This window comes from Lissotriton vulgaris, chromosome 7, assembly GCF_964263255.1.
Source record: "Lissotriton vulgaris chromosome 7, aLisVul1.2, whole genome shotgun sequence".
NCBI lineage: Eukaryota > Metazoa > Chordata > Amphibia > Caudata > Salamandridae > Lissotriton > Lissotriton vulgaris.
The window spans coordinates 1,032,169,122-1,032,313,300 of NC_141695.1; the positions used below are offsets into that span (position 1 = coordinate 1,032,169,122).

The following is a 144,179-nucleotide window of genomic DNA, read 5'->3' on the forward strand; positions in this document are numbered from 1 at the left end:
CTGGGGCAAGGTGGTGTAATCACCCTTTGCTTTAGATATAGTATACCTATATCTAACCCTAAAATGGACACACAGATTCCTATCAGTCACTCCTATGGCAGGCCTTGACAATCCTGAAGGCAGAGTGCTTGGAATCGTGTGAGATGGTGCTCTGGCATGAGCTGAGCCCGTTTGCAGCTTGCGGAACCAAGTCCTAATAGCTGTTCCGTGATAACGCATACCATATACTCTTAAGTGCATTATAATCCTCGCGGTTATATGCTATCTCTGGTATCGCTTTATCAAAACATGTCGAGTAAGGTGTCATACGAATTGGAATACTAACCCCTCGCCAATTCTGGCGACGGGGTTAGCATTCCACCCTTCTAGAGGGACACGACATGTATGTAACTGTGAACCCCGGTTAAAGTTAACTCGAGCCTCAGCATCACAAAATGGATGCTGCCACCACAGACACAAGTCTGACCCCCTGCAGCTGGGAGTCCTTCCAGCGAGGGGAGCTTGGACAAAGGGTTTCCTGTCAAAGGCGGTGCTAGCACCATCCCAGACAGGGTTTTGTGTATCCTGGGTAGGCAGGGCTTTAGAGGAAGGTGACTGCAAGTGGCACCCCGGTGCTCACTATGCATCTGCCGGCTAGAACCAGTTCCAGGGGCACACCAGCCCCTGAGCTGGGGAAAGTCCGGCATGGGAGAGGGGTGTAACCACCCCCCTTCCTGGTCCAACCCATGGGCAGGACCTAGTCGCGTGCCAGGCCCTTTTCCTAGTATAAAGATAGGAGCGGGCCCCGTTCCAAATTAGATCATCTTTGAATCCTGAAACTACTTTCTACGAAAGGAACTCTCGACTTCTTCCTAAGATTTCTCCCTTGTGACTAAGGAGTAGTCACCCTGCACCCGCAGGCACCATCCAAGAACACTGCGGTTTGCTGCACGTCCTTCCTCCGGAATCCGACTGACCAGCACGACGAGAACCGGCTTCCCTGGCACCTCTGACCTCTATCCACATCGTCAGCTCAGCTGAGATCCGTGGGTGCGACGAGACCTCGAGGGACCGGCCATCTTCAAGACTGCACGACTCTTGCCCAGCACGACCGCCGAGGGATCCTCGAGTGGGTGCTTTGGGGTCCGAGAAGCCCCAACCCTGAGCAGCTCCAGCACCGAAGTTCAGCCCTCCAGCATCCACCAGATCTGCGTGGGGCCCTTCTGCTTTTTGCTGCTCATCGCGTTGTCTGGCTACTAGCCCGCTGGCTTGTGGCCTTCCCGACGACGAACAACGACATCAACACTGCTGGCCTGGTTGCTCCAGACTGGCCCTTGCTCCCCTCCAAAAGAGGAGCACCCCGGACCCTCCCGGTCCACTCCAGACTCCATTTTAAGTCCACCGCGTGGGCTTGCATTTGCCAAGACTTGTTGCCCCAATCCTGGGTCCAGCGACGTCGACAGCAGATACCATCGTGGGACAGCTCGCACCTCCATCCTGGTCGCCGACAACGCCTCCTGGTCCGTGAGACTGCAGAGCCCAGCGTCGCCCACTCACCTGGTCGAGGTGACTCCATCCGGTGCCATCCTGGTGCCCAGCTAATCACTGGCTAGTGATTCAGAACTTGGTCCCCTCTGCTTACAGGTGTCTTCCATCTCCGATCCAGGCTTGGATCACTTCGAACTTCTTCACTGGTCGCCTGCCAGCAACTTCTTCTTTCAGGCTCCTGGTTCGTCAACGAGGGTTTCCGACGACACTTGAACCCTATGCAGCCGCAGCCCCTGGGCTAGGTAAACCGAGTACCCCGGTGCTCCAGCGTAGAACAACTCTCTAAGTGCCTAGATCCACTTTCGTTTTTGACCTACCTAGTCTGGTTCGCCCGAGAACACTAACTTTGCATTTACTAGTATCCATAGACTTTGTCCCGCATCCCGCGTGAGAGTGCACACTCTGCACCCGAGTCCCCTAGGCCTCCTGCTAGTAATCTGAAGGTTCAGTAGTCCAGTCCTAGCGATTCCAAACCCTATGAGATTAGTACTTACCTGCTAGTAATTTTGCATTCCACTTTTATAGTATATGGTTTTTCGTGCCCCTCGGGCATTTGTGTAAATTGTGCAACATATAGTATTTTCGTAAGAGTTTTGTTGTGTGCTTATTACCCTGTCCTCATAAAGAGTACAGGGCTGTTGTGATCTAAATAAATACACTGTTTATTTTCATAACACTTGTGTGGTGTCCTTTCACTTGGTGTTCAAGGGGTATATGTGATGGTATAACAGCTGGCTTAACACGCCCTCTAGAGTTTAGCCCGAAGACTGCTCGTATCCATGCTACTAGGATAGCTGGTCTATAAGGTTGACTTACAACCAATCATCAATAAGGGTTGTTTGGACTGATACAAAGTGCTCACTAGAATAGTGAACATTATATATCAGGCCAACTTCTCACAACTTCGACCTGTATTTATTAAGTAATCACAGCATCATCAGACAACCATGTTCTCTTCGTGTCGTTTTAATATTTACAGTATGAGTATGTTATTTTGTCCTCTTATTACTGACTGTTGGGTTCCATGCAAATGATTTAATCGGAATGAGGACTTTAGAACTGTTCATTCACCTTTTGACCTGACCTCTTTCGCACATCTTTTGAGACCATGTTCTATTATTCTCCTCTTCATCTGACCATTATCGTTTAGTGTGGAAACAATTGGCTAGTTTTAGTCTTACTAGGATGCATGTTTGTAGAAGGTTCATTATTAAGTGGACACCATTGCAGGCTAATTTCAGTCGCGTGTTTTCGTATTTCTTCCCATAATACTTGTTTATTTCAACACTTATGTTAACTCAATGTGTTCCTGATGTCATACCAAAGTACTTTGCTATCTTTATTCCTTGAAAGACGCTTGTTACAATTGGTCTTCAAGTGAATCCCGGTTTCTTACGGATCGTTTGCCATTCCCCATTCCTTGAGAATGACTACTTTGTAGAACTTCCAAGCAAATCTTGCTGCTTAACATAATATGCACCTTTTTTATGTAAACTCTGTTCCTTTATACTTTGGTTTCTTGTTGAGTTACAAAGTGGGTTTTTACACTGTGCAGGTGCTATCATTTTAGACACATCTTTTTTCTTTTGATTGTTTCCTTTTGAAAACTCATATATACATTGTTAATTCAACACTTATGTTCTCCCTATGTCACCTTTTCCCAGCCCTGAAGAGTCACTGGCATTGTCCTTTGACGAAACACGTGTCGGCTGGCGTTTGTCTAATTTTATCTACACGCATTAAAGCTACAAGATAAAAATCCGGTGTTGACCACATTCACTCATTACTTTATGGACTGTCAATAATTATATGTGTGCCCAGGTTTTGTGTTTCATTGATATCGGACTATGGTTACCCCCAACTTTTTGCCTAGTGTTTAGCTGGTTTTCGACTTAGTTGGCCTGGGATCTTGATATTCAGGGCCCCAGGCTATCTGCTTGCTCCTTAAAATGGACTCCATGTATCTTAGATACATACCTAATTGGATATTGGGTCACCTTATCGGCCCCTGTATAGTGTACCTTAGGTACCCTGGCATAGGTGCACCCAATGCCTACCAGGGGCTGCAGCATGTATTATGCCACCCCTGGCTGGCCATCCATATTGACACAACTGGCTGATCACTCAGCTGGGGCAAGGTCGTGTAATCACCCCTTGCTTAGGTGTAGTATCCCTACACCTACTATATATATATAGACACATAGTTACCTATAAGTCACTCCTATGGCAGGCCTTAACAATCCTGGAGGCAGAGTGCTTGGTAATATGTGAGATGGTGCTCTAGCATGAGCTGAGCCTGTCTGCAACTTTCGGAACCATGTCCTTATAGCTGTTCTATGATATTGCCATACCATATACTTTAAAGTGCATTATAATCCCCGCGGTTAATGCTAACTTTGGTTTGGCTTTATCAAAACATGTTGTGTAAGGTGTCATACACTTTGGAATACTACCCCCTCGCCAATTCTGGCGACGGGGGTAGCATTCCACCCTTCTAGAGGAAGAAGACATTTTAGAGTACTGTACCCGGTTAAAGTTAACCAGAGCCCCAGCATCACAAAATGGATGCTGCTGCCACAGACACAAGTCTGACCTCCTGCTGCTGGGAGTCCTTCCAGTCAGGGAGGCCTGGACAATAGGTTTCCTGCTTGGGGAGGTTCGAGCACCACCCCAGACAGGAGGATGTGTATTGGGACAGGGAGGGCTGAATAGATTGAGACACTGCCTGGAGCACACTAGGTGCTTCATGCATACCCCAGTTCAAACTAGTTGCTGGGGCACTCCAGCCCCAGCTCTGGCGCGAAACTGGACAAAGGGAAGGGGGTGTAACCCACCCATAGGAGGGACCTAGTGAGTAAACTAGCCCCCTTTAGTTGTATAAAGGTAGGAGCTGACCCAGGAGACTTTAGATTAAACCTGGAATTGACTTGAAACGAAACTCTGGACCCTTCGACATTCAACTGAGCTGAAGACTGAAGAATAATCTCCCTTGTGGCCAAGGAGTGACCACCCTGGGCAACCAGGCACCACCCAGCAACTCTACGGCTTGCTTTCTCCCCGTTCCCGCCGGAACCCGAGCACAGAGCCTGACGAGACCTCGACTCCCAGACCTCTCTAACCCCACTGCACGACTCCAGCACAGCTGAGCCCCGTGGAAGGCGTCGGAACCCGTGGAACCAGGCAACTTGGAAAGTCTTCAACTTGCTAACAGCGCAGCTCCTGAGGCATCCTCGAAGCTGTGCACTGAGGACTGAGACACCCCGACACCGAGCTCTACCTGCACCGAAGACCAGCCCTCCACACTCCACGAGATCTGCGTGGGGCCCTTCTGCTTGTGTTCTGCTCGACGCGTTGTCCGGTTGCTGGCCCGTTGGCTAGAAGCCCTGTGGCGACGATCCTTTTGAAACTCCATCACTGGTCTGGTTGCTCCAGACTGGCCCTTGCTTCCCTGCAAAGGTGAAGTTCCTCAGACCCTCCTGGTCTGCACCAGAAGCTCTTTGTGTATCCTGCGTGGGTTGCCTTTGCTTAGGCTTGTTGGCTCTGATCTTGAAGCCGACCCCTCCATCTGCGAGAACCTTCGTGGGACAGCTCCTCTCCAGCACCTGGTCGTCCTTGACGCCTCCTGGTCCGCGTGGCTGCAACAACAAGCTTCAAGACAGCACCTGATTGCTTCTCGACGACGTCTGGTTCCTTCCTGGTTCCACCCGGTCACTGGCTAGTGACCTAGACTCTGTCACCTCTGCTTTCAGGTCCTCTTCAACTCCGATCCACCCTTGGATCCACCCAGACATCTTCCTCCTGGTTGCCTGCAGCATCTTCTTCCAAGGCTCCATAGGAAACAACGAGAAAACCCGACACACTTGGACATCTATGCACCCGCAGCCCATGGGTGAAGTCACGCGAGTACTTTGGTGCTCCTGTAGGGATTGGCTATCCTAGTGTCCAGTTTTGTTAGTTGTGTAATCCTAGTTAGACCGGAAGTGTCCTAAATCTTCGTTACTTACCTTTTAAAGTTCCCATTGACTTTCTATTGACTCTCGCGTGAGTGTACTGACACGGCACGCGCCGCCTGTGGGCCTCCAACTCCTAACCTAAGGGTCAGATAGTGTAGCCCCAGCGATGACCTAGGCCTTCTCCTTTCCCAAGTCGTGGTTCTTATACCACTTACTTAGTATATGGTTTTACGCGCCCCTAGGGCCTAACTGTAAAATGTGCTATTTAAAGTATTTCTAAGTATAACTTGTTATGTGCATTTGCCTCTGACCTCATAAAGATTTCAGAGGAGTGTGTTAGTGAATAAATACATATATATTTTATATATATCCTGTGTGGTGTCCTTTCATTTGGTATTCAAGGGATTACATATGGTAAAACAGCTGGATTACACCCCCTCAAGAGTCTTTTAGCCTAAGACTGTTCTGTCCACACTACCTCTAGGATAGCTGGTCTATAAGGTTGACCTTACAACCATCATCATAAGGGTTGTTTGGACTGGTGCAAGGTGCTCACTAGAATAGTGAACATCATATACCAGGCCAATTTCTCACAACTTCTACCCAGAGTGCTGAAGATCAGGCGCGACCCGGCCCAAGTCATTCTTGTGGCCCCGGAATGGGCTCGAAGAGTTTGGTATCCCGAGCTAGTCAGTATGAGCGTGGATCCCCAGATCCAACTGCCTCTTAGGGAGGATCTTCTGTCGCAGCATCAGGCGACTGTCCTCCACCGAAACTTGTCCAGCCTCCACCTCCTGCGTGGAGATTGAGAGGCGACAGTTGATTCCATTTGACATGCCTCCTGAAGTCTGTGATATCATTTTGGCTGCCAGGCGTCCCTCCACTAAATCGGTATAGACCTGCAGGTGGAACAAATTTGTTGCATGTTGAACAGCAAAGTCTGTAGATTCCCTTTCTGCCCCGCTTTCAGAAGTCCTTTTGTTCCTTCTTTCTTTGGCCCGGCAGGGCTCTGCTCTAGGCACTATTAAGGGCTACCTTTCAGCAATTTCGGCCTTTCTCAGGCTCCCTGATCAGCCCTCTCTTTTCAAGTCCTCTATCATAAATAGATTTCTCAAAGGCCTATCTGATAGAGACTACTAGCCGCAGATTTCTTAACGTAGAATTATCCCCAGGCGTGAGACTGAATCCGGAAAAATTTCTTTGCCACAGCATCTCTGCACGCCGGGGGCGGTACCATGTGACTCCACCCTGACGTCGTCCGTGGGCGTGACAACAGCAAAATCACATAAGCCCCACCCCGGCGCGCTGACGTTAGTTTCCTTCTTTTCTGCGTGCAATTCAGATCCGGATTGTGTCCCTGACCTGATTTCAGGCCTTCTTTTCACGCTTTTGCGTTGAGAAACAGTGTGCGAATGCCTTCGTGCTTCAAGACGTGTATTTCTTGTACACATCAGATGTCGGCGTCGGACCCTCACCCTATTTGTATGTGGTGTTTGGGCGAGCACCATGATTCTACGGACTGTGACGCTTGCTGGCGGGAGCGCCAGAATAAACTACTTTCAGCCCGCCTGTCCAGATCGGTCTTGTCACCGCGTCCATCCCCTGCCTCGGAAGGGTCCAGAAACCGATTCCAACTATGGCATTGTCCTTCGCCGAGGCCCCATGGGAGTCGCTCGCCCACCGGTAAGTCTTACAGCTTGTCACCGATGCCTGGTCCCCGTCCTGCAGAGGGCGCGGGTTCCCCTCGGGACATGTGGACTCACTCATCGCCACCCTACCCGCCGTTTCCTTGCATTGGGGCGACTAGGGTCCAAAGGGAGGCCTATGCTACGGCTCTGCAGGCTTCTTTGGCCCCTCCTCCTCTTCCTGAGATGTCCGCCTATCCCTTGCCATGCTTGGGGCCTTCTGTGGAGTCGCCGGCGGCTTCGACCCCGGCGCCAGCGAGTTCGGCTTCAGGTGTTGGAGGTGTGGTGTCGTCAAGGTGCGGCCCTATGGGGTTCCCCTCTTAGATCCACGGCGTCTTTGCCTCACTGCAAATCCACGAGGAGGTCTCTGTGGTGTTGCAGTAGGTCGCCGGGACTCACGGTTCTTCCCCGAGTCCCCTCGGTCCTCTGGGCAGGCGGCTGCCTTACCGGAGACCGAGCCAATGTCATTCTGGCGCCGACGGCTTTCCTCCCTGGCCCTGGCGGCGCCACGGGTGGTGGCTGGGGTCCGGGGTGCCTCCCAGAGTCCCTCTCGGCCCTCAACGCAGGCGGTTGCCTCGTCGGAGGTCGAGCCGATGCCTTTTCAGCGCCATTCTTTAGCCGCCCCAGCTCCGACCCCGGCCCCATTCTTCTAGGCCGCAAGTGGTAGTGGAGGTTGACTCGGCTCCCCCGATGGCCACTCCGGCGCCGATTGATGTCGCACCTGTTCCTGTGGCAGACTCCAAGGCGCTGTGGCGGCATCAGCTCCTCGCCTCGTCTCCAGAGGTACCTTCCTCTCCGGAGGTTTGTCATCTCCTGGTCTCCTCTTCCCTGGAAACGGGATGCCGCATTGCTGCTTTTTCACCGGCGTCTTCCAGGGAGGGCTCGTCGCGGTCACCCGCGGCCTCAACCCTCGGACCCTCTCTTCCGCAGTTCGCTGTTGGTTGCTCCGCCTTCCCGGGAGGCCCCTCAGGACCCCCACTCGTCCGCGGATCCTCCACTATTCAGGGGCTGGCTGTTTATTCCTCCAGCTGGACTTGGGGATGGACGGCTTAGTTTACAGCCATCGCCCACAGAGTAATTGCTTTCTCTCCCGCTACACCCTACGGAGGTGAGTGTAGCCTTTGTTCAGGCCATTTCCACGTCCGCTGGCATTTTGCAAATGGGTGACCCAGTCACCCCATTCCCTACGGATCATCTGTTGGAAGTTCTTGAGCTGCTTCTTCAATTCGAAGCTTTACTCCACAATTCTCTTCTAGGGGCCTGGGGGTGTCCTGCCACGGGTGACCCAGTCCCTCAGCCACTACTACACCGCCACCGTCCTGCTCCGCACGATCCAGTCTGCCTTTCTTTCCACCCTTCTACGCAGGGCCCTCTTCTGCAGACTGCTTTTCCTTCTTTGCCTTCGCTGTTGTTTCCTTCGTCGTGGGAGGCCCGAAGTTGGATTCATGGGGGGTAACATCTTCGCTTCCTTTAGTGCTACATTGCGAGCGCTCAACACACTTTGTGTGTTGGCCAGGGCTACCTCCAGCCTGTGGGATTCTGTGGAGTCCCTTCTGTCTCGTGTCTCCCAAGAAGGTGCCCGCTCTGATCTGCTGCACCATGTGTTGGATGGCCGGGAGTTGGCTGCGTTTATTCTCCGTGCGGCTTTGGATGTTGCTGATGCTCTTGGCCGCGCTATGGCCAGCTCTGTGGCTCTCCGATGCCATGCTTGGTTGCGGGATGGCGTTTTTCCAGAGAATATTAGGGAGCTTATGGTTGACCTGCCTTTTGATGGGGTTATTTTGTTTAACACCCACACGGACTCAGCTAATCAATGACTCCTTGCGGGGCTCTGTCCTCCTTCCCCTCCGTAAGCTTGGCTCGTTGGTCCTCCGGTGCTTTATGGGAGGCGTTATTCCACCTTTTTTCTGGAATCTAGTGTTTTGGTTGGCCCGTCTGTGTGTTCTGTGTGGTTTGACTGCCTTCGGGGTCCTTAGGTTGGCCCCTCTCTACTGTTGGCTGCTTGTACAGCTCCTCTGGCGATTGTGTATTTTTTGGCTGATTGACAAGCCGTCTGTGGTTCTACCCTCAGGTACTTTATGTCTGTGTCCTCTGATGCAGGATTTTTTCCCTAAGAGTGGTTCCCATGTTTTCTTTGGGACGTGTCATACCCTAAGTGGGGTACTTGTAGCTATTGTATAGCTCTGTCCTACGCTGGGAAGGTGTGGACCTCCTTTTACGGGTTCCTCACCTTTCCTGGCATCGCTGTATACCGCTGGTGAGGTCTCTTTAGTCTCTGTCTGGGCGTAGCTTGCGCTGCTCCAGGTTCTGTCATTTTCAGTATCCAGTACATTGCCTGACTGGCTTTGGCATGCCGTCTACGGCGTTGTGTTGTGGTGTTTCCGCTATTTTTGTCCAGCGCCTCGGCCTGCCGGCTGACTGCTTAGGTCCGTCCTACGTATTTCTCTTTGGGCTGGTCCCACTTCTTTTCGTGGGTCGGTTTGTGTCTGGAATGGTCTTCCTTTGGGGGTTGTTCTGGATTTTCCTGGCCTTTGCCTTCGTCTTGCCCTTGGCTTGTTCTGGGCGCACTGCTTCAAGGTATTTACCAGCTGCCAGCTGTGCACACCTGCTCTTTCTGGTCCACTACTGTGCGCCTTGGTGTATACTCTTATGCTCCTGCCTCTTGTTCTGCTGGAGCTTTGTGCGGCTGTGTCTTTCTTCTCATGCCTGCTTCGTGGAGCCGTTTCTGCTTTGTCCGCTGCCTCGAGGCTGATGCCTGTTCAGCTATCCCTTCACTATGTGTGTTCTCCTGCTGCGGGCTCTGCCTCTGTTTCTACCTCTTCTCCTTGGAGTTTGAGGTGGTTCCTTCTTCCTTGGTACTCCTCTGGCATTGTCCTTCTCTCTAGGGTTTTCTGGCATATGTCCCTTGTACCTTGGTTGGGTTTGGGGTATCCCGGCCTCACTTAGCCTTGTTCTTGCTTGCTTCGGCTTGGTGGGGGCTGGACCGCCCTTCGTGTCCCCATTACACGTCCCCTGCTGGGGTCCTGTATTTCTTCCTACTGAGGGGGTTCTCTCGCAGGCCCCCCTCCCCTCTGGGTACAGCTAGGGTATCTATTCTACGTTAAGGAATCTGCGGCTAGTAGTCTCTATCAGATGTACAAGTTACTTACCTTTGGTAACAATGTATCTAGAAGAGACGATTCTAGCCGCAGATTCCTTCACAAACCGCCCTTCCTCCCGTTCTGCAAGGACCTTCAGCTTGATCTTCTCCACTCGCCTACATCTGGGTGGTTTTGTCTTCTGTGAGTGCCCTCTTTCACTTCCTCCCTAGCGGGATGTTTTGTTCTGTTTGTTTGATCCACTTCTTCCTTTCTGGTAATTGGTTGGTGGGTTCATGTGTACTTCTGCATCCCTTGTCTTCCAGTATAGGGCCTACTCATGATCTTCTCCCTTTTTCATTGCTTGACATTTCTGACTCCTCAGCAGTCCTCTGAGTTGGGGTCTCTTGGCTGGGCCTCAGCCCTTAGCTCTTTACAGGGGATACGCCTCTCCTTGCTGGTGTTGTCTTGGGGTAATTTGTCGTTAATCTTCTGTTCTGGCCTTGTTGTCCTTCACTGTTAATAAACTGTGGTTGCAGGCTTCTTGCGTCTGCTGTGACATTTTTCACATGCTTTCTCTGCCTCCAGGGAGGATATCATATTTGCTTGCAAGGTTGCTTTGCAGTAGCTGTGCTCTGCTTTTCCCTTCTAGGACTTGCAGTTCCACAGTGCCTGGCACTTCCCTGAATTGCGCTGTTCCTCTCCATTTGCTTCTTCCCTTTCTGTTTATCTGATTTTTTCGCACACTGTTCCCATATTCTGATAGTTTTTGTTTGTGATGACTCCGCGTTGTGGCGTGGAAAATTTCTAAGAAGAAAACTGACGTCAGCGCGCCGGGGTGGGGCTTATGTGACCTTGCTGACGTCATGCCCGCAGGCGACGTAAGGGCGGAGTCACATGGTACCGCCCCCGGCGCACAGAGATACTGTGGCAAAGAAAATTTTCTGGATCCCGTCTCACGCTTGGGGATAATTCTACGTTAAGGAATCTGTGGCTAGAATCATCTCTACCATATACATTGTTACCGAAGGTAAGTAACTTGTACTAATCACCTTTTACCTCCTATTCCGTATGTGATGCCGTAGTGGGACTTGAATCTGGTTCTTACTTATTTGATGTGCGCTCCTTTTGAGCCCCTTCACAACTGTCCTCTTCATTTACTGACTTTAAAGACTGCTTTCCTGGTTTCCATCACCTCCACTAGGTGTGTGAGTGAGCTCCAGGCTCTTTCCTGTAAACCTCCTTTTCTGTCTGTTCATCCGGACAAGGTTGTGCTCCACACTCGTTCGTCCTTCTTTCCAAAGGTTGTTCCTGCCTTCCACATCAGGCAAACTATCACCTTGCCCACTTTCTTTCCGCCTCCGCACCCTTCCAGAAAGGAAGAGAGGCTCCAAGTCTGGACCCAAAACATGCGCTCTCATTTTACCTGAATCGCACACAACAGTTCTGGGTGGATGACAAGCTTTGTTAGCTACGTGGTGCCAAGAAAGGCCAGGCTGTATACAAGAGAACTATCTCCCGCTGGGTTGTCTTGTGTATAAAAGCCTTTTATTCTCTGGCTAAAAAGGAACCTCTGGTGGGGCTACGCAATCATTCTACCAGGGCGACAGCAGCTACTACTTTATTGGGACGTGGTGTCCCCCTGCAAGACATCTGTCATGCATCCAGGTGGGCCTCGCTGCACACTTTTACTAAGCATTATTGCCTTGACAGCCAAGTCCGGAGAGACGGCTTCTTTGGCTGTTCTGTTTTCTGTGACTTTCTGGTGTGATCTTGGTTCGCAGACCCACCACCGGGGTTGGTATTGATGGGGTATCTATTCTAAGCTAAGGAATCTATCACTAACATGTCTTTTTCAGATGCACAAGTTACTTACCTTCGGTAACAATATATCTGTAAGAGACATTAGTTAGTGATAGATTCCTTACCAACCCACCCATTCTCCCCGTTCTACGAACTGATTTCCAGGGTTAAGGTCATCCCTTTCAGGGCCCTAGTTTCAATGCAGCAGTGGTCGTATCTTGCATGGCTCTGTGTTCCTGGCGTGGAAAGTCGTGTACAGAACTGATGTCTGCGCGCGAAGGCGGCGTCAAAGTAGCTGCCGCGCCGTCCTCCCAGCGATCACGACGCCTACGACAGATGCGGAGCCGCACGACGCCACTTTCCGACACGCAGGGGTACTGCTGATGAAAACTTTCCGGATCCAGTCTGGCGCCGGGGGGTAATTCTAAGGTAAGGAATCTACCACTAACTAATTTCTCTTACAGATATATCATTACCGAAGGTAAGTAACTTGTGCATCAGGTGGCTTCGACAACAGTATTGTGAGTTTGTTGTTCTACATACGTACATCATGACGTACTTCGACATCGTACTTTTCAATATTAACACAAATAAGCTATAAACTGAGCAAATAATAACCAACTGTTTACATTGTCCTCCATCTTGCATCAATCATAATACCCCATGTGACGACTACTATTGTTTCTCGTTCTAAGTAAAGAATTACATATTTACTCTAATAAACTGAGATCTTTCCTGCACTGTACCTAACCAAGGACATCTCAACGATCTCAGGCTATCGTTATATAATGTATCAACTCGTATGCTCTAATATACTGTGAGTACTACTAAAATCCAATGTAATGCTGCTATGAGCTAATCCCTGAATGTATTCTGTAGTAAAATGTTTATTCTTTCTTGTCTCTCATTGGTGCCTATCCTGAGAACCATGTATCTGTGTAGAATAATGAAATTCTTTGTCTAAAGACCTACAAAAGAAAGTGTATTTGGCTGTACTCAAGAACCCTTATTACCCACCTTAAAAGGCGAATCTATACCGGATTTTTCATATAAATTATTCTGCGATCATTATACTTTGTACAATCTGCTGTTAACCTTTTGATAGCATATTTCATGTACTCTCCTCATTAATTTCCTAAACAATGCCTTAAACTTAATATCCAGTGTATGTCACTCTTATAAGAATGTTTCAGCACTGGTTATTGAATTGGAATTGATCACAAATGTAGTAATTTGTATTAGTGACAGGTCCTATTGAGGAGCACCAAAGTCTGTATCGGGACTACTCCTGGTCCTAGCCATTAGCATGATCATATAGGACGAGTTTGCACATAGGATGAGTTTGCACACCGACACTAACAAGGCAAAAGTTGTAGAAATAGATACTCCGGCCACACTGCTGCAATTTTTTGGGGTGGATGGAACTGGAGTGAGGTTGGACAGTACCGGACCAAGGTTGGACGGAACCGGAGCCTATTAGTTCAACTGTAACTTGTAGAGTTGTCAACTTTAAAGAAAATTAAAAATGTGTTACTTTTTTTTATAGAGGGCCGTAATACCACTTTTTGTTCACTTTTTATGCACTGTAAACAACATATTTTTATATTCGTCATTCACCGTCAAAGGAAGGACAAACTTTAATTTATTTCCATTGTGCAAGCACTCAACTAAATGAATATTTTAGAAGGTCCAAAGAACAAGCGTGGACTGTTCTATATAGAGAGCCGAAAACAATGGGGGTTGGGAGAGGTTGTGTTCTGCAGTTTTCGAACAGGCGCCTTCGCCCGCGGTGCCTGCCTGACGGCCCGAGTCGTCTGCCCAGCAGCGTGCGCTCCCTGCCTCTCTCTTCTCCCTCCCCCCAGCACCTTCCCTGCCTCGCCAGCCAGCCACAGCCCGGGACTGCAGCGAATGCACAACACCCAGATTGGAGTTGCTCTGCAGAGCACGTGGTGTCCGGGGGCCATAGAGGAGGGAGGGCCGAGCCGAGGGGAGTTCCTGTCCTCCTCCTCCACTGCACGTAAACAACATCCAGTTCACGCATGTGCTCTCCATAGGGACAGAGACGGTGCCATAAAGAGGGCGCATACTTATTTTTATATCTGGTCTATTTTTTTCTTCATTCCGGAAAGAAAAAGTCGACATGTCTGCTTCCACTTGCGAGTCAAGCGCGTGCCGTCCTATACCAACCAAAGTGTTTTACCTGAAAGACCTGTCTCAGCTGCCAGACTGTTACAGCTCCACGCCAGGCGGGACTCTCTTCTCGACGACTCCAGGAGGTAAACAACATAGCTATTTCTGCAATTTACAGTCGCAAACCAGAAAGGGATCGGGTGCGTTTACTGTGCAAGCAGAGCGCATGGTGCACAGAACCATACGTGACGCCGAGCACGAATGCATTGCATGTTGCTGTACAGGGAGTGGGCCATTCCTTAGGCAGCGTGCAGGGCTGCCACAAGTATGTGGGGTGGGGGCCTGCATGTAAAAAGGGTGTTCCCCCAGTACACCCCCGCTCCTCGTAACCCCCCTTAATGCCCTCTTGCCCAGCTTTGTGTATTTGGGAACGCCACATTTCTTGCTGCCTTGCATGTTAATTATGCAAGTGAGTTGTGTAATGCCTCTGTAATCTCTGAAGTGCAGAGGGTCCTTCTGCTCCACACGAGGCCCTGACATAGCAGTCATTTTGAAAAGGTATAGAGCAGCGGGTCTTGAACTTTTGACTTATATGGACCTCCAGTGTACCATTTCTGGAATCCGGGGACCCCTCAGAGTCACTATGGGAAGCCTGGTACCCCCGGCCTAAGCAGTTTCTACGATTTGAACCTTGAAACAGTACACAAACATACAAAAACAATTATACATAAGCCAATGGACAACTATTAAAATATTTTGCTTAATTCACATTCAAATATAGAAAAAAGTATTTATATTTTCAATTTTGCTTCTATGTATATACTTAATTAATTTTTATTTATTAACTTTAATATTATGCCTATTTGTAAAACAGTTGCGACCCCTGAGTAGTCCTCACGGACCCAAAGGGTTCCTCAGACCCCAGGTTAAGAACCACTGTTCTAAAGAAAGGAAGCAGGTCAACTTTTGAAACCCCAGAGTTGTACCTTTTTTTACCCCTCCCCAACCCTTCTCAATCCAAATAACTGACTAACATATCCACCTATCCACCCTTTTATCCCTCTGCTATCCTTCTCACTGCAAATAACTTACTAATATCCACCACTGAAACTACTTTCATATTTCACCATATTAATTCACCACTAATCTTTTATGAGCTTTCTGAATAGCGTGCTTCAACACCCCATCAGGGGTAACAAGCGCTATATAAATAGAAACCTTTTTCCTCCTCTATCCTTCTGCTATCATTCCAAATCCAAATAACTGACTAACCTATCCACCACTTAAAATGTACTTGCATGTTTCACTATACTAATTCAACACTATTCCTCTACCGGTCCCGGAGTAGTGTGCTACTCGCCTAAAAAGCGCTTCAACGCCTCATCAGGGGTAGTAAGAGCTATATAAATGCAATTACAATACAATACCAGCGCTCCTGTTATTGTGTCACTGGTAGAGCAGGGTAAAAAAAAAATGCTCTATACCGAATCGGTTGAAATCCGTCTCATGTATTTTTTTGTTCGCCTACGGAATGAAAGTGGGTTTAAACTAGTCACTCTCCCCCCAAATTCATTTGGCAGCCAAATTAAAGAAAATGCCAGATTTCTTGCCCAAATACAGAAAAAAAAAAACATGGTCCAGGAAGGTGTGGTCTATTCACAGATATTCTTAATTGATTGTGAGCAACCAATCAGAAGTGGTATAATTCTGGGACCCTATGAATAATTTGGAATAAGCACCCGTGTTAGTATCATTCTCTTTACCTTTTGATGGCCAATCTTAAAAACCTATATAAAATTTTCCTGCATATGGTGTCCTTTTTCTGAACCCATTGTTGACTGATATGTGTCGAGACGTGTATCCGCATATAGCGAAATAAAAAGATAAGCATTTGCGAGAGTTTAAGCTATTGGCATTGTAAATGGCAACGCCTTTTATTAATCTGTTTAGAAAACTAACACAAATAAAAGTCAGGTCATTTACAATGCCAATAGCTTAAACTCTGGACCTCGAACTCAGAGGGGTGGTGGGGCGGGTAAGTGGGAGGGGTGAGATGGTGTTTGGCATGGCGTGGTAGATCTGGGGGATAAGGGAGTACTGAGTATTAACCAATTGCGACCACACACCTTTATGTGCAAAAGGTGTGTGGCCACCATTGACTAGTACTCAGGTAAAAACAAAATATAGTGGCCACTATAGTTAAAGCGGGCCGCTGTGGCAAAAGAAAACAAAGAAAGGAGTGCAGCTGCTATAGTGCAAGCAGACCACGCTGGCAACCTAAATAAACAAGCATTTGCAATGCAATAGGTCTCGCATTAGGAAAGTTTGAGCTATTGGTATTGTAAATGACAATTTTTTTATTTATGTGTTGGTTTTAAAAATAGCGAAATTAATAGCTTTGTCATTTACAATGCCAATAGTTATAACTTTCGCAAATGTGACACCTACAGCATTTATAATGCAATATGTGTTGTATTTACGTGACTTACACATAACAATGGCTTTTAATTTTTTAAAATAATTAATACTTAAATAAAAGTTATTGTAATTTATAATGGCAATAGCTTAAACTTTTGTAAATAACTTTTGTGAAGATTATGTTCAGTGTATTTTATTGTGACGAAAATCCAAGAACAGAAGTGAAATATTATCATCTTTTTGTGACATTTGTAATAAAGCTTGAAAAATTGATAGAACATATTTGAACCAGTTGTTGTTGAATAGTTGCACAGATTGATGTTGTGGTGGCGACGAGTGATGTGGTGCCCCTGAGTGATGCTGTGGTGGTGCTGAGTGATGCTGTGGTGATGTGATAGATAGAGTGAGGGCGATAGATAGACAGAGTGAGGGCGATAGACAGATAGATTGAGGGCGATAGATAGAGCGAGGGCGATAGATAGAGCGAGGGCGATAGATAGATCGACAGATAGGTAGATAGAGGGCGATAGATAGAGTGACGGCGATAGATAGAGTGAGGGTGATAGATAGAGGGCGATAGATAGAGTGAGGGCGATAGACAGATAGAGTGAGGGCGATAAACAGAGTGAGGGCGATAGATAGATAAATAGATAGACAGAGTGAGGGCGATAGAGAGATAGAGTGAGGCCCTTAGATAGATAGAGTGAGGGCGATAGATAGAGTGAGGGCGATAGATAGAGTGAGGGCGATAGACAGATAGAGTGAGGGCGATAGGCAGATAGAGTGAGGGCGATAGACAGATAGAGTGAGGGCGATAGGCAGATAGAGTGAGGGCGATAGACAGATAGAGTGAGGGCGATAGATAGAGTGAGGGCGATAGACCGATAGAGTGAGGGCGATAGATAGAGGGCGATAGATAGAGTGAGGGCGATAGATAGAGTGAGGGGGATAGATAGATAGAGTGAGGGCGATAGATAGATAGAGTGAGGGCGATAGATAGATAGAGTGAGGGCGATAGATAGAGTGAGGGCGATAGATAGAGTGAGGGCGATAGATAGAGTGAGGGCGATAGATAGAGTGAGGGCGATAGATAGAGTGAGGGCGATAGATAGATAGAGTGAGGCGATAGATAGAGTGAGGGCAATAGATAGATAAATAGATAGAGTGAGGGCAATAGATAGATAAATAGATAGAGTGAGGGCAATAGATAGATAAATAGATAGACAGAGTGAGGGCGATAGAGAGATAGAGTGAGGCCCTTAGATAGATTGAGTGAGGGCGATAGACAGATAGATTGAGGGCGATAGACAGATAGATTGAGGGCGATAGATAGATAGATCGACAGATAGGTAGATAGAGGGCGATAGATAGAGTGAGGGCGATAGATAGAGCGAGGGCGATAGATAGATCGACAGGTAGATAGAGTGCGATAGATAGACAGATAGAGTGAGGGCGATAGACAGATAGATTGAGGGCGATAGATAGAGCGAGGGCGATAGATAGAGCGAGGGCGATAGATAGATCGACAGGTAGATAGAGGGCGATAGAGTGAGGGCGATAGATAAAGTGAGGGCGATAGATAGATAGAGGGTGATAGATAGAGGGCGATAGATAGAGGGTGATAGATAGAGGGCGATAGATAGAGGGCGATAGATAGAGGGCGATAGATAGAGTGAGGACGATAAACAGAGTGAGGGCGATAGACCGATAGAGTGAGGGCGATAGACCGATAGAGTGAGGGCGATAGACCGATAGAGTGAGGGCGATAGACCGATAGAGTGAGAGCGATAGACCGATAGAGTGAGAGCGATAGACCGATAGAGTGAGGGCGATAGACCGATAGAGTGAGGGCGATAGACCGATAGAGTGAGGGCGATAGATAGATAAATAGATAGACAGAGTGAGGGCGATAGAGAGATAGAGTGAGGCCCTTAGATAGATAGAGTGAGGGCGATAGACAGATAGATTGAAGGCGATAGACAGATAGATTGAGGGCGATAGATAGATCGACAGATAGGTAGATAGAGGGCGATAGATAGATAGACAGAGTGATGGCGATAGATAGAGTGAGGGCGATAGATAGATAGAGTGAGGGCGATAGAGTGAGGGCGATAGATAAATAGAGTGAGGGCGATAGATAGAGTGAGGGCGATAGATAGATAGAGTGAGGCGATAGAGTGAGGTCGATAGATAGAGTGAGGGCAATAGATAGATAAATAGATAGAGTGAGGGCAATAGATAGAGTGAGGGCAATAGATAGATAAATAGATAGACAGAGTGAGGGCGATAGAGAGATAGAGTGAGGCCCTTAGATAGATAGAGTGAGGGCGATAGATAGAGTGAGGGCGATAGATAGATAAAGTGAGGCGATAGATAGAGTGAGGGCAATAGATAGATAGAGGGCGATAGAGGGCGATAGATAGAGTGAGGGCGATAGATAGATAAAGTGAGGCGATAGATAGAGGCGATAGATAGAGTGAGGGCAATAGATAGAGTGAGGGCAATAGATAGATAAATAGATAGACAGAGTGAGCGCGATAGATCGATAGAGTGAGCGAGATAGATAGTGAGGGCGATAGATTGGTAGAGTGAGGGGCGATAGATAGAGTGAAGGCCATAGATAGATAGATTGATAGAGTGAGGGGTGATAGAGTGAGGGCGATAGATAGATAGATAGAGTGAGGGCAATAGATAGATAAATAGATATATAGATAGATAGAGGGCGATAGGTAGATAGAGTGAGGTCAATAGATAGATATAGTGAGGGCGATAGATAGAGTGAGGGCGATAGATTGATAGAGTGAGGGCTATAGTTAGATAGATAGATGTTTTTTGCCACTACTTAACAGTTCAGCACAAAACTTGCCAAGAATAACCCAAATTGAGGAACTTAAAAAAAGTTTTTAAAAACCGTTTTGGTGGAGTTTTGTTGAATGGCGCCAAACTTATTAAGAAAACTATAAATGACTTTACTATGGAAACTCTGACTTAGCCAGAGGTGAAATGACCCAAGTAAGAGGGTCTGTTGCTATGGGCGTGACAAACACGCCCAAAAGAGGGACAGATGGCACCCTTCACCACACCCAAAAAAAGCATTTTGAAAGGCATAGGAAGGAACCAATTAATAGTGGTGGGCGTGGCCAAACTTATACTGAATACAGTGTGCCTCGCAGCGCATGTGCGCCGACTGTAGACTCGACCTGAAAATATAAGAGTGAGAAAAGAATTGTGGAAAGAAACCGACAGAGGCATACCACGAGAGTGTGTCGGAAATAAAGATTTTTGAGGAGTGCGCCGGAAAAAGGTCACGCTCCATGGAGACTAGAAGGCAATAATTACACAACCCGGAGTGGTAGAAAGCTCTAGGAGACTCCATAATTAAATATATGCATAATTAAAAAGGAAAAAGGAAGCACCGTTTTTGTCAGGGTAGAGAGAATGAAAGCAGAAAGCCACGGAATGGAAAGGATAGGAAACGCTTGGCAGGGCTCGGATCAGTATTCATGCCAGGAACCTCCGTGCGCACTCAAGTGAAATGCACCCTACGTGAACTCAACTTGGCTCCTGCACACAGCGCTCGCGGTTCCTGCTAGGAACAGGCACTACAGAGCGCTCGCGCCGTCCCAGTCATGAAATGCGTTGTACAAAGATGCATCTACGAGTGCTTACCCCTGTTAAACGCCTCGGAAATGCTTTATGAATCAACACACGAGCCTGCTCGCACCCAGGGGTGGAATGTCATATCTAGAGGGGTTTAAGCTGCACATGGCTTCTCCGAACTTTGCAAAGTGTAAACTATTTTTACGATTTGCAAGAAGGAAATATGCTCCAGAGCATGCCATGTTTTTGGTTATGGACATAAATTAAGATGGAGCCAATGAACACATGTCTTTGAAGCGCAGTTTAATGTCCGATGACAGGAACGGAGCGAGACGGAAGGAACCCTGGTGCAACAGCCAGCTCAAATCACCAGGCAGACCCGCCCCCATGATTATGCACGGTTTACGAAATGTAAAACACACTGCGACAGCAACCGGGCTGAAATCTCCCACCTGGCTGCGGCCTCGGGTTGCAGGCATGCAGAATGTCACTACCGTGCCCAAAGCTGGCTTGCGGGGATTTCCACATCTGCTTTACAATCAAAACGTGCACCGCACCACACTGCAGAGTCACTTCCTTCAGCAGCCAAGCACCGATAGGAAGAATGTGCTCTTTAAGACGTTACTTTTTTTAAAAACGTATATTGTTACATGGATGATGTAACTGCTTTGTCGTAGATGTGATTGTCTTCCTAAGAGTCACTCATAAAGTACTTAATTGTCGCAGGCAGAGGCATTTGCACACCAGGAGTGGTTCGGTTGTACAAGGATTGGCCTACTTCCCACGGAGATCCAGTGTTATGCTAGTGAGTCAGTCTTTTACCAATAGAAATGTTCATGTTGATTATTAAAGCCGGTCTACAAACACCACGGTCGTTAGAGCAAAACATGCTGGGGGGTGAGGTGGTGTAGAAAAAATATACCAGAGGCGCCCCCCACACGCACCTGATATGATACTATCGGGATTGCCGCTGTATTCACTCTCAGGCCGCTGTGCTATGGCACCTGTATAACGTGAGTCGTGGCGTTTAACCGGATGAATTAGTTAGCAAAGAGAAATTCTCCCTCAGCCACGGTGCGGTGCGTGGGACCGGCACCACATATAACAATGAACTCGATATGCGTGTGTATAAAAGGTTTCCTCATGGAGGGAGGGGTGTGTCAGCTGGCACGAGCGCGCTGTGCATTCCGTTTCCGCTCCGTGCCGGGTGGAGCCCCTGGTGTAAACAGCGCCGCACACGCGCCGTGTCGTCGCTGCCTGCGCCGGTCGGCGGCAGACCTTTGTGTGGAGCCGCGGCGAGCTGGGCCGGCTGCCATTGGTCAAGAGCCGAGCCCAACCTCTTCCTGGTCCGCGTGGGTGCATGTTATTCATGAGGCCGTCCTCGGTGGGAGGGGCCTGCCGCCTCTCCGGGAAGGAGGCTCCGCCGGGCGATGGCCATGTCTGTCAGCGCCGATGACGAGGAGCACGATTCAGAGCAGGAGCAGTAGAGAGGTTGCCTCTTTGTCCCAGAGCTGTGCGGGACGGTGTTAGACAGCGCTGCCGGCGGGTGTTACTAGAAAGCTGCCGGAACGTGTGAGCGAGGGGGTCGTGGGACGCGCGAGGGACCATTGCAGGTCTCCATTACCTGTCCGTTCGGGATACTACCAGAGAACCGGCTGCCTTCAGACCCGAAGCCCCGCATGGGCGAGGCGGCGTTCAACCAGCAGCTCTGGTAACGCTGTGTGCGCCCACGGCGGAGCCTCGCTGCGCTACGAGCACTCGGGTTGTGTATCATGCAGGCTCTTTAGCCTGAACGATTTAGCTTCATTGAGTGCACCGGGCATGTTCCATTGTTTACAAACGAAGCGGTCGAATGGGAAGAAGTGGCGTAGGCTGCAGCGCTGGAAAAGAATGAGAGAACAAGAAACGAAACCGAAAGCACGCTAACACAGCTCAAGAAACCTGCTGGAGAAAACGAAACAAAAAGCGTGTGCACGCAGTCAAATCCAGCACAAGAGAAGCGCGTGGCACCCTCTTGTCCCTAATTCCCCCGAGACGGCTGACTAAAGTTGTCGAGCTGGAGCATCCTTCGGATGCAACTCCAGCTCGACCTAACAAAGGAGCACGGCTGCTATTATGAAAGCAGACAAAGCTGTTAAGGTAAATAAAGGAACGTGGCTGCTTTAGTTAAAGCGGATAGGGCTGCCCCTAAATTTAAATATGGATTAAAAGGTGCAAACTGGTTGTGTAGCTATGACGCAGCCGCCGTTACGCCATAACTAAACGAGCTGGTTTTTTAAATACGACGACTCTGCCATTTCTATTAAAAGCGGGTGCCGTGCTGTGTTACAGGAAAGCATGTCGTTGGAGGAATCGGAGATATCATTCAAGAAAATAGTGCTCACGGAGTAAATAAAACATACTGAGTAACAACAGAAGTAAAAGGTCCAAACTTCATGGGAGGTTACATATGCAGACAAGGCAGTACTAAGCCTATTCATTAATCAAAAGCAACCATTTAGAAAGGACACTAACAGGAGGCAATTGAAAAGATGGGCAAAAGATGGGCAAAAAATGGGCAGAACTTCAAGTTCATGCCTGAATACAGCATGCTTGGCAGAACAGCGCATTCGCTGTCTAGGCTCGACCTAAAAAGTTGCTTAGCCCTAGCCCCTTGTAGAGTACAGGAACCCAACTGTCATCCAAATTGATGGTCCCAGAGACCAGGGCAAAGCCTAGAAGTCAATTTCAATGTTCATTACCACTGATAGTCCTAGTTACAGGGAGAAAGCCACAACTTCTGTTCTTAAACAGTGATTAAAAATAAGGGACCTATAGCACTTCTTAATGAAATAAAGTGACATAAAAAAACGACAGCCAAGGGAGGCCGGGAATGCAGACATGTAATATTGTATATGTGATGTTGAACCTCAGAATAATGTGAAGTGCATAAAAACAGTAGCAGCATATGTCAGAGGATGAAATCCATTCGACAGAGCAAGATCCTCTCTCAAAATAGAAAAAGTGGGTTCAGACCCCCAGCCTCAATTAAAACTGATGATTTAATTTTTTAATAGGTTTACCTGTTAGTTTTTTTTTATATTGGATGTGGATTACTAAGTATTTTAGTGGTTTGTAACCAAGTGACACTGAAAAGCCCATAAAAAATAGATAATATGGGGCCACGTGCAAACAGGTCAGCCTGCTGCAAATATTCATGATTTTGTCGTTTTTAGATATTTTGTTAAGAGAAGTGTTGAAGAACCGCAATAGACTCAATGTCACCACAAACATAACGAAAAATAAATTACTCTTACTGAAATTAACGTGTAGCACACAATTATTTACACCAGAGCTTGCTGATCTGCTTCTGTGCAGTCGCACTGCTTTTCTAAAATTCTCAATATATAACGGGCTTTTCAAGCCTCCTTTGTTGAATCAGAAGGCAAGATGTTCCATATCCCCTGTTCAGACATCTTATTTTGTATCGTTTTATAATTTCAGCATAAATGATATTTCAGGTGCCTCAAAATTAAGAGGTAGTAATATCAACAGTGGTTCTTTCGGGTTTCTGAAAAATTGCTTTAAATCATCCGTATGCCTTCAGCAATAAACAAGATATAGTTTCAAAACTATGCTACATTAGTCATCTTTAAAGTGCAACACCAAACAATAGAAGAAGGGTCAGAATGATTTTTAATTAAACAATTATTTTTTCTTTGCTTTTTAGTTTTTCAACTGACACCTTCCGTTAGAACATCAAAAGCAGAAATTTTTACTTTTTCTTAAAATACAAAATACGGCGCAACAATTCAAATCAATATAAGAAGTGACTGAGTGTGACATATAGTGACATTGTGACATATAAAAGTGAAATCTATATACAAGTGAAAAAGTGATTATAAAGACTGGGGGAGAGGTTAGAAAAGGCCAATTCCTATCTCAATAGTACTCAAGGACCAACACGCTATTTCAATTTAGCTGTGATGTGTTGGACTCGGTAGGTTGGTCCTTTGATAGTTCTGTCGACGTTTCGACCCTGTGGACACCTAATTTGTGGGTCACTGGCGGGTCTTCTTCAGGACGGGGACTGGGAAAGGATTATTGCGCCAGGTCTTCACCGAGCAGACATCCATATATTTTACTTTGTGTGGGTGTCTTCAGCAATCTTGATTCTATTCTGTGTATCTTGTGGCCATATTTAAGGATGTTTCCATTTTTTTAGGTTGACTGTGGTCTCTAGTCACCAAGATCGTTGTGCATTACTTTCAACAATCATTTGCATATGTAGGTATCCATATAGCTGTCTGCCATCAATTAAGCCCACTTGCTTACAGGGCAGGATTTTTAAAATCTGTGGTTTCCTGTCGTCAGATCGGGAATCAGAGCTCGTCCGCTCGGCAGAGCAGTGCCGAATAATTCAAAATTAAGAGGGCCATGGATCTGGTTAGGTTTATATGGGGCCTCAGATGACTTGGCATCAGGATTTTCCTTAGCCTGTTTAGATAGTAGTTTATTTCTGGCTGTGTTATGTTATTGACCGAAGGGTAGGTTGGAGCTGAAGATCTTGGCTTCTTCATCTTTTTCAGCATGATTTGTAGGTTTCCAATATAACCTGTCAGAGTCAAATGCTAACAAGGTGTTTGAAGTGTTGATTAGTAGGAGAACTTCAGTTTTGGTTCCTTTTTGTCACCCAAATTCTGCTTGTTCTGTCTAGTTTCTTTGAAATGTCGTACTGTGTTTATAACCCCCTTCTAGTCTACACCTATCCATTTAGAGGTAGAGCCATGTGTTGGCTGCATATGTTTGTTGACTCAGCAAGCCATTGATCTGTAGTAATAAATGGTATTACAATTGTATCAAACTTGAGATGGCCGTGGTTAGGACTATATGTTGCCTCAATTGACTTGGCGTCAGGATTTCTGTGAGCTTGTTACTAGGTGTTTGTTCCAGGTAGGGTTACGTTATGGTAGAGAGATAGGAGCAGCCGAAGATAAGTCTTGGCTTCTTTATCTTATGCACCAGTGTTCATTCCCAGGCAACATGAACAAGTGAATGCAAATAAATGGTTTGGACTAGGAGAAAGTCTGTTTTGGTTCCTTTTTGTATTCAAGAACTGTATGTGTTTTATCTATGTTCTTTGACATGTTGGTCAGATTTTTTTACCATCCATTCTGGCCAGCCCCCATTAATTCAGAGGGAGTTGAGTCTGTCTACAAACATTTGAAAGCTGAGATGTTATGTTTTTTTTATTTTCTGGGATGCTCACATGTGTTGAATATAAGTTTGACTCATGCCATCTTCTTTAATTCTGCACTATTACAAACATATCCAAATGTGTTGGTTCCAATCCTTGAGGAAAGCTTTAGTGGTGTTTCAGAGATCCTTATCAATTCTTGCAGACATAAGGGATGAATTTATGTAATAATTATTTATAGCCCTCCAGCACCGAGGAGTAGTTGGGTGCTTTTTAAGAAACTACTTATTGATATCATGGCAACAGTAGCATGACCGGTGGACAGATATATATGGCCCAAGGAACTTGAAGTATCACCAGCGACCTAAAGGGAAGTGAGCAATCTTGATGTACTATACAAAAGAGAGGGGGGGGACCAAGGAGCTATTAAAGGTCCAGTGTCCATGCTCCTTATTTTATATTGATTTCCAAAAAAGGGGACACTGTTCCTAGTGCAGGGTGCAAAAGTCCCCAATGCACGCAGGTGCAAAAAGTCACCTATATATGAAAGAAGAAAATAAAAAAGAGAGAAACAGAATCCCTAAGTAAAGAGACCCACAGAAAACAGGGAAACCATTTTGTGTCCTCTGTTGCCCTCACACACCTCAAAAGGTGTCATGCTTCATCATCGGGCAGTTTCTCCTCGTAGGGCCGGCGCTGCAATTCCCTACGGGTCCCCCGAAGGGTCTCTTTGCCGGAGATCTTTTGTAGGACTACCGGATGGTGCATGCGGGTGTGCGGGGTGGTGGGTCAATAAAAGGTCAAATAGTGCGTGCAAGTGTAGGGTGAAATTCATAATGGGTAACCATGCAGCGAATATTTTGATAGTGTACCCTAAGCAGACTTATCTGCTAAATAAAATCTAGCCCCAGTGGCATACTATGCCGGGTATAGAAAGACATAGGTCAACATGTTTCGCGCCTGCGTCGCCTTAAGGGTCGTTGGCGCTTCGTCAGGACCAGAATTATAAAATGTAAAGTGCACATGAAAAACAAATTTAAAATACCCTCATAATCGATCAGGGCGGGCAGTAACCTGTATACCCAACATCTGGCTACAGCTGCATGTTGTATCCGCTCCTGATCTGGTGTGACAATGGATTTAAACCTATTGTTGATCCTACAGTCAGTGAAATAACAATTAATATCTACAATAGGAAAACATTGAGGGGCATTCTCCACCTACCTTTGATAGCATCAGAACCTGCAAACTTTTCTTACTCTGGTTATTTCTAAGATTTATTACACTAGCAGTCTGTATATTGGTTCCCCATGCTTTCTAATAAAAACTATCACAAGATTCAGAACACTACTGCAAGACTACACCAGAGGAAGCATAAGAAGCAGTCTTGCAAGCTATTCACTGGCTACCCATAGTTAAGACAATCAATGATTAAGGAACTCTGAATCGATCACACTACAAGGAAAAGGCGCTTTGTACCAACAACTGAAGTTCAAGTGATACTCGCAATTAATGGTGGCACGCTGAAGATTAGCTCCAAGGATCATTGTCCAAGTGGTTAGACTCTGGAACTCAGGCCAGCCAGAACAGGGAATATACAGGAACACCTGCAATTCAGAAAGGAAGTAAACACTTGGCTGTCCCCAAGATAACCTCCCAGACAGTTTGAATAACAGCAATAAAATTAACAATCTCAGGCCCTGTGAGCATTAGGATTAATAGAAACCACACAAAGAAAACTGACATAGTCATTAAGACATGAATCAAAGAGCTTAATATGTTCTTATGATTCATCTGGTTACCCGCCTTTAATGTCCCGTAGATAAAGGAAATCCCCTGTGTTCAATAGTGAATGCACCTCCTAAAATAGTTAGGCCATAGGCTTCCCAACCAGTTCTCCTGCTCAGAGTTGTTATCCACCTCAACATAATACAATCATTCCAATTCCTATCAAACCTCACACCGTAAGAAATGTTATCCACTTCAGTATGATTCAGTCATGTTAATTTCAACCAAACATCACTCTGTTAGACATGCTGGTTATGAAAATATTATCAGTCCTCCCTAATGTAAGCAATGCAAAATAGGCATACACATTTTAACAGAGATTTACAGTACACTGCTGATGAACGGGAGGACTGGTCATCCCTCGGCTTTAATACTAATGACAAGAAGGATAACTTTAATAGATCTCATCCAGGTGGATATCTGCCTTTGCCCCTTGCCTTCCAGCCTGTGCTCATTACCGGCCGACATGAGAATCGGGGTGGAAACACTTCTGTTATCATCATAGAACAGTAGTGAGAGAGAGAAATCAAACCAGTCCGGGATATGCAAGGTCATTATTAGCCACCAGCCTACTACAACAATAAATATGTATGTCTATCCCTCACGCTGCTTTCATCCATCACACTGCTAAGTGCCATGCCACTAAACAGTGTAAATGCTTTCTCTAGGCCCCCATGCATAAAACAAAACAAGCATTGGAAATGCAATAGGTCTCGCACCATTAGAGTTAGTGCTTTTAGAATTGTTTATGGGTTTTTTTTGTAAATGTTTAGCATTTTTGTTTCCTGTAGCCAATGCTAAAGTATTACAAATAAAAAAAGCCATAAACATTTCTAAAAGCTCTAACTGAAATGGTCTGAGAACTATTGCACTGTGTGAGGGTGAGGGTGAGTGTGAGTGAGGGTGAGTGAGGGTGAGGGTGAGTGAAGGTGAGTGAGGGGTTGAGGGTGAGTGAGGGTGAGTGAGGGTGAGTGAGGGTGAGTGAGGGTAACATTCTGCGTGAGACTGCATCATTAGAGTATTGAACAGCCTATGAAAAAAACGCCAGAGACATCACATGCCTCCTCCCCACGCCTCTTCTGCACCAGGCACCCTTCTCCAGAGTTTAATGGAAAAAACTGCTTGCACATCTGTGTATCAGTTCTACTACAGATTGTTTGAATCATCGTCAACAAACACCAAACATGAAAGGTTGTGCAGTTGTTAGACTATTGTCTGACATCAATGCTGTGCCCTAAATATTATCTAGAAAAATATCTTCCCACTGGAATTAATAGACTATGTAAACCAGTGGAACTCTATTGTTTTCACTTATAATATTTAGGGCACAATATTTAAGTCAGGCAAAGTTTCTGCACAACATTGATATCTAGCTGTGTTCGATTTTAATAAAAGGAGATAACTCATCCAATGGCACTGAGGCACTAAGTCTAAAAGGTGTACAACAGATTTACATACGCAACTGCTGTATGGGAATATTACCAAGATTATTAGCAGTGATTTACTGTCGCACACACAGATTACCTCCACCTCTAGAATTACAAAAATGGAACACTAAGTGGAAGATTACAAGGGCATGGCCAAACATTCACCATCTACTCTTGCACGCTAAGACAGAAGACTAAAGACTTGTGAGTAAAGGCAAGGTCAGCCCAGAGCACCCTTCTGTTCTGGATCGGACTGATGGTGTGGCTGTGTAGTCTGCATGGATCACTGGCAGAAAAGAGACTCGACGTGGGAAACAACTGGTGAACTGCTGCACATTTGTAATCCCAACACAGAACAGAGTGCCATTGGCAAGCACAACCCTTGTGCTAAACCCGATTCAAAGCTAGATGAATAACCCCGATTCAAAGCTAGAACTGCAAACACTTCTAGCATTGAACCGTGGCATGCCAGGCTATGAATTACCATCTCAGCTTTAAAAAGTTTTAGAATTTACACTTTTTGTGACAAAATATGGAAAACTAGGAATCTTAATCATAGCCGCTGTTTTGTACTCAGATATTTAATTAGATTATATGACCGCCAATAATATAACATTTAAATTACACACAAGTCAAAATATTATACAATTAACACCTGTATTTGGATGTTTACTGTTGCCAGACAGGCCTCTTTTACATGAACGGGAGAGTGAAAGGAAGAACACCTCAGAGGCAGACAATCCAGACTGCCAATAATTCATTCTAAATTTGAACGTGGGCTGGTTACCGGTACAATTTTACAGTAAGGGCTGATTAGGATTATGATGGGGGCGGGGGATATATTACCCAGTCTAAACAGACGGCAATGCTTCATGCATTTTGTGGAAAAACACAAAAAGAAAGAAAAAATTAACTTGTATTTGGAGGTTTTGCTCTGCTTTTTGAAGCGCTCCAGTGTCAGTAGGCGGAGATGGCTGGAAGAATGGATCCAACCGAAGGGTTTTAAGGCTCATCCTTTTAGGCTTGCATTATTAACATGTTCGGTCAAAACAGACCGGTTGCTGAGCCCTCAAAGTACTCGATGCACATCCCTTTTCAGCACAGGCCCAGCACTTACAGGAGCTGTCACCGCTGAGAGTGCGGCTACTAATTAAGGCACGGAAGACCCATGGACTCGGGTGTATGTTGATAAAAATGACTGCGCCACATCTGCACTGCAGACCCAGGGCATTGGTGCTGCATGTACATGGCAAGGACAGGTCTGGTGGTCGCCCTGTGAATACTGGGCACTTTCGGGGAACTATAAGCAAAGGGCACACAAATGAGTGGGATAGCAGAGCACAATATAATGACTCATTCTTCGTGTAACTTGTTAACAATAACTCTCAGACTAAGAGCCACGCGTTTTGTTGGCGGCTACACATTTTAAGATCAAGGGCATTCAGGTTTGGTGTAACAAATAGGCATACAGTACACATTGAATCTGTAGTCATTTCCTTACCAGTTTATTTAATTACAGCTGAAGGCTAAGCAGGAGACATGAGAACAAAACTCCCTCCCTCATTGCTGTGTGGGGTGGAGTATGTTTCTTACACAGAAGCCGCAGGCAGTTATGGCTGTGCAGGTCACGGGTGAGCAAGGGAGGGGACCAGGAAGAAAGCCAGCACGGTGGGGAGCGGGAAGAAGAACACGGACAACGGGAGGGGGACAACCAGAGTGGGGTGCGAACAAAAAAAAAAAAGACACGGGCAATAGGAGGGGGCATCAACAAAGACAACGGGCGGGAAGAAAGGCAACAGAAAGTATGGCGGGAGGGGGGCAGGAAGAAAGTCAACACAAACGGAAGGGGGGTAGGAACATAGGGAATAGGACAATGGGGAGGGCGGCGGCAGCAAAGTGAATCACAACAGTAAAGTTACTAAACAAGCTGAGAAAAAAGAAAAAAGTAGCAGTGCCTCCGTGTAGAAGCATGAAACAAATCGTACTCACCTCACGGTAGAAGTAGGAGAAATGCGACACGGCGGGAAGGGGAGGGGGCGGAGCGGGTAAAATAACAAACAAGACGGAGGGAAGAGAGGGGAGGGGGGAGGAGAAATGCGACACGGCCGGAGCAGGGGGCGGAGTAGGGAGAGCGGGCTTTGGAATGTAATTGACACGGCCGGCCGGTCGTGAAACTGAAAGCATGGCCGGCCGGCCGTGAAAGCCTTTGATGCGGCAGGGGAAATGCGAGACGGCAGGGAGGGGGCGGAGCGGGTAAACAAAGACGGACGTGCACGCGCTTTTAAGCTCAATGCGCATGCGCATTGAGCTTAAAAGTCACGGGCACTGCAAGGAATCGCCACGATTCCTTGCAAGTTGGATAAAGAGTCGATGAGCCCCCATAGTCTCGCTTGCTCGATGCGCATGCGCATCGACAGGCGAGACCTAAAAATAGTTCCCTCATAGGCACATTCTCATTAACAACACCCTTACATTTAATTCAGAATCCCACACAGAGAAGCTTGCTACCCCCCCCCCCCCGACTTAGTGGTATGAAGTACAGTATAATTAATGCAATATTATTAACTGATGAACATAGGAAATTAATTGACACAGATACTGAAGAATTGTTTTATTATCTGTTTCCTGAACGTGAGAAGGCTGGCTCTGGTTCTAATTGCAAGGACGAGAAAGTTCCCAGCAGAGGTTGAATATTTTTCAGCAACCAAGGGTTTAAAGCATGACACTTTAAGTTGTAAGCATTATAACCCATCTATGCATCCAATCCAGCTGATGGTCTGAGAGGATACGTTTTCTGTCTGGTTTTCATCAGGGCAATAAAGAGAGAATTACACACACCATTCATCACTGATTCAGTACTTCTAGCTAGACTAAAATTCAGGGTTTCACCAAAATGAGATGGTAATTTTATGAGATGCTACATCACCATGTCTTTTTACTTTACAGAAAACTGAGTTTCTTGCATACATAGGTGCTCTTCTTCTTCAAGTAGGAATTTAATATATTTACTGGTGTATTGCAATATGGCCACATTCCCACAATTAAGTTAGTTTAATCTGGCTTAGTTTGTATTTCGATCATTGCGAATTTACATTGCCTTCAGAATGCTTTCTCTGGACCAATAATTGTATCTTATACGGGGTCTCCAAGTTGCTGGTTTTTTCAGGACCACTTGGACCAAGGTTCGGTGATACCTGGATTTCCCATAGTTTTCAGCTGCCGCTCTTTGTCTGTGGAACTCACAAACACTTAAAATCTGCATATTGCATTCCCTGCTTTTGTTTTGAGGTCTCTCTTAGCGCAGCGCGCATGCGCTGCTCTAGGAATGGCTCTTGGAATCACTTCAGACTTCCAATAGCCTTCTCCGTGTGGGTCGGCCTCCTCCCACATCTTCCATTGGCCTTTGCGTGTTGCTTTCAAATATTTTAAGCCCACAATTGGCCAAAGGCGGGATCATGTCCCACCTCTCTCTAAAAGTTGACTCCTATGACCTAGGGTTCTCGGGAGCGAGCAACAGTGTGGCCGGGTTGCCAGCTGCATACTTAACATTCTTTTCAGTGCCCGTGCACCACACGTGGTCTTCTCATAGGTTTCTTCATCACCTGAGTTCTGAGCTGGCCGAGCCTAATACAGATCTGCCCCCTCACCCCCAAGTAATTTAAATAAGGCGATTAAAGGAAGCGATGCCGCTGGAGGGTGCCACACACCCCATTACAGTTCATAACCGGTGCTATCCTTTTGTTAGCCTGAATATCGAGCTCCGGGAGGGATGGGGTGGATACAGTGCGGCCGGTAATTGATAGATTCTGAACAAACACATTTCCAGGACATATTAATACTGTGGCTGGAATTCTCTCTGGCTGAGGGAAGCGTCTCTCTCGTTTTCACAACACCGAGCGTGCCAGTGGTATAGATTGAAGGCCGCCCGGAGCTGGTTATATTAACTAATTGATGGCAGCTGCTTTCATGTTTTTTAACAACCTGAGCTGGGTTTCATTTACTGACTAGGATGAACTTCGAGGGGACAGGGAGGGGGGGTCGTCTGAAGATTAAATGGAATTCAGCCTCCATTCTTTGGCACAGAGGGAGGCTGGGATGTGAGACCCACATACCCGGATCTTCTTTTGACAGCCCTCTTGCAGATCAGCGTGAAAGCATGCAGGGTGGTGCCGGCTGTGTTGGGGGCACCACCAGCAGACTCCATGTTTAATAGTTCAAGGGTGGTGCAGTGAATGGCGATCATCACATCAGGGTCCAGGCTTGTTGATCCGCAGCGTGAGACCTCCAGTCCAACAGCAGCAGACCCCCCCCCCTCTCTCGAAGAGCAGGAACAGGCTGAGAGGACGGACTCAATGGGTATGACATACTCCTGTCACCAGAAAAAGTGACCACCACCTGAAGGATGTCCACTGAAGTTGGTGTGTACTGCAGGTAGGTCCCCTCTGCTCTGTGTCCTGTGTGCTTATGGTGACGTCAAGGGGGTGGTCACCTGAGATGACAGGCCAACCAGAAATGGCTGCTCCTTTTACTGTCTCTTCCAATGAGTTTAATGTGGTGAAACCTACGTCATCTGGACTTTCCCAAAGAACAGGACCACGGCAATCTCACAATCTACCTACCCTGACAGCTTGTATGGCCCTCAGAGCTGCCAATCATCTCTTCCATGTGTTGTATCTATCACAGAGATATGGAAATCAGGTGAGAACTATTGGCATTTGGCATTACCAGTGCACAAAGGCTGCTAGGGGACCCTCCCGGTCGAAGGATGGCACCGCACAGTGCTCCCTGAATCCAGAAGACAACCAAGAGGAGTAAAAGAGGCAAGGAATATGGAGTTGGCCTGAGGATACAAAGGCGCCCCCTTTCAAAATGCAGTATACTGAAACTCTAAGCGGTCACACTCAAGGGGCACACTTTGAGACATTTTGACCTATTAGACAGACTTGGTGACCCATCAGAACAAAGAGGAAATCACTTGAAATTAATACGTAAAGGCAAAGCAAATAGGTATGGCCTTAGGAAGTTGGTATGACATTTAATTTGTTTTTAGTTTTTTTTTCTTCTCAAGCCTATGCCACAATAAAAGAAATACAAAAAATATCATCATCACTTAAACATGGCTGCCATATGCTTGCAATAAAAATCTTATTTAAAAAAAACTTTCACAAATGCATCTGTTCTACTCGTGACGCTTTTTAACCAACTTTCTTCTAGGTTGTGCCATACATTTTATTATTATTATTTATGAAGGTGACCAGAACGAATCATCCCGTAACCAATTACTCAAACCGCAAGCAGCTCCAATGGTACAATTTCGTTTAAACTTCTCATAACATAAACTTGAAAAAGGAGTGCAGCAGAATGTATAGCCAGTATTTAAAGTTAATTGAAAAAGTAATTGAAAAAACACACTTTGAAAGAGCTTTGCAACTGAAAATAAAGTAACTTTTTCTAAATATATGTGAACAATGTGCAAAGGCTACGTGCAGAGAGAAGGGAGTCAATGCTTGCATTCGTGAGATTTCAACTATTTACACTATTTCTGTACATTTGAAAAAGTATGTCAAACCCAATGGGCAATAGTGCTGTGCATTGGGCTATTTCCCTCAAAATCCTGATTTGTTTTTTTCTCACAATTTATGTGACATGAAGGCTGGCAGCCTTTGCTAGTTGCCTAGGAGTATTAAAAGTACTATCAATGAAACAAAAACTTTTGAAAAAATAGGAGCGAATTCAAATATAGCATTTTCAGTATCCCTACTAGGCCGACCAGGTGCCCCATGTTGTATATGTAGTAAGCAGAAGCAAAAATTGAGTGACAATTTAATAAACCAATGGATAATGCCCACTGGCCTAATGCCCCTTTATGAATATACATAATTTTTCGGGGAAAACGAGTCTGATGATATGGCTAAAGCTGCCTCAAGAGCCAGACCTAAGAATTGGACAGTGGGTAAAATGAGTTTGAAATAAACGAATAACCAGCTACCACAGAAGTAATTAGAAGTTAGAAATGGACTAAAAAGCGACAATTTTATAGAAATAAGAAAGATGGTACTATAGCCGCAGGGGTATAAAAACAAGCATTTACAAAGCAAATGGTCTCACATTTACGAAACTCTAGTAAATGCAAGACCTATTTCATTGCAAATGCTTGTTTTAACTGTAGTTTATGAATGACTCACATCTGAGGTTAGCCTCTACTATTCCACTTGGGTTAGTCTTGTTGCATGTTTACGTAGTTTTATTTTCTTTGTAGCCAGTACTGGAACTAGAAGAAATGTACTCTGACAACCCATAAATTGGTGTTCAATGAGTGGCAAAGGAAATAGAGTGGAGTCACAAGAGGAAGAGTCATGAAAAGCACAATCAACTTGTACATTTATACTTTGTGTTTTTTAATAAATATTCGGTAAGAAATTGACTACAGCTACAAATGTGGCAGTAAATCATTTTAAAATGTGTTATGGGATAATGCATCATCTGCTGAGATCTTTATGTGCCTAGCAAATATCAGGGGATAATAATAATGGTAAGATAACTCTGGTGGTTAATGTACTTGCTGGAGAGATCTGTGTTTTGTCTAGTCATAGTTTTGTTTCGTAAGGTAGCATTTATAGTTAATTTACCTGCTGCAAGGCACGTTGTGTAACATGCAGATCATAGATTTGTATTTTATATAGATAGGTAAGTGGGCGCCTGCTTTTGACACAAAGATCCTTTTACATTGGAATCCTTTAGCGTGAATGCCAGATTCTAAATCTGCTAATTAGCAGCTATGACTTAGCAACAGTTGTTAACAAAAGCGTGAATAACTGGATTCCGATCCAGTTTTTCACTGGTATTACGTAGCAATAATTGCTAACAAAAGCTGTTACCCGCTGTTGCTACGTCATGAAGGGATTCCAGGCTGCTCTTGCAGGGCTCCCACATAGCCTTTCAGAATACCGCTAAATAGCATGGTGCACAGATTTGATCATAGAAGGCAGGACGGCATAGAGAGTGGGGGATACCGTGGCAGACGTCCTATGCATTTCTTTTACATTTGGGACAGGGAGGAGAGGTCGTTTTATGTTTTTCTTCACCATTACTCTTCTGTCCCTGCGTAGTAATTGAAAGCAGTGGCAGATACTTTTGAGAGCCATTCATAACATCAAATTATAGCTGGGTAGAAGTGAATCACGAGGATGTTTTTCACCTCAATTTTCTGACTGACATCCTGGACAACACTCTCCCATTGTCTCTGAAATCACTCAGATCCCCTGGATGAAAAACATCCCCAAAATTCACTGTTACCCCTCTATAATCCTGTATATTATGTATGGCTCTAGTAGCGCCACTAGCGTGAATAGCTGTATTCAAATCCAGTTATTGCTAACAAAAGCTGTTACCCACTGTTGCTACATAATAAAGGAATCCGAGGCCGATCTACCTGTTCTCTCGAAGAACCCGTCCGAGCAATGCTGGAAACCACGGTGCGGCTTCTGGGGGACAGGGTACACAGAGTGGCAGGAGGATAGGTCTGTTCTTCTTTTTCTTTTACATTATGGGTACGGAAGAGAGGCCATGTTATCTATGGCCCTCATTATTCCTCCACCCCTGTGTAGTTGATAAAAGCAGGGAAATATGATTTTGGGTGGCCATACATACCATAAAATTATAGATGGATAAAAAGTGAGTTACGGAGATGTTTTCACCCTCTGGGTTCCGAGTGACATCATAGACAACTTGAGCTACACTTCGATCTGATGCCACTCAGAACCCCTCAGTGAAAAACATCCCCATAATTCACCTCTGTTTATCTATATTTCTGTACACTGTTTCCATTTCATAAGTTGCAATCCTTCTAATTTCACACCGTGTGCTGTTAACCAGCCTCAAGGAGCTGCAAGCAAACTGCACGTCATTTGGTTTAGATCTTTATTGATTTTTTTTCTCAATCTGTTATTCTAAGTTTGTAATGAAGGGTTCATTTGGGTAGTAGTAAAGTCTTGTTAGCTCGGACAACCCCAACCACAATGTTATGATTTAAATCTTGACTTTGTGGTTCTCAGGAGTATGGACGATATGGGACTACTAAACCGTATAACCCCCATTGTCTTATGTAACATTTCCTGTACATTAATTTACACGCTTGTATGATTTATTGTCTCTGTGTGATGAAAAGCACTCGGACACCCTCCCCTGGAATGAGTAGTGTTATAAAATAAATTAGTAAGTGCCATTTAAATTGGTATTTGTGTAATTACTCATATGCACAGATACATCTGACATTCTTACAGTGCAAGCACATCTCTTACATGGTGTATTGAACAAAGTTAAAATCCTGCCTCTAAATCGTACTTTCTCTGTTAGCTGTTGCTCATTCACAGCAATAGCTGTGAAAGTGGGCTAAAATCAGCCCTTGGTTCTCCCTGATCTCTGCAAAACAGCTTTTCTCCTTTAGCAGGGCCAGGACCTAAACTGCATTCCCCCTCTCTACTTCTGAGGCTCAAGTGATTCTGTGAGCTACGGGAATAGGTAGGGGAAAGGCTCTGGTGTGCCCTGAAGCACAGCCTCTCTCTTCAGCTTTCCCCGGCCCACTCCATATATGTAGTTGGCCAATTTCAGTTTATGTAGGCCGCTGCTGCTCCATTGTCTTCAATGGAGTTCTCAATATTACAGTGTTATAATTTCTCTTAAGTACTTGTGAAGTGATAAGCTGTGTGCCTTTGTTTCCTTTCATTGCATTGGCGTCTAGTTGGTAGGCTCTAGATGACTGCCAGCCAGGTTGAGTCTCCAACAAAAAAGAGGGCTGATGATCCTTTAAATCAAGCCTTTGTTGTGGGTCCAGCTGGAAGAGAAATTAAGTAAGCCCCCTTCACCTCTGGAGGTTGCTGCTCGGAACAAAAAGCAGGCAAGATGCAGGCCCTGCTAAAATGTGTCCCTTATCAGAAAACGACACCAGGGAAAATTCAGCATATTTCACTGGGTCAGACAGATCCCAGAGTTGGCTCAGAAATAGCTATCAGTACCGGAACCTGGCAGAATTTTGTACAGCACTTCTCTGCCCGTTGGGATCCGGAATACAATTTAAGTATAAACATATATAAAAATGATAGCATTTATAAAAAGGATAACACAAGACACCAATGAGAAGTCTCCACAGGACGCTATTTAGAGCTCTTCTAATGAAATAGTCTGGCGTCTGTTGACAAAAGAATGAATTCCAAAACAATAGAGGAAGTATAGAGGAATCGATAGAATCACCCTCCTTGTAGATCCACATAAACAAAAAGATTCTATCAAAAATAGGGGTGCAAGTGTTAAATTTATGGGTTTTTTTGAAAGTTTTTTAATGAGAAGGGGTGGAATAAGGCTCTTCCTCAGATTGGTGAGATGAAGGCGCTATGTGCTTTTAAAATACCCTTTTTAAATTTTTCTATTCACATCACAAGGTCCCTACACTTCACTAATCCCATTCACAATGCACTAACACATAGTCTTTCATCACAAAAATAGTGCTCCCGCGTAGCTCGTAGGTCGTAGCACGCCCCGCCCCGTAGAGGGACGGGAAGACCCCCATGATGAAGCATGACACTAAGGGATTCTTAGTGTGTGAGGGGTATTTTAAAAGCACATAGCGCCTTCATCTCACCAATCTGAGGAAGAACCTTATTCCACCCCTTCTCATTAAAAAAACTTTCCAAAAACCCCATAAATTTAACACTTGCACCCCTATTTTTGATAGAATCTTTTTGTTAATGTGACAAAAGAATGAACCCAGGTCACAACGGGGCCTGTCACATTGACGAGTGAGGCCGATTGGCGGCCCTGCGTGGTTCTGGGTGTCGAAGAGCGCAGCATGAACACCTGACGCGTCATCTGCTTTGAGACATGCTCATCCTGAACACTGCTATGCATTACGTACAGCCATGCTTGTATACAGCTGAGCAGTTGCAACTTTTATATATGTCCTAGTGAGTATGGGGCAGTGAATAGAGGTGCAATGAAAAGTGTGTATGGTTTAAGAAAGCTGCTGTAAGTAAAATAGTTGTTTACAAGCCCATACCACAGTTAAGCTTTCTTTTTCAGATTGTGAATGAGCACGGTCTGTTTGGAGCAAACCTTTACTTGCATATGCCACAATGTGCCTTCGAGCATTCAGTTGTCCAATGTGCTGTGCAATGATAGCACCTAACCCAAAGGGGCTAGTGGCAACACAACCTCTGTATGAAGATTCGAATTGCAATATGCAACTTTAGTAACAATCTCAATGGCTTGTTTAATTTTCTTAAACATTTCTCACATTCATGTGACCAATGAAATGAAACACTTTTTTTCGTCAAGTCTCTCAATGGAGCACTTACAGTGGCAAAGTCTTGTATGTATCTGGAACAGTAACTGGCCAAGCCAAGAAAGGAACACACAATGGAAACATCTTGTGGGGAATCAACACTTGTACTTTAGCAGGATCTGGTGTCATACCCCCATCAGAAAAGATATGGTATGTTATGTTAATGGAATTTATAGGAAGCGCGCAATTACCCTTGGGTGTCCTGGCGCTAGGTTCGGCCTAACAGTAGATCGAAGTGGTTAATGGGAAAACAACCAGGTCTTCAGACCCTTTCTAAAGGAGAGAAGATTATCAGCATTTCTCAGGTGAAACGGCAGTTCGTTCCAAGCCTTGGAAGTACAGGTGACAAAGCTCTTTCCTCCTCTACTGGCTTTCTTAAAGGTGGGTATTTGAACATATTTGGCTCCCAGCAATCGCAAGGTTCTGGTGGGGGTATACCATTTGAACCCTTGCCTCAGATGGACGAGCCGGTACCATTAAGGGCCTTAAAGGCTATACAAAGAGCCTTAAAACTAACCCTTTGTTTCACCGGAAGCCAATGTAGCTTAGTGAGTTCTCCTCGGACCGAAACAAATTTGGATGTACCGGACAGGAGTCTAGCGGCAGCATTTTGGACTATCTGAAGCCTATTAAAAAGTTGTTTTGGGGCATTCAGAAAAATGCTGTTGCAGTAGTCCAGGCGTGACAGTACCAGGACGGTGACTACCGTCCTAAAGTTGACGTCCGAGAGATAGGGTTTTAATTTCCTTAAAGTTCGTAAAATCAGGAAGCAGGAGGACACAACTGAGCTAATGTGATCACAAAAAGTCAATCTGTTGTCAACCGTTACTCCTAGGTTTTTCACTTTTGGAGAGGGAACAGGATGGTTTCCCATTTCAGTTGGCCACCAATCTGGAGTCCAAACATGAGGGTTGTTACCAAAAACAATCACCTCAGTTTTGTTGGAATTCAGTTTAAGACAGTTTGCCGACATCCAACGTGCAATGGCCCTCATGCAGTCCTGAAAACAGGCCCCTGTTTCTTTTACCTGACCGTCTTTGAAGGACAGCACAATTTGAGTGTCGTCTGTGTAGGAGAGTAGGGTCTGCAATTCTATGATCACCCAGATTTTTTGCTTTTGTTTCACTGGTTTACGACTTTCTCTGGCTGTGGGCCTGCTAATCAGACCCACAGCCTAGCTGTTCTCTCACTAAATTGACATGTGTACCTTAGGTGCATTATCCAATTGGTACTGGGCCACCTTATCAGACCCTGTAACTCAGGGCATAGGTGTACCCAGGGCCTACCAGGGGCTGAAGCATGTATTATGCCACCCCTGGATGGCCATCTAAATCTGACACAACTGGCTGCACGACAGCTGGGGCAAGGTGGTGTAATCACCCTTTGCTTTAGATATAGTATATCTGAAAGAGACACGTTAGTGATAGATTCCTTACCTTAGAATATCCCCAGGCGTCAGACTGGATCCGGAAATTTTTGCGTAGCAATACCCCTGCGCGCTGTTAGGCGTCGTCTGCGGCTCCGCGTCCGTCGTCGGCGTCGTGAGCGCCGGGATGACGTCATCGGAGTATATAGACGGCGCCCATGCGCGCTGACGTCAGTTCTTCTTTTTTCCGCGCCAGCTAGCGCAGATCCGGAAGAAGCTCTACCCCCAGTCACTTTTTGACTGAAAACTTTTTTGATCTTTTTGATCCTCTACTTAGTCGATTCTCGACTATCGGTGCCAGGGATGCCCGGGTTCAAGCCTTGCTCGAAGTGCGGCCGACTCATGTCGGTCACGGACCCCCATCGCCGGTGCCTGAAGTGCTTAGGCCTCGACCACGACGATCGAACCTGTGACGACTGCCGGGCCCTGACGTCGAAGGCTAGGCGGGAGCGGTCCCGCAAGCGTCTCGAGCTGAGGCAGTCGGCCCCGCGCCGCTCCAGGTCCCGGTCCCGGTCCCACGGGAGGTCGAGGGACAGGTCGCGAGGTCGGAGTCATCGACGCTCCGGGAGTGGTCACCGATCGTCTGGATCCAAGTCCTCAGGTAAGAGGCATGAGAGGTCGGAGCGACACCATCGGTCCTCCGACCCGCCCCGTCGCTCGCTCGATGCGACCGGGGATTCGGGCGACACCGCCCACGCGGCTCCGCGGGAGTCGCAAGCGTCGCCGCCTGCCCCACACCTTCGGGTCCCTGGGCACGGCGCGTCGCAGGAGGAGGTCGAGAGGTACCTCATGGCCATGAGGGCCCTCCCTCCTCAGTCGGTTCCCGTGGCGCCTTCGGGCCGATCGGCTCCGTCTGGAGGTCCTTCCGGGTCGGGCGCTTCGGCCCCGACGACGTCGGGTACTTCGGGCCCGGCGCCGCTGGCGACTTCGGTCCCGGCGCCGCGCGACCTCGCTGGATCCGGCTCCGGATCCGGGACCTCGCCGGTCGACCTTACGACCTCACCGGCGCCGTCCCTTCAGGTGTCGTCCCCGGCAGCCGTAGTGGTTGCCGACCCCAATGCTTCCTACGGTCCGCCTCAGGCGTCGGAGGGGCGCCGCTGGGCGCCGATTCCGTCGGCCGTCGGAGAATTCTATCTCCACGAGGAGGCCCTGGCTGTTGATCCTGGTCTCCAGGAGCTGGGTGACGAGGAGCAGTGGGAGGGGTCCGAGGACCCTCTGGCACGTGATTGCCAGTCTCATCAGGACTGGACATATGAGCTTGGGGAGGCCAGTGGTATTGACACATCGCCAGACACTGGATTTACGTCGCCCCCGACTGTGGCTTCGGAGGCGGGTTCTGCCTACAGTGTAGTGTTGACGAAGGCAGCTAAGGCCCTACACCTTGAGCTCCCCGTCGCGGCCGTGAGGACTAATCTCCTCACTGAGGTACTCAAACAGCAGTCCGGCTCCGCGGAGCCCCTTCTGCCGTTCAATGAGGCCTTGTGTGACGTTCTACTGGGCACTTGGTCCAAGCCCGCCACAGGTCCCCCTGTGGATAGGAACGTGGCCAGACGCTACCGCCCGGCACCGGGCGACCCTTGCTTTTTGTCCACCCACCCCACCCCCGAGAGCCTGGTCATCCAGGCCTCCACTTCCCAGACCGCATTCCCGACGGCCCCGCCCGATCGGGAATCCAAGAGATATGAGCAGTTCGGGAAGAAGGTCTTCTCGTCTGTGAGCCTAGGGCTCCGGTCAGTGAACACCAACTGTCTCTTGGGCCGCTACACCCACGCTCTGTGGGACACGGTTGCGGAGGTGCTGCCACAATGCTCTGAGGAGGTCAGGGCTAAACTCAGCCAAACCCTTGCGGACGGCCGAGATGCAGCACGCTTTTCCATCCGGTGTGGGCTGGATACCACGGACTCACTGGGCAGGGCGATGGCAACGACGGTGGCGGTTCGACGCCACGCCTGGTTGAGGTCCGCCAATTTCTCGGCCGATGTCCAGGCTACTCTCCTGGACATGCCGTTTGATGGCCGTCGCCTCTTCGGCGACAAGGCAGACCATGCGCTGGAACGTTTTAAGGACTCCAGGGCCACGGCCAAGTCCTTGGGTCTTGCGGCCCCACGCCAGCAATCGGGTGCCTTTCGCTCCTTTCGTGGCCACGGAAGGGGCGCCCCACCACGGACCGTCAGCCACGCGCCGCAGAATGTTCAGCAACGCGGTGGCGGCCGTGGGAACCGCCGTGGCGGTGGTCGGGGCCAGCGGCGAGGCCAGTCCACACCTCCCTCAGCAGCCCCCGCCTCAAAACCTTCCTAGTCCGAGTTTTCAGGCCCATGTGACGCCTGTGGGAGGCAGGGTTCGCCATCACCTCTCCCACTGGCATACAGTCACTTCGGACAGGTGGGTGCTGCAAATTGTCCGAAGGGGTTTCTCCCTCCCCTTCGAGTCTTCCCCTCCATCCATGCCGCCTCAATGCCACCGTGTGTCGGGGGATCACTTGCGACTTCTGCAAGAGGAAGTTTCGGCCCTCTTGGCCAAGGGGGCCATCGAGCGCGTTCCTGGGCCAGAAGTAGGACGTGGCTGTTACTCCCACTACTTTCTGGTACCCAAGAAGGGCAAAGGGGGCCTACGCCCTATCTTGGATCTGCGGAACGTCAACGGCTTCCTCCGTACGGAGAAGTTCAAGATGCTCACTTTGGCTCAGGTCCTGGCTGCCCTGGACCCAGGAGACTGGATGGTAGCGTTGGACTTGCAGGACGCCTATTTCCACATCCCCGTCCTGCCGGCCCACCGGCGTTACCTGCGGTTCACGGTAGGCCACGAGCACTTTCAGTTTACCGTGCTCCCCTTCGGCCTTACCAGCGCCCCACGGGTGTTCACGAAGGTGATGGCGGTGGTCGCAGCCCATCTGCGCAGGCAAGGGGTGTCAGTCTTCCCCTACCTCGACGACTGGTTGTTGAAGGCGGGCTCGCCCCAGACAGTCGTCAGCCACCTCCAGACTACGGCCGACCTCCTGCACTTGCTGGGGTTCTCCATCAATGTGCCGAAGTCACACCTGTGCCCCTCTCAGAAGCTCCTTTTCATCGGAGCGGTTCTCGACTCGGCGCAGTTTCGGGTTTACCCACCCGAGCAGCGGGTTCGGGATATTCAGGCTCTGATTCCTATCTTCGGGCCGTTATCCCGGGTCTCGGTCAGGTTGACGCTGCGGCTTCTGGGACTGATGGCCTCCTGCATCCTTCTGGTGCGTCACGCCAGGTGGCGGATGCGGGCTCTGCAGTGGGACCTGAAGTTTCAGTGGGCCCAGCATCAGGGCAACCTGTCCGATCATGTCCTGATCTCGGAGGGCACTGCGAGACAACTGCAGTGGTGGCTCACGGACCGCGACTGGGTCAGTGGCAGACCCCTCTCTCTACCCCAGCCGGAGCACGTAGTTGTGACGGACGCGTCCCTCCAGGGCTGGGGAGGCCACATGGGAGAGGCGGAGATCAGAGGCCTCTGGTCTCCGGCGGAGTCCCGGCTCCACATCAACCTTCTGGAGCTGCGGGCGATTCGTCTTGCACTGAAGGCATTCCTCCCCTCTGTCAGGGGGAGCGTGGTGCAAGTGTTCACCGACAACACCACCGCCATGTGGTACTGCAACAAACAGGGCGGTGTGGGGTCGTGGACCCTTTGCCAGGAGGCTCTGCGCCTCTGGCAGTGGCTGGAACATCAGGGCGTGACTCTGGTGGTTCAACACCTGGCAGGTTCTCTGAATGCCAGGGCGGACGAACTCAGCCGCCGGTGCATGATGGATCACGAATGGCGTCTGAACTCGGACGTGGCGCAAGGTCTCTTTCGACAGTGGGGAGAGCCTTGGTTAGATCTATTCGCCACAGAAGAGAACGCGCAATGTCAGCAGTTCTGCGCGTTGGAGTTTCCAAGGCGGCACTCGCTCGGAGACGCTTTTCGTCGCGAGTGGAGCTGCGGCCTGTTGTACGCCTTTCCGCCTATACCACTTCTGCCCAGAGTGCTGAAGAAGATCAAGCGCGACCGGGCCCAAGTTATCCTTGTGGCTCCGGACTGGGCTCGAAGATACTGGTATCCCGAGCTACTCAGCATGTCAGTCGATCCCCCGATTCGTCTGCCTCTTCGGGAGGACCTTCTGTCGCAGCAGCAGGGGACGGTCCTGCACCCGAACCTGTCCAGTCTCCACCTACAAGCTTGGAGATTGAGCGGCGGCAGTTGAGGCCATTTGACTTGCCTCCCGAAGTCTGTGACATCATTCTGGCAGCCAGGCGTCCCTCCACTAAGTCGGTATACGCCTGCCGGTGGAATAGATTTGTGGCATGGTGCGCAGCAAAGGCTGTGGATCCCCTTTCTGCACCCCTTTCGGAAGTGCTGCTCTTTCTTCTTTCCCTTGCCCAGCAGGGCTCTGCTCTGGGCACTCTTAAAGGGTACCTCTCTGCTCTTTCAGCCTTCTTGAGGCTACCTGATCAGCCTTCTTTGTTCAAGTCCCCTATAGTGAGTAGATTTCTGAAGGGCATCACACACATGTTCCCTCCTGTTCCTTTCGTGATGCCCCAGTGGGACTTGAACCTTGTTCTCACCTATCTGATGTGTGCTCCCTTTGAGCCACTTCATAACTGTCCTCTTCGCCTCCTTACGCTGAAGACGGCCTTCCTGGTTGCCATCACCTCTGCCAGGAGGGTGAGTGAGCTCCAGGCTCTTTCTTCTTCTCCGCCTTTCCTGTCTGTTCATCCTGATAAGGTGGTGTTGCGTACACGACCTTCCTTTCTGCCCAAGGTTGTCACGGCCTTCCACATCGGGCAGTCCATCACCTTGCCCACCTTCTTTCCGCCTCCGCATCCCTCGAAAGAGGAGGAGAGGCTCCACCGTCTGGATCCAAAACGTGCGCTCTCCTACTACCTGGACCGCACTCGCCAATTCCGGGTGGATGACCAACTCTTCGTTGGTTACGTGGGCGCGAAGAAGGGAAAGGCTGTACACAAGAGGACCATCTCCAGGTGGATCATCTTGTGCATCCAAGCATGCTACTCCATGGCGAGGAAGGAGCCCCCGGCTGGATTGCGGGCTCACTCCACTCGGGCCACGGCAACAACAACTGCCCTGGGCCGCGGTGTCCCCCTGCAGGACATCTGTCAGGCAGCCACGTGGGCCTCGCTGCACACGTTCGCAAGACACTACTGCCTGGACAGTCAAGTCCGGAGGGATGGCTTCTTTGGCCGTTCCGTCCTCCAGGACTTTCTGGTGTGATATTGGTTCGCAGACCCACCACCGGGGTTGGTATTGCTGGGGTATCTATTCTAAGGTAAGGAATCTATCACTAACGTGTCTCTTTCAGATGCACAAGTTACTACTTGTGTAACGATATATCTGTAAGAGACATTAGTTAGTGATAGATTCCTTACCGCCCTCCCATCCTCCCCGTTCTGCGAACCGATATTTAGGGTTAAGGTCATCCCCTTTCAGGGCCCTAGTTTCAATGGCACCAGTGTTAGTTCTATCATGGCTCTGCGTATCTGGCGCGGAAAAGCTGTGTTATCAGAACTGACGTCAGCGCGCATGGGCGCCGTCTATATACTCCGATGACGTCATCCCGGCGCTCACGACGCCGACGACGGACGCGGAGCCGCAGACGACGCCTAACAGCGCGCAGGGGTATTGCTACGCAAAAATTTCCGGATCCAGTCTGACGCCTGGGGATATTCTAAGGTAAGGAATCTATCACTAACTAATGTCTCTTACAGATATATCGTTACACAAGTAGTAACTTGTGCACCTGTATCAAACCCTAAAAATGGACACACAGATTCCTATCAGTCACTCCTATGGCAGGCCTTGACAATCCTGAAGGCAGAGTGCTTGGAATCGTGTGAGATGGTGCTCTGGCATGAGCTGAGCCCGTTTGCAGCTTGCGGAACCAAGTCCTAATAGCTGTTCCATGATAACGCATACCATATACTCTTAAGTGCATTATAATCCTCGCGGTTAAATGCTATCTCTGGTATCGCTTTATCAAAACATGTTGAGTAAGGTGTCATACGAATTGGAATACTAACCCCTCGCCAATTCTGGCGACTGGGTTAGCATTCCACCCTTCTAGAGGGACACGACATGTATGTAACTGTGAACCCCGGTTAAAGTTAACTCAAGCCTCAGCATCACAAAATGGATGCTGCCACCACAGACACGAGTCTGACCCCCTGCAGCTGGGAGTCCTTCCAGCGAGGGGAGCTTGGACAAAGGGTTTCCTGTCAGGGGCGGTGCTAGCACCATCCCAGACAGGGTTTTGTGTATCCTGGGTAGGCAGGGATTTACAGGAAGGTGACTGCAAGTGGCACCCCGGTGCTCACTACGCATCTGCCGGCTAGAACCAGTTCCAGGGGCACACCAGCCCCTGGCCTGGGGAAAGTCCGGCATGGGAGAGGGGTGTAACCACCCCCCTTCCTGGTCCCACCCCTAGGGCAGGACCTAGTCGCGTACCCACCCCTTTCTTTAGGATAAAGGCAGGAGCGGGGAACCTTCCAAATTAGATCATCTTTGAATCAAGAAACTACTTTCTACGAAAGGAACTCTCGACTCTTCTCAAGATTTCTCCCTTGTGGCTAAGGAGTAGTCACCCTGCATCCGCAGGCACCATCTAAGAACTCTGCGGTTTGCTGCACGTCCTTCCTCCGGAATCCGACTGACCAGCTCGACGAGACCCGGCTTCCCTGGCACCTCTGACCTCTACCTACCTCTACAGCTAAGCTGAGAACCGTAGGTGCGACGAGACCTCGAGGGACCGGCCATCATCAGAACTGCACGACTTCTATCCAGCACGACCGCCGAGGGATCCTCTGGTGAGTGCTTTGGGGTCCGAGAAGCCCCAACCCTGAGCAGCTCCAGCACCGAAGTCCAGCCCCCCAGCATCCACGAGATCTGCGTGGGGCCCTTCTGCTTTTTGCTGCTTACCGCGTTGTCTGGCTACTAACCCGCTGGCTTGTGGCCTTCCCGACGACGACCAACAACGACAACACTGCTGGTCTGGTTGCTCCAGACTGGCCCTTGCTCCCTTCCAAAAGAGGAGCACCCCGGACCCTCCTGGTCCACTCCAGACGCCATTTTAGGTCCTCCGCGTGGGCTTGAATTTGCCAAGACTTGTTGCCCCAATCCTGGGTCCAGCGACGTCGACAGCATCAACCATCGTGGGACAGCTCGCACCTCCATCCTGGTCGCCGACAACGCCTCCTGGTCCGTGAGACTGCAGAGCCCAGCGTCGCCCACTCACCTGGTCGAGGTGACTTCGCCCGGTGCCATCCTGGTGCCCACACAATCACTGGCTAGTGATTAAGAACTTGGTCCCCTCTGCTTTCAGGTGTCATCCATCTTCGATCCAGGCTTGGATCCAACGAACAATCTTCACTGGTCGCCTGCCAGCAACTTCTTTCTTCAGGCTCCTGGTTCGTCAACGAGGATTCCCGACGTCTTTTCAGACCTATGCAGCTGCAGCCCCTGGGCTAGGTAACTTCGGCATTTCGGTGCCCCAGCATAGCCTCACTATCCAAGGGTCCAGATTCACTTTCGTTTTTGACCTACCTAGTCGGGGTCGCCCGAGAACACTAACTTTGCTTTTACTAGCCTCCATAGACTTTGTCCCGCATCCCGCGTGAGAGTGCACACTCTGCACCCGAGTCCCCTAGGCCTCCTACTAGTAATCTGAAGGTTCAGTAACGTAGTCCTAGCGATTCCAAAGCCTATTAGTCCAGTACTTACCTGCTAGTAATTTCGCATTCCACTTTCATAGTATATGGTTTTTCGTGCCCCTCGGGCATTTGTGTAAATTGTGCAACTTAAAGTTTTTTCGTAAGAGTTGTTGTGTGCTTAGTACCCTGTCCTCATAAAGAGTACAGGGCTGTTGTGATCTAAATAAATACACTGTTTATTTTCATAACACTTGTGTGGTGTCCTTTCACTTGGTGTTCAAGGGGTATATGTGATGGTATAACAGCTGGCTTAACACGTCCTCTAGAGTTTAGCCCGAAGACTGCTCGTATCCATGCTACTAGGATAGCTGGTCTATAAGGTTGACTTACAACCAATCACCATAAGGGTTGTTTGGACTGATACAAAGTGCTCACTAGAATAGTGAACATTATATATCAGGCCAACTTCTCACAGTCTGCATACGAGGTAAACTGAAAACCGAACGATCTTATCAGGACTGCCAGCGATATCACATAAATATTAAAGAGCGTATGGCTCAGTGACGACCCCTGGGGTACCCCACAAGGCAGTCTGAAAGGCTGTGACTTGTTGTTGTCCAAGTCGATTGTTTGAGATCTTTCCAATAAGGAGTAAAGGAGTTTCCAGGCAACTTTCCCTACCCCCACCTCCGACAACTGGTCCATCAAGACTTTATGATGGACCGTGTCGAAGGCTGCTGATAAATCTAACATAATTAGTATCGCCTTCCCACCACAATCCAGTGCCTCCCTTACCTCCTCGCAGGATTTAATTAAGGCGGATTCCATACTATGCTCAGCTCTAAACCCATATTGGGTAGGATCAAGTACATTGTTGTCACGAAGAAAGCTACTGAGCTGAGCATTCATGGCCTTTTGGATAATTTTTGCGGGCAAGTGGAGTCTTGAGATGGGCCAATAGTTGCCCAGATCAGTATGATCTAAAGTAGGTTTTTTTAAGAAGGAGCACGATTGAAGCCCTCTTCCAGGCTTTAGGGAAGCACCGGAGGAAAAAATATTGTTAATCAAAGGATTTAGCACCAAGCAAATAACTTCTGATATGGATTTAATTACCGGGATAGGACAGGGTTCAGTGGGAGAACCTGAACGTATTGAAGACAGAAGTTTTACTGTTTCTTCACTGGGGTGAAAAGATCAAGAATGGGTCCTCCTTTACAAGCAGCCAAGATGGAACTCCCCGAATACAGATAAGAGTCGTTCAACTCAGGCGTGAATGTAGAAAATATGGCCTCCACCTTTTGTTGGAAAAAGGTGGCCAGTTTATCACATAGTTAGGGGCTCCTGACTTTTTGGGTAATGTGTGGCGAAGTAAGCCTTTTCACAGTTTTAAATAGTTCTTTAGAATTAGATTTAGCTTGTGAAATTTCATTCGAAAAAAAATAATTTTTTGTTTCTAGCAATAGCTCTTTATACTGTTTAAGGCTTTGTTTATATGACACTTTGTCATTACTACCATACCCTCTCCTCCAGGCCCGTTCCAGCTTTTTGCAGACTAATTTCTGCAATTTAAGCTGGTCCGAGTACCAGGGGGCAGATGGGATAGCTCTTTTAGGGGTCCAACTCTTTATTGGCACCAGTTTTTTGCACGCTGTCTCAAGCCAATCTGTATAAGCGTCTGTAGCTTTTTCAGTTTCAGCAAGTGGCGAAATAGAGTGTTCTTAAGTTCCACCTCAAGTTGTGACTTATCCAAATCTTTCCAGGCCCTTTTTATGGCCAAAGAATTTTAATATTCAACTTCGCTTTCATAGTCTTAAGTTTTCCCGAACCATGAACTAAAGAAGGGAACTGTCTTACAATTTTGTGGTGAGCATTCATGTTGTAATTCACAGAAATCAGTCCTATATCAGTGGCTGTGCTGAAACTGAGTAGACCGGCACTGGAACAGCTCAGCAGTAATGTTATTTTTACGCCGTAACTTCCATATCTATTGTGTAGGAGAGTAGGGTCTGCTTTCCTATGGTCATCCCAATTTTTAGGTCTCGCCTCTCAATGCGCATGCGCATTGAGCAGAGCGAGACTATAGGGACTTAAACAGACTTTACCCAACTGGCGATTTGGTGCTGTGCCCGTGCGCTTTTAGGTCAATGCGCAAGCGCATTGATCTAAAATGCGCGGCACATCATCAAATCGCCATCTGTTCCCCAGCAGCTCTTCCCGCTCCACCCCACAAGCTTCCCCCAGCGTGCGCTCTGCCTCAGCCGCATTTTTTTTACAACTCCTCACACCTCCCACACCTTTGAAGTGAAGCTTAGCTTCACTTTAAAGGCCCCTGCTGCTTCACGTCTCTCCCTCATCGCCGCTCTCCCCGCTCCGCCCCCTAAGCTGCAGAAACCTAGATGCTTGTTGTACATACTCTTCCTTCGAATCGTTTATTTTGTGCGGCCGTAGTTTTTGTGGTAGTTTTCTGAATGCTTCCTAATTAAAAGCATTGTTTGATGTAGAAGAGACATGACATATGCTAGAGGTCTCAATCGTGATGTAATTGGGTGGCACGTTACTTATTTTGCAGCAGTACACCGTATTTCTGCTAGAAAACAGCGCGTCTTCTCTGCGATTTTAGGATAGACCCAAACCCAGCTTGACATGAAAGCCCCACCCAGACTCCCGTCCATCTTCCATTTTTCTATGCTCTGTACGATGAATGATAGAATTTAAAGCTTCCTGCATTACGTTAGTCGCGCATTCAGACGCAACCGTGGTGCGACCTGTTAACCAGTAGTGTTTGATGCATGGCCTAGTCTATTTATAAGCGTTCCCAAGGAAACAGTGGCGCAGGGCGTGTGATCTTGGGTGAGTCACTCAGTTTTGTAATGAGAAAATGGCATTCAAATCAGACCCGATTCGCATGATAATTGTCTGGTCTGGATCGCCCTCTAGGCAGTGGATGTTTTGCAGCTTCTTCATTCGGTGATGGGCTATACTGTGACCTCGGATGCCCACCTCGGAATTTTCGTTCTGCGGATTTGCAACGCTTGGACTTGTATTCTTTGCAACAGCAGAAGTGGTTGTTTGTGTTCTTACTGTCTCGTCTTCCTAGCCCCAAAGCAGGAAAGATGCTAGCATAATTACCGAGTTGGGGAAACCGTGCGGCTTGAAGTGACATGCCTTCTTTTTATGGCAACAAGACCAAAGTGGTCTGCTTGCAGGGCTAGTGTGCCGCCGCTCAATATTGCTTTGCCCTATATGGAAAGTAGTGGGCCATAAGCTTGTGAAGTACCTATTTGCACCACGATCTGCAGCTGGATTACACTCTTCGCCGTGTTGTAACCACCCTGGAGTTTTGTTGACTGGCTTTCGGACTACACAATTATACGTATTTACAAGATCAGCTGTAAAGTTAATCGCCGATTTTCGTCGTGTTTTCACACGCAGCGAACTAACACAATTTCGCGGCGTTTGAAAGTGTTGGTTTTCTAGTAAACCTCTCGGCATATAGATACTGTCACTTTTTCGAGAAAGTGTTAAAAGGTACGCAGGATTACTCAATCCACGTGGTTGCAATAGAATAGCAAAACAACACCTATTTACCCGGGCGTAGTCCTCGTTCATGGAGTCTCTGTGAAGCACATAATTGAGTAGCAGTGGAGAGTGTTGGGAGATCCACATCCACATCCACCACCACATCCACAACCACCACCACTTCCACCACCACCACCACTTCCACCACCACTTCCACCACCACATCCACCGCATCCACCACCACCACCACCACATCCACATCCACATCCACCAACACCACCGCATCTACCACCACCACATCCACCAACACCACCACATCCACCATCACCTCCAAATCCACCACCACATCCACCGCCTCATCCACATCCACCGCCACATCCACCGCCACATCCACAGCCACATCCACCACCACATCCACCACACCCACCACCACCACCACCACCCCATCCACCACCACCACTGCATCCACCACCATCACCGCATCCACCACCGCATCCACCACCACCACCACATCCACCACCACCACATCCACCACCACCACATCCACCGCATCCACCACATCCACCGCATCCACCACCACACCCACCACCACATCCACCATCACATCCACCATCACATCCACCATCACCTCCACATCCACCATCACCTCCACATCCACCATCACCTCCACATCCACCATCACATCCACCGCCACATCCACCACCACATCCACCACATCCACCACCACCGCATCCACCACATCCACCACCGCATCCACCACATCCACCACCACCACATCCACCACATCCACATCCACCACCACATCCACCACCACATCCACCACCACATGCATCCACCACCGCATCCACCACCGCATCCACCACCGCATCCACCACCACCACCGCATCCGCCACCACCACCGCATCCACCACCACCGCATCCACCACCACCACATCATTCACCACCACCACATCATTCACCACCACCACATCATTCACCACCACCACATCATTCACCACCACCACATCATTCACCACCACCACATCATTCACCACCACCACATCCAACACCACCACCGCATCCACCACCAGCACATCCACCACCAGCACATCCACCACCAGCACATCCACCACCAGCACATCCACCACCACATCCACCACCACATCCACCACCACCGCATCCACCACGCTCCAGCAACCAAATGCTTCTTCAGGTACCACGTGTAAGGAAAGTAAGACAGGGAGGTCGAGCTCTGTCCTACAAAGTCCCCATGCTATGGAACTCACTCCCCTTTATTCTGAGACAGGGCACCAACTTCCAGAGTTTTAAGAAATCCCTCAAAACCCATCTTTTCCCATCCATGTAATCACAGCACACCTCCCTGCGCAAGATTGGGTAACATAGCCTTGGCATAAGCGCAGAGATACCCTCTAGGGGGTCGATTCCTGCGCTATACAAGAAAATAACTAAATAAATAAAATAAATCCACCACACCCACCACCATCACTTCCACCACCACATCCACCACCACATTCACCACATCCACCACCACTTTCACCACATCCACCACCACTTTCACCACATCCACCACCATCACATCCACCACCACCACCACATCCACCACCACCACATCTGTGTGTGTGTGTGTGTGTGTGTGTGTGTGTGTGTGTGTGTGTGTGTGTGTGTGTGTGTGTGTGTGTGTGTGTGTGTGTGTGTGTGTGTGTGTGTGTGTGTGTGTGTGTGTGTGTGTGTGTGTGTGTGTGTGGCGCTGTATGTGTGTAGGTGCAAATGCAATGTTCTTGGATTTTTGTCACAATAAAATACACTGAACATAATCTTCACAAAAGTTATTTACAAACGTTTAAGCTATTGCCATTATAAATTACATTAACTTTTATTTAAGCATTAATTATTCACAAAATTAAAAGCCATTGTTATTTGTAATATCAAAACATCTAAGTCACGTAAATACAACACACATTGCATTACAAATGCTATAGGTGTCACATTTGCGAAAGTTAAAACTATTGACGTTGTAACTGACAAAGCTATTAATTTTGCTATTTTTAAAACCAACACATAAATAAAAAAAGTGTCATTTACAATACCAATCGCTCAAACTTTCCTAATGCGAGACCTATTGCATTTCCAATGCTTGTTTGCTTTTTGCTTCACTGGTTTTGAACTTAATGTGGCTGTGGGCCTGCTAATCAGACCCACAGCCTGGCAAAAGATATGCTGCAGCCCCTGATAGGCCTTGGATGCACCTATGCCCTGGGTACCTATAGTACACTGTACAGCCTGCTGTTCTCTCTCTAAATTCACAACCATGTACTTTAGGTACATAACCAATTGGACATTGGGTCACCTTATCAGCCCCTGTACAGTGTACTATAGGTACCCAGGGCATAGGTGCATCCAAGGCCTACCAGGGGCTGCAGCATATCTTTTGCCACCCCTGGCTGGCTATCCAAACTGACACAACTGGCTAATCACTCAGCTGGGGCAAGGTGGTGTAATCACCCCTTGCTTAGATATAGTATACCTATATCTAAACCTATATCTGGACACATATGCACCTATAAGTCACTCCTATGGTAGGCCTTATCAATCCTGGAGGCAGAGTGCTTGGTTTTATGTGAGATGGTGCTCTAGCGCGAGCTGAGCCTGTCTGCAGCTTTCGGGACCAACTCCCTTAGCTGTTCTGGGATATTGCCATACCATATACTCTTAAGTGCATTATAATCCTCGCAGTTACTTGCTAACTTTGGTTTGGCTTTATCAAAACATGTCGTGTAAGGTGCCATACGCTTTGGAATACTACCCCCTCGCCAGTTCTGGTGACAGGGGTAGCATTCCACCCTTCTAGAGGGAAAAGACATGTTACTTTGCTTAAACGCGGTTAAATCTAAGCAGAGCCCCAGCATCACAAAATGGATGCTGCTGCCACAGACACAAGTCTGGCCTCCTGCTGCTGACTGAAACTCCGGCAGAGGAGGCATGGACAAATGGTATCCTGTCACAGGGAGGTGTTACACCACCCCAGACAGGAAATAGTGGATTGTAGCAGGAAGGGTTGAATGAAACTAGACACTGCCTGGGGCGCACAAGGCGTCCCATGCACAGCCCAGTTCAAACCGGTGCTGGGGCACTCCAGCCCCAGCTCTGGCGCGAAACTGGACAAAGGGAAAGGGGTGTAACCACCCCCTTCCTGGGTCCCACCCATAGGACGGACCTAGCAGGTGATCCAGCCCCTTGATTTGACATAAAGGTAGGAGCTGTGCCAATGCAATTTAGATCATCCTGACTGAATCTTTGAAACGAAACTCTGGACCCTTCGACAGCCTACTCACGTAGAAGACTGAAGAATCTCCCTTGTGGTCAAGGAGTTGCCACCTTGTGCAAGCAGGCACCATCAGCGCGATGAGACTTTCTTTGCCGTTGCTCCGCCGGAGCTCGAACGACAGAGACCGACAAGACCTAGACTCCCAGACTTCCAACAGCGCGATCCACAGTCCTAGCAAAGCTTAGACACGTGGAGGCGACGAGAGACGTGGAACCGGCCATCTTGAAAATTTGACGAAGTGCTTCCTGTGCAGCTCCCGAGGCACCCTCGACGCTGTGCTTTGGGGTTTGAGAAGCCCCATCCCCGAGCAGCCTGTGCTCCAAAGATCACCTCTCCACACTCACCGAGTGCTGCGTGGGGCCCTTTTGCACTTTTGCTGCCCGACGCATTGTCCGGTCGCTTGCCCGTTGGCTAGTGGCCTCTGTGACGACGAAACGTCGAAACTACACTGCTGGTCTGGTTGCTCCAGACTGGCCCCAGCTCCCCTGGAAAGGAGCCATCGATCTGACCTTCCCGGTCCGATCAAGAAGACATCTTCGAGTCCTGCGTGGGTTGCCTTTGCCAACACTTGATGACTCCGAATCGAGTACCGACATCGCCGACAGCAAGAGCCTTCGTGGGACAGCTCGTGTTCACCAGCTGGTCATCCTCGATCCTTCCTGGTCCACGTGGCAGCGGAGACAAACACCTCGCCATCACCTGATTGCAACCCGACATCGCCTGGTTCCTTCCTGGTTCCTCGCTGGTCACTGGCTAGTGACCTGAACTCTGTCCACTTTGCTTTCAGGTACTCTACATCTTCGATCCACCCTTGGATCCAACCGGACTCTTCTCTCCTGGCCACCTGCAGCATCTTTTCCTCCAGGCTCCATAGAACTTCATGACGAAACCCGACACACTTTGGCACCTATGCACCCGCTTCCTGTGGGTGAGGTAACGATATAACTCCGGTGCTCCTATGATGGTTTACACCTCTAGTGTCCTAGTTTTAAGTGGCTAAGTTCTAGTCCAGTCGGAAGTATCTGAAACCTAACACTCTGATTTTTACGCACCATTGACTTGTATGGTAAACGCGGTTGCCTATAGACTCTGCACCCGTATCCTGTGGGCCTCTCCTGACCTAACCTTCGTTAGTCGAGTGTAGGCCCAGCGATTCCCAAGGCCCTAGGCCTGTTCATTGTTCGTGACATGGTACTTATACCACTTTCTTAATATATGGTTTGAGTGGCCACCCGGCCTATCCATAATTGTGCAGCTTATTGTATGTTATACTGTGTTCTTTGTTTAACGTTTGTGCTCCTGTGCTTATAAAGAGTTAAGGGGATTATTCTAGAAATAAATACATATATTTTGTAATATATAACTTGTGTGGTGTCCTTTCATTTGGTATTTTAAAGGATTGCATATGGTTAAACTGCTGGCTTCTCATGCCCTCTTGAGTTTAGCCTAAGACTGCTTTTGTCCATGCTACCCCTAGGATAGCTGGTCTATAAGGTTGACTTACAACCAATCACCATAAGGGTCGTTTGGACTGGTGCAAGGTGCTCACTAGAATAGTGAACACCATATACCAGGCCAACTTCTCACATATTGGCTATGCACACTGTCACAAAATGGTTCTCCTGCCCACAGCCTTTACAGTTCTGCACAAGAATGGGACAAGTACCTTCTTACGGAAAAGAAAATCCACATCAAAAACACAACTTCTTTTTACTGGCAGACATCACTGTGTGTCCTTCAGTGTTTGGCTTACTTTTCACACTCATGACTGATTCATTCTGGGCACCTCCGGCCTCCATGTTGGCAGCTTGACTATTGGCACACTCTTCAGCTCTAGAAGCTATTAGCAATCGCTCCAGACTAAGAGTTTCTCTTATCATATGCCTGGATGACAGGGGGAGAGAGGGATCAGGCCTGAGAGTGATGGTAGTTAAAGGGAGGGGGCAGCATTTTTCAATTCTCGCATAGGGCGGCCAAACACCTAGAAACGGCCCTACCTGCCACGGTTCAAGAGCAAAACGCAATTAATGAATGGTGCCGGTGACTCACCTGAGGCCTGGCCTGCAGCTTCAGTGGCAACAGGCTCGAGTTGGGGGCAGAAGACTGGGCAGGGCTAGTCCCACCTCACTCTGTGGAAAATAACCGGGCCTGGACACCTACGAACAATGGGGCCCAATCCTTTTCAGGCAACACGGTGAGAATCTGGAACTGGCTTCCGCCTCAAATCCGGACCATCACCTCCTCCCAGGCCTTCAAAAATGACCTCAAAGTTCTCCTCCTTCAAAGACACTTCCAAATTTAATTCACACCCTCTCTATTATCTGAAGGAAGATCTTCCATTATAGTGAATCCGTTTCTCCTTGACCTTGGAAGTACCTTCCCAGTGTGTTCTGGATTTATTGCAGTATTATCCTTCTACCTGTGTTTGGTACTCTTTTGTACTCAGGTTATATTGAGCTGTTATGTTTGTTCTAGTTGATTCAATGCCCATTAGGTTCCCAATGTTAGACTAATGTTCTGATTTGTTACCGTTGCCTCAAATTGTAAAGCGCTCTGATATCCTTCGGGATCAAGTTTGCGCTATATAAAACTTTATAAATAAAATAGCTGTACTGAGTTATTATTCTCATGTTTCACAATTAATGTGAAAATCAGTGCATAGAGTAGTGCGTGAATACTGTATATAAGAATGTAGGTAGCAGTGCACACGTGGTTCACGGAACTGTACTTACTATAAATAGAGCAGACCACATATGGGGCTTGAGTGTGCTGAACATTATAATGTATGTGGAATGCAAAACAATTGTGCATGTTAAAATGTATGGAGTATCGGGCATAGGAGTGCCGTACATTTCAATTCGCAGAAGTACACGCATGCTATAAATAATTTATATCAATATGTGCTGTACATAATACAGAGCACAGTAGTGCTAGGTGCACATAACAGCTTGAAGCTTTGCATGCTTGGAACAAAGAAATGTGCAGAATACCCAACATGGAGCGGTGCAGACTTAGTACACGTAGTTGTACTGCACCACAACATGGAGCAGTGCCTATGCCGTGCCCCGATCCTGTACATAACACGTACTGAAAGTCTACTTTTATTCTTCTGCATTGCCATGTGTTTTGATTTATTACTCAACTGGCGTTGTCACGTGACAACGGTGCCTGAAACTGTTTGCAAATGGACGTTTTCTTTTGTGTTCAATTGATCACGGCGGTGCAAGAGGAAAATGGACGCCCGGTTACCGCACAGAGCCAGGGTGGCACATAACATTTCCGTGGGTTATTTGAAACGTGGGACGTCTCGTAAAGCATATCCTATATACAAGTTTAATAGTTTACGGGGCAGTGGCAACTTTCAAACGTCTCACAAGAAACGAGAGACTGCCTCAAAATTCAGCACGGTATTTGTCCACCGTTGTATTTTTAGATTTACTCCGTCTGTGAGCAGTTTCCACACACTGGCAGCCCCCTCCCCCACCGCCCAAGAGCACGTGTTGTGGCTTCCTTGCCCCGCAGAGCACTTGTTGATCATTTATCATCTCGTGTACTTAGATTGAGGCTGATACTAATGGTCTGAAGTGCATTGAGCAGAATTGTTTAAAGGGACGGGGACGGGTTTGCAGGAAAATAACACACCTATAACATACATGCCAACATTTCAGAAGAGCAAAGTGGGAGAATTAAAAAAAAAATCGGGAGAATGGGGCATTGAATCGGGTTAACGGCATGTATGGACTTTGAAAGTGGCTGCTGCAGGATCGGGCATTTGAAACATAAATGCACGTGTTTTTTTAAACTTTCAGATGCACGGAGCGGAATGGCAGGCAGAGAGAGGGTGATGCAAGTGTTGTGCACTGGCCTGGCAGGTTGCTGGCAGTGCATGCACTCCTCCTCCCCCTCCTGTGTGGCAGCCCGGGCTGTAACAGCTTCCCCGCGCACACACAGCCGCCCCAGTACTTCACACGTCTTTAAAAGACCATTGCCTTGGTAATGACGCTTTGATGGGTTTTCACCCCTTCCAGAGCCCCTGCATCGCCACTCTGAATATTGCAGGAAGAATTAGCACCTTACACAATACCAAACCCTGTCAGCTAAAACCCCCGAGGAATCGGGTTTTTGCTTTCAGGAATCGGGAGGCGGGAGACCAACCTTGAAATCGGTAGTCTCACGCCTGAATCGGGAGGGTTGGCATGTCTGCTATAATAATGCGCGATAACCGCTCTCCCTTACTGATAACTTCAAGGTTTCACAATTAAGTTTGGCCAGGTCCGTCCTAAAGAAAAGCAGGCGATAAAGTATGCTATTGAATTTATGATATATAAAAAGGCGGCCTGGCAACATTTCCATAATTGTGTAAGAATCTTGGATACTTTTGCGAATTTCACTTCACACCATCATTATGCCACGTATCATAATTTCAGTGGAGGAGCCAATAGACCAACACGCCCGACCAGAAACCGAGCAGTTCGTGGCACTTGTGTTTGTGCGCAATTTTTGTAGGGCGATATGCGTTTTTTTGCGCTGTAAATGGACGCAAGAATTAATTTATGCTAAATTATAGCTCTAAATTCTGGTTTTGCGTTTCGCACAATCTCGTATAATGTTGCATGTTTATTTTTGCAAAAGCAAATAGCACACGCCTACTATCTGTATTGTGGTTGAGTGTGCTGAGTGACGTTTGTTCAGCTGCGTTTTGCAGTTTTGCGGGTAGGTCGACAATTGAAGTCCGCCTACATTATTTTTTTTTTTAAGTTCTCGAACTGCATTGACCTTTACGCAGGCAATAGTGATTACATGTTGAATTCTTCGTTGTCCCATCTGTGCCAAATGCAGATAATGTAAGAGGAAGGAGCAATTTCGAATTATAACTTGGATTGTTTTTTCTTTAATTCAAACACACGGACAAAAGCTTTTTGAGAACATATAAGCAGCCGAAAGAAAATCAACAAGACGTTATCAATTTAGAGGTACGTAAATGTGAAATTAACGTTGCAGAGTTTTTCGCATAGCCTATTTAATGTGAAATCGTGACGTTTGAAGCAAATTGTTGTTCTTCTGGAATGCTTCCAAAATGGTGCTTTCCGAGCTGTACATTGTAGAAAACCGTCTTCGTTTCCTCAACAATTCCATTGTCTTTGGGAAAGTTCCGCAAAGGGCAAAGTTTCAAAGGAAAAATCCGTAGACTTTCTGTCGAGCATAGAAAAGTTTTATAGAAGATAAATAACCCTGCAGAGAAAGAAGAACATAATTCATTTTCCAGCCTGGCTAGGCTCAGAGTGAAAAGTAAACTCACTATTGGGTGAAAATGATTTTGCACCCACTGGCTGCAGACACTTTAACTAGATAGTAGACAAAATGGAGGGCCCTTACTAATAATAAAAAGCAAGCATTGGCAAAGCTATCAGGTCTTGCTTGTATTATGAGTGCTGGCTAAATTCATTAATAAGATCACCAAATAAAATAATAGACAGAGTTTTCAATCAATCAATCAATCAATGACATTTATAGAGCGCACTACTCACCCGTGAGGCTCTCAAGGCGCTGGGGGGGGGGGGGGGGGGGGGGGGGGGGAGGTGCCGTTACTGCTCGAATAGCCAGGCTTTGAGGTGTTTCCTGAAGGTGAGATGGTCCTGGGTCAATCGTAGGTGTGTGGGAGGGAGTTCCATGTTTTGGCGGCCAGGTAGGAGAATGATCTTCCGCCAGTGGTAGTTCTGCAAATCTGTGGGACGGTGGCGAGGGCGAGGCTGGCGGAGCGGAGCTGGGGGGTGGGGGTGTAGAACGAAAGAGACTGTTGTTGAGGTATTCGAGGCCATGTTGTGGAGCGCTTTGTGTGCGTCGGTGAGCAGGCTGAACGTGATCCTTTTGTTGATGGGGAGCCAGTGCAGGTTTCACAGGTGTGCAGATATGTGTTTGTGGCGAGGGATGTTGAGGATTAGTCGTGCGGAGGCGTTCTGTATGCGCAGAAGGCGATTCTGAAGTTTGGCTGTGGTTCCTGTGTATAGGGTGTTCCCGTAGTCCAGTCGGCTGGTGACGAGGGCCTGGGTGACCGTCTTTCTGGTTTCGGTGGGGATCCACCAGAAGATCTTTCGGAGTATGCGCAGGGCGTTAAAACATGAGGATGAGACGGCGTTGGCTTGTTTGGTCATCGTGAGGGAGGAGTCCAGGATGAATCCCAGGTTGCGTGCGTGGTCCGTGGGTGTCGGTGTGGTGCCCAGTGCCGTGGGCCACCAGGAGTCGTCCCAGGCGGATGGGGATTGTCCGAGGATGAGGACCTCCGTCTTGTCGGAGTTGAGCTTTAGACGGCTGTGCTTCATCCAGTCCGCAACGTCTTTCATTCCTTCCTGGAGGTTGGTTTTAGCGTTGGCTGGGTCTTTGGTGAGGGAGAGTATCAGTTGGGTGTCGTCGGCGTAGGAGATGATGTTGATGTTGTGTGCGATGTTGGCGAGTGAGCTCATGTAGATATTGAAGAGTTTTATTGTTGAAACGTTTCAAGTACTCACCCCCATTTACAGATCTGGATTAACCCATAGTTATTTTTCTCGCCACGTCACCCCAGTTTGGACCCAGCCATATGCAAATCCTTCTTGACCTTGTCCCCCCTGGGAACAGTCCAGCCCGAATTGATGGACTCGAAACAAGCATCCTGGGATCAGTTTTGGGGCATAACCCATCATCAGCCAGGCTAGCTTGTATCGACTGGCACAGCGAGCAAGGGACCCATGTCTAGGCATACCCTTAGCCACTTAGGGTGCACATAGAAACATCACAAAAAAAACGATGGCTACAGTATTGAAACTTTTCAAACACTCTCCCCCAGTCACAGATCTGGGTTTAGTCCATTGTTATTTTTCTCGCCACGTCACCCTAGGATGTTTGTTTTCGGTCCAGGGAGGATCTGGCCTGAAGTTTGGGCTGGACTATTCCCACTGGGGAAGGGCCAAGACTGGTTTGCATATGGCTGGGTCCAAACTAGGGAGATGTGGTGAGCAAAATAATGATGGATTAAACCCAGATCTGTGACTGAGGGTGAGTGAAAAGTTTCAACTCTCTGTCCATCATTTTATTTTGTGATGTTACTAAATACAATAATAGCTTGCTGTAGTGAAAAGCAACGACAAATTATTTTTTGAGATAACAAATTTATTCTGAGATGATTCAGTGTACTTTTGAAGCTGAAACGTTTTCGTCACACACTATATAATGCAAGCACTCCACGAGGCAGAATGATACACCAAAGCGGTCAACAGCACGTTGTGAGAGAGAACTGCTTTGGACAGAGCCAACACCCACTCTATATATATGTTTTAAAGACTTGATAACTGTCGGTCTGGCAGACAGCTGTGTTGTCAACTGTGACCCCACTGAGGGAGAGCAATAAACACAAGACTTGGAACAATCCCAGCCAAGGAACTTATATAAGACCTAAAACTTTCTACCCCAAGTCAGTCTAGTGGACCCACACCAGATAACTGAGTCACCCAGATGGAGCAGGAATGTGCTGGCTTGCAAGGAAAGCTTCACCCATGGCTGTAGCAGAAAGGTTGTGGAGCATTGGGCAGAGAAACTCAACTGTTTTGTGTTGGACTTAGTGAATGCTGTGTGTTCTGAGGTTTGAACAGTCATAGTTGGAGTGTGTTTTACTTTCTTCAGTCTGCCCCATAGCGGGCCCCTTGGTCACATGGACGGACAAAATATAACTGAGGATTAGCCTAAATATTCCAGACACTGCCACTGGCACTCTTGTGTGTAGCAACAGTGGCAACACATTCTGTAGAATGATTGTATTTTTACTGAACATATGAATATCAACCAGAAAACATAAACCTATGGGATTATAGACACCATTGATGTGTTTCTGGGATGCTTGTGAACCCACTAGTGTCAACTGCTATTGCCTCGGCCACAAGCTCGCATTGAAGCTGCATCCCCTCCCGTGGTGCCCTATAGCCTCCTTGTGAGTATCTGAAGGAAGGGATTCACTGGTCCTATTCAGAAACAGGGACAATATAGGACAGTAGTCTGTATACCGTTACCCTTTTTAGGTCGACGACCGCCGCACTGCGTAGCAGTGGGCGGAGCCCGAAGATTTAATGTTTCTTCGAGGGGGCTGGGAACCCGCCACTCTTCTCCATTGGCTGGCCTAGTAAATGCTAGCCAGCCATTGGAGGAGAGGGGCGTCACTCGGTTCAAGCCCCGTCTTTTTCGATTCGGGGGCGTTTTTTAAGCTTTTTTCTTGTTTTCATTCTCTCCTCTTCCCATTGGCTGGAATTTTACCTTCCAGCCAATGGGAAGAGGAGAGAACGAAAACCACGCCCCAGAATCTGAAAAAGACAATGCTTTCTCCGAGGCATTTCTGCCTCGCCTCGGAGAAAGATGGTTGGTCTGTCTCTGTCCCGTCCGGGCCCCCTTACAGCTCCTTTAGCTCTTTCCTTGGATATGTGCTTGCGGGATGAAACCTAGCTTCAAAACGTTTGTGATAGGATATCCCCTCTTTCACAAAGAAAACTGCACATTTTGGGAGTTTACCGCTTCTCGCAGCGCGCCTTTGTGTAATGCGCAGCCCCTCTTTCACTCACCTAACCCTTAATTTATGGCAGTGCGAGCCCCACCCCTCCTGCAGACGTCTCGCTGTCGTTTTAAGTCTTCACTAATCACCACTTAGCCCTAAGGTGACATTTCGAAAGGCATATGGCTTTTGTTTGTGAACGTTTGTTTGTTGAGGATTACCCACTGCACAGACCCCGCCCCGTATAGGCGTCAGAGTGCTGTAGAGGGATAGTGCGCGTAATAGAGCGAAGGCACAAATCATTACTAGACAAAACTCGAAAGGTCTGGTGGCTTAACGGCTAGAGTGGCTGGCCTTGAATCTGGGGAACCAGCTCAAGCATCCTTTGATTCTAGGCAAATCGCTCGTGCCTAAAAAAAAACGTGTTCGTTTGTCATGCAACCGGGTTAAGTTCGTGCTATATACAAGAGTTTGCACAGGGGTGGGCAGAAAGTTTTTGAATCGAGTATTTCTGTGTATGCACTCTCTTTTAAAACGAAATGCTGTCCTGGGCGTTGGTGGCGTTCACTTGCAGGGAAAAAGACTACAACTCCCACAACGCAGTTGTTTTGACTGAATTGTATGCCTTACTGACAGTCAGTCACATGTGTGCCTGATGTCTTGTGCAGAACCTCTGGACCGCTTTCAGCAAGTACTAGCTTTAAAGTAATAGAGGAGCTTGTATCTTCACTTTGTTTCTCCATCATTTAAACTGGACCACAAATGTGTCCGTACTTTTGCGGCTTGCTTTAAATCACGACTAACGCACAAAGTGTGGCCAACTGATAGCTGTGCGTGTGAGTCCTGCGAAGTTTTAGAAAGTGGGGGAGGGTGTATGGGGCATCACAGAAGATCATGAGTTTGCAACACAAACATGGATATTTACATTTTCTGATTAGAGTTCCAATGAGGTGAGTTATCAAACGAAGGGGAAAAGTTGCCAAAAATTCAACCAGGGATGGGCAGCTAATAAGAAATCTCCAACAAAACATCACGTCCCCTGGACGGTTCTGCCCCCAGCACGATTCCAATCTACACACGCTTTCTTCTGTTTTCACTCTGAGTCATTGTGCTCGAGCTGAGGGGAGGGCAGGGGCCATGGGAGGGGAAGCCCTGTTTGAGAAGAAGTCTGCGCGAGGCTCTGGGTAGGGGGGGGAAGGGCATTCTTTAATAAGTAATTTACCGACAGGAATTCTCTGTGCACTTGGCATGCCATCTTTTCGAGCAGGTAAGCTGAAGAGTTAGGAAAAAAACTCAGGGAATTAAATGCATCATTTAAATGTAATTAACACAGAGTAACTTAAGATGATAACATTAAAAAAACAAAGGCATTTTGGCCTAAAAAACCCTGCAGTCTCCTGCCGAAATTCGGTGAATTGGTAACTCAGTGGCGTGCGCCCGCGGCGCTGCCCTTGAGCCTGCAGATAAGACCCCTCGGTGCCCTGGGCATGTCGCTGCCGGCAGCCCGGGCAAGTCTTCAAGGGTAGCCCGACTACTGAGGTAATAGGTCACAGACACCGCTGACCTGCAACTCGAGGGGGTTGCGCAACTTCCTTTCCCCAGCCTAGGTACCTCCCTTCACTAGCCTGGGTGCCTCGGTTCACCAGCCGCAGCGCATCCCTTCACCTTCCGTCCTCAGCTGGGCACCTCTGGACACCAGTCTGAGCCGCTCGTGTTCAGCCTGGCACAGGGTGCCAACCTCCCGGCTCCATAGAGCGTATGCCCTGGTGCAGGTTGGGAGGGATTCCTGCGCTCCGTCCATTAGCGGAAAAGACCACCACAGGCCGATTTACTTACCTCATGACGTATAAGGAGGGAGTTGAAGGATGTTAGGACTGACTTATCTGGGTCTACTGAATGTCGTTACACCGTGACAGGAGTGAAACGAGCTGTAGAAAAGGTGACAGATACAGTCTTACATGACAAGGAGTCCAGGCCAGTGGCGTAACGCAAAATGATGGGGCCCTGCAGAATGTGATGAGGGGCCCTCGCGTCTCCCATACCTCGTAGATATGCTTGGCCTGCATGGTGTCCCCTGAATGGTGGTGGGGGCTCTTAATTGGGACCACCCCTGCGCCCCTTGTCGATGGAAAGTACTGTGTGGTTGTTGTGTTTGCTTGAACGTGGAGCCAGGAAGTGACACAATGAGAGAGAAAGCAGCTTCAATCGTAATGGGTGTGATGTGTTAAACCATGGGCGATCAAGCCTCAACAGGCCAACCCTCCGCATTTTCTCGTGCCTGGGGGCTGTAGTTCCGGATAACCAGCTGCCGTCTGCAAACATCCGCCTCCGAGTCCAGTCAGGTGAATTATCACCACTTTGGTTGTAGACAGAGACTGTCTATAATGGCTGCAGTAATACGTACCTGAGCTCAACACTCAAAAGCCAAGAATCGGAGCGTGAGAAGTGCAGATCCGACAGGTCGTTAGTGGCTATATGGCAGTGTTTTCCCCTTCAAACCGACCCTATACACGGCATTTATTGCATGAAGCATGCCAAACCCCGTAGCTGCCTCCCAACTGATCTGCTCTGTGGAAGTTGTGCAAGAGCTTGTTTACCTCACGCTACATTTCATGACACTAAGCACCAGTGACAGTGACGGTGGGGGTCTGTGGAAGAAATTTTTGAGTCAAATGTGTGCGGCTCTGTGTGTGTGGCTCTGTGTGTGTGGGGGGCTCTGTGTGTGTGTGTGTGGTGTTCTGTGTGTGTGTGGGGGGTTCTGTGTGTGTGGGGGGTTCTGTGTGTGTGGGGGGTTCTGTGTGTGTGGGGGGCTCTGTGTGTGTGGGGGGCTCTGTGTGTGTGTGGGGCTCTGTGTGTGTGTGCGTGGGGCTCTGTGTGTGTGTGCGTGGGGCTCTGTGTGTGTGTGCGTGGGGCTCTGTGTGTGTGTGTGGGGCTCTGTGTGTGTGTGTGTGTGTGTGTGAGGCTCTGTGTGTGTGTGTCTCTGTGTGTGTGTGTCTCTGTGTGTGTGTGTCTGTGTGTGTGTGTGTGTGTGTGTGTGTGTGTGCGTGGCTGTGTGTGTGTGTGTGGCTCTGTGTGTGTGTGTGGCTCTGTATGTGTGTGGGTGGCTTTGTGTGTGGGTGGCTCTGTGTGGGTGTAAATGCAATAGGTCATGCATTTGCAAGCGATTATGCTATTGGCATTGTAAATGACAATGCCATTTATTTATGATTAAAAAAAAAAAAAGAAATGCCATGAGCAATGCCAATAGCTCTATCTTTATTAATGCTGAGACCATTGCATTGTAAATGCTTGTTTTATTAGGTAGCACTATATACCATCTCTTGGTATGGAGTACATAAGAGCATATGCCAGGGGTTTACAGTTCTCCAGGTAGAGTGGTAATGCATTATAGACAGGAAGATTCAGGGGAAAGGAACATTTCATAGCCTTTGTCAAATTGGTGAGGGGAGGAAGAGGGCAGATATACTGCAAATTGTTGCTCTGTGCTTGGAATTGGGTAAAGAGAACAATAATTGCTTTAGTTGACATTGTGAATCTGAAGATTAATGAGCTTTTAGCGACTGAGTGGACGTTCTGAAAGTTCATCAACAATGGTTTAATTATGGATATGGTCAGCCACTACCTTTCTACTTTAAATCCTTCATCTTCTGATCATACACTGATACACATAATTGTAATCATTCCTCCCACTAGCCTCTAGCACCCACATCACAGAAAGGAAATGTACTGTATGTGGTAGGCCAGCCTACCTCAACCAGGTTCCTAAATACACATCACAGCAACTTAATTCAACTATATCTGGTGACAAATTCTTGATGTTCAACACCGATTGTCCTTCGTTCACCTATGTGTTCATCACCTGTTCACGATCTCATTAAAGAAGACCCATTTCTGCTCAGTTGTCTAAGGCTGGCATGGTTTTTCACCCTTGGCTTTAAGCACTCTGTTCTTTTAGGTTTTCGTATCTCTTGGAACATATTTGTTGGAGGCTGTTAACTGGGCGTTCCATCTATATATGATGGACTCCATGGTTTACATCACATCACATCATGCTATCTGCCACTATTTATATGTACTCCTTCCTCGAGGTGCTCTAAGGTGCTAAAAGGGTGGTTAGTAACACTCTGCAAAAAAAAAATACATGTATAGTGATCTTTCCAGACCACAGATCGCTGTTTCTTAAAAACTCTGTTTAGCGTTGCTCAGCTACTTCTCTTACCTTTATCTCTGTCTTTATCACTCGGAGCCCACCCCGTGACTTTCAGTGTTGCCCATCGTTTAGTAATATCACGTATCTCCTCAATTTATACGGCAGCTCTAGGAGATGTCGGTTTTTTTGGGGCCATTCAAATCACCATTTTGCTGATGACACCCTTGTCGTCTTCACTTTATCCTCTTTTTCACTAAACTCTTTTCCTGCATCTGAGTCTGCATGATAGTTATACGTGATGCACGGCCCTCCTTTTATCCACGCAAGTATCTTCCAGACCTGTGATTCTGTACTGTCGTTCATGTTAACCAGCGTCAAGCAAGATACAAGATACTATACACATCTGCACCTATCTCTCCTTCCACAGAGCCATGGGGCTAATCACTACAGTGGTTCAGTAATGAGTGTTGCCTCTTGGTTGAGAGCTATGTCCTCGCACCACTGGAAACATGCTCTATTTCCTTTCACTCAAACTCTCCTCTGGTGTTTAGCCTTAGGTTGATTTTCTGACAGCAAAAACAAATGGCTGTGAGGGTCCGCTTTACCACAACTTACCCACACATTCTTGTTAAACACCTATACTCAACAGGTGCTCTTCTGACTGCACCTACTAACCACCCCCAAAACCTCCTTCCACACCTCTAGATCTAGATCCTTCAGCCTTCTTGCAGTTCCGCAATGGAACCCACTCTCTGCTAGACTCTGAGCAAGTAGATTTCTCACAAGCTTAAAACAAGCATTTACAATGCAATAGGTCTCGCAGCATTAAAGTTTGAGTTATTGGCATTGTGTATGACAATGCCAATAGTTATAACTTTTGCAAATGTGACACCTATAGCATTTGTAATGCAATATGTGTTGTATTTACGTGACTTAGATGTATTGATATTACAAATAACAATGGCTTTTAATTTTTTTAAATAATTAATGCTTAAATAAAAGTTAGTGTAATTGTCTTGCCTTCTGATCTTATACCTTGGGTGATAGCTATGACGATGATGGGAGCTGATGTGTGAGTCAGCCAGGTGTCTATCAAGATAAGCAGGTAATTTGAGTTGTGTGGAACACACAGTTGCCATAAACACCAGGACCTCAAACTTCCCACAAAGACTATAACTTGCTTTGTAAACTGGCGAGCTGTGTAAAGAGCACAGTGAACGTAATGAAGCCAAGGGGAAAAAAATTTCGTTTGTCTATTCAAGTCCACAGAAGTAGGGATGAAGAAGGCCAGTAAACGAAAAGTGCATGAAGCCACTAACCAGCAGAGGAACTGGGTGGTTGGTAAGTGACGCACATCTGGTGCTGCTTCCGTCTCCATGACCTGCTGTGATTTCACAAGCTGCACAAGTGAGACACAATTAGAGAACTGAAACAAGAATCGGTGCCCTCTTAAATTCACACCAGTGGTGGTTAAAATAAAAGACGAGTGCTTCCTGTCAATTATGCCTTCCAGCTTAAAAAAAAAAGTGAAAGCACACACCATCAGCATATATATACCGCGAATGTACGTGTAAATCGGCAGCATGCATTCAGCTTAAAGAGCTTACTTATCTGGCAAAGTATAGTTGCAAGATTTGAGCACGGAAAAAAGAACACGGGAAAAGAAGGACGAAAAAGGCTGTTCTGCGTTTTTGCAACGTGTTTTTCTTGCAATGCTCAGGATATATAGCCCTGAGCGATAATAAAATAATTTGTTGATCTCTAAATTCCACTGCAGGTCTGTGAGCAGACTCAGTGCATTTTACACCCCAGAAACGAGTGCAACACCTCGCACGTTATCAATCCCATGATTTAAAAAAAGCAACAAAAAAACAAGGTAGAAATACAGATGAAGAAATGAGTATAATCCACTGGTGAAGGTATAATTGTAGAACAAATAAGCATGAAGCGGGTGTCTGGCAGCACGTATGATTGTGGCTAGCATATGGAAATATGCACACAGACTGCTAAATATGTAGAATGAGCTACCAGAAGTAGCGAGGAGTTTACAGGCAGTCACAGGTATGGCAGAGTAAGAGCAGAGAGAGATGGGCAAGTAATGTCCGACAATGGTGCTGCAGCGGGGGTGAGACATGGACCGCCCAGAAAGGGCTGCCCGTTAGCATCTACAGCCAGCATCTGTGTCCACACAGGGTTTATTATCATAGATTCATTCAAAACTCCCTCGGGCCACCTACATTGCTGCCACCACAACGTCTGTGCAGGATAAGCATGGGTCGACCTGTTTAAAAAGAGCCTCTTCCTTCCTTCTCATTTACATTGGAAACATCCACAATGAATTCTACGCATTATAGGACCATCTAAACCCGTACTGGACATGCATGAGGGCAAAATGCTCACCAGCATCACCAAATACCCACAGTTGAGCCCTTCCACAAGAGTAAACAAGAAAGAGAACACAAGGAACATAAAATTGAAAGTTGCATTAATCTTACCGCCGAGTCTATCGAACGTCCGGGTGTCTGAAAACCTGAGCAAGCTTGGTGCAGGGCAAATTTAAAGCAGCAGCATCCTAAATGCCCCCGGAAGCCCGCCGCGGCCGCCCCGGAAGTCAGGCACGGACGCCTGTGACGGGGGCGGGGCCACGTCCAGACCGGAAGAGGAGGCAGGCGGAGTTGATGCGTCTCGCGGCCCGGGGCTCCTGTGAGCGGTGTAGAGCCCCGGGGCCGCGCCAGCAGGAGGTTGGGCGCCGCGTGCTGAGAGCAGAGTCTCCGACATTGGCCAGGTAAGTTCCAAAAGGCTGGGGGGGGCTTGGTGCACTTGTGTGTGTGTGTATGCTCGTGTGTGTGTGTATGTATGTGTGCGACGATGACGGCGGGGGAGGGGGGGCCTCGGTGCACTTGTGTGTGTGTGCGCGCGAGTGTGTATGTGTGAGGGGGGGGTGTCTCTGTATGTATGTATGTGCGTGCGTGCATGGGCGCTTGTGTGTGTGTCTGTGTGTATGCGCATGCGTGTGTGGTGCTTGAGCTTCCCAGGAGACAGCGCCTGGCCACAGCGCGCGTTCCAGTTTCAAATTGCCTCCAAGGCGATGCGCGCGGCCGGCACTGTCTCCTGGGAAGCACAGTCGGCAACAATAGATCTCTAGCGAGACACATCGCTGACGCGCTGTGTTTTCGCTACGAGACCTAACCAGCACTAAGCATGCCTCCTGCTCAGAGAATACCATAATTTTGGATAACCACCTGTATTCATGCAATGCAAAATGTATATTGCATCTGTTTTATTGTATTGTGTATCTGCAGATTCCTTAACGTAGAATTATCCCCAGGCGTGAGACTGGACCCGTAAAACTTTCTTACCCTGCATCCCTGCATGTCGGGGGTGGGGTGGCACCATGCAACTCTGCTCCGACGACCTCGCGTGAGGTCCTCGAGATCACATAAGCCCCACCCCGGCGCGCTGACGTCAGTTTTTCTCTTTTTCGCGGACCAGATAGTGTTCCTGGACTGTTTCAGGCCTCTTTTTTCCGCTTTTGAGCGTTTTTCTTGTAAACAGGGTGCGAATGCCTTCGGGCTTCAAGACGTGCTCGTTTAGCGCGCTCCAGATCGGCGACGGATCCTCACCCCATCTGCATGTGGTGTTTGGGAGAGCACCACGACTCCACAGACTGTGAGGCGTGTCAGCAAATGAAACCAAAGTCCCGGCGGGAGCGCCGGATGAAACTCATTCGGCACGCATGTCCAGATCAGCATCGTCACCGCGTCCGTCCCCTGCGGACGGCTTTAAGAACCTTCGTCTCCGACATCATCCTTCTCCCAGGCCGCAAGAGCGTCGCTCACCTGTTGGTAAGTGTCGCAGTTTGTCCCCAAAGGCCGGTCCCCGGCATGTTGGGGGCATGGGTTCTCCGCGGGTGGTGCGGCCTCGTGTGTCTACCCTATCCGCCAATTACCGGTGCGGGGCGACTAGAGCCCAGATGGAGGCCTATGTGGCGGCCTTGCAGGCCTCACTGGCTTCTCCTTCTCCTCCTGGGATCCCTTGCCGCGTGCAGGGACGTCTGCGGCGACTCCAGCACCAACAGGTTCGGAGGGGTGCGGCCCTTATGGGTACCCTCCTTCAGACCCCGCGGGGGTCCCTGTGGTGTTGCGGGAGTTTGCCGGGGCGTGTCCTCGAGTCCCCCTCGGTCCGCTGGGCAGGTGGCGGCCTTGTCCGAGGTGACGTCGCTTAGGTGCCGGCGGCTGCTGGCCCTGGCCCTGGCGATGCTGCGGGGGCCGTTTAGGGGTCGGGACTCGTCAGAGGTCGAGTCGACGCCTTTTCAGCGCCGTTCCTTAGCCGCCCCGGCTCCGACCCAGCCTCAGTCTCCTGCGCCGCAGGTTGTGGCGGAGTTCGTTCTGGCGTCTCCTTCGATGCCGGTCGACGTTGACCGGTCACCAGCCACGGACTTTATGGCGCCCGGCCGGCGTTGGGTCGTTGATTCGTCTTCGGACGCCCCCTCTTCTCCAGAAGTTCGGCGGTTGTTGGTTTCATCTTCTCCGGAGAAGGGTCGCCGCGTTGTGGCTTTTTCCCCGGCGTCTTCTAAGGGCGGCTGTACGCTGTCGCCCTGGCCACAGTCTTCGCCGGAGGCACCTCCGTTTCCCCATTCCTCAGCCCCCCTTTCCGGACTTGGCCTTTCCTTCCTCCCGTTGGACTGGTGGACGGCCGCCTTAGCTTGTAGCCATCGCCCACAGAGGAACTGCTTTCACCACCACGGGGACCTACGGAGGCGGTTGCTGCCTTCACTCGAGCTGTTTCCACGGCTGCGGGTATCTTGCACATGGGCGATCGAGCTGCCCATTTCCCCACGGATCATCTTCTGGAGGTCCTCCATCAGGGTTCTGGTGGTTGGGAGCTGCTTCTTCTCTTCGAAGCTTCGCTCCACACTTCTCTTTTGGGGGCCGGGGGACCCTGTGCCCCAACAACTTCTGCACCGCTACCGTTCTGCGACGCATGATCCTGTCTGTCTTTCCCTCCACCCCTCTACCAGGGGCCTTCTTTTACAGACTACCTTTCCCTCCTTGCCATCGGTGTTGTCTTCCCACGTCACGGGAGGCCCGCTGGGTATATTCCTGGGGGCGCAATATCTTCACCTCCACCAGTGCGGCTTTGCGGGCCCTTAACACTCTTTGTGTATTGGCTAGGGCCACTTCTTGCTTGTGGGATCCGGCAGAGTCCCTTATGTCTGCCGTTTCTCAGAAGGGTGCCTGTGTTGATCTGCAGCACCATGTGTTGGATAGCCGGGAGCTGGCGGCATTTATTCTTCGCTCCGCTCTGGACATTTCGCAGGTGCTTGGTCGTGCCATGGCTTCTTCTGTGGCCCTTCGTCTACATGCCTGGCTATGGGATAGTGTGTTCCCGGAGAACGTAAGGGAACAGCTGGTGGACCTTTCCTTTGATGGCACTCTTTTGTTACAAGCCCCTGCGGACTCTGCCATTTAGAGGTTTCTTGCGGGGCTTCGTCGCCGTCCTCCTCCTCCTCCCCCCTCAGTGACCTGTAAGTCGGTCTGGGTTTTGAGAGGTATTCTTACGTTGTTTCCTGGGGCCTTGTAGCGGGTAGCCCTGGTTGTGTGTTCTTTATGGTTGATGTGCCTTCAGATCCTTTTGTTTGGACTTTGGTCCTGTTGGCTGCTGGTCCGGCCCTTTTTTGATTTGTAGTTTTGGCTGTGGTAAGCCGTGTTGGGCCTGAGATTAGGCCTTCTTTGTATTCTTGTTGGCTGATTGGCAAACCGTCTGTGGTTCCTCCACAGATCTTTCTGTTTATCCTCTGCTGCAGAAACGTTTTCCTAAGAGGGTTCCCATGTTCTTGTGAAGTTACATGCCCTATGTGGCGCAATGGTAGCTCTTATATAGCTCTATCATGTGCTGGGGAGGTGTGGCCGTCCTTTGGGCCTCTGCTCTCCGTGGCGTCACGGTATGTTGCAGGTGCGATTCTCTTGCTGTTTGTTTTGGAGTGGCTTGCGCTACGCCCCGGTCTGTCCTTCTCCTGGATCGCTCTGTCGCTGGCCTGCTGTCTGCGTTCTTGCGTTGTAGCGCTGCCTAGTTCCACTTAATTTGTGGGTCCATGCGTGTTGGTCCTTCCATTGGGGCGTGTCCTGGCCCTTCTTGGCCTTTCCTGGCCTCTACCTTCGGCTGGCATCTGGCTTGTCCTGGGTGCACCGTTCCGTGGTGTTGTCTGCTGCTGGCTGTGCATGCCAGTGCAGGCCTGTTGTTGTTCTACACCATGGTGCCTTCCGTCTGCACTTTTAGCGGTGCAGCCGTCCCTGTCTTGTCCGATGCTTGAGGCTGGGGTGTGTTCGGATTTTCTTCAAGTGGGCCCTGCCTCCGGTTCTACCTCTCCTCCCTAGGGGTTGAGGTGGTCCTTCTGTTCCTTGAGGCTTTCTGGCGCTATCTGCCCCTACGGGGTGTTGGGCAGTTCTCCCTTGGTGGGGCTTAGGATATCCTGGCCCTTCCCTTATTGTCCCTGTGGCGTGTCCCCTACTGGGGCCCTCTGTCTCTCATGGTGGGGTCCCCTCGCAGGCCCTGCTCCCTTTTGGGTATGGCTAGGGTATCTATTCTATGTTAAGGAATCTGCGGCTAGTAGTTTCTATCAGATGTAAAAGTTACTTACCTTCGGTAACAATGTATCTGGTAGAGATGATTCTAGCTGTAGATTCCTTCACGACCCACCCTTCCTCCCCGTTCTGCGAGGATATTCTGCTTGGTTTTCTGCAGTCACCTCCCTCTGGGTGCCTTGTCTTCTGTTGGTGTCCTTTTCATTTTCTTTCGGTCAGGCATCCCTCCAGCTGGTTTCTCTCCAGCGTGAGGGCCTACCTTTGCTCTTTCCCTCTGTTGTTAAAGTTTCTGACCCACACCTGGTCTTCTCATTGGGGGTCTTTTACTTGTCCTTTCCTCCTGTTCTTTTCAGATGGCACTGTAGTCTGCAGACCTCCTCCTCCTTTCAGGAGGTATGGCCATCCTTGGCAGTGTGGTCTGGGGATGGATTACTGTTGCTCCTCTGTTCCTGGCTTGTGGCCCTTCCCCTTGTGGTTGGGGGGGGGGGGGAGGGGGGGCAGCCTCTCTCTCTCTTTCTTTCTGTTACGGCGCTTTCACATGCTTGTGCCTCCAGGATGGCTCTCGCCTTGGCTGGCAAGGTGCTTCCATGGAGTGGTGCTTTGCGCGTTTCTTGCTATTACTACGCTGCTCTGGCCTTCTGGTGATTACAACCACCTGTTTTTTTTCGCCTAGACTTGCACAAGTTGTGCCTCAGTGTGGTGCTCTGCTCCTTTCCTGCTCTGGCCTGCTGTGGTCGTCTTCTGGTGCCTTGGTGCCACCTGGTGGTGTTTCTCACCTTTTGTTTCTCTCTTTTTTGTCTCTGGTTTTTTCACACACTGTTCCCTTTCTCTCTTCAGTTTTGTTATGATGGTTCCGCGTTGATGCGCGGAAAAGTTCTCCTAAGCAAACGGACGTCAGCGGGCGGGGGTGGGACTTAGTGACCTCGCTGACGTCACGCCCGCCGAGGACGTCGGGGCGGAGTCAAGTGGTGTCGCCCCACCCCCTGCGCGCAGGGATACTGGGTAAGAAAGTTTTCCGGGTCCAGTCTCACGCCTGGGGATAATTCTACGTTAAGGAATCTGCGGCTAGAATCGTCTCTGCCAGATGCCTCGTTACCGAAGGTAAGTAACTTGTACTTTAAGTTCATTCTATGTATTCGTCTCTGGTTTCTATGCATTTACTGAGAAGCGTGTTTGCTTCCTTTAAATATTCACAAACAAGCTGACATGGCTTCTATGTCCCTTACTGAAACTTCACACATCATCTCTGAGGTGTGTTTTCTCTTGGATGCTAGTGATATAATCGGAGCGTCTCCAGGAGGTTTCAGGTTAGCGGGAGAGGAGTTTAAGTTTGAAGAGGTGAGTTTTTTTTATTGTTAGGAAAATGGTATATGGATACAGAAAGACCAAAGTAAGAGCCTACAGGGTTTTAAATGGAAACCCAACTGGTCATAAGTAATACACCTAACAAAACCTGAAATCAAAAGATTTTTATTTAAATAAAAATACTTTAAGGCCACATTTTATTTTAATTTGCTGAAACGCTCGTTGGAACATGTATTTAGTTTGTAATACCAAATCATAGGAAATGGTTTACAATATTTCCTCCTGCCCCTCCGAACCTGTAGGGTGGAGGGTGCTGGTCTTGTACTGGCTCGACAAATAACATGTCTTAGAAATAGATTACTCTGTTTGTCGCGGCTGAATGCAAGCATTTTTACCGCATTTAAAAAAATATATATATTATTAATTTAACATTCGTCACTTGCATACTCACAGCAATATACATTCCTTTACAGAATTGAAAGTAAACAATATCGTGCACAATATTGCAATCAGACATTACAGTTCAGTGGCCCTCCTTTGTGACATTTCCAGTTCCACTGTTGATGAGATGCACAGTTCCCTTCGATAGGCATTCCAGGTGCCCCATTTTTTGTCCCACATTTTAGGACAGCCTCTAGATTGTAAACCTCCTTTTCAGCTACCATGCATCTGTCCATTTCCGCCACTCATCCTATTATCAGTGGTCAATCAATAATTGCCTCAAACAGGTATGTACCCTGGCACCAATACTGTTTGCTGTTTGCATTGCTGATTTAACCTCACTTCTTAAGGAGGACAGCAACTTACCTAAATTTGGTAACAGGAACATTTCACATCTAATACACGCTGAAAATCTTGTCCAAATCTCGAAGGCTCAGAATGGATTAGAGAGACCGTTAAAACGACTGGAAGAGTTTAAACAGACGTTGTTATTTTTGTAACTCATTCCCCGAAACTATAGACCATATCATTTCCCTGTGTCCTTTTGCACATGGTTTAAACAAGTATCTGAAACTTGTCTTGCAAGCATTAGAACAATCAAAGGAGCCACAGCATACTGTTACCCTTGAAGTACTAATGAATTAATAGGGTGTACAACCACCTTAGTTTCGCTGCTGGTTCCACTTATCAAGAACCAACAGAAATAATGTATCTCATTCATGTCAGATTTTAGAATTGCACCAATGAATTGTAACTGTTGAATGTTTTTCAACCGTATTTTCTTATTGGAGGGTCGATTGGGGATGCTTCTCAAGAACCAACGTACAATTAATTTATTGGTGCAGCTTCTAAAGAACTAGCAGAAACAATGTATCTCATTGATGTTAAATTTTAAAGTTGCACACATTAATTTTAACTGTGGACTTTTACGAATGTATTTTATCACAAGTGGTATACTATTGATTTTTAATATAAATTATGCAATTCAAATATTTACCCACCTACCAGATCTATATTCTTCCTTCCCAGTAAGATATACATAATTCTAGTTGGAGCGATACAAAAAATAATTAATGATACTGTTTATTGTCCCCCAAGATGGTTGGCTTGGGTGCCTCTTTCATCCTCCTGATGCATCATGTCATTAATCAATAAATAGGAGTTTTATAGGTGTTGACATTGGAACTAGAGTCAGATAGTAAATTTATCTTCAGTCATTGCAATAGTAGCAAGTGCTATATGCTGAGCAGGAGTACATAGCAGTGATATTATGTACGACTCTCACCCACAGCCAGTAGCGTGTCACATTCTAAAGGTGATAATTCACGGCTGTGACGTAGCTTCACTCTCGTTGTCTATTTCATGTCACTCAGAACCCCTCCGTGAAGAACATCACTGTTACCCAATTTCAGAATCACAGTAGGGATCCTAAAAAAGGATCACTTTCTATCCAGCTGCCTTCTCTTTACACATGACCCGTGTTATTGAAGGGGACGTATCTTTTGTGAGTTTCTATAGTTAGGGAGTTGTACGAGTTATCATTTATATGTATGTTTAATATACAGAATTATAGATGGGTAACTGTAAATAACAGGGATGGTTTTCGTTGAGGGATTTCTGAGTGACAGTTAGTGACAGTTAGTCAAAAAGTGTGAATATTGAGTTGTCCTGATGTCGCACAGAACCCTGAGGTCATAAACTTCTCCATTATTCACTGACAACCATCTATAATGTTATGGTATGTGTGGGCCACCCAAATCAAGTACCCCTGCTTTCAAGTAGTATGCAGGGACAGAGGTGGAATGGGGAGCCATACATAACCTGGCGTCTCCTCCCTAAAGCAAAACATGGCCTGAAACCACCCCTCCACTCTCTGTCTCCCCCCCCCCTCCCTAATGTGCCTTCTGCTCTGCCAGTACTGCACCGACAACCTCTGTGAAAGCCTCGCTAGGGTAGCCTAGAATTATTTTTATTATTTTAGCTAAAGTGGGTAATAGATTTTGTTAACCAATGTTTTTTTTTTTTTTTTAAACCTTTATTGTACCTTAGTGTTACACAGCTTTTGGCCTACAACCCATGGGGCTGGCCGCAATCTTATTTGGTAGTTACACATCTACAGGTTGAGGCTGCAAATAGGCTGCATTGTTCTGGAATTAGTCATTACGAAACAAATTAAAAGGTACATAATTCGCAATAGTTTGCTGATCTATATAGGTTTGTTTTTCTGTTTTTTACAAAAACAATAAAAAAAGAAACAGAAAGAAGTCACATTGCGGTCATCAATGATTAATCAGTCTTGCATTCGGTGAATCTAGAAGCGTTCCCACTATGTTTCCTACGCTTATTTCCACTGATCCGTGCACTAAATGTATCGTTGGAAAGGAGTGGGGGTTCATGTATGTGGCTCTGCAGGGTCCACATCCTTGACGTCCCTCAAATCCTTGTTCTCTAGGTCCTAGGTTCCTCCCCGTGTCCATGGGCACCCTTCCCCTTGTTACCACCCTAAAGTACCTCAGTCTTCCTCCCCCTCCTCGTCTGATGTTGGTGGGTCGTCCTCCAACAGAGGCTCACAGATTTCTCCTCTGTATACATTCCATGGGGTCCAGATTTTGTTCAATTTCCCTGGGCATGCCCGGCTTAAATATACCACCCTTTCTGTTACCATTACCCTGTCCATATTCATGCACCATTGTGTTTTCGTTGGCAGCTCCGCCCCGACCCCCCCCCCCAGCGCTGTGCAATGTCTCGTTTGGCTATTATCATGCCCAAAGTAACCCAGAGCTGGCCATGCCTAGACAGATCGTTGGGCCCCCATACATTTAGTAGGCATTTTCGTGGCTCGGGGGTCAGAGAGGTCCCCAAGGTCTGTGATATAGTACGCATTATTTGCCTCCAATATTCCTGGATACGTGGGCAATCCCATATTGTGTGGAAGAACGTACCCTCCTCCCCACAACCACGAAGGCAATAAGGATGTTGTGCTCTGTGTATGCGATGCAGTGTTGTCCTTGTGTAATATACTCTGTGTAAGACTTTAAGTTGTACGAGCCTCAATCTTGCCGAGATCTGAACGTAACGGTAAGACTCCCGTGTTCCCAGGTCATATAGTTCCCTCAATCGGTCAAATGGTATTACCTCTCCTTTTTCCCATAAGTCTCCCACCGTGGATATTCCTATAGTGTCCCAATGGGAGAAGCCCTTACTGTGCCTCAGGTTTCCCAGGGCTCGAGAGTCCCATAGGGAAGTAAGCTTGGTTATTTTCCCTTTCCAGCCTAATGCCGCCAGTGGGTATACAACTGTTACAACAAATCTTTTAGCACGCAATACCATTACCACGCATCTTTTACAACGCATGCCATTACAACGCATAGCGCTTTGGGGCGATCTGACATAGGGAAAGGGTAGTGAATAGGTTAATTTACTATCCAATAACCTTCCGAGTGTGTCCACGGGGAATGGAGTTGGAATAGTAAATTAAACTATTCACTATCCAGCACCCAAAGCACTATGCGTTGTAAAGGCATTGCGTTGTAAAAATTGCATGCTAATGGTATGCGTTGTAAAAGTTTGCGTTTTAACGTCATACATCCCCGCCAGTGCTGTGTGCCACAGCGCTGCGGTGAGTCTCGTGGGTCCTACTAATTTGCGCACTCATCGCTGGTCGTAAAGTGGGGCTTGTAGACTATTTGTGCCGAGTTGCGCCCTGTCTGCCTGGAAAGCCGGGTCATTTTGTGGAACATGGATCCACTGATGAATGGGTTTCAGTTGTGCTGCCCAGTAATATAATTTTAGATTCGGAAGTGCAATTCCCCCGTCGAACCATCCCCTATGCATTTTGGCCTGTGCGATGCGCGCCGGGCGGTTACCCCATAAAAGACTGGATACCAATGCCGCCACTTTCCTGCAGTATCCCGGTGCCACCGGGTAAGGTGTGTTCTCGAGTATATACAAAAATCGGGGTAGGGACATCATTTTATAAAGTGCTGCCTTGCCCAGCATCGTCAGAGGCAGTCCCGCCCAGAACTTGACATCCTGCTTAAGTCGCTCCATGGGTGGCGCCAGATTTTTCTGCATGAATTCTGTCGGGTCCATTGTGACATGGATTCCCAAATACTTAAAGGAGGAGCCAGCTGCCCTTAATGGGCATTCTGCGCTCAATGCCGGGACCGGGCCCTTCAGAACATACATCTCCGACTTGTTCCAGTTTACCCCGAGATCTTGCCATGGGCATCGCAGAGAGTCAGTAGTGCCGGCACCCCACGGTCTGGGTCTGCTAAGTACACCAGCATATCATCCGCATAAAGGGAGAGCTGGTCCTCCCAGCCCTCCGTCCAGTGTATTCCTTTAAGCAGTGGCGTCTTTCTTATCAAAGTTGCCAATGGTTCTAAGGTGACAGCAAAGAGTAAGGGCGAGAGGGGGCAACCTTGGTGGGTGCCCCTTCCCAAAGGGAATGTTCGTGAAATGTGACCATTTGCCACCACGTGGGCAACCGGGTTGGTGTACAGTAGCCTGACCCATGCTATAGTTTAAGAGCCGAAACCCAAACAAGCAAGGACCTCAAACAGATAGTTCCATTCCACAAGGTCGAAAGCCATTTTGGCGTCCAGGGCTAGTATGACCGCTTGCTCAGGGATCGATTCCGCCCTCGCCAGCACCCCGTGTACTCGGCGTAGGTCCAGCGCCATGTTTCTGTGAGGCATAAATCCGGATTGATCTGGATGTATGAGTTCGGGCAAATGTGAAACAAGTCGGGTAGCAAGGAGTTTGGCCAGGATTTTAACTTCTGCATTAAGCAAGGATATGGGGCGGTACGAGAAGCATTCCTCTTGCGGTTTCCCAGGTTTGGGGATTGCTACTATCGTAGCTATTCTTTGATCCAGTGGAAGTTCGCCCTTTTCCAAGCATTCCTCATACATAGTTAGTAGGTGTTCACTCAACCTCTCCGGTGCTGACTGGTACCATTCTATGGGGATGCCATTTGGTCCGATCGCTTTGCCAGGTTTCAATGCTCGTATGGCCATGTGTATCTCTTCTGTAGTTATATCTGCCTCTAACTCAGCTGATGCCTCCGGCTGTAGCGTCGGAGTCCCTATTTGCTCTAGAGCCGCCCTAGCCATGTCAGCTGATATTTCCCTTTCTGGGGTGTAAACCTGTTCGAAGTGTACTGCCAGTGCCTCCACTATCTGTTCAGGACTTGTGTGAACCACTCCCAGGCTATCCCTCACCTGTTGAATACCTCTGGAGCCCCCCCCCCCCTCTTATCCAGCCAGGCCAGCATCTTCCCCGCCTTATCCCCTACATCGTAAATCCTGTTCTGTGTGTCTGTTATTTGTCCCTTCACTTGATGTTGTTAACCAATGTTGCTACGTTATAGCAGTACGTTACCAGATATAGAACCCGGCATTCACAATATTGGGAGTTGGGTGAGAGCTATGCATGAAACAGTGATAGTGTCATGAAACTAATGCACATGGCATGCACCAACATGACACTGAAGAGAGAGCAGTGAATTTAATTGATTATATTTCTTTTTTTTTTCAGGTACTAGAATTATTTATGACCGCAAGTTTCTCTTGGACTGTAGAAATTCTCCTATTGCCAGAACTCCGCCTTGTTACCTTCCGCACATCCCAGGAGTAACTGCAGCACAGCACTCCTCGCCCGGTAAGCTGGAAGATCTTAAAGAACAGGATGAAACTGAGGCTGAAATTCCAGGTTAGTATATTAATGGGATTACATTTTTTTGTCCCTTGTGTCTTTATAGAGAATTACTCTGTTGTCCTTTTTGGTGGGTGGAGCATATTGAGAGGTATCTCTACAAAGCACGTCATCTCCTGGAGAGTAGATTCAGCACTTTGCCCTTTCAAGCTAGCCTCATCTATTTCCAGCTGCAAAGGCTGCGATCGGCTTACACGGCCCGTAGCACAGGAGCCACATGATAGGAATTAGTGTTTGCTAAATCCATCAGGTCCACATTGTGGTTACCATACTCCATTGATCCTGCTGGTGCTTTATAAGTCCCAAGAAATAACCACTCAGAGCACATCCATATGCAGTGAGGAGATCCCAGGCATTTCCATTTCTGACACTAGCCTCAGCCCCTGCCATCTCCACAACTTTGATTGGTAATGAGCGGTGAGGGTGGCTTGAGGGCTAGGTGGGTAGAGATAAGAGAAAGTGAGGGTAACTTGAGGGATTAGGGGTGGGTAGTGGTAAAGGCCGGTCAGGGTGACTTGAGGACTCGTGGGTAGAGATAAAGGGGGGGACAAGTGACTTGAGGGTCCGTGGTTGGTAGAGGTAAAGAGCGGCGAGGCTGGCTTGAGACTTACTTTGTGGACCGAGGTAAAGGGATATGCCAGGTTGTCTTGACGGTTCAGGGGTGGGTAGAGGTTACAGAAGGTGAGGATGACTTGAGGAGATGGGTTGGGTCGAGGTAAAGGAAGGCAAGGGTGATAAGAGCTCAGGAGTGGGTAGAGGTAAAGGGAAATTAAGGTAACTTGAGGGCTCAGGGGCGAGCAGAGGTAAAGGGAGGTGAGGGTGACGAGGGCTCAGGATTGGATAAAGGTACAGGGAGTTGAGGTTAACTTGTAGGTTTTTAGGGTTCATTGTTGGGTAGAGGTAAAAATGAGACAAACCTTTTGCAATCGCTGCATATTTGATGATGAATAAATCATCCTCTAAATTATAATAGAGGAAACAAACAAATAAGTAAATGTGACAGAGGAAAACACTCATTCAGAAAAACACATACTTTATGGTAACAGTTTTAAATAAAGGGTTTGTGTTTACAACTTCATCATCAAATAAAGCGACAAGTGGCTGAAATGTATGTTTTTTGTGTACAAAGTTTAGTTATTGCTAGTTGTTTGGGTTCCACTCTTGGAAATACCCGGAAGCGTGAGTTTCTGTTGTAATGGTTTCAATTGTCTGGCAAGCAAAAGCAAAAAAAATTAAAATACCCCAATCTTAGCTCAAGGAGCACTGAAGAGAACAAACACTCTCAGACAAAGTGAAATCCAAGTATAGCCAACAGGTGCTGACCAATAAAAAGGAAGAAAAGAGAATGACAATGAAGCCAACCAGTGGTAATTAATGGGAGGGCTAAGAGCCCCTTTCTAGAGTTTTTAATTTTATTAGACACAATAGATCGACGCAAGCAATAGTGCGTAAGAGGAGTTGGCCTGACGGCAAGGGTGGTTAACCTCAAATCTGGGGATCCGGGTTCGAGTCTCGGCAAGGGCTCACAACATCCTGTGATTCTGGACAAATCACTTAATATTCCTGTGACCCAAAAAAATTATTGTGTCCCCATGTAACGCAACTGGTGCTCGTGTAAAGCGCTCCGATACCCGATAACTTTGAGTCAAGTTCGTGCTATATAAAACTCTGGAGAAAAAAAAAGACCTGAAAAGATACTTTTGAATAAATCTAATTTACATGTTTCTTTGCTGCCTTACTTCTTTAATCCTGACGGACTCATCTGTGGCCTTGTAGACATTAGGCCATCAGATATTAAAATAGCGCCAAGACCAACTATTAAGGATTTAAGACAGTAACCTGAAATTCTACTTCTAGACGTCTAGAGGTAAAAGATAGTAAGAAAAAAAAGAAACAGAATCGAGTGGAAGCATTGGTAGATTGCTGGACCCGTGTTGTGGGATATCAATTAATGGTCCTTGAACATAAAAAACAAGCCATTTCTAGGCACTGGTGAAAAGAAATTATACATTAGATAAGCATCCCAAATTTTACTGTGCGCGTTACGATGGACACATTTTACTGATGAAAAGTGCACTAGAAGGAACATTTGAATGATAACCTTTAAGATGATGCAAGTGTACTAATGGCAAAATGTAGGTTTAATAAATCAAAGGAGTTGGGCAAACATTATCAAAGTTGAAGATGGGGGTTGTTATACAGGGTTATTTTCGACAAGCAGCATGTTACCAAAATACTTCACCTATTACCCACCAGTCCATGTTTTCCATGCGGTGCACAATTCTCTTTTTAGCGGCATCCACTCATAAGTGAAGTATCTCCTATGCTGCCCACTCCTCTGTCCATCCACTCGTCTCTCCTAGATGCCTTATGTTCCCTCAGCATCACTCTTTAAGCGCAAAACAAGTTGCTATTACTCTTCCGCAACAGATACACTTTGTGTTCTAGATTTGCCCATAGATATCTGTGTTCCTGCCTGGTCTGTCATGTAGGAGCTTCTCTTTCAGAAGCCCTACATATTTTGTTAAGCTTTTGCCACCAGCCCTTTACTATTCTTTATCATGCTTTCATTCCTTGAGTTGCAACCAAACTACTGTAGTTTCCGTTCCTCACCACAACGCTCCACTGCCCCCTTGTTTGAAAGTGGGAAGTCACTCATGACATTTGTTATGTTTTTGGTAATTCAGATCAGGCTCGCACACCCATGGAGTCGCTTGGTTCCTGGTTCTTGAGAGTGTTGAGTTCTTTTGATTCTCTTCTTGTGTCTAGCCCGTATGTAGTTGGTACCAAGCACATGGAGCACATTTTGCCATTTTTCCTGTTTGTCATGGCCGCCCTTGGCTGGAAAACGCCAGTGATGATGGCACTGAAGGCGCTTCCATAAGTTGGGCATCTTCTTATATGTCATTCTCACCAGTGGCTGAGAGTCAGACGGAGCGTTTCTGACATGAGAATCAGGTTTCCTCCAACAACAGGGAAATCGAGGTTTGGATTCTTTAATTTTTTGTTACTGCCCAAACTTAAATCTGTGGACCTTAGACATAGCAGTTTGTTACACTGGTGCAAGTGTACAGTTCAGCTGAACACCACTTGCTGTTATGGAAATTAAAGATACTAAGGGAGAGGTAGCCCATACGCTAGCTTTGAGTGTCACTGATAAATCTGTGAGTGCTTATAATGGTCCTGTAATCTTTGATTCTAAAGCAGGGACTACTCATTTGTTCATCTGTCCAATATATGTGGCCGCTGGTGCCGTCACACAAAAAAACATGCAGCTTATCAATAGGCTATCCTGTTTTATGTTTAAATCTACAATAACTGATAAAGTGCCACCAAAACGGAAACAGCGTTTATCAGTGTAAACCTATAAACCATGATAAACATCTGGACAACCACAAACTAAAATGCCATTCAGAGAAAGAAAAATTAGAGAGAATGAGACATTTTTATTTCTTTCTGAAGCGGCCACCATAATGTAACTTTGGAGCTAGAAAGACAGGGTTAAGATTATTCTGCTTGAGTTCTGATGTTTAGATTGTTTCTTCCTTTTGTGTCCTCTAGTTTTAGGTACTGGGACTAAATACGCAGGGTTTAGAAGCATGTTTTAGCTCTGATCGAATTATTTTGTACATCGTAGCATAGCTGGTAATACTAAAATCATATTTGATGTTTTGACAGTGTTTAATTCTTTCAATGATCGGTAAAATAGCTGGCAACTAAGAATCTTGGCCAGTAATTGCTATCACATTTACAGACAAACACAAAATGGGTAAATCGGTCCCCTTTTCTAACAGGTCCCTATTTTTTAGCAGGTTACTTGCCAAACACCCCACCTTTAAACATTTGATATAAGATGTAGTGACAAGTACCTGTGAAAAGAGTGCTGCCACCATGCACACAGGATAGTGGTGAAAACATTGCACAAGACGTTTCACATACCAACAAAAGGTGTAGCTGTAAGGTGTACCACTGCTATGTATGATACCACCAGCTAATCATGGATTCTACCCAACTGCACTTTACTGAGTGTTATATGAGCCCCTAGTTACAATGTTAACAGAAAAAAAAGAATACAATGTGATGTCTTTTAAAAGGTGAGGACTGACTCGGAGAGAGACATACCACTATGAATGTCCACACAACTGCAGCACCACCTTAATTTAGTCAGGCAAAGCAGTGGTGAACATGCTTAAAGCATCACGTTTCAAGTGCCTTAGAATGCAGGTCTACAAATTAATATGGTGTAATTCATAATTTTAAGTTTAAAGTATTTTATTGAAGCAGGGTAAGGAAGGAAACAACAAAATACATGAAAAAGAAAACCACAGGTGCCTTCATAATCAGTGCGTACGGTACATTAGATACATCAGAGCAATTCTTTCGCCACAGTGGGCACCATCATGCTTGGAAACACAGCTCGCGCACCCGTGGGCGAAGACAAAAAAAAAGGGGGGGAGGGGAGGAAAGGGAAAAAGAAAAAAGGGTGGGGAAAACAATCCTGCCCCATGTCCCACCCAGCCAACTACCCCCCAACTCCCACACCCCGTCCCCACCCCCTGTACTGTGCCGTCAACCACTCGCTCTCCCATCGTAGCAACCTATCGTGTGCCCCCGCTACCAAATGCCGTCCTAGACCAATCAAACAGGCGGGTCCGGCGGCGGTGTCAGCCGCAACAGTCTGAGATACCTAGGGCAGGTGATTTCTTTGAATTCAGAGCACAACAGAGTATGGAAAGGCGCCCACAGCTCCTCAAAAGCATCTACGTCCCCTGCCACCACTAAGGACAGCTTCTCCATGCCAAGGACATGCCACAGTCTGTGCAGCCAACCGACGACAGTGGGGAGCGTGGTGGATCGCCAGTGTATGAGTATGTTTTGTACAGCTGACCCCAAAGCTATCGCTATCTGTCTACCCCTTTTAGATCTGAGAGGGTACATCAATCCATTCGGCAATCCCAATAGGACGTAAGCAGGGAATCGGGGCAGCTCTATCCCAAAACATTTGTCAACCTCATTGAGGACCTCCTCCCAGTAAGAAGCCAAAAGGGGGCAGTCCCACAAGATATGAGTAAGCGTGCCATTCTGACCACAGTTACGCCAGCACGTCCCCGGTATAGATCTATCCATCTCATGTAATTTCTCAGGAGTTCGGTACCAATAGGTGGAAATTTTGGTAAAGGTCTCCGTGAGCCCTGTGTGATAGGCAGAGTGGCGCGCCCGGTAGGAGATGTGGTCCCATTCAGTATGGCTCAGCATTCGACCAAGCTCCCGCTCCCAGCGCTCCCTACCCGGGTTGTGGATATGAAAGGGGGGGGGGGGCTGCAGCATCTTATACAAGTCGGAGATAAGCTTAGCGTCCGACATGCGAGTGACTAGCCAGCGCTCGTACCCCGTGATCTCCCGGTCTGCCGTCGCCCGCACTTGAGGCTGTAGCGCCCAGTGGCGCGCCTGCATATACCGCATACGCTCCGTCTCGGGGAGGCCATAATCCCGACGTAGGTCCTGGAAGGGGACGACACCCTCTGGGCCATATAGATGAAACAGGGTGCAGCAACGGGCCGTGCGCCAATGATCGTAGGCGCCAGGCTCCATACCCGGGCCAAAGTCCGGATTGCCGATCAGCGGCGTGAAGGGTGAGGGAAAGGTAGTGAGTTCATGCCTAGTAGCCACCGAGTCCCACACCCGAAGCGGGACCCGCGTCACAAAGGAGGCGTAAAGGTTAGGGGGCCGATGGGCCCGTCTCAGGAAAGGCACCTCCTGTAGCGTTCTGCCTGCTACCGCCTGGTCCTGAAACAGCCAGTGTTTATCCGACTCCCACCGGCTCTACTCCACCAAATAGCGCAATTGGGCGGCCTGGAAATATTTCTGCAAGTCTGGTATCCCTAGTCCTCCAGACTCAGGCGCCAGCGTAGCTATGGTCCGTTTGATCCGAGGCCTACGGCCCTGCCACACAAAACGTGCGATGGCCGATTGAGTCTCCGCGAGCCATCCTTTGGGGGGCTGCAGCGGGAGCGTCCTAAACAGGTACAGCACCTGAGGTAGAAGGGTCATCTTCACTGCGGCCACCCTGCCCAGCAGCGATAACGTGCCCTTATCCCACCGGGCCAATTCCTCTCTGATTTTCGTACTCAAAGCCGTGTAATTGGCCGTGACCATCGCGGGGAGTGAGGGTGCCAAGAGGATCCCCAGATACGGAATCCGGTCCCCCGACCAGCTCAAAGGAAAAAGCCTCTGCAGGTCAGCTCTGGTGGCGCTATTCAGCGAGATATCGAGGGCAGCAGACTTCCCGAGGTTCACTTTGAAGCCCGCCACCGCGGCAAAGAGGTCCAATTCCGCGATGCATGCAGGCAGGGACCTCCGAGGGTCATCGAGCGTCAAAATGACGTCATCCGCGTAGAGGCTGAGCGCATGGCGAAACTCTCCCATCCTGACCCCCGCGATATCAAGTCAAGTCATAATTTATATAGCGCACTACATACCCAGAGGGTCTCAAGGCGCTTGAGGAGGGGGGGGGGGGGTTTACTTATCGAATATCCAGGTTTTAAGCTGTTTTCTGAAGGCTAGGTGGTTTTGAGTGAGGCGGAGGTGGGTGGGGAGGGAATTCCAGGTTTTGGCTGCTAAGTAGGAGAAGGATCTTCCCCCCCATGGTGGCTTTGTGGATGCGCGGGACGGCGGCGAGGGCTTGGTTGGACGAACGCAGCTGGCGGGTGGGGGTGTAGAAGGAAAGGCGCGTGTTGAGGCAATCCGGTCCGAGTTCGTAGAGGGCTTTGTGTGCGTGGGTGAGGAGACGGAAAGTTATCCTTTTGTTGACGGGGAGCCAGTGCAGGTCTTTCAGGTGACCGGAGATGTGGTCTTTGCGAGGGATGTCTAGTATGAGTCTGGCTGAAGCATTTTGGATGCGTTGGAGTTTTTTCTGCAGTTTTGCGGTGGTACCGGCGTAAAGGGTGTTTCCGTAGTCTAGACGGCTAGTAATCAGAGCGTGGGTGACCGTTTTTCTTGTTTCGGTGGGGATCCAGCGAAATGTTTTTTTGAGCATGCGTAGGATATTGAAGCATGATGATGAGACGGCGTTGACTTGTCTTGTCATCGAGAGTGAGGAGTCCAGGATGAAGCCCAGGTTCCGTGCGTGGTCCGTCGGTGTGGGGGCTGTTCCTAGGGCCGTTGGCCACCAAGAGCCGTCCCATGCGGAAGGGGAAGTACCTAGGATGAGGACTTCCGTTTTGTCTGAGTTCAGTTTCAGACGGCTGTGCTTCATCCACTCGGCTACTTCTTTCATCCCTTCATGTAGGTTGGTTTTGGCTGTGGTTGGGTCTTTGGTGAGTGAGAGGATCAGCTGAGTGTCATCAGCGTAGGAGATGATGTTGAGGTTGTGTTTCCGTGCGATGATTGCGAGGGGGCTCATGTAGACGTTGAAGAGGGTGGGGCTGAGTGATGATCCTTGCGGGACGCCGCAGATGACTTCGGAGGCCTTTGACTTGAAAGGGGGGAGGCGGACTCTCTGAGTTGTTCCAGCGAGGAACGAGATGATCCAGTCCAATGCTTTTCCTTGAATTCCGATGTTTCTAAGGCGTTGTATCAGGGTGCTATGGCAGACTGTGTCGAAGGCTGCAGAGAGGTCAAGGAGAATGAGGGCGACTGTGTCTCCTTTGTCCAGAAGTGTTCGAATGTCATCTGTTGCTGCGATGAGGGCGGTTTCAGTGCTGTGTTTGGCTCGGAAGCCAGATTGTGAGGAGTCGAGTGATTTGTTGGTTTCGAGGAAGGCGGCTGTAGGAGAGTAGGGTCTGCAATCCTATGATCACCCAGATTTTTTGCTTTTGTTTCACTGGTTTACGACTTTCTCTGGCTGTGGGCCTGCTAATCAAACCCACAGCCTGGCTGTTCTCTTTCTAAATTACGATATGTACCCTAGGTGCATTTACCAATTGGTACTGGGCCACCTTATCAGACCCCGTAACGCAGGGCATAGGTGTACCCAGGGCCGCCAGGGGCTGAAGCATGTATTATGCCACCCCTGGCTGGCCTCCTAAATTTGACACAACTGGCTGCACGACAGCTGGGGCGAAGCCGTGTAACCACCCTTCGCTTTAGGTATAGTAGCTCTATATCTAACCATACAATGGACACCCGAGTTCCTATCAGTCACTCCTATGGCAGGCCTTAACAATCCTGAAGGCAGAGTGCGTGGGCTCGTGTGAGCTAGGTTCAGGCCCGAGCCGAGCCCGGTTGCAGTTTGCGGAATCAAGACCCAATGGCTGTTCCATGATAACGCGTACCATAACGGTAACTCCGGTGTCGCGTTATCCAGGCATGTCGAGTAAGGTGTCATACGAATCGGGGTGCTGCCCTCTCACCAATTCTGGCGATGAGGTTAGCATCCCACCCCTCTAGAGGGACACGACATGCACGTAACCGTGAACCCCGGTTAAAGTTAACTGAAGCCTCAGCTCCACAAAATGGACGCTGCCACCACAGACACGAGTCTGACCTCCTGCTGCTGGGAGTCCTTCCAGCGAGGAGCGCTTGGACAAAGGGTTTCCCGTCGAGGGCGGTGTTCGCACCGTCCCAGACAGGGTTTGTGTATTCTGGGTAGGTAGGGCTTTTGCGTGAAGGTGACTGCGGAGTGGCACCCCGGTGCTCACTACGCATCTGCCGGTTAGAACCAGTTCCAGGGGCGACAGCCCTGGCCTGGGGAAAGTCCGGCAGGGGAGAGGGGTGTAACTGCCCCCTTCCTGGTCCCACCCTTAGGGCAGGACCTAGTCATGTACCCACCCCTTTCTTTAGAATAAAGACCGGAGCGGGGACCCTTCCAAATTAGATCATCTTTGATTCAAGAACTACTTTCTACGAAAGGACATTCAAGACTCTTCTCAAGATTTCTCCCTTGTGACTAAGGAGTAGTCACCCTGCATCAGCAGGCACCAACTAAGAACTCTGCGGTTTGCTGTAAGTCCTTCCTCAAGGAATCCGACGGCCCAGCTCGACGAGAACCGGCTTCCCTGGCACCTCTGACCTCTACCCACATCATCAGCTCAGCTGTGATCTGTGGGTGCGACGAGACCTCGAGGGACCGGCCATCATCAGAACCTGCACGCTCTTAAAACCAGCACGACCATCGAGGTAACTCTCTGGTGAGTGCTCTGGGGTCCGAGAAGCCCCGACCCTGAGCCGCTCCAGCACCGAAGTGCAGCCTCCCAGCATCTCCACGATCTGCGTGGGGCCCTTCTGCTAGCTGCTCAGCACGTTGTCTGGTCACTAGCCGCTGGCTTGTGTCCTTCTGTGACGACATCCGAGAATCATCACTGCTGGTCTGGTTGCTCCAGACTGGTCCTTGCTTCCATCTTTGCGAGAAGCACCCCGGACCCTCCTGGTCCACTCAAGACGCCCTCTTAGGCCCACCACGTGGCCCTGAGAACTGCCAAGGCTTGTTGCCCCATCCTGGGCCCAGCGACGCCGACAGCATCATCCTTCGTGGGACAGCTCGCACCTCCGCCGTGGTCGCCGACAACGCCTCCTGGTCCGTGAGACTGCAGAGCCTAGCGTCGCCCACTCACCTGGTCGAGGTGACGGCCAACCGGTGCCTTCCTGGTACCCTCTGACTACTGGCTAGTAGTACGAACTTGGTCCCCTCTGCTTTCAGGTTTCTTCAATCTCCGATCCAGGCTTGGATCTCTACGAACTATTCAGCACTGGTCGCCGGCCAGCAACTCCTTTTCTTCCGGCTCCTGGCTCGTCAGCGAAGACCCCGACGCCTGTAAGACTTGTGCAGCCGCAGCCCTCGTGGCTAGGTAACTCGGCATTTCGGTGCCTGCATAGCCTCCTTACTCTAGGGTCCCGAGTCCCTCGCTTCCGACTTGCCTTATCGGGTCCGCCCGAGACCTTAATCTTTCCGTGTCCTCGGACACTTGTTCCTAATTGTGCACTTGAAGTATTTGCTAAAGAGATTTGGTTTGTGCTTAGTACCCTGTCCTCATAAAGAGTACAGGGCTGTTGTGATTCTTAATAAATATACTGTTTATTTTCATAACACTTGTGTGGTGTCCTTTCACTGGGTGTTCAAGGGGTACATGTGTGGTAAACAGCTGGCCTAACACGCCCTCTCGAGTCTTTAGCCTTAGACTGCTCGTATCCACGCTACTAGGATAGCTGGTCTATAGGTTGACTTACAACCAAACACCATTAGGGTCGTTGGAACGATACATAGCGGTCGCTAGAATAGCGAACGTTGCATATCGGGCCAACTTCTCACAGCGGCGAGTTGATTGTTGACAGCTTTCTCAATGACTTTGGCAGGAAATGGAAGGAGCGAGATGGGGCGGTAGTTTTTGAGTTCGGAGGGGTCAGCTGTAGGTTTCTTCAGAAGGGCGCTGAGTTCGGCGTGTTTCCAGCTTTCTGGGAATGTGGCGGAGTTGAAGGAGCAGTTGATGACGTCTCGGAGATGGGGTGCGATAACGGAGTTTGCTTTGTTGAAGATGTGATGGGGGCATGGGTCTGTCGGGGATCCTGAGTGGATGGAGTTCATCAGGTGAATGGTGTCTTCTGTGGTGATTAGGTTCCAGTCGAGAAGGTAGTTCGGAGGAGGTACAAGTTCGGAGGTGAGTGGGGTGAACTGGTTTACAGGTTGGTTGTCAAAGCTGTTATTAATGTCGGCTATTTTGTCATGGAAGAATGAGGCGAGGGAGTCGCAGAGGACTTGAGAGGGGGTGATGTCGTTTGAGCTGGCGGCGGGGTTGGAGAATTCTTTGATGATGTTGAAAAGTTCCTTGCTGTTGCGAGTGTTGTTGTCTAGTCGGTCTTTGAGTGCTGATTTCTTGGCTGTTCGGATTTTGAAGTTTTTTCAAGGGAGCGACATAGCTTCTTAGATTTCTTGAGGTCATCGTTGAACCAGGGGGCGTTCTTGCTTCCTTGCTTGATTTGATGTTTTTTCAGGGGTGCTAGTTTATCGGCGGTTTGGGTTAGCCATTGTGTGAGGTTGATAGCGGCTTGGTTAGGGTTCGTTGAATAGGCAGGTGGTTTTTGAAGAAGCGATGAGGAGATCTGGTCGATGGTGATTTTGTTCCAATTTCTTCGCAAAGTTGGTTGAGGGTGGTTGTGGATCGTGGTCTTGTTGTAAGTGAAGTGGACGCAACTGTGGTCCGTCCAGTGGAGGGGTGTGGTGTGAGTGAAGGAGATGTGCTTGCTGGAAGTGAAGATAGGGTCGAGTGTGTGTCCTGCGTGATGAGTGGGGATGTTGACAAGTTGTTTGAGTCCGAGATTGGCGAGATTGTCCAGAAGGGTGGCAGTGTTGCTGTCGTTGCTCTTTTCCAGATGGAAATTGAGGTCTCCCAGTAGAATGTATTCTTCTGAGGGGAGGGCGTGTGGGGTGATGAAGTCAGTGATGATGTCGCTGAATTTTGTGCGGGGTCCTGGTGGCCTGTAGAGGAGGGTGCCTCTGAGTGTGGTCTTGGGGTCGGTGTGGATCTGGAAGTGAAGGTGTTCGGCGATCGCGAGGTTGTCTTCTGAACTAATTGAGACGCGTATGGTGTTCTTGTGGACGATGGCGATGCCTCCTCCTGTTTGGATGGGGCGGTCCTTACGGATGATCTTGTAGCCGTCCGGGATGGCTATGGTGATGTCTGGAGCAGAAGAGGCATTCATCCAAGTTTCTGTTAGGCAGGCGATGTCCGGAGAAGAGGTGTCTAGTAGATTCCAAAGGTCGATGGCGTGTTTGTGAACCGACCGTGTGTTGAGAAGAATGCATTTAAGGTGGTTGGTGTCGGGTCTCTGTTTGGTGTTCGTGGGTTTGGTGTGGGACTTGATGCAGGTGAATTTACAGGGGTGGCAGGTGAAGGGTCCATGGGTGTGTCCAGGTGCTGCTTGGGTGCAGTTAGGGAGTCGGCCGGGGTTAAGTGCTAAGAGGGTGGAGGCGTCGTATGTAAAGCGGGAGGGGTGGGTGATGCGGGGACCAGGGGGATTGGCGCTGGGCGCGGTCCAGGCGCGGACGGGCGTAGACGGGCTTACCTTTGGCGCACCTTCGGCGCGGTCGCAGCGCGTGGACGCTGCGCGTTGGTACATCTGTCTTAAATGGAGAGTGGAGGGGGGCGGAGCGTGGGAGGTCGGCAGGGAGGCGGGAGCGGGGAGGAGACACGGGCCACAAGTAAACACCACAACCAAACGGCCGAAATCGAAACCGGGGCACAGCCGGAGTGCGAGCAGAGGTAAAGTTGCACAGAATACACAGAAACACTTTTAGGCTGTTTTAAAAATCGCCGCAATGCAAGGCCAATGATTAATAATTAAAATGAGATCCTAACGATACCAGGCGCTATGTGCAGTTCAGGCGCTGTATCAGGGCAGGCAGCGCTGTGTCAGGGCAGGCAGCGCTGTGTCATGGCAGGCAGCGCTGTGTCAGGGCAGGTAGCGCTGTATCAGGGCAGGCAGGCGATGAGGTCAGCAAGGCTCAAGGCGTAGGTAGGTTAGGCAGAGAGCGACCTCTATGGAGCAGGTCCAGACGGTCACAGAGAGAGAGAGGACGGGGAGTTTACTCTACCAGTGAGTGGGAGGGTCGGCAGGGAGGCGGGAGCGGGGAGGAGACACGGGCCACAAGTAAACACCACATCCAAATGGCCGAAATCGAAACCGGGGCACAGCCGGAGTGCGAGCAGAGGTAAAGTTGCACAGAATACACAGAAACACTTTTAGGCTGTTTTAAAAATCGCCGCAATGCAAGGCCAATGATTAATAATTAAAATGAGATCCTAACGATACCAGGCGCTATGTGCAGTTCAGGCGCTGTATCAGGGCAGGCAGCGCTGTGTCAGGGCAGGCAGCGCTGTGTCAGGGCAGGCAGCGCTGTATCAGGGCAGGCAGGCGATGAGGTCAGCAAGGCTCAAGGCGTAGGTAGGTTAGGCAGAGAGCGAGGGCCCTTTGAGCAAACGGCTCCATATAAAGAGCGAAGAGCAGAGGGGACAGCGGGCATCCCTGTCGTGTACCACGTTCTATTGGAAAGGGTCGGGAGCTGCCCCCATTCACCCGGACCACCGCAGACGGAAACCGGTAGCAGTTGAAAATCAGGTGCCGGAACTTCTCGCCGACCCCAAACTTGCCCAGGACCTTCTCTAGATAGGGCCAGTGCACCCTGTCGAACGCCTTTTCAGCGTCTATGGAGAGGAGCATCCGTTCCCCGGGAATCCTGGAGGCCTTCTCAAGAATATGAGTCACCCTCTTCGTGTTGTCCACTGTCTGCCTGCCTGGCACGAAGCCGGCCTGATCCGAGTCGACCATGCCCGGGAGATGAAGTGCCAGACGTGCTGCCAGTATGCTAGTGAAAACCTTCAGGTCCGTGTTCAGTAGCGAAATAGGGCGGTATGACCCGCAGGCAGTCCGGTCCTTGCCCGGTTTCGGGATCACGGAGACCGTGGCCTGAAGAAATTCAGGGGGGATGGCGCCCGGCTCCGAAAATGTATTGAACAGGCGCGTCAGCAGAGGCGCAAGTTCCTGACAGAAGGTCTTATGGAAAAGAGGGATAAAGCCATCCGGTCCCGGGGCCTTACCCGTCTTAAGCCGGGAGATCGCCGTAACCACCTCCTCGATCCGAATCTCCCGTTCCAGATACTGGGTTTGTTCCGGTGTTAACGATGGGAGCGACACCGATTCCAGATAGTCCGCCTCCGCCCGGGCGGAGGGGGACTCGCCAGTGTAGAGGTCAGCGTAGAAGTTACGGAAAACGTCCGCAATTCGCTCGTCCTCCGTGACTGATTCTCCGGCAGGAGTAACCAGCTCTTTCACTCGGTGCTGCTGATGTTGCACCCTAAGCTTGTGCGCCAAGAGCCGGCCGCACCTGTCTCCACCGGTGTAATACTTGTGCTTCAGGCGAAGCATCGCGTACTCCGCCCGGTCGGTGTCAAGAGCAGACAAGAGTTTCCTGGCGGCCTTCAGTTGCCTCCAAACTCTGGGGGCGCCCGTTCTATGATGTACCTGTTCCAGCTCCCGCACCTGCTGAGTAAGCTCGTCCCTCTTGAGCTGGCGATCCTTGTTCTCCGCCGAGGAGATGGCGATAAATTCGCCCCGGAGCACAGCCTTCAGGGCAGCCCATTGCGTCGCGCTGGAGGTGTCTTCGTTGTCGTTTACCCGCTGGAAGTCCGTTATGGCCGCGCGAATCTGTTGCACCGTCGAGCGCCTGTGCAGCAGCGTGTCCCGGAGACGCCAGACCTCTCTCGGACGAGCCACCGGGGGTAGACTGAAGGTACCCTCCACCGGCGCATGGTCGGAAAGAGAGAGGACCCCTATGTCGGCATTCGAGGCTAGTGCGAACATCGGGCCCGTCACTAGAAGATGATCCAGTCTCGCGTAGGACTTGTGCGCATGAGAGAAATAGGAATACGCGCGGGTCGCGGGGTGGAGGCGGCGCCACATGTCGTGCATATCGAGCTCCTCCAGCCGGGTACGAACCGAGCCCGAAAGCTCTCCCAACTGGTGGCGCCGTTGCACTGACCTGTCCAGAGTCGCATCAAAGACCAAATTCAAATCCCCCCCCTAGCACAATGTGCCTATGAGAGGTGGACGCCACGTCTTCCAATGCCCTGAGCAAAAATTGGTCTTGATGGTCATTGGGGCCGTATATAGAGCCTACAGTTATCACCAAGCCCCCCACCTTGATCCTATATGCCAAAAGTCTCCCTTTCTGTTCCGCTACCTTCTGCAAAACCTCTCCTCTGAACCCCCTAGAGAACAAGAGCGCTACACCTGCCGTTTTAGAAGCACTGGAGGAAAAGAGCTGCGTGGGGAACTTGGGGGTGCGCATTCTGGGACAATCCCTGGCCAGCAGATGGGTCTCCTGCAGTAGGCAGATGTCGGCCTGAGAGTTCTCCAACAGAGACAGGACGGCCCGCCTTTTAACCGGGTTATTCAGCCCCTTCACATTCAGAGTAACAACTTTAAGAGCCATCAAGGAGGGGAACCCCAGAAACGCACATGAAGGCGGGCAAGGCCCAGCGGGCGAAACACAGAGGCCACAACAAGAAACCTCAGCACGCAGCGAAAGCAAACATCCCTACGGCACAGTACAGTCCCCGAACCCCAAAACCCCCCAACTGAGTGGACTTCCCGCGGAACTTCACACACCCAGCTCTATACTGCCCCCAACTCCCATCCCCCCAACAAACCCCCCAACTCGAAACATTCCCCTGCAACTCCCCTTCCCGCCCCCCGCTTCTCAGGCCATTCAAAAAAGTCATTGTCCCAGTCCGGTCCTTATCGGACAAGGCCGTGGAAAGTCGATTAAGTGGACGTCCAGCCACCACCACCAGCACCCCCGTCCCCCCCTGCCCCCAGAACCCTCGCACCTGCAATGATGGAAAGCTAATGTAGACTCCCCCCGGAGTACGTTCAGGCCGTCAAGGCCACATCACTGTTAGCTGTTGCTCTGGAGGCCTCCTGGATAGCGCTCGACATGTCCTCCCGAATCGTGGGCGAGTCAGGCCGCTCCGGTGGAGGGGAGCGCCTCTCCCCGATCTGCTGCCAACCATCTCGAGTGCTTCGCCTGCGGCGCGGTGCCGGGGTGTCTGCATCCGAGGCCGTGATTCCCAGTACGGCGCAGACATCCTGGAGGGACCGGAGCTGGTGCAGTGTCCCGTTCCACCGGAAGATCAAGCGGAAGGGGTGCCCCCAAGAATACTGCGTTTCATGCTCCCGAAGGAAGTCCGTGGCAATTTTGAAAGATTTCCTCTTCTGCAGCGTGACCGTGGATAAGTCTTGATAGAGAGCTACCGGGTGATCTCTGAAGCGGAAGGGCTGCTGCCTCCGTGCCTCGCGGAGAATCCGCTCCTTCAGGGGGAAGTCCGTCAGAAAGGCCAAAATTTCCGGGGGGGGCGCCGAGGCTCTGCGAGGGCGGCCCACCCTGTGCGCCCTATCGATGCGGACTTGAAAGTCCTCTGACTCCCCCAAGATTGCGCGGAAGAGGGCCTCCAGGTAGGCGGTCACGTCGTCACCCTCCTCGTTGGACGGGACGCCCCGGACCCTGATATTGTTCCGCCTGGACCGGTTTTCGAGGTCTTCGGCGTGGGCCTGCAGCTCAATCTGTTGCTCCCGCAGCCGCAGGACCTCCTGCTGCAGGTGGGTGATCTCTTCATGTCTGGAATGACCAGCCTCCTCCACAGTGTTAACTCGCTCCCCCAGGGAGTCCACTTCTCTCCGGACTTCCCGGACCTCTCCGGCCACCTCTTGCTTCAAAGTCTGAAAATCCTCCCTCAGGGAGCTAAACAGCGACTCCAGGAACGATCGAGTCACTGGGGGCTCTCCGCCGTCAGCACCTCTGGAATGGGCCGGGGAGCTCGGGGCGGCCTGGCTCCCCCCGCTTCGCAGGGCACCACGTCCCAACATGTCCGGCAAAGTTCGGTCGCCCCTCCTCTGACCCCTGGCATTCGACATCTTGGCGGGCGGGAGTCACCGATGGCCGCAGCTTGGTAAAGAGGCGCCTAAGGTCAGGGCCGCTGAGCAGCGGAAGCCGGTCGGGCACTCCGTCGTCGGTCAGGAAGCACTGCAGCGCTGAGGCCCGGATCAAGGCTGGGCGGCCGGTCAGAGGTCTCCAAAATGGCCGCCCAGTACAGTCAATGGGGCCAACGCCCAGGGAACGAGGCCTACCTCCGTCCCGGGTCCAAATGCGATGCACACAGTCGAAGGGCAGGCCCGCAGGGCGAGTGACAACTGGGGCCGGCTCGCCTGGGCGTGCAAGTACTCCGGAGGCGCGACTCTACTCCGCCACGGCCAGGGGTGGGCCGGAGCAGCCACGTGGAGCAGGCGTTCTCGAGCCCCGGTCTTGCGTAGTAGTCGTAGGCCAGCTACGCCTCCGTCGCCGTTCTCCGCTCGTCTCCGCTCCGCCGGCAAAGGCCGCCTCGGCACCCACTCGATCGCTGCAGCGCAGGCACTCCGACAGGCCACTCGCAATCGCCGGATCACGCCGCCGGGACCCCAAGCCTGAAGGTCTCGCGGCTCTCGGGCTTCCCACAAGTCGATCAGCGGGCGCCGTCTCAGGCGGTATCCGGCCGGAATCACCACCGCGGCGGGACACCTGGGGCTCGCCGACTGCTCCACACCACCGCGGGGGTCACCAGGTGCGGTTACCGCTCGATCCGGGGGGGATCAGCGGATATAAGCGGTGCAGGGTTTCCAGGGGCTCGGGAGCTCACGGCAAGTGCGTCCTCTCAGCCCGCCATCTTGGCCACGCCCCCGTAATTCATCATTTTAAAGGTTTCACAGGGTGCTAAATTGTTGGCAGGGTTGACGAACCTACGATGTCTTAATATTCAATAAAGAGTAGGTATATGACCCAACTGTGTCCAGGAATGTAGTAAAACATTTGAATATAATATACTTATTACTTTTTTAATCTATTAAAAGTCCTGTAAACCTCCTGACAGTGAGTGAGAGGGAGTAATGAGATGCGAGTGTGAGTGAGAGTCCAATACATAGGCTTTCTATGCATAAAAAGGTGCACCAGAGGTCCTTTGGACATGCTGCCAATGGGAAGACGCTACGCACACTACTTTACTTTTCCTTTAAATGAAATATATGATTTATAACAATCAATGCAGGAAAACAACATCTTTTGTAAACCTTGGGAACAGTTTTATTTACTGTTTTAGGGGGTTGAATAAATACTGTTAACCACTGACTCAACAGGTTATGAAAATATAGAGAAAACATCTCAGAAACCGCAAAAAATAAACACTGAACAGGATAGCATAAGCTTATGGTTAAACTGGCAATCTTTTTTCGAGAACCTATATGCTTCCAAGCACTTTCAGCTTAGTCAGTGGGCAATGGAACATTGTCTAGACAGATGAAACAGTGGACCTCCATTTTCCACAGCAGAGATGCATTATCATTCAGAGATCTGCCCTTCTTGACGCAAAAATGCCCTTGTACCTTTGAGAAGCTGTTCAACAAGTTGGAGACTGCATAGGATTAATATTATATGGAATATCTGACACTTCTGCTGTTTACAATGCCAACTGGAAGAACGTTTGGAAAGAGTGCACCGAGTGCTTAAAGGAGCCAGCTTGACCTTCCTGGCAAAGTGCCATGTTGGTTAAGGGAGTACGACTCACCTAAAAAATAAAGTAAGCAGTTGAAAGACTGCTTCTGAATCAACACCCAGAGCCCATAAAGTTATCCAGTATTATGGGTGTCTTTCATAGATTCACATGCCTGAATCATTCCCCGTCGTCGAGACGGGAGCCCCGGTAATAGAAAAGTAATGTCCTATAGACATACATAGAGAAAAATAGGCCTAAGGGCCTTGCCTTAGTAGCCTATCTATGTCCTTTTGTAAAAAGGACCAAAACTCCTAAAGGTAGCCAATCAGCTACCACCTCCCTCTAGAACCTTCCTGCCAGGAGCCTCAGTCTCTCAGATTTTCTACCGCACGTTGTGCTAGGGAGTCCCCACCTGAGCTCTCCTCAGGTTTCTTCAATTTCTCTCCTTTTCTTCAAAAACCTTGGATTATACTTCAACTATGACTGAACAACAGAAAAAAGGACTCTTCAGAGCCTGTTCTTCTTGTGGCAAGAAGAGACTGCACGTCGACGACAAGCATGAGACTTGCCTCTACTGCCTCTACCCTGACCATAAAGTAAAGGACTGCAGGGTATGTAGAACATTCTCTGCCAAAACCCTTAAGGATAGAGAAGGAAGACTGCTCCTCTGGTTAAGCAGACTCAAAACCAGAGATGATGAGGCGCTCTCCTCGGAGGGCAGTGAAATGGCTTCAGTTTCTTCGAAACTGTCCTTGAAAAGGCCAAGGGAGGCTTCCCCTGGCCATTCAGACGTCCCTCACAAAAAGACTGCTTCAAAGTCTTCTGAGGCAAGATCTGACACGTCTGTGAAGGATGCTGCAACCTTCAGAAAGCCATTGCAGTCCACGTCGTCTACTTCTATGACGTTCTCTTCAAGAAAAACGAAATATGTCTCCACATCGACGACGACAGTCTCGACGACGGTGGCATCGTCAGCCTTGACTTCAACGACGACGACCACCCACTCGTCGACGACGGGTAAGCCAATATCGTCGATTATACTTATTAAAAAGCAGCAGTCATTTGTCAAAACTCCGTCGTCATCTCTGTCGACGTCGACAAAAACACCTTCATCGTCGACGAGACTTCAGTCGACGCCAACAGCATCGTCGACGAAGACACCGACGACGGTAGGAGCACCGCCGATTACAAATGCACCGTCGACGGCTACTACGCTGCCGACGACGAAAGTGCCGTCGACGACCGCATCGACGACGGCGAAAGTACCGTCGACGACCACCTCGACGACGGCGAAGGCACCGTCGACAATCACGTCGACGAAGACACCCTCGACGGCCACACCGTCGACGCCCGCCCCGTCGACGACAGCTTCATCGGCGAAGGGACAGTCGACGCTTGAAAAACGGTCGACGTCGATGCCGTCGACGGCTCCAACGACGACCTCGTCGACGACGACATCGTCGACGCCATGGAAAACATCGGAGTTAGTTCCATCAAAAAAGGTCACCAAACTCCCTATTACGCCCGATTTAACATCACCCAGTAGGGTTCAAACACTGCTCCCTTCTCGCATACTACAAGATGACGAATCGGACGATGAACAATTCGAACAAGCTACTAGTCCGTCAGATCTCAATGTCAAATGCCAGAGTACTGACGATGACGGGGATGATGTTATTTTTACGGAGGAAACTGTTCAGGCTCAAGTACATACTCGAGTCACTCCAATGATCGTATTACCGGCTGAGATAGTCACTGATCTTCAATTCCTGATCACGGACTACAAAAAACGATTCCCAGAATCCTCAACGACTGCTTCAAAAGACAATTCTCAGGAATCTTCCAAGCAGCAAAAATCACCAAGGTCAAGACCAGCGCCTTTGGTTATTCCTCAAGAGAGTGAACAGATTCACAACATCCAATCCTCTGATGAGGACGACGAACCTCCTGAGGAAGGTGAAGTTAGAGATGACCTCTCTCAAAACAGGGATGACGAGGATTACGTTGCTCATTCTCCGGCCACACCGGAACCCAGCACGTCAGATTCTCCACCAGTGGATATCGGTGGATTCCACAATTTAATAGAGAGAGTGGCCACTAGATTTCACATGACAATGGAAACAAAAGTAACGGACTGTTTCTTATATGACTTTAAAGATCCTATAAAGAAAGAGGCAAGGTCCATTCCCATAATAGATCACATCTGGGATCAGGGGCTACAACTCATGCAAACACCTGCATCTGTTTCAATAGTGGTCCCTAGACTGGATAAAAAATATAGGGCTCCGTCAACGGCACCCACTTGCTTTAATTCACATCCTAAACCAGATTCGGTCGTCACTCAAGCCGCCCAGAAAAACTCCAGAAACCCATCCTCGCCACTGTCAGCACCACCAGACAAGGAGGGCAGGAAATTAGATGGCATAGGCAAACGCTTCTCCACAACGTCAGCCATGACGGTCAAAGTAGCCAACGCCATTGCTCTGCTAGGCAGATACAATAGGCAACTATGGGAAGATATTGCTCCGTATCTCACGCATGTACCTGACAACTTGAAAGATGAGGTCCAGGCACTCCTTCATGAAGGTCAAATGTCAGCATCGGAAATCATAGATTCAGCTGTCGATGTCGCCATGACAGGCTTCAGACAGCTGGCAGGCGCCGCAGTTCTGCGCAGACAAGGATGGCTCAAGGCGACATCCTTCAGACAAGAGGTCCAAACCAAAGTTGTAGATATGCCCTATGACGGTCAACAACTATTTGGAGCAAAAATAGATGAAGCCTTGCAGACGATAAAGAAAGACACCGACACAGCAAGGGCTCTCGGGACTTTACAATTCAGAAACCAGTCCTTTCGAGGGCACAGAGGAAGAGGACAATCCACATACAGAGGATCCTATCAAGGAAAATCCACATACTCATACAATCAAAATCGCCCACAATATCAGCAGCGACAGCAACAACAAAGTCGCCAGACCTCCTACGGGAGATCGAACTTCAGGGGCAAATCCCAAAAGAAAACGGCTGGCGGAAGACAATGACCATTTCCCGCAGCCAGTCCCCTCACCGTCCTGTCCGCTCAAAATTGGAGGCAAATTGACACATTTCCTCCACAATTGGAAATCGATTACGACAGATCGGTGGGTACTACAATTAATCCAACACGGTCACACCTTGGAATTCAACTCCATCCCACCGTTAACTCCTCCTCACAAACATCATCACAAACACCTTCGTATGTTACTAAAGGAAATCTCTTCCATGATAAAAAAGGGAGCAATAGAGCGAGTCCCATCAGCTCAAAAGGGAAAGGGATTTTATTCCCGCTTCTTTTTAATCCAGCAGAAAAAGAAGAAATGGAGGCCCATTCTGGATCTCAGGGCGCTCAATGCCTTCCTGAAAAGCCAATCGTTTCGAATGGTGACTATCCAGGAAATCTTAGGTTCCCTGGAGGAAGGAGACTTTATGACGTCTTTGGACCTGCAAGATGCATATTACCATGTCCCAATACACAGACGACACAAAAAATTCCTACGATTCGAAGTAGCAGGTCTCCACTTCCAATTTTGTGTCCTCCCATTCGGCCTCAAATCAGCGCCACGCATTTTTACAAAATGCCTGGCTCCTGTGGCAGCTTTCCTGAGACAACAAAATCACCAAGTCTTCCCCTACCTGGACGACTGGCTGGTGAAAGCACCGTCTCTCACAGACGCGCAACAGTCTTCCAACGCCTGTCTCGATATTTTCCGGAACCTGGGTTTGACTCTCAACTTCGAGAAATCTGCTTTACAACCCACCAGGATTATCACATTCCTGGGGGCCACTATAAACACCATTTCCTCCAAAGCTTTCCCGTCTCAAGAAAGAAAACACAAACTGATGACTCTAGCTACCGCAATATCTTCAAAACAAACCATCAAAGTACGGATTTTCAAATCTCTTCTAGGGATGATGTCTTCCTGCATACTACTCATCCCTCACTGTCGGCTCAGAATGCGCCCCCTTCAGGAGGCCCTGACCAAACAGTGGACCCAATGTACAGATTCCTTCGAGGATCACATAGTCATCACTCGACAAATATCCGAGACGCTGGATTGGTGGATGAAGAACAAGAACCTATCCAAAGGTCTCACGTTCTTGTTACCAGAAACTCCACACGTCATAACGACGGACGCATCTCTCGAAGGATGGGGTGCAGTCCTTCAAGACTTACAAATCAGCGGCAGATGGTCAGAGCAAGAGAAGGCTCTGCATATCAACCTCCTAGAACTACGAGCAGTCCTTCACTCTTTACAGGCATTCCTCCCTCGCATCAAAAACTCAGCAGTGCTCGTGAGGACGGACAACACGACCACAATGCACTACTTAAACAAGCAGGGAGGGACACGCTCGCTGACACTGTCTCGCGAATCACAAAAAATTTGGAACTGGCTACTACTCAACAACATCACTTTAACATCGGAGTATGTCCCAGGAAAAGACAACGTCATAGCAGACGCTCTCAGCAGACAGAGGTCACTGTCCCACGAATGGGAACTGGACCAACAAGTTCTAGACAACATCTTCTCGGCATGGGGAAAACCGCAAATAGACCTTTTCGCCACCAGGGAGAACAAGAAATGCCACAGCTTCGCAAGTTGGCATCCCCAAAAAAGGTCATTAGGAAATGCATTTTCCATCGCATGGCGCAACGTGTTTGCGTACGCATTTCCGCCATTTCCCCTGATAAGCAGAGTCATCCGGAAAATGAAAATGGAACATTGCACATTGATTCTCATTGCCCCACACTGGCCAAGACAACATTGGTTCACGGACCTCCGTCGCCTCTCAGTCCGACCATCAATCCAACTGCATCAACATCCTTCTCTACTCTCGATGTCCAAAGGCCAGATACTCCACCCGAATCTGAAATCTCTCAGATTATCGGCTTGGCTCCTGAGTACCGAGAATTCTGTCACCTACGCATCCCGCAGGAGTGCAAAGAAGTCCTAGCTAAAGCAAGAGCAGGTAGCACGAACAAAACTTATTCCTTGAAATGGAAACGCTTTTGTATTTGGTGTAAAGACAACAATATACATCCCTTCAGGATCACTCCAGAGCAGATACTGCCTTATCTGCTACATCTGGCTCAAGCAGGTCTTGCGCATGCTTCCATCAGGGTACACCTGGCAGCAATCTCACGCTTCACGAGGACTTCAAAAGGTCCTTCACTATGGTCCAACAGACTGATAAAACAGTTTCTTAAGGGGCTTTACAGATCTTTCCCTATACCAAGACGAATACCACCAACGTGGCATCTGAATATTGTCCTCAATCAATTAATGAAGCATCCATTTGAACCTATCCATAGGGCTGATATCAAATACATTTCATGGAAAACTGCACTTCTTTTAGCTTTAACATCAGCCAGAAGAGTCAGTGAGTTGCAAGCTCTTTCGATACAGGATCCTTTCTTGCAATTTAGAGAGGACAGAGTCATTTTAAGAACCAACCCCCGTTTCATTCCTAAAGTCCCCTCGGACTTCCATCTAAATGAACCGCTTGTGCTTCGCTCATTCTTCCCGAACCCAAGCACGGTAGCTGAAAGATCTCTTCACTCTTTGGACATTAAGAGATGTCTAAAATTTTACCTGGACAAAACGAAAGATTTCAGAAAGACAAAACAACTTTTCGTTGCCTTCAGCAGGCCAAGAAAAGGCATGCCACTCTCCAAACAAACCATTTCCAGATGGATATCGGCGGCAATTGCATTTTGTCATGACAAAGCCGGACGTCCATTACATTCCACAGTCCGAGCACATTCCACGAGAGCTGTGTCCACATCGGCAGCACTATTCGCTGGAGTACCGATTCTGGACATCTGCAGGGCGGCCACCTGGAAATCGCCGCACACCTTTACCAGACACTACTGCCTGGACACGGAACTGATGCAGGATGCAGCTGTGGGCCAAGCTGTACTTCGCCATCTATTCCAGTAAGATGAGCCTTCCTACTTCCCACCGTCCTGCAATGGTATGCACATTTCTTTACTTTACTCTTTATATTACTGATGGTATCTAGTCACATGATATGTATTATCTCAGACTGTTATATTCCATCGCATATGTGCATAATGTATTGCTTGCTATTCTGATTCAGGCATGTGAATCTATGAAAGACACCCATAATACTGGATAAGAAATGCGTTACTTACCTGTAACAGCAGTTATCCAGTATTGGTGTCTTTCATAGATTCACATGCAACCCTCCCACCTCCCCAGGAAGGTCTCATCTCTCACTACAGAGCATATGTTACGTCTACCTAGCTTGGTGCGTATGAAAATCTGAGAGACTGAGGCTCCTGGCAGGAAGGTTCTAGAGGGAGGTGGTAGCTGATTGGCTACCTTTAGGAGTTTTGGTCCTTTTTACAAAAGGACATAGATAGGCTACTAAGGCAAGGCCCTTAGGCCTATTTTTCTCTATGTATGTCTATAGGACATTACTTTTCTATTACCGGGGCTCCCGTCTCGACGACGGGGAATGATTCAGGCATGTGAATCTATGAAAGACACCAATACTGGATAACTGCTGTTACAGGTAAGTAACGCATTTCTTACCCAGATATGAAAGACACAGTCACATGTTGCTGTAACAGTTCAGATGTATTCCATTTTTCTTAAGCTGTGGTTCTTGATCCTCAGTGAGGGAGCTTCCCCTGTAGTCATGCAAGCATCCTCACCTTGCTGGTTGGTGTTTTCTGGTGGGGTGAATTTGAGTGGAGTGGGGTAGATTTGAGTGGAGAGGGATAGATTTGAGTGGAGAGGGGGTAGATTGGAGTGGAGTGAAGTGGAGTGGGGTAGATCTGGGTAGAGTGGAGGGTGGTAGAGTGGAGTGGGTTTGATTGGGTGGATTGGACTGGGGTAGATTGGAGTGGAGTGGGGTGGATTGTGGTAGATTGTGATGGAGTGGAGTAGATTAGAGTGGCGAGAAGTTGGATAGATTGCAGTGTAGTTTGTAGTGGAGTCGGGTAAATTTGAATGGAGTGGGGTAAATTGGACTGGGGTGAAGTGAAGTAGAGTGAATTGAAGTCGGGTAGATTGGAGTAAAGTGGATTGGATTGGGTACATTGGAGTGGAGTAGATTGGGGTAGATTGGAGTGAGGTGGGAATGAGTGGGTTACCTTGAGTGGAGTGGGGTAGATTGGGGTGAATTGGATTGTTGAGTGAATTGGGGTAGATTGGAGTGGGGTATATTGGAGCTAGGTGGAGTGAGGTAGATTGGGTGGAGTGGAGTGGGGTACATTGAGCGGAGTGGAGTAGATTAGAGTAGATTGTAGCAATGTGGGGTAGATTGGGGTATTTTGGATGGAGTGGAGTGGGGTAGATTGAAGCGGGCGGAGTGGAGAGGCATTGAGTGGATCGCTGTCATAGAGTGAGTGACTTAGTTTGGAGTGGCGTGTCGTAGAGTTTTTTTTAGATTGGAGGGGTGTGGAGTGGTATGTTGTTTAGTTGAGTGTCATACTATAGACTGGCGTGGCATAGAGTGGATGAGTATATAGTGGAGTGGCGTAGTGTGAAGTATGCATGGTGTAGTGCACTACCATTACAGAAAACACATGTTCAATTGAAAAATCATTACATTGCACTGAAGTAAGGTTTTATTGCTCACAAACGAGTGTGTGCAAACGTCATCACCTAGTGTATTGATGTGTTTTGATCGTATTCAAATATTTGTTTCCACCACATTTCAGAATTATTGAAAAAAGGCTTCGTTTGTAATAATTCTGATATATTCTGAAACATCATCACTATTTTTTGTTGTGTGCTAGAAAAACAAAATATCCTACACCCTCCCCTCTTACATGGATACTCAGCATATAAATTCTCTCACTTTGAAGTTAGAGAACGAAAAGTAAACACCAAGCTCGCTCGGAAGGGAGAGCTTTACAGTTGACCTCTGTCTTTGAGTGCATAGCAAGTGTGACAAGATAAGAACAAGATTTAAGGGCCTGTTTACAGAAGCAAGTTTGTGGAAGAATACGGTCAACAAGGTTTGGGCAGCAGGAGTGATGAACTCAGGCTGGCCACCCTAAGGCAAATAAAGCCAGCCAATGGCCAGAAAAATTGAGTTGCACACCACTAAGTAAATGGTAAGCATTCCTAGGTCAGCTTTCTTAATGTCCCCAAGATGCCTTTAGCAAACAAGACAGCGCACTGCGACGTAATAAAAAGTCCTATTTTCTGAAAGTGGAATACCTTGTGAGTGCCCTCGAGAGCCAGTTCCTCGCTTTCACTTGGAATGTGAAGGAGCCGTACAGCGCAGTTCAGAGAGGGTGTCTGACTCGCAGAGCTTTGTTCCTCTATTTTTCCTGAGTCCTCTTAGCACTAACTGCTGAACTTAACATTGCATTCTAACCTCAGCGAATTAGTCCTTTAAAGGTTCAGACCTTCAAGCAGATGTTGATCCACCATTTAAAAGGGCAAAGCAATATGTGGGGATCCATTTTCTGCCGCCACCCGTTGGTTTGTTCCCATCCCCTTGTTCTCATCAGGGTTTGTAGCTATCTGTGACAGCGGAGTCAGGGTCATGGGGAAACGCAGTCTTTTGCAATCAGTAACCAGATGCATGTTTACTTTGAAACATCACACGCTACTGTGGTTTCTAACGCCTCTTTTTCTTTTCCCCTAGCTGATGATGCGCAGTTTGAAATGGATATTTGAATTACCTCGCCTATGCGTATGAAAGTCTTTTTTTTATTTTGATGAGGTGCAAACCTGCAGTTCATCCTAGACATTCTTCGCCTTCAGGAAGAAGCCAAGAGGAGGATTGTGCTGTACCTTGATGCAGCATTAGAATGTTTGTTTATTTTATGCTGCCATTTTTGCAGCTGTAGCTTTGTTTCTTTATCCTGTAATACTTTTTTGTGATAAAGAAGAATTTGTATAAAAGGGATTTGGGTTTATATTTGTCTAATACACTGATTAAGGGTAAGCAGTGGCGAAGCCTATTTTTACAGGCGAATAAAAGATGTGATTTGTTTATAGCGTGTGATACAGATGAGTAGCGACGGATATTGCAACACTGCGGTGCAGCAGCTGTTGGACATGTAATAAGAAATGTGATATGGATCCGAGCGGCTGTTTAATAAAACATATGGAAAACACTTGTTTGTTTATTCCTTTTTAAGAATCGATATTTGGCAAAAATTTGTGTTTCTAATAATATAAAAGAAAGTCCTTTGCTTGTAGATTATATTATTCATTCTGTGTTATTATATTATTCATTCTGTGTTGTCTTGTTTTTGTGTGTTTTTTTGTGTTTTTTTTATATAGCGCGAAATCGACCCGAAGGTATTATAGCGCTTTACATGAGCACCAGTTACATTACAGTTATTAGAGGATTCGTTGAAGCCTTTCCAAAGACCAGCAATTCAAGGTCCTTTTTTCTGGTTTATGATGTGCTGCTTCCCTCTAGTGGCGAAAGTGAAAGTTGCTGCCATCTTCCACGGTATATAAGAGTACACATGGACGAACGAGGCTATTGCCAACGGTCTAACTCCTCATATTTGCACATTTTAAGCTGTCAGATGTGGGTGGTTACTGATATTCTAGGCCGTGGACTCCCGACAGTTTTCTTCTTGTGCTCCAGAAATGGCTGGGGCGATCAGTGTTTTTGTAAAGTAGGCTGATGTTGCCGCAGACAGCGCGAGAACGCCATTCAGTGACTGCGTCGCAGTGTGCAGTCTCAGCGTGGAACCTGTCATGAAACCTTCGGTTCTGTGTGCGTCTCTCAAAATACTTGACTTTTTAACTCTGTGCCATTTTTATTTGGCTTTTCATGTAATGATACATTACAATGTAGTAAGGACATTTATAATCATGGGATCGAATAACAATAGAAGTGCATACTGACAAAAAAACTCTCCTATAGTGCTCATCAGAAATTCTCCAATTAGACTCCAGGGGGGAGGGGTGCTAAATTATGTGTAGATCTTGCCTCATCTACCTACCCAACATCTATGCCTAATTTGTCATGGATATCATAATCTCAAAGTTTGAGCCGGTCTCGCCCACAGGATATCTGTTTTACCCATGAAGGTAGGAGTCCCATATAGCATCGTATAGGTGCACTTGATCACGTATGTTTTAGAACGCTCTTTACATTAAAGCCATTGTTTTCATGGCATTTGCCCATTCTTGTAATGTCGGGGACATGGTAGAGTGCTAATGTTGCATAATCTCGCCTGAGAGAGGGCAGAGTCTATCAAGCCATGTCTTTTGTGTGAGTTTATGCCCTCAACGTCTAATGTATCATTAAGTGCAAGTTTTGTTCATGTGATTAAAGGCAGAAAAGAGGTTTCTCAAAGTTGCTGCAAGTTGTCGGGACAGAAATATTGGCTCACTGGGCAAGCCATAACATGTAGATCTTTTTACTTATTAGAACATTGGAATGTTGAAAGCTCCATTGGGTGGGCGGGGCTGCGTCGGCCAAAGGTCGTGCGCAGCACCAGGGAGGGAGTCGGTCGACGCGAGCACGGAACGGGTTATTAACCATTCTCTGCCTTTCTCTTTCACTTGTCTTTTCAAAATACAAGAAGTGTAAAAAAACTGGCACTTATTAATATCTATTCACGGCCAGCTCAGTACGGTGGTATTTCTCCGACCTTGGATTCTTTGGGAAACCTCTTGAACTCATTCATGGGTGAAGTGGCTTTTTTGATTGGAGGGGATTTCAATTGCCACTACGAACCCCTCAACGGACCTATGAAATCCATTACTGCGGATGAGGACGCAATTTGGTCAATCCCACACCCTAACACTTTTGAGGTAAAAAGGTGGACTCCATTAGTGCTTCAAATGACGTCCCTTACACTAACCTCTTCTATAAGGGCCTGTAATGGGCGATTCCCGAGCGACAATCCTGGGTCCCAACATTTGAAAGATTGGGACAGGAATCAGTAATTGATTAGTTTTTAGTTAGTGTAGAAATATGGTACAAAGTGGTAGATTTTAAGGTCGTGCAGCGCATTGAAAGCGACCATAACCCACTGACCATTAAGTTAGATCTACAAATAAACGACACGAACCAAGGGTTTTTAACCCCCCCCTTCTATTGATCTTAGAATAATAAACGGTGGGAGGCGTATTCGCTGGGCCACAATTATACAATCCCCAGACACAATGGCAAGAATGTATAATAGTATTATTCCCCTAATAGAAAAGGCAGCTATTGTTGCTGAAAACACTTCTGATAGTAGTTTTGGGAATGATCTGGGAAAATCCACCAGGAAATGGTGGTATTGCTGGGGGATTTTTTCCATTGCACTCGGCCTACTAAATGCAAACCCTGTGGGGATAAAAACCTGTGGTTCAGCAGGGGTTGTAGGGAAGCTAAGCGAACTCTCATATCATCCCTTAAGGGGGGTGATTCATTATGTATTAAGGGAGCAAGGGCTGATTTAAAAAAAAATCTTTTAATTGCAAAATCGGAATGGGAAACTGATAGATGGCAGGCCATTTAGTCTGCCCTCGACGGAAAAAACGCAAGGGCTTTCTGGAATTTGGTTCATACAGGGAAGACCGAGGGTTGGACCACTATAGAACCAAATATCTGTGAGGAAGCCTGGCGTATATATTTTAAACATCTTTATACCATATCATCAAACGAACAAAGTGAGATGCTGGTATGTCTTTCAACTGCAGACCCCACATGCTGTATACCACTGTGTACAGCGGCTGAGGTACAGTTAGCCTTAAAAAATCTTCAATTGAACAAAGCCCCAGGATTAGATAGGATCCCCGGAGACCTGTACAGAAGTGAACAGGCAGTGCGGGTTCCCTATTTACAACTGGTATTCAATGCTATTCTTCTGGGACTCCAAACCCCCTGTATCTGGGCCGGGGCCGAGATAATACCCATTTTTAAAAAAGGTTCACCCATGGACCCGGCCAACTATAGGCTAATTAGCCTCATATACGTATCCCAACAGATGTATGCAAGGGTACTATTACAATGATTACAGGAATGGATTAGCGACCATGATATTTGGACCCTGTTACAAGCAGGCTTTAGGGCAAAACCTCCACTATAGACCAGTTATTCAGGCTCCAGTTAATTCACTGGAAGCATGTTGTTTTGGAAGCAGGGAGCCTATACCTAACCTTCGTCGAAAAAATCAGCATTTGATATGGTGGACCGTAGCCAGCTGTGGAGTATTTTGCTGGCTATGGGGGTTCCACCATACTTATGCTTTCAGCTTAAATGACTTCACGAAGGTACCTTTCCTAGAGTTAGGTATGGCAGGAACGGACAATAGACGGCCCCGTTTCCTGTTAGGAAGGGGGTTAGGCAGGGTTGCGTGTTGGCGCCGACCCTCTTTTCCCTCTTCCTAAATGGGTTGATAGATGATTTACTTGCCACCAAGGATATAGACTCCCCGAAATTGGCCCATACTAGGTTTCCCGCATTAATGTTTGCGGATGACACCCTGCTGCTTTCAAAGCAGCTATGGGTATGCAGCGTGTTTTAAATAAATTTGCCCAGTTTTGTAAAAAAAGGATTCTTGTGGTCAATAGTAATAAAACGAAATACATGTTTTTTAATGCTAATTCCATCAATTGCCCGCACCCAATGATGGAGGCTGGTCCCCTGGAAAGGGTGCCTATTTTTGATTATCTGGGTCTTTCACCTACCGAAAAAATGGGGTGGGGCCCTCAGATGGACAAGGCTAACTTAAAACTGACCCAGGCAGTTGGGGGAATTTTAAAAGTCCAAAAAAGCTGTGTTTTAAAAAACATAAGCCCAGCATTGGAAATTTTATAGGGTTCAAGCTAGATCATCCTCCCTCTATGGGGCGGAATTGTGGCAGCATAAGGCCCATAATGCCCTCACAGTAACTGAAAACAACTTCCTCAGACAAATTCTGACCCTGCCAAAAAACACCCCGCTAGTTCCGCTTAGGATGGATTTAAATATTCTTCCTGTTGCGGACCTTATCTCGATACGTCCGCTGCTTTATTGGTGGCGGTTGTGGAGTACCCCGGAGCTGCCTAGCTTCAGGGAAGAATTAAAAGTGGTGTTGACCTCTCTAGGGGCGGTTAGTATACCTTGGCTTTCTTATGTAAAGCACTCTTTCAGGGCAATTGGCATGGAAAACCTTTGGATAGACCCTGAAGTATCCTGCATAGCCATTTCCAAGAAATGAAAAGAGTATAAACTGACAATAATCTTGCAGTTAGCAAATCCAATTAGCCTTACGTACAGGGTTCTTGATTTTAAGAGCCACTATGAATTTGAAGGGGTCCTGAATTCCATACAACCTACCTTAGCAAAGAAGTTGTTCCTTCAATTCAGATTTGGAACCCTGCCGCTACATGCGATCACCAACAAATGGGTGGGAGCTCCAAATCATCTGTGTCCTGGGTGCCACACAGAGGAAGAATCTTTAATTCATGCTATGTTCTTCTGCCTGGCATATAAACAACATAGGTCTAAATGGATCATTCAACTTTGTAGGAACCTAGGCATCGGTAACTATCTAGTTTTTTTTAGGATCTTAAAAACTGATACTGTGCTCGCGGTATCAAAATTCTTGTTTGCTATGTGGTCAATCCGTAGGAATTTACTAAAATTGGAACAGTCTAAAAGTAATGAATAGTAATTTCCCCTTCTGTCAATCAATCAATAAAAACTTTATTTTGGTTATTTTGCAAACCATAAAAGTACATGTACAATATAAAATTCTTATCACACAAAAAGATGTAAACACATATCATGTGAAGTGCCAAAAGTGAAAAAATATGCTTTGTTCCACAGAATAAGGTCAGAACAGAAAATAAAGATATAATAATACAAAATTCACAGTGAGTCATTACTGGTCAAGGCAATTTCTCAGTTTAACATTTAGTTTGAAAAATTCCTTAATTTGGAGGATACTGTCACTATGCAAAAGTTGTAAATACATTAGTGCCGGTCTGATTTGTGTAAAATGAAGTTTTTTAAAAAGAGTTACCAGGTAGCGCTTGCGTGGGAATTCATAAAACTTACATAAAAATGAAAAGTGTAGCATATCCTGCGGATACTTTTCGTCACAGCCGCAGGGTGCTGCCAATTTGTTAAAAATGTCTGTTTTTGGTCTGATCAACAGATGATGGAAGAGATTTAGCCTGAACCTCGTTAGGAGAAATTTTTCATGGGAGGTCAATGAGCCAGCCAGGTACGGTTCAATGGTTTCACAAGTTTTCAGCATGGCAAATTTCCTCACGCTCTGTTTCTGAAGCTCCACATCCTCCCTCTGGATCCTCCTATCCAGAAGGAAGGCCCGTTTAATGAGCTCCAGGTCCCCTTTTACGATTTGGCTTGGGTATTCAAACAGTTCTAGACAACCAAGCCTAGCAAAGTTGAATTTCAGATATTTTAACCAAGGGGTACACATTGCCTTATCCTGACTCAAAAAGTCCCTCACGATCAAATGTGTTAGTGGTATATCCTTGTTCAACCACAGTTTTAGCCAACAAGTCAAGGGACGTAGAGAAAACTAATCACTTAGATATTGCGTCCCTAACTCTTCATGTACAGCAAGATTGGGGGTGCCTACCTGGACACACAGGAGACGCTTCAGAAAAGAGTTTTCAGCAATCTGCAGGTGCTCACCACCAACATACCCCCAGATTTCACTCCCTTAAATGGCAGTTGCCACTGACTTTGCATTATACAATTTTAGCATGGCACAAATAGGTTTTTTCCCCAATTTGGCAGCAAAATTAAAAAATGTAAGCATTAACCCTCACAAGTTCTCCTTTCATTTTTGCAAGGTGAGGGGCCCAATTAAGTTTGGTGTCAAAAAGAACCCAGAGGTAAGAGAACGTTTTTCTTAAAGGGATTACAGTTTCATCAATTTTAAAGTTGAAAGTCCTTGGTTGCTGGCCTACTTGCATGACAAATGATTTTGAGTTGTTAACTAAAAGATCTCTATCTGTCATGAACAATTTAAAAGCATTTAGGAGGGATTGGAGTCCCTTCTCAGTTTTAGAAATTAAAACCGCATCATCTGCGTACAGGAGTATAGGAATTCCAGGCCTGCCGACTCTCGGACAATCTGCGGGGACGTTCTGAAGCACGTTATCTAGCTCATTGATATAAAAATTAAAAAGGAAGGGGGCCAAGATGCATCCTTGGCGAACACCCTTTCCAATGTTAAAATTATTCGTTACACTCAGATCTTGGGAGTATCTCACGTTAGCTCTGGTGTTATGCAGATCAGCCAAGAAACCAACCAAACCACTATCTACCCCCTTCACCCTCATGGACTGCCACAGCTTTCCCCTGTTAACACAGTCGAAAGCTGAGGACAAATCCATGAAGGCGAGATGGATGGTCCCCCTTTGCACTACAGTGTACTTACTTAATATTAAAAAGAGATTCAGGCACTGAGTTATTGTAGAGCGACCACTACAGAAACCAAACTGAGAAATGGACATAATGTTTTTTTCCTCTGCCCAATCAGATAGTCTCTGCAATACCATTCTTCCTACAATTTTAACCATCGAGTCTATTAATGAAATGGGTCTGTAACAATGTGGGCTACCTTTTTCCCCCTTCTTAAAAACCGGGACAATTGTAGAAACACCCCATGATTGCGGACAATCATCTTTCACAGCAGCATTAAAAACAGACTCAAGTATGGGTGCCCAGAAGTTGGGCTCGGACTTAAATAAGTCCGGCGGGATCCCATCAGGCCCTAGGGCTTTCCCAGCTGTTAGACCAGCAATGCCCTTGATAACCGCACCTCTATTAAAACTAATTATTTCACCACCACTGACAGAAGGGGCAGTGTTATGAGACTCATCCAACGAGCAACAATACAATTTCTTAAAGTGTTCTTCCCAGTCTTCCTTAGGTATATGGCATTCTAATCCGTCACCCTGCTCCTGGGCCAAAAAAGGTTTCCTCATCACTGCCCAGAATCTAGTGCTACACTGCAGAGTAGTGGGATCGAGAATCTCACTCCATGCCTCTTCCCTAAGGGATTCCTTGTGTCTGGCAACAATTGTTTTATAATTCTTCCGGCATAGCTGAACTTTTGCCTTTATTCTTGGTTTGGTAGCCAGCGCTAATCTTAAATTTCTGGCTGCTTTTGAGCATTCATGATTAAACCATTTAGGTCCCTTGATCTCCAACTTCTTTACAGGAGCTGACAACAGCTTTGAAACCTTAACCGATAGATTTTGAAAAGCACTAAGGACATTGTTTGGCTGTGCGCCTTCTTACATACAGACCATAATCTCCTCTGCACAAGCGACTTTAATCTCTTTGTACAGCAGGTCTGGGGTGATCTTGGGACCATCTTAATCGCCGTCTCCCATCTGTCGTACTCCTCCTACCTGTAATGTGCTTCGATCCTTCTTTGACTGACCATGGGCCTCTCATGTGTACGGTGAGTGGATTGAGATCGCTAAATTCACTGTCATCAATAATGAAGGAATCCACAAAGGACTGCATTGATGATGTTAAAAATACATAATCAATGAAGGTTCCCCTCCCGTGACCCTTAAAAGGTCGGTGTCTCAAAAAGCATAGTAGGGTCCAACAGTGCCATTGTCGCCGTTAAGTCCAGATCATTAAGCATATCATTTAAATGTTCCCCCTCAATTGTGTGTTCTAGGTGAAACCCCTCGGACCGCGCACAGTTCAAATCCCTGATACATTTAAAGAGGGGGTCCCCCCAGGGATGAACATTAAAATCCCCCATTATCAAGAGATTATGCCAGCAGTCCTTCATTGAACTACTAATGAAAGCATTCAATGCTATTATCTGGCTAAGGGCTGAACAAGAATTAATAGCATTATAAAAATTAACCACACCAGCGATACAGTTTTCCCCCAATAAAACTAAACCGATAATACCAGTATTGCATGTTGAGACTCTACGTACTTTGCAGGATAATGCAACAGAAACAAACGTAACCATTCCCCCCATGGGTTGCCCAAATAGTTGCTGTTGCAGGGACATTAAAAGCCTTGCACCCTTCGAGAAAGTGGTTGCATTCAATAGACCAAGTCTCCTGCAGGCAGATGATTTGATACTGCTTAATGTACCTGACCCAGTTACAATCCTCCATCTTAGTGCCCAGGCCCGCAATGTCCCATGAGATTACATTGTTCTGCCTCGTTTTTACGCGAATTATCTCTGTGCCTCCCGCTTCCTCCAATCTGTCATTTCCATGACCCACAGATTCCTCACGTCAATCACATGACTCTAGACCTGAAAGTGTGGCATATCTATTCTGTGTTACAATATCAAACCCATTCCCACACTGGTTACCAACATTGTACAAATATGCTCCATTAGGGGTCAGTGGCTGAATAGGAGTAAATGGTCTAAATGACCCAGAGTTCAGTGGGGCTTTAATCAAGTGGGTATAGAATAACCAAGTGGGCGTACACATATACTATTCACAGTGTAAACTAAAGAAGCCGCTCTTAATAAGACTGTGGCAACATGTTGGGGATGTTTGAAGTTAACAATAATACAATCTCCATTTGTTGTCTTTCTGGATGTTCCAATCCAGTTCACCCTCCTTGTTGACAATACTTGGTCAGCAAATGTAACTGGAAACCCACAATTTTTGTTCAACCATGATACTGTTCTATTTTTTAATGAGTCATGGGATTCCTCATAGGACTGAAGAGAATGACACTCAGTGGGGGGAACATTTGTAAGAACAACCACATATGGTGCATAATCAGGAGGAAGGTTAGCATGGCAGCTTTTCTTTACATACATAGGAGCCGGCGTTCCCACCGGGTCTACCGTGGCCTTTTTATTCTGGGTGAGTGGAGGGGTAAACTCAAGTGGGGCTGGCTCAATTACAGATATTAGCTGGCTAGTTTGCTGTAAGTTCACTCTACCAGCTCCCTGCCCCTCAGCAACTGGTCTCTTATCCACCGCTTTTGATCTTCCGGCAGCAGCTGAGGCCAAGTGTGTTGCTAACAACCCACCCAATCTCTCGACTTCTAGGGCCACGGTATCTAATTTGGAAATCAGGGGTTTCATCAGCTCTACAATTTTTTCCTCTATCTTAACTTCTATCGCATGGATTAGAAGGGCAAATTGCTCCGAATTTATATGTGTATTTGTACCATCCACACTTTTTCCTTCCTGAGAATCAATTATAACTGCAGCACTATTTGGGGCTGAATTACCTTTTTCTACTCTTTTTTGCTGTTCTTTCCTCCACGTTTAGTTTGTGCCTTTCTGCATGATCTCACTGGCCTAGGGGAGGGTGGTAACTCTTCTGCTGTGTCGTTAATTATATCAGGTCGATCTTCATTTGGTTCAACATGAACCTGTGCATCTGCTATTATGATACCCCCATTGTCCTGATCCAAGTTATCAATTACAGCCGGATCCACCAGTGGGTAAGACAACTTTTCATGTAAATCAGGGTGATTCCCTCGACCTAATGAGGCCCTACCCTTGGTGTTAATTTGGGTCACCTTTTTAGGGCTCGCCTTTCCTATTCCGTAGGAATAGGAAAAGAGCCCTAATGCAGCCAACCCATACTTCAGGCCAAGCAAGGGCTCTCAAGAGGGTTTTGGGAAGTGCACGCCTCGTGCACGAGCTTGCCTGAGCCTTCTGCCTATCAACCTGCCAGTTCTCCTCCCCTAATTATTCACTTCACTGACTCTGGCTCTTCAAAGGCTCTGCTACCCGCCACCCCCCTCCCCCCCACCCGCACCTCCCGGCCGCTTGCCTTCTGTCCCTTAATCTCCCCGTGACTCCCCCCTCACCTCTCCCACCCCATGACTCCCCCCTCACCTCTCCCACCCCACTGCTTCAGGCTCCCACCATTTGCTCAGGACATTGCTTGTTGTCAGTGACCTCATACAATGCTATGCCATCCCTACGTGCCTATACTCCCCTCCCTCCGTGTTCCAGCCGCTGTGCCTCAACTCCCTGCTGGGGAGTGCCAGCACACCCTACACTTGTTTGCAATTCGAGTTTGTTCCGATGCTTGGAGGGAGTTCTTGCTTTTAGAATAAATGGACGTGCATTTTGAAGTCGCCTTTAACGCGCGTCCTTCAGTTTGAAATTGGGGAGAAAAACTTTTTTATGTACTGGGCTTTTAAGGGGAAGCGTGATTGTCATTTCATCGATGTTAAAGAGTAATGTCGTATTTTCAACTAGTTCTTTTTTCAATCTTCCAGTTAATGTTTACTTAACCGGAAAACTGTCAAGGGTCATCAAAAATAATGGAGTCTGACAGTAAATATACCTGAAAAACGAGCTAGAGTTTCCATGTCGCGGCACCAAACCGTAGCAAGTACCTAACTTCCCTTTTAAAACACCCGCAGACACCAGGGAAGATCACCTGACATTTTTCTCTCTAAAACTGTTTAAAACAAAAAGTCCATACAATGAGGACTTTGTTAAAGTGCCCATAAAAGTCCAGAAATGTATTCCCATTAAAATCAGCTGGGAAATGGCATTGTAGCGATTTAATATCCATCCATGCAGAGTGAGATTATTACAGGTCTTTAAAAAACATTTTTATAGACTCCCTCCTTTGAGCGAGATGTTTATTATCCACACTGTTAAGTGTTTGTCTTACCTGAAACTGAGGTGTTTTACCAAAGGCAGCTTACTAGAGTCAAACACTGTTCGGGTTCCTCTGTACAATGAGCCACGAGTGTCAGGTTTACCTCCACAGGATCCAGTCGCTGCATTAATGGTTCCACCTCCAAATGTCACCAACACCCCAAAAGATATTCACAGGGTGTTCGAGCCATTAGGCGAGGGAGAAAAATAACAAACTAAAATAACAAAGAAGGAAAGGGAATAGGAAAGGGTCTGCAGGGAAGGGATACCTGTAATAAAAGACAAAACACATTCAGTAGAAGCTAACAGACTACACAATGCTACACTCTTAAAGTCTCACTAAATACGCATATCATATACCTGTATAAGAGGGAAGAAAAGACCTTTGATAAGAAACCAAATCTAGACACTCCAATATAGCCTTAGGGGATTACCTATGGCAAATACAAACAAGAAGCGAATGAGGTCTTCCCCCTGTTTGACAATGGTAATCAATACTGTGACTCAGCTCAACCACAAGCTACATACCACCGGTCTGCTCGGATCTCATGAAGTATTTGGGGGTCCATAAATGTCAAATAGAAAACTCTCCCTGTGCAAGGTACGTAGGACACGGAAGTGTGTAGGATGCAAAAACCACAACACTCCGCTCCCCAACCACTTAGAGAGTTGAAAACGATAATAGAAACAATAATGCCTGATTAACAGAAACACGCAGTTGCGACCACCACAGAGTTCTGTTCTTAATCCAATCAATGAACACAAAGAATATAACGGCAGCGCGTAGTTATCCTCACTACTGCGCTCCGCTATGGAGTTCAATTGTATTCCCGTCAATGATTACGGTAACACGTGGTTTCGACCGCTACTGTGCTCCGCAATAAAACGTACCAAAACACCTTTCACAGATCCCAAGAAATAATATCAAAGTACGAGTCGAATCAACAGTTCTTAGCGCAAGGGAAACAAGAGAACTCTCCCCCGTACAGCAAAGTACTCCGTTGCTCAACGAAGGCCGGGAGCCAGTACAGGAACCAGGAATTGGCGTGCAGAGCAGCCGCTCTAACGCCGGGAATGGGGATCCAGAATAACACGCACCCGGAAGCGTGTCTCTCTCGTAGAAGTACTTCCTGAGGAGCTCGGAAGGAATCATGGGAAATGTAGTTTATGGGGCTTTAGGCAGGCGCAAGACAGTGGAACCTCACAGTACGTCCTCCCCCTAGCGCCACCTAGGTCCAGGCCGCAAGGGGTACCTGCGATGGAAGGAACGGATCGCAACAGGGGAATGCACATTTCCCACAGGCTCCCATGAATCGTCCTCCGCCGAGTAGCCTTTCCAGGACACCAGGTACCACAGAACCCCCTTCCTCCACTTCGAGTCTTTGATGCATTTTACCTCATACTCAGTGCCAGCATCCCTCACCACAGGCGGAGGGGTTCGTCTCCTAGCAGAATGAGCCGGTTTCAGAAGATTACAGTGAAACACGGGATGTATCCGTAGCGAACCAGGCAATTTCAGTTTAAATGCCACTGGATTGATCTGTCGCACAATAGAGTAAGGCCCTATGTAGCGGGGATGGAACACACTACGCAGCTTGAACCTAATATTGCGAGTGGATAACCACACCTTATCACCAACCTGGTAGATGGGACCTACTACCCGGTGTCGGTCTTCCCACTTCTTGTAATCCACCTTAGCCCTCATCAAATGCACTCGTATCCGCTTGTGTATGGTACGAATCCTCCGCAGTTGTCCCATGACAGTAGGCTGTCGAGACACTTCTTCTGGGATGTGCACCGGAAGGATACATGCGTCAAACCCGTAGGTAGCAAGAAACGGAGAGACCCCCACAGAACTATGCCAAGCGTTGTTATAGGCTATCTCAGCCATCCACAACAGCGAAACCCATGAATCCTTGGCGTTGGTGGCGTAACAACGAAGATATTTTTTCAGCGTTTGATTCAACCGCTCCGTCTGGCCATCGGTCTGTGGGTGAAAGCTGGTGGAGAGTGAGGATTGTATATGCAACGCCTGACACCATGCTTTCCAGAATCTTGCTATAAATTGAGGCCCCCTGTCAGACACAATAACCTCTGGTATACCATGCAATCGGATGATATTGGTTAACAACAGCTGAGCCGTTTGGCCCGCAGTAGGAAGATTCACGCAAGGGATGAAATGTCCCAACTTAGTGAGACTGTCTATGACCACCAATATGGCCGATTTGCCCTGGTCCGTAGGTAGGCCTGTGACAAAATCTAAGCTGATGTTCTGCCATGGTCTTCTGGGAGAAGGTAAGGGTATCAGCAACCCTTTCTTTTTTCCAGTCATGGTCTTTGCACGTGCACAGTCCTCACACTGTTCTATCCAGGTGGTCACATCATTTTTTTCAGTTTCCCACCAGAAGTGTCTTTTCATAAGCTGTGCAGTCTTATGTATTCCTTGATGCCCAGCCAATGGAGACACATGGCACCAAACGAAAGCCTTCTTTCGCAGTTCCAGCGTGGGGAGGTACAACCTGTTGTCTTGAAATGGTAGACCTTGCTTTAGCGTGTGATTGACTCCCTGTGTGGCCCAATGAATCCACATATTATGATTCTTAGTCTTACGAATAACATCCAAAAAGGAGTTGGCCTGGATCACACAAATCACCTTCTCAGGGCTCACAATTGACATCTTGGAGTCTTTAGTTCCTATTTCCTCAATCTGATCTCGTCGGGAGAGGGAGTCTGCTTTCAGGTTCTCTGACCCAGGTCTGAACGTGATCGTAAAATCATATTCCGAAAAAAATAGCATCCATCTCATCTGTCTTTGCGTGAGATGTTTGGCGGTTTTCATATACTGTAGATTTCTATGATCTGTAAAAACAGTAACAGGGAACTTAGCCCCCAAAGGTATTGTCGCCATTCTTGAAACGCCCTTTTTATCGCTAGCAGTTCTTTCTCAGAGATAGTGTAGTTCTTTTCAGGTACGCTCAGTTTTTTGGACAGATACGCCACAGGGTGGAGTTGTCCTGTGTCCTTATCCCTATGAGACAGGACCGCCCCTATGGCCCCATCAGAAGCGTCGGCTTCTACAATGTAGGGGTATTCCGGCTTTGGATGAGCTAGAATCGGTGCTGTTGTAAATCCTTTTTTTAGGTAAGCAAAAGCCTCTGTGGCTTCAGAGGTCCACAGGAACTTGACTCCTTTTCTAAGCAGTCTTGTTAACGGAACAGCCACCTGAGAGAATCGCAAGATAAAACGGCGATAATAGTTCGCAAAGCCCAAAAAGCTTAGTACTTCCTTCACACTAGAGGGTGTAGGCCATTCCTGTACTGCTTGTACTTTCCTTTCGGCCATTTGCAGTCCTTCCTGACTCAGCATAACCCCTAGGAATTCTACTGTGTCCACGCTGAATTCGCATTTGCTAAGTTTGCAAAACAGCCTATGTTCTCTTAGCTTCTGTAGTACTTCCACCACGTGTCGAGTATGATCAGTGGTGTCCTCAGAATATATCAAGATGTCATCTATGTACACCACTGCACTGATGTCCACCAAGTCCTTCAACACATCATTCAAGAAATACTGAAATGCCGCTGGGGCGTTACACAGTCCAAACGGCATTACAGTATATTCGTACAGGCCGTATCTTGTCTTAAATGCGGTCTTCCACTCGTCCCCCTCTCGGACGCGGACCAAGTGGTATGCCCCCCTAAGATCTAGTCTAGTGAACACCTTGGCGTTTCGTACCTGGTCCAGTAAGACCGAGATAAGGGGTAGCGGATACCTGTTTCGGATGGTGTTCTTATTTAGCATCCGATAATCGACACAGGCCCTCAAATCCCCATTGGCTTTTTTGATAAAAAACAGGGGGGATGCTGCAGGAGATCTGGAAGGACGAATAAAGCCTATGTATACATAGTGATCCAAATACTCTTTCAAGTGTGTTGTTTCTGGGTCAGATAACGCATAAACACTACAAGACGGAATGGTGGCCCCCTCCACCAGATCCATCCTACAATCATACAGCCTATGCGGGGGTAGTTGTTCTGCCTTACTTTCACTGAATACGTCCCTATAATTCTGGTACTCCAACGGCAAACACACAGCCTTTTCTGCTGCCGTTGCTGCCATCAAGGGAATAAGCGTAGGTGAAAAACAAGTGATATTATGCCCTTCCCAGAGCCGGTCCTAGGCCTTCTGAGGCCCCGGGCGAAAGGGAAGATGTGAGGCCCTTCTAAGTGCCTTACAGCCTGCGCTAGTGCGCGCAGCGCTTTTCCCCCATTTCATATTGGGCCCCCTGCTCAGTGGTCTACTCTGTGGGGCTGGCGGCGGGGCCCCCTGAGCGTGAGGCCCTGGGCAGCTGCCCATACCGCCCATGCCTAGGACCGGCCCTGGCCCTTCCATATGTTTTTTGCAAACCTCAGACGTGAACTGTACAGATTTCTCCTTCCAATTAATGTAGGGATTGTGATGGCTGAGCCAAGGCATCCCTAAGATCACCTCATATTGGGGGGCTTTGATTATGTTAAGGGTCAGCTCTTCCCGGTGCCTGCCTTCTTTAACCTCTACAGATAGTGTCACCCTCTCTGTTTGTTCCGTTATTAGACCTGATATCAAGGGTTTCCCATCCACCGCTAGGACTTCCTCCGGTGTATCTCTGGGCACTCTGTGCAACAACAGGGATGACACTAACCCGCTGTTGATAAAATTCCCAGTGGCCCCTGAGTCGATCATCACCATTACTGAATGTACCTGCAACTGACATTCCAATCTCATGGGCAACAAGATATGGGATTCCGATTCAAGCAGAGCTAGCACTGTTAACGATGGTACCTTCCAGGGCTGCGGCTCCCCCTTACTCCCTTCAGCCAACCCAATTGCCTCGTCCTTCGCGCTCACTGCTGTGATGGCTACTCTCTTGTTTCTGTTCCAACCCCCTGGGGCCTTGGGTTTTGATGGACATTCCCTGACATAATGGCCTTTCTTGCCACAGTACATGCATAGGCCAGATATCCTACGACTTTCTTTTTCTTCTCTGGTTAATGGGGCACGGACCGCCCGATTTCCATGGGTTCTGGTGTATTCTCTGTAGAAGGCAAAGCCCTACGGGGTGTCCATTCGGATCTAGGGGGAACCCTATCCCACCTTCTCCTGTCCCCTCTTCTATCAGCCATTCTACCATCAAGTCTCAGGGTTAGGTTTATCATGTCAATACACGTGACGGGTTGGGGATCTATTTGGGCAATGACGTCCTTAAGTCCATCCTGTAACCCTTGATAATATAAGGACATTCTTTTTTCCTCAGGCCATGATGTTTCAGCCACCAGCATGTTAAACCTGGTTAAGTAGGTTACTAAATCTGATCGGCCCTGTTTTAATTCTAAGAGCTCTCTATCAGCACTTAAGGAGGTGGCCCTCCTATCCAACACCTCAAACTCAGCGCGGAACGCCGACCAATTCGAAAGGATAGGGTCGTCTTTCTTCACCAGGGGCACCACCCAGTTCGCCGCATCTCCTATCAGGTAGGATATTGCGAATGCTACCCTCGAATGAATATTCGGAAATGAGGATGGCTTGCACGAAAAATACCTTTCAGGACTGGCCAGAGGAATTGGGGAGGGGACTGTAACCTGTACCTCTGGTGAGGACCCATCAAAGGGATTTCTGGACAACCTGTCTACTTTCTCTCGTAATGCATTGGCCTCAGTTTTGGAAGATGCCAGCTCTTGTTGAACTAAAAACAATGCCTGCAGGACATCCTCTAAGGTAGCCATTATGCAACAACTGGACCGGGCAGAGTAACTTTCGTGGGCGTGTTATTCTGTCAGGTTTACCTCCACAGGATCCAGTCGCTGCATTAATGGTTCCACCTCCAAATGTCACCAACACCCCAAAAGATATTCACAGGGTGTTCGAGCCATTAGTCGAGGGAGAAAAATAACAAACTAAAATAACAAAGAAGGGAAGGGAAAAGGAAAGGGTCTGCAGGGAAGGGATACCTGTAATAAAAGACAAAACACATTCAGTAGAAGCTAACAGACTACACAATGCTACACTCTTAAAGTCTCACTAAATACGCATATCATATACCTGTATAAGAGGGTAGAAAAGACCTTTGATAAGGAACCAAATCTAGACACTCCAATATTGCCTTAGGGGATTACCTATGGAAAATATAAACAAGAAGCGAATGAGGTCTTCCCCCTGTTTGACAATGGTAATCAATACTGTGGCTCAGCTCAACCCAAAGCTACATACCACCGGTCTGCTCGCATCTCATGAAGTATTTGGGGGTCCATAAATGTCAAATAGAAAACTCTCCCTGTGCAAGGTACGTAGGACACGGAAGTGTGTAGGATGCAAAAACCACAACACTCCGCTCCCCAACCACTTAGAGAGTTGAAAACGATAATAGAAACAATAATGCCTGATTAACAGAAACACGCAGTTGCGACCACCACAGAGTTCTGTTCTTAATCCAATCAATGAACACAAAGAATATAACGGCAGCGCGTAGTTATCCTCACTACTGCGCTCCGCTATGGAGTTCAATTGTATGCCTGTCAATGATTACGGTAACACGTGGTTTCGACCGCCACTGTGCTCCGCAATAAAACGTACCAAAACAACTTTCACAGATCCCAAGAAATAATATCAAAGTACGAGTCGAATCAACATAATAGTAAGCAGTTCAGCCACTGCAACACAGGATTACCGCAAGACGCGGCCAAAGGATTGCAGCAAGGTTTTACCTTACGGAGAGAAAAACGCCGGTCCGTATCCGGGAAAGGGAGTTCTTAGCGCGAGGGAAACAAGAGAACTCTCCCCGTACAGCAAAGTACTCCGTTGCTCAACGAAGGCCGGGAGCCAGTACAGGAACCAGGAATTGGCGTGCAGAGCAGCCGCTCTCACGCCGGGAATGGGGATCCAGAATAACGCGCACCCGGAAGCGTGTCTCTCTCGTAGAAGTACTTCCTGAGGAGCTCGGAAGGAATCATGGGAAATGTAGTTTATGGGGCTTTAGGCAGGCGCAAGACAGTGGAACCTGACAACGAGGAGCGCGGGAAGTGGATGGTGGGTGGCAAATGGACTCAAAGCGTCCGGTCGCTTTGATGTTCGGATAAGCATCAGATAAGATCTGTCTGGCCTCGAACACCTTCAAGCAGCGGCAGCCTGCCCTTCACACGCCGGCCTCCCAGCCAGCCTGTCTCCGAGTGCCAGCACCAAAGAGGGGGGTTTGAAGCCCTAAATGAGTATTCCTTAGAATTTTTATGGGCGCCCCTTGCAGTTTGTAGTTACATATTTACAACTGCAGCTCGCCTGAAGAGCAGAGTGTGTGCTGGGTGACTTGCAAGCGAGCAGCAAATCCAACAGGCTGCTGCAGTGAACTGAAGGGACGAAGGAATACGATAAATCATATAGGTGGGGAAGACCCCGGAGCTGTTGTGAAAGTTAAAAAAGAAACTTAAAGATAATCACACAACGCCGAGAAGAACATATCTTCAAATATTCGTGCCTCATTTAGACGATATTCCACAATTGTACCTAAGACAGGATTCCTCGTTCCATTTTTTTATCTTGCAATATTATACTTTTTGGTAGAAGCCGGGTTGCTTCGAATCTGGAGCGGATTCACTTATTTTTCAGCTCGAAAAGTGCTGCGCATCAGGCACTTTAGTGTAATTTCTCTTTTCCAAGCCCCACACAAATACAATTTTATGTATGTATGTGGATAGATTTGTATACTGCTCGCAGACAGTCGTACATTACAGATCGTGTCATCCCCACACCCCTTTGCCTCCAGAAACCCCAAATGCACACTGCTCCTGCCAATATATTTTGATTTGTAGAAGGTATATCTGTTTTAGAGGTAACTCCAAATTCAGGTCTACAGCGTAAAGCACTCGCAAGGCAGAACAAGCAGACCGCCCACCCCAAACCCCCACCTCCAGTGTCCATAGAAGGGCAGCAAAACCACCGCTGATTATTCGGCAATCACCAGTTCTTTTTTGCAATTCGAGTTTGTTCTGATGCTCGCACTTACTCTACCGCCCTCACTCTACCACTCTACCGCCCTCACTCTACCACTCTAACGCCATCACGCTGTCACTCTGCCGCCATCACTCTACCACTCTACCGCCCTCACGTCCTCACTCTACCGCCCTCACTCTACCACTCTACTGCCCTCACGCCCTCACTCTACCGCCCTAACTCTGCCACCCACACGCCCTCACTCTACTGCCCTCACTCTACCACTCCACTGCCCTCACGCCCTCACTCTACTGCCCTCACGCCCTCACGCCTTCACTCTACCGCACTCACTCTACCACTCTACCGCCCTCACTCTACTGCCCTCACTCTACCGCACTCACTCTAGCGCCCTCTCTACCACCCTCACTCCCTCACTCTACCGCCCTCACTCTACCACTCTAACGCCCTCATGCCCTCACTCTACCGCCCTCACTCTACTGCCCTCACGCCCTCACTCTACCACCCTCACTCTACCGTCCTCACGCCCTCACTCTACCGCCCTCACTCTACCGCCCTCACGCCCTCACTCTACCGCCCTCACGCCCTCACTCTACGCCCTCACTTTACCACCCTCACTATACCACTCTAACACCCTCACGCTTCACTCTACCGCCCTAACTCTACCACTCTACCACCCTCACGCCCTCACTTTACCGCCCTCACTCTACCACTCTACCGCTCTCACGCCCTCACTCTACCGCCCTCACTCTACCACCCTCACTCTACCACCCTCACTCTATCACTTTACTACCCTCGCTCTACCGTCCTCACTCTACCGCTCTACCGCCCTCACTCTACCGCCCTCACTCTACCACTCTACCGCATTCACTCTACCACCCTCACACCACTGCCTTCACTCTACTACTCTACCGCCCTCACTCTGCCACTCTACCGCCCTCACTCTACCACCCTCACACCCTCACTCTACTGCCTTCACTCTACTACTCTACCGCCCTCACTCTACCACTCTACCGCCTTCACGCCCTCACTCTACCGCCCTCACTCTACCACTCTACTGCCCTCACTCTACCGCCCTACTGCCCTCACTCTACCGCCCTCACTCTACCACTCTACCACTGTACCACCCTCACTCTGCTGCCCTCACTCTACCACTCTACCGCCCTCATGCCCTCACTCTACAGCGCTCACTCTACCACTCTACTGCCCTCGCACCCTCACTCTACTGCCCTCACGCCCTCACTCTACCACCCTCACTCCCTGACTCTACTGCCCTCATTCTACCGGCCCCACTCTACCGCCTTCACTCTACCGCCCTCACTCACTCTATCACCCTCACTCACTCTATCGCCCTCACTCTATCTATCTATCGCCCTCCCTCACTCTATCGATCTGCTGTTCTCTTCCACCCCACCTCCTTCTTTAACTCCCTGTTCTCTTCTTTTGTGCTGATCTGCTGCTCTCTTCCACCTCTCCTCCTTCTTTAACTCCCTGTTCTTTTCTCCCATGCTGATCTGCTGCTCTCTTCCACCTGCCCTCTTCTCCATTTCCCTGTTTTCTTCTCCCGTGCTGATCTGCTGCTCTCTTCCACCCACCTCTTTCTATAACTCCCTGTTCTCTATCTATCTATCTATCTATCTATCTATCTATCTATCTATCTATCTATCTATCTATCTATCTATCTATCTATCTATCTATCTATCTATCTATCTATCTATCTCTGTCTGTCTGTCTGTCTGTCTGTCTGTCTGTCTGTCTGTCTGCCTGTCTGTATGTCTGTCTGTCTGTCTGTCTATCTATCTATTATCTATCGCCCTCACTCTATCTATCTATCTATCGCCCTCACTCAATCTATCACCCTCACTCAATCTATCTATCGCCCTCACTCTATCTATCTATTGCCCTCACTCTATCTATCTATCGTCCTCGCTCTATGTATCTATCTATCTATCTATCTATCTATCTATCTATCTATCTATCTATCTATCTATCTATCTATCTATCTATCTATCTATCTATCTATCTATCTATCGCCCTCACTCTATCTATCTATCTATCTATCTATCTATCTATCTATCTATCTATCTAGCTATCTATCTTTCTATCGCCCTCACTCTATCTATTTATCTATCTATCTATCTATCTATCTATCTATCTATCTATCTATCTATCTATCTATCTATCTATCTATCTATCTATCTATCTATCTATCTATCTATCTATATCTATCTATCTATCTATCTATCTATCTATCTATTACCCTCACTCTATCTATCTATCTATCTCTCTATCGCCCTCACTCTATCTATCGCCCTCACTCTATCTATCTATTGCCCTCACTCTATCTATCTATCGTCCTCGCTCTATCTATCTATCTATCTATCTATCTATCTATCTATCTATCTATCTATCTATCTATCTATCTATCTATCTATCTATCTATCTATCTATCGCACTCTATCTATCTATCTATGTATCTATCTATCTTTCTATCGCCCTCACTCTATCTATCTATCTATCTATCTATCTATCTATCTATCTATCTATCTATCTATCTATCTATCTATCTATCTATCTATCTATCTTCCTCACTCTATCTATCTATCTATCTATCTATCTATCTATCTATCTATCTATCTATCTATCTATCTATCTATCTATCTATCTATCCATCTCCCTCTATCTATCTATCTATCTATCTATCTATCTATCTATCTATCTATCTATCTATCTATCTATCTATCTATCTATCTATCTATCTATGTATCGCCCTCACTCTATCTATCTATCTATCTATCTATCTATCTATCTATCTATCTATCGATCGATCTATCGCCCTCACTCTATCTATTGCACCACCTCAGCATCCCTCAGGGGCACCACAACATCACTCAGGGGCACCACAACATCACTCAGGGGCATCACAACATCACTCAGGGGCATCACAACATCACTATGCGCTACTACAGCATCACTGAACGCCACAGCATCACTCGTCGCCACCACAACATCACTCAGCGCCACCACAACATCACTCAGCGCCACCATAGCATCAATCTGTGCAACTATTCAACAACAACTGGTTCAAATATGTTCTCTCAATGTGTCAAGCTTTATTACAAATGTCACAAAAATATGTTAATATTTCACTTCTGTTCTTGGATTTTCGCCACAATAAAATACACTGAACATAATCTTCACAAAAGTTATTCACTGAAGTTTAAGCTATTGCCATTATAAATTACAATAACTTTTATTTAAGTATTAATTATTTTAAAAAAAATAAAAGCCATTGTTATTTGTAATATCAATACATCTAAGTCACGTAAATACAAAACATGTTGCATTACAAATGCTATAGGTGTCACATATATTGTAAATGACAAAGCTATTAATTTCCTTATTTTCAAAACCAACACATAAATAAAAAAATTGTCATTTACAAGACCAATAGCTCAAACTTTCCTAATGCGAGACCTATTGCATTGCAAATGCTTGTTTACCAAGTAATTATCCATGGTTCCTAGGCCAGATGCAGTTTTGTTTGTCTTGGCCATAGACATAGTTCAAACTTGCCAATATCCCACAAGGCTAATCAAGTAACAGAAATAAATATTCACAAGCACTTTACACTAATAACAGTTGAGTGGGACTCACTTAGATCATAGGTCCTTAAGTAAAGCGCCAAGAACCGTGGCCCAGCCCAGCCTCCTCTGGCCTCTGAGGGCCACAGAGGGCCCACCCTTTGCCCGGGCTTAGCCCGGCGCCGCCCGCGCGCCTCCCGCGAGGGACCTCTGCCTTATCAGCGCCTCCGTGCGCGAGTACCGGTGGGCGTGTCACCGCCAAGGATGCTGGGGGCTGTAGTCTCCCTCGCAGCGGCCGCGTGGTGGAGCAAGCGGCGGCCGCGGACCAACAGCATCGACAGACCAGCGTGTGCCCTGGTAAGTCAGCAAATGCCCCTGATGTTGCCTTCAGAGACCCCCGCTCGACCGCAGGGACCTCTGCCTTATCAGCGCCTCCGTGCGCGAGTACCGGTGGGCGTGTCACTGGCAAGGATGCTGGGGCCTGTAGTCTCCCACGCAGCGGACGCGTGGTGTAACAAGCGGCGGCCTGGGAACAACAGCAGTGGCAGACCAGCGTGTACCCCGGTAAGTCAGCAAATGCCCCTGATGTTGCCTTCAGAGACCCCCATCATATCTAGCCCCTTGATTTAATTACGGAGAATTTGATCAAGAGGGAGTCTCGTTGGTATGCATCTAGGGTTTGAGTGATGTGGGAGGTTAGTTTTGGAGTTTTTAGAGTTTTATGTACTTGTACAGCTAAATTATACTTTTAAAGTGTGTTTTATCGACTATGAAATCCCATAATGACGATTGTAAATTAATGGTATTCATTTATTTGCCCATCTGCCAGTGTTTATATGAAATTTTTAAATTTACCTTGGATCTGTACTAATAATTGTCGAAAAATGAATGTGCTTTTATTGCTATATCTAGCCGCAATAAATTTTTGAAATGAAATGAATACGAGAAGTGGGAAGGGGAGAGCAAAAAGCAGAGGCTGTGCTGCAGGGCACACCAGAGCCTTCCTCCTCCCTAGCTCCGAGTCATTGGCGCCTCAGAGGGAGGGGTAATGCTGCTCAGATCCTGGGTCTCCCTGGCTTTGCTAAATGATCAAAAGCAATTTAGCTAAGCTGTGGAGAACCAGGGTTTGACTTCCGTTTCCCAATGTTCAACAACTAACAGCCGTGGCCCTGCGCATGCTGATAGCTGTTGCACAATCAGAGCTTCAGCTGTGAATCAAAGGCTTCGGGGATTTCAACCCCCTTGATCTCCCGTGCTTTTGTTTTTATAATTAGGACATTTTGCCTTCTGGGGGCCGAATGTTCTAATAGCCTTATAGCCCTTCGTAGCTGGGATAATGTTTTTTTTTCTTTCACAGCTGCTGCTGTGGACAAAGGCCTCTCGGGGCTTGAGGGGATTTAACTCCCCTCTGGCTCTGAGAGACCTTTGTTTTATTAGTTAGAACATTCTGCCCTCTAGTGGCAGAATTTTTTAATAGCCTTGTAGCCCTCCGTAGCTGGGCTGTACCAGCCATTAAAGTCCTGTTCCCTTATTAAAGGCACGAGCCGAAACGCTGGAGCAGGCCTTTAATGGGTGGTATAGCACACTACGGCGGCCTATAAGGCTATAGTAGGTTTGTTTTGCCTATTGGCTTTTTTTATTTATAATGGTATGATGTGACACTTCTTCCCTGAGGGCATCCTATATAAAACTATGTCCACTAGAGTGGACATAGTCTTTACCTCAGAACTTCATAGAAGGAAGTCCTTCCAGAGGCCTGCAAATCTCGCTCCAACTAGGAAGTCAAGCTGCACATTAATGACGAGGCCCAGTAAGGCTGAAACACATTGAGGTTTGCAAGCCTCTTCAGGTATAGGAAATTGCACCGGCAGTTAGATATCGACCACCCCTTTGTGGCAGAAGTTACTATTGGAGAAAGGGTGGGAAATCTCACACCATCGTTGAAGACCATCAACGCTTCCCTCACACAAGGCATCTTCCTTGGCACTTGAACACCAGACAGAAAGTGGCACATTTTGACATTAATGGCTGTAAACGCACACCTTTCCTTCCTGAACAAGCTATGAGGGATGGCAGTGCTACACCTCAATGAACCCCCCAAGGAAACTCGCTTGACAGGGGAGAGACGCAGCGAGATCAGGTAAGAGATTTTTCTTTTAATTCAAACCCCTGCCCTGCCACCCCTGTACCTTACCGACTGCCACTGTACTCTAGGCCATTGGGGGCACACCCTCAAACACAGTGGCAGAGACACCCTTTCCTCTCACTATAATTCAGCCTTTTGCCTCCACTGGGGAGGGTTAAGCCAGCTAGTAAAAGAGAATACAAACTTGGAGGAATAGCCTAGCTACCCTCGTGCCAGCTATAGCCATTGTGCTTCTATCGAGACCTGATAGTGGTGATTTCCAACTCATCCCTCTTCTTTGGGTAGAGGAGCACACTCTAGATGATTAACAAAAAAATGAAAGATAAGAGGGAGCGGTTCATTCTGGCACAAAGGATACTCACCGGGGCTTATACACACCTCCTGCATTCTAAGTCCCCCTGAGGTGGAGATTGGGTGACTCGCCTTCCATCTTGCACCCTATGGGAGTTCAGGACACAATCTGCAAGGGATTTATTTGTTTGTACCCCGGGAATGTTAGTGGACTTGCACTCTGGCCTAATATGCTAGTCTTGTGTTGGCACTTCTGTTCTTTCAAGGGTGATCAGTAGGAGGCAAAGTAGACTCATACCCTGCCATAACAAATGACATCAAAGGCACGTGGTTTGCCTTTTCAAAGTATTAGATTTATTCAGTAAATATTATTAACATTACCGTAGTAATGTAAGTAGCAAAAATAATATCAGTAAAGTAGTGTGCTCATGGCACATAAATTGTCTAAAGAAACAGTATGCAAGCCAAATTAATTGAGCATAATCGAATAGCCAAATCATAAGTAACAGAGTGCTCTGCAGGACAAGGCCAAAGTGTGTTAAGTGCCCATAAAATGTACTACTTTAAAAATGAGCTCAGATGTGCTCTGCTAAAGTGAGCTACTTGCCAATAAATTTGAGCCTTCCTATAGGGTTTTGAACAATGCAAACAATTTACGTATACAGAGCTAAAAATAATCGTGACTCATTTAATACATAAAATTCTGTCAACAACAGGAACCGAAATGACTCTAGAATGCCTTCGAACTTCCACTTTAAGATACGTCTTATAAACCAACCACAGCTCAAGTGCTGAAGGTATTGAAACTTCCAAAGAATATGGCCATTGTAATTTGTCCTCTGAGTTACTGATGTGACTCTCAGTCATTGTCCATCTTCTTAAGCTCAGCCTTTCCCCTTCTATTTCTGTTTTTGACATAAAATGTTAGGGGTCCTTTAGGGGGGATCTCGAAGCCTTTAATGTAAAAACAATAGTAAAGCAGACATGTCTGACTCATACCTAGAAGTAACCTGAAAGTGAGATAAAACTTGATCAAACGTGCATATACATGAAGGACAGTTCTCCTAAATTATGCTGTAGAAGTCGCCATAACTCGATGAAAGCATTGCCGGTTATCATGCCTGATCAGATGCCAATCGGCATATTTACAGCTATGCAAGCATACCTAGATCTATCCAAAATCCAAGTCTACTATCATGTTGTACTTGACTTAAAGTAATGTATACATTTTTCAACTTATGATTGAAAACTTGCTAGAAGGACTACAGAAGTCTGCTTTATGTTTTTGCTGTGTGCAATCCTGAGTAATGCCCTCCCTTTCCCAAATTGTAATATTAGCTCCCCTATTTGCCTTTTCAATTGAGCATGATTGCTGTAGCAGACTTATTTCTTGCAGCCGTAGGACACATTCCCTCCACAGTCAATATTTTTACCTCTTCTATATGACCCAGCACTCGGCCAGAGCAAGGTCAAGGGCTTTAGAACGGTCTGCCTTTCAGTGAACTGCTCCATCCAGGTATTGCTCTTTGAGATTACCCTTCACCTGTCTAAACACCCTTCCTAGATTGATAATCGGTTGTTGTTATACAGCTTTCTGACTGCATGTGCCAGTCGTCTTCTGAAGGGAGGTCACATCTTCATCTCAGAAGTGATGCCCAGTGGCGTAACATTGCAGCCCCCTGTATGGGTTAAGGGTGAGCAAGCTTATTGGGGCCCTTCTCAGCACATTACACCAGCTGGGTCTGAGACCTTAGTGGTGGTGGTGGCAGGGTGGGGTCTTCATGTACTCTGCAGGGGGCCACCCTCAAGTTTCTTTGCCAGTGGTGAGACCCATCTTTTTCTGAACTTTAATCACAGTGTGCATAAAAAAACTGATTGCATTCACTGTAAACGTGACAACATCCAAACAGCCATTAAAAAAAAATCATAAACCATCGACCCTGTCATTCCCCAACATAATTTCCTTTACGATGTTTCAGATATCCTTCTTTCTAATACATTGCAGCACTGCCCAGGAAAAACATGCGTGGACCTAGCTGTCCACTCCTTATTTAATGACTTTGGAGTTCTTTCCCTCTTTGTTGTCAGTGCTTTGCGCTCATAGACCTTAGATGTTACTGTTTAGTCCAGTGTCAAACAAATAGGCAACCTCATTGCTCGCTGTAGTTTCCAAATCTTCTGGAAAACAGCCTGTCCCTTACCATTCCATCTCCAAACCAACAGCAGAATGACCATCAGGGGCACCCTTGGCTACATACCCCCAGGACTATACCCCAGATTCTGTGACACCATACTGGAATTCATAGTCCCTTAGAAATCGACCATAAATACTACTTTTTCCTCTTACCTCAACTTCCTCCTCAACGAACCCAATGATGACAACTCCACCAACCTACTCGAAAGCATGAGCAACATTGGCCTCACCCAGCTAGCCTCTGACCCCGCACACTGTGCAGGATGCACACTAGACCCAATCTACACCGCCAGTGACAGAGTGGAGTACAGTCATGTCACCGAACTCACCTGGACAGACCACGCCACCATTCACTTCAACATCGCAGGATCACCTGGCACCACCAACAAACTCCACCCGCTGCAACTGGAACACAGTAAAAGAGACCCAATGGGCCGTTGCCCTCAAAACCAACCAGCCCGTCGCTGCAACCAACCTGGAACAAGCTGTCCGGAATTTTTCTGCCTGGATATCCCTCTGCGCCGTCTGAGTCGCCACCACAAAGCAAGCCAAGACCACCAGAGCCACCAAGCAAGTCAGCTGGTACACACCAGAACTCAGGACCCTAAAATACAACTGCAAACAACTGGAAAGAAGGTGGCACATCAGCAGAGATCCAACAAACTAAGCCACCTTCAAGCTAACCCTCAACAAATACTACAAACTCCTCATGGACACGAAAAGATACGTCATAGCAGACCGCATGGAAGCAAGCGCCAAACATAGGAAGGAACTCTTCAGTATTGTTGGAGAGTTCTCCTGCCACCGAGATCCCCCACTCCCAAGAACTATGTGACACACTGGCATACTATTACCACAACATGATATCCACCATCTGCAGTAACTTTGAACCCCAACCCACTGACCTCTACTGCTTCATCACACCTTCGAATGCCACCCTACCCTTCACCGCTTGGGAATAGCTCAGAACAACACATCCATCATGAACTCCATCCACTCAATGGACCCCTCTTCACACCACCTCTTCAACCTCGGGAGCAAGAAATCAGCATGGCACTCACCTCCATGCTCAACTCTTCCATCACCTCGGCCACCTTTCCGGACAGATAGAAACACCCAGAAGTGAAGCCTCTCCTAAAGAAACCCTCCGCTGACCCCAGCAAACTTAAGACCTACCGCCCCATCTCACTGCTCCTATTCCCTGCCAAGTTCCTGGAGAGGGCCATCAACCACCAGCTGACTGAACACCTGGAAAGAAACAACCTGCTGGATGCCTCCCAGCCAGGCTTCCGTGCCAACCACTGCACCGAGTCCTCCCTGTTCGTTGCCACCAACAACATCTAAACCCATCTCTACTGGGGGAAACAGCTGCTCAGATCCTCCTCAACCTCTCAGCGGCATTCAACACATATTCCACCAGTTCTTCATCAAGAGGCTCCACCACATCGTAATACAGGTAAATGCCCTCAAATGGATTACATCCTTCCTAACAGGACACACCAAAAAAATACAGCTACCACCCGTCCCCTCTGAGCCAAAGATCATCATCTGCGGCGTCCCTCAAGGTTCATCCTTCAGCCCGACCCTGTTCAACACGTACATGACACCCCTGGCCGACATTGTCTGAACCCATGGCCTCAAATTCATATCCTACACAGACACCAAGCTCTTTCTCTTGTTCACTGAAGACAACTTCACCATGAGACACAACTTCCACAAAGCCATGAAGAATGTCACTGACTGGATGAAGATCAACATGGAAAAAACATAAGTGCTGATCTTTGGGAACAACTCCCTGTGGGACAACACATGTTGACCCGATGAACTCGGACCCACCGCGTCCCTGACCGATCATGCCGACAACCTCAGCATCATCCTGGACAGTAAACTCACCATGAAACAACAGATCAATGCTGTCTCTTACGCTTGCTTCCAGACCCTCTGCATGGTTTGAAAGATCTTCAGATGCATCCCTATTAGCACCAGAAAAAACAGAACTCAAGCTCTCGTCACCAGATGCCTGGACTACGGAAACACCCTCTACCCTCTATGCTGGACTCGCCACCCCAGGGGTGGCTCCTCTACAGTGGTGGAGGAGAGTCACCCCACTTGCTCAGAACCAGCACCTGAAAAGCAAAATAATATACTATCATCATTTTATTTTTCAGTTGCTGGCTGATCCTGTGTTTGTAGGGAAGGGTGGAGCCATGGGAGAAGGAGGAGGACTGGTTGATGCACTTCTAATTGCGCATATGTGTTTAGCCGGTAGTCTTAGGCTGGCCAAACACACAAGCGCACTTAGGTTTCTCCATCCCAGCTGTATTGAATAGCCGGGTTAAAGAAACAGCATTGACTCCTGTGCCTGAGCGTCAAACTAGCCGGCTCAGGCCAAATTCTGCGCTGCTCTCATAGCATGAGAGCACCGTGCTATGAGAACAGCGTGGGGATTGCACAGGCAGTCTGTGATGCTGTCCCAGTGTCTACTGGGACCAAGAAGAACACCATGGCGTGACTCGAGAGGCAGCCGGCAGCATCAGGTACATTTTCCTTTCTGTTTAAAATTATTATGAAACCCTCCCAAGCTCTCGCTCCCCCAGCCGCCCCTCCACCCGCCTCGCCACTTTTTGATTTTTGGTAGCGGTCACTGCCACAGACCATACAGAACTCAGCGATCAGACTCATCCTCGAGCTTGTCGAGCATACCCACGACCACCCACCTCAGGAACCTCCACTGGTTCCCCGTCCAGAAGTGGGTCAATTTAAGATACTTACACATGCTTACAAAGCCCTACACTATCAAGGCCCACCATACATCTACCACTGCGTGAACTTCCACTGACATTCAAGACACCTACGCACTGCCCTCCTGCAGAAGCCAAAGTGGCGGCCGTTCCTTCTTGTACCTCGCCGCCAAAGCTTGCAACAACCTTCCCCTCCACCTCCGAACATCTCCATCTTTCACGAAGTTTAGAAAGGGACTCCAGAACAGGCTCTTCGACTAATCCGAGCAGGACTTCAGCACCTTGATACCCTCACGGGTGAGTAGCTATGCTTTATAAATACGTATTGATGAGTAGCTACTTTTTATAAATACGTAAAAATTGATTGATTAACTAACTGACCATTGGCACTATCCCTTTTTCCCATTTCATAGTTTTTCTTCAGATTGGAGAGGGGAAACTATCATCAAGGCACCTATTCCTACTTGTAAAGGTGAGATATGATACCAGTTTATCTTCACATTTCTTTAATCCTAATTCTCACATTCCATAGTTGTTTTCTTTCCTTTATGGGATCTGTAGTTTTGCTCTTGCTCTCTCTTAGAGTGCTTGGGAATCTTCCTCAGTTGTGATTAACTTTTAACTTTAATTATTTCAAGTGGGACCTTTAGAGAGCAATACTTGTTTAAACGATTAGGCATCCACCTTTCCAAGAACGTAGTTGCATTTTTCTAACCTCCACATCAGTAACCCCATACAAATATAGGCATTTTTCATGCTTTTGTTAGGTTTAACATGTTATGGCACTTGAGCCATTCATGTCAAACATAATATAATCCATGCAGGCATTATCTAATGCACACATAATACAGCTACACGCAGGGGCTGTAAGCCAGCCCTCTCCATCCATGACTTTATCACCCTGTCATTCACATTTTGGCCCAGCTACATAGAGCTGGAATGGGTCAGCCTCCTTCACTCATTGGGTTTCTTGATATTCTCTTTCACATGGTGGCTCAGTCCACAGGGCAGCCAGCCATTCGATGTGCTCTGTGTCTGGTAGTTTGAGAGAAGGCATTTGCCTCATTACAGCGAATCTTTATCATGAGGGGTGAGTATCAAGATAAGAAAAGTCCCACTTCACTTCAGGAGAATGTTTCTGCTCTACACGCCACACATTTGCAATGAAAGATAAATGGAGTCCACTTTGGGAGACACTTTGTTACTGTTGGGTCACTTAATTACTAAACCGAACGCCCAGAAGCCTATTGACATTCTTTCTGAGATGTTCATATATTATGCAGGGGGCTCGGAAGCCACAAACACTATTGCGATTGGACATTGTGCATCCAGAATTCACAGTGCTAGAGTTTCCTGTTGCGTGGAGATGACAACGAAATGCTTACTTCCACAAACTCGAATTTATTGATCTGGAAGACCACGACCAGAAAGCCATTCATGTGAGTGGGAGAGTCCAATAGCAACTGCCAAGTGGAATGCTGGCAGTCTGACCCGGGTCTCTGGCAGGTCCAGATTTCAGAGCGCCATTTCCAATAAGAATGCATGGGAGCACAATTGAATGAACATAGGCAAAGGAGAACGAATACAATATCTGTAAAATACTGCAATAGCTCCATTTTTACACAGAGAAAATATTTAATGAAGATGAATACTTATGTATGATACTCTTACGTTTTGATTGACTAGGCTTCAATACAAATAAAGGTCATGGTATTTTGAAAGTACTCTTGCACTTCTTTTCCGCCGTTTTCGTCAATATTTTTTTTTAAAACAGTTTTTATTATTTTCATTACAAGTACAGCATACACATTCACTTTGTTTGCCAGTTTATCATAGCACAATCAACAGAAGGCATTGTCACATTTCTTCACTTATCCAACATGGTGAAGTAAATATCCGGTCCACTCCCCTACTCTGTCCTGCCCGCCCCTGCCCTCCCTACAGTTTCTTATGTTTCAACTTGTGTCGTCCCCTGTTCCTCCCCCTCTAGGAGCCAGTAATATCACATACAGGCACCCCATATTTTTGTAACTTCTTCGTGCATTCACAGGCTTTGTATGTCGTTTTTTCTTCTGCCATATACAAGTCCATCTCCCTTCTCCGTTCATGTAGTGTGTGTGGGTCAGGCGTCCCCCAATGATGTGCCACCTCTCGTTTGGCTACTACCAGTCCTAAATTTGCTAACAGCAGCTTGGCTCTGGTGAGGTCTACTTCTGTAGGTACTCCCAGTATTATGAATTTGGGTTCCATAGGTACCGTTTCACCCAGCAACAGCGGAAAGATTACCTAGCAGACTGCCGACGAAGTACTTCAGGGATTTTACCCTCACAAATTGAAAAACCGGATTCTATTTTGGGAATTTGCACAAACGATGAAGAACTGTAAAGAACAAAATATATTGTAAATAGCCTTAAAAAAGCCCTGGCGCAATTCGCCACAGGGGCGAAACACGTGTCGACTGTTCATGTTTTTATTGAAACAAATAAAGAGCAACTTTTCTATAAAATAAGGACTTCTGACTCCGACTATACAAGCAAGGATTGAGCCTAAGGACATTAAGATTTGATACCAAACACACTCATTACCCCCTTCAAAACCGTTTCACCCAGTATTTCATTGATTTCTTTCGTTATGGTACTCCAATAGTCTTGTATCACTGAGCATTCCCATAGTGTATGTATAAAGGTACCCCCCTCATTTTGCATCAACAGCACTAAAGGTGTGACTGCCCTTCATTTTCTTCAATAGTTGAATGCACTGAAGATTATCCAGAACCTGTCTTTATCATAAAAGTGTAATCAGAAGTTAATGTCCGCTTATCAAATATGCCATCTGAAAGCTGTTGGGTTCCTGGACAGTGTATGTTCACCTGATGAGACAACATTTTGTCTAGGATTCTAAACTCATCATTATTGGACCCTGCAGTTTCAGCTACAGATAACTCTTCCAATACGCCACAATCATTCATTACTGCCACCCCTTCAAATTCAATATCATTATCATATTGTTTTGATTTTCTAATGATCTTAGCTTGACCACTTGTTAGATGTAACACACATTGCCTGTTCCACCAGCCTTCAATCAGCATGGCATCCGCAACTGGAGAAGATAATTTTGACTCTACTTTAACTGTTTTTAAGTTTTTTTAAATGAATATCCAGTCTTCCACTTTCACATCTTTCTGAATAAGTCTGCTCTCTGAATACCCTCCCACACAGGATACAATTTAGTCTTATGTTTCCTTCCTCTTAACCATGGACATTCCTATATTGCTATATGGAATAATCATATTATGCCATGCCTTAAATTTCAAGTGTTCTACTTTTAACCCAGAGGCTACGCTGTGTGAATTTCTTTAAGAAACCTGTTGGATCTTTCTGCATGTCTATTCGTAGGTAGACTGTAAATTGTTCCTTTCAAATGTTTAATCTCTTGCAAACCGGAAGAGGAATCGCCATCATCTACAGGAACACCATCGGCGTCACAACCAACTCCGAAGATGCCCTCACCACCGCCAAACACCTACACTTCCAGATCCACACCGACCCCAAAACCACCCTCAGAGGAACCCTCATCTACAGACCCCCGGGCCCACGCACACAATTCAGTGAAGACATCGCCAACTTCATCAGCCCACATGCCCTCGCCTCATCAGACTACATCCTCCTAGGGGACATGAACTTCCACCTGGAGAACAACAACGACAACAACACCACCACCCTGCTCGACAACCTCGGACTCAAGCAACTGGTGAACACCCCCACCCATTACGCCGGCCACACGCTCGACCCCATCTTCTCTGCCAGCAGCCACGTTACCTTCCGCCACTCCACCGGACTGCACTGGACTGACCACAGCTGCATCCACTTCACCTTTAAGAAGACCACATCCCACCACCGCCCGCAACAGATCCCCGCAGATGCTGGAGCAAAGTCACCACAGACCAGTTAACCACATTACTGAGCCAGAACCCACCAATCAACACTGCTGACACCAACAACGCAGCCCGCAACCTCACACAGTGGATCATCAACTGCGCTGACACCCTTGCACCACTGAAGAACCCTCTAAGCAATCCCAGCAACAGGAAAACCACATGGTTCACCGACGACCTCAAAGAATCGAAGAAATCCTGCCGAAGCCTCGAGACAACCTGGCACCGCGAACAGTCGATAGAAAACCTGACAGCCTTCAAGAACACCACTCGCAAACACCACCAGCTGATCCGCACCACCAAAAAGACATCGTTCAAAGAGCGGGCTGGACAACAACATACACAACAGCAAGGAACTCTTCAGCATCGTAAAAGAGCTCTCCAACACCCGCGCCAGTAGCAACAACATCACACCGTCGCAAGACCTTTGCAACTCCCTCGCCATGTTCTTTCACAGCAAGATCGCCGACATACACGACAGCTTCGGCACCCAGACTCCGCCCCCAGCCACTGAATCAACGCCCCCTACAACCACCCTCAGTGCTTGGACTCCCATCAGCACTGAAGACACCGCCTATGTATGAACACCATCCACTCCGGCTCTCCTTCCGACCCATACCCTCACCACATTTTCAACAAAGACGACACCATCATCGCACCCCACCTATGGATCTTCATAAACAACTCCCTCGCGGCCGCCACCTTCCCAGAGAGCTGGAAGCACGCAGAGATCAACACCCTACTGAAGAAACCCACAGCGGACCCTAAAGACCTCAAGAACTTCCACCCCATCTCTCTTCTTCCCTTCCCTGCAAAAGTCATTGAAAAGACCATCAATAAACAGCTGACCGCATTCCTCGAGGCCAATGGCTCCCTCGACCCATCCCAGTCCGGATTCCGAGCCAACCACAGCAACAAGACCACCCTCATCGCAGCCACCGACAACATCAGGACCCTGCTTGACAACGGGGAAACAACTGCCCTCATCCTCCTAGACCTCACAGCCGCCTTTGATACTGTCTGCCATCGCACCGTAATAACCCGCCTCCACAACGCCGGGATCCAAGGTAAAGCCCTGGACTGGATCACCTCGTTCCTCTCCGACAGAACCCAGAGAGTCCGCCTCCCTCCCTTCCGCTCTGCGGCCACCGAGATCATCTGCGGCGTACCCCAAGGCTCATCACTCAGCCCAACCCTCTTCAATATCTACATGAGCCCCTCGCCGCCATCGCACGCAAACACAACCTCAACATCATCTCATACGCCGACGACACCCAGCTGATACTCTCCCTCACCAAAGACCCAGCCACCGCCAAACTCAACCTCCAGGAAGGAATGAAAAACGTTGCGGAATGGATGAAACTTAGCCGTCTGAAACTGAACTCAGACAAGACGGAGATCCTCTTCCTCGGACCATCCCCATCCGCCTGGGACGACTCCTGGTGGCCCACAGCACTGGGTACCGCACCGACACTCACGGACCACGCACGCAACCTGGGATTCATCCTGGACTCCTCTCTCACGATGACCAAGCAAGTCAAAGCCATCTCATCCTCATGTTTCAACACCCTGCGCATGCTCCGTAAGATCTTCCGGTGGATCCCTACCGGAACTAGAAAGGCGGTCACCCAGGCCCTCATCACCAGACGATTAGACTACTGGAATGCCCTATACGCAGGAATAACAGTCAAACTTCAGAAAAGACTGCAGCGCATAAAGAACAAATCCGCACGATCCATCCTCGACATCCCTCGCCACAGCCACATATCAGAACACCAGAGAGACCTGCACTGGCTCCCCGTCAGCAAAAGGATCACGTTCCAAAAGGATCACGTTCAGGCTCCTCACCCACGCACACAAAGCGCTCCACGACACAGGCCCCGAATACCTCAACAACCACCTCAGGTTCCACACTCCAACCCGCAAACTCCGCTCCGCCAGCCTCGCCCTCGCCACCATCCCACCGATCCGCAGAACCACCACCGGAGGAAGATCATTCTCCTACCTGGCGGCCAAGACGTTGAACTCACTCCCCGCCCACCTACGACTGACCCAGGACCATCTCACCTTCAGGAAACACCTCAAGACCTGGCTCTTTGAGCAGTAGCAGCACCCCCCACTCCCCTCAGCGCCTTGAGACCCTTACGGGTGAGTAGCG

The 144,179-nt window shown here is 47.9% G+C and overlaps 1 protein-coding gene across 1 annotated transcript; it reads left to right on the forward strand.

Moving 5' to 3' along the window:
* Positions 1-13,971: 13,971 nt before the first annotated feature.
* EIF4EBP3 (eukaryotic translation initiation factor 4E binding protein 3) lies at positions 13,972-108,720 on the forward strand. The gene is made up of 3 exons (XM_086931462.1): positions 13,972-14,321; positions 81,391-81,564; positions 108,246-108,720. Exons 1-3 carry the CDS (start codon positions 14,186-14,188, stop codon positions 108,275-108,277), a joined length of 342 nt encoding a protein of 113 aa, XP_086787588.1. The 5' UTR covers positions 13,972-14,185; the 3' UTR covers positions 108,278-108,720.
* The last annotated feature ends 35,459 nt before the right edge of the window (positions 108,721-144,179 follow it).

Excerpts from the sequence above, each read along its gene's own strand:
- EIF4EBP3 (XM_086931462.1), top strand. The coding sequence starts at position 14,186 with ATGTCTGCTTCCACTTGCGAGTCAAGCGCGTGCCGTCCTATACCAACC. Across the intron at positions 14,322-81,390 it reads CTTCTCGACGACTCCAGGAG|GTACTAGAATTATTTATGAC; the intron begins GTAAACAACATA and ends TTTTTTTTTCAG. Across the intron at positions 81,565-108,245 it reads AACTGAGGCTGAAATTCCAG|CTGATGATGCGCAGTTTGAA; the intron begins GTTAGTATATTA and ends CTTTTCCCCTAG.